The sequence below is a fragment of the Oryctolagus cuniculus genome, chromosome 1 (assembly GCF_964237555.1).
Source record: "Oryctolagus cuniculus chromosome 1, mOryCun1.1, whole genome shotgun sequence".
NCBI lineage: Eukaryota > Metazoa > Chordata > Mammalia > Lagomorpha > Leporidae > Oryctolagus > Oryctolagus cuniculus.
The window spans coordinates 151929053-152050948 of NC_091432.1; the positions used below are offsets into that span (position 1 = coordinate 151929053).

General features: G+C 44.1%; 2 protein-coding genes and 1 long non-coding RNA gene across 8 annotated transcripts; 1 reads left to right on the forward strand and 2 right to left on the reverse strand.

Annotated features, from left to right (window-relative positions):
- Positions 1-9601: 9601 nt before the first annotated feature.
- PSAT1 (phosphoserine aminotransferase 1) lies at positions 9602-39354 on the reverse strand (the record flags this gene model as incomplete). Its single annotated transcript, NM_001082271.1, is given in 9 exon segments — positions 9602-10665; positions 11314-11451; positions 20799-20927; positions 28743-28912; positions 31475-31647; positions 32406-32611; positions 34780-34849; positions 36518-36578; positions 39218-39354. Coding segments are annotated over 9 exon segments (1113 nt in total). The 3' UTR covers positions 9602-10559.
- Positions 39355-48423: 9069 nt separating this feature from the next.
- Positions 48424-114399, reverse strand: CEP78 (centrosomal protein 78). 6 transcript variants are annotated; one of them, XM_070050504.1, is made up of 18 exons: positions 113854-114399; positions 108761-108933; positions 108594-108666; positions 107423-107526; positions 103642-103816; positions 100019-100132; positions 98489-98553; positions 98094-98205; positions 94473-94538; positions 93629-93764; positions 86754-86799; positions 84889-85017; positions 70991-71068; positions 69654-69820; positions 68508-68679; positions 68144-68191; positions 67055-67316; positions 48424-62335 (listed from the first exon to the last, which is right to left on the reverse strand). In XM_070050504.1, the coding sequence occupies exons 1-18, from the start codon at positions 114104-114106 to the stop codon at positions 62325-62327; spliced, it is 2184 nt and encodes a 727-aa protein (XP_069906605.1). In that variant the 5' UTR covers positions 114107-114399; the 3' UTR covers positions 48424-62324. The 6 variants fall into 6 exon arrangements, with proteins under 6 accessions (XP_069906605.1, XP_069906584.1, XP_069906592.1 ...); XM_070050483.1 differs by lacking the exon at positions 48424-62335 and having other exon boundaries at positions 66693-67316; XM_070050491.1 differs by lacking the exons at positions 48424-62335; positions 94473-94538 and adding an exon at positions 95507-95524 and having other exon boundaries at positions 66693-67316.
- An 18-nt stretch (positions 114400-114417) lies between these two features.
- On the forward strand, positions 114418-121690 carry LOC127491293 (uncharacterized). Its single transcript, XR_007919864.2, has 2 exons — positions 114418-114753; positions 117750-121690. It is a non-coding gene; the product is annotated as an uncharacterized lncRNA (long non-coding RNA).
- Positions 121691-121896: the final 206 nt, after the last annotated feature.

A 121896-nucleotide genomic window follows, 5' to 3' on the forward strand; every position in this document is an offset into this window, starting at 1 on the left:
ATTTTGCACACTGCACATCAATTCTCTTAAGAGAAAGTCCCCTAAAAATGCCAAAATTTCCTCTCACCTCTCTCCCTAATCCCTTTTCTTGATTCTGATCTCTGTTCAAACACCTAGCTCTGAACCACATGAGTGCCACAGAAAGCAGAATTTATTTAACAAGCTACCCAGGCTAATACACTTTAGATGGGGTTGGCTCCACACTCAGCTCCAAGGATGGGCCCTGATTTATTCCAGCCACTTAGCCTATCTCTTCCTCACTGGTTCATGAGTGAGAACCCTACCTGAGATGTTCCAGTCTGAGCAGCCCTGGCATGGACATGGGAAGGCAGAGTTTACAGCCCCATTGTTCTCACTTGGGCAGCGTGGTATAAAGAGTCCTGCAGGGGCTGCACTTGCTAGTGAGGTTCAGGAAGCAAGCTGGGAAGAGGCAAAGTCGTGGAGCCCTAGGAAGGTGACCCCTTGGAGCAAACCAGATCTGGGGCTGGCCCTGCCTCTGGACTTCTCAGTTTATCACCCCATAATCCCCTTATTATTGTTGCTTCAGCAAGTCTGGATCAAGTTTTCTAGCTACCGTGACCAACAAAATCCTAATTGATTGTTCTGCTTGTCCCTGATCCACAAGACCCTTGCTTGTGGAAGACACTGAACAACTCTGAATATGTGCTGCGGGAGAACGGCAGGTGGCTCAGTGGAGGAGCAGACTATGGACCAGGTCTCAATTTAAACCAATCTCCTTAGAAAATGCTTGTATTCTGCCCTAGATTTAAACACACCCTCAGGCTGGTGTCGTGACACAGCTGGTTGAACTTCCACACCAGCATCCCCTGTAAGCACTGGTTTCAGTCCTCATTGCTCCACTTCTGATCCAACTCCCTGCTGATGTGCCTGGTAAAGCAGTGGAAGGTGGTTCACGTGCTTGGGCCACTGCACACACATGGGAGACCTGGAAGAAGCTCCTGGCTTCAGCCTGAGCCTGGGCCCTAGCCATTGCAGCCACTGGGGTGTGAACCCGTGGATAAAAGATCTCTGTGTGTGTGTGTGTATGTGTAAGACTCAAATAATAAATAAATAAATCTTGGGACCGGCATTGTGGCATAGCAGGTAAAGCCACAGCCTGCGATGCCAGCATCCCATGTGGGTACCAATTCAAGTCCTGGCTGCTCCACATCTGATCCAGCTCCCTGCTAATGCACCTGGGAAACCAGTGGAGGATGGCCCAAGTGCCTGGGCCCCTGCTATCACATGGTAGAACTGCAAGAAGCTCCTAGCTCCTGGCTTCAGCCTGGTCCAGCCCCAGCCATCGTGGTCATTTGGGGAACGAATCAGTGGATGTCTCTCTCTCTCTCTCTTGCTCTCGCTCTTGCTCTCTCTCTAACTTTGCCTTTCATATAAATAAATAAATCTTTCCCAAAAAAGCATCCTAAATACAAAAGCATTTTCTCCGATGTGTTTTATAACAGAATGTTTGCTACCTGACTTTATGCACCTGCTCACCTGACATTTCCCAAGAACTCAAAGTTCTCTGCTTTAACCCTGGACTTCACACCTGAACAAACTACGAATTTTAAACTGGGGGAAGAGAGCAAAAGGGATGGGTTCAGCCTCTGGCCGCCTTTAACTCTCCTGGATGAGATAATCTATCTCCCCTGGGAACGACCTATAACTTCGTACATTTCTTAGATTTTAACTTCAAGTTTCATTTCTCAGGCATTTAAGATGCCTTTGGCTTTATACCTGACTAGATAGCAGCCAGGGTTTTATTTTTCTCCTGGGGACTATTTTGCTGAGCCAGAGCCATCAGAGGAGACTTTAAGTCTAGGCTGTTACATAACATCTTTCAAAGTATCATCGGACTCTGTGGTTCATGATCTAGTGATTAGATTTAAGGTATGTGTTGCCAGATGTCTATACTTCTAAAAATATTGAGAGAGAAACAAACTTGATTGGACAGGGAAGGAATATTCTACAAACTGAATTTCCCATATCCTGGACAGGAGATTCTTTTTCCTCTTTTCCTCTTTCACCAAAAAGCACACTTGTCCAGACTATGATTCATATTTTCACAATATTTTTGTTACTCCTAGGGTTCCTGGACTATATGAAGGTTCTTCCAAAAGCTTATAGAAATCAGAATTAAAAGATAAATTTATTTTGGTCCCTCTTTCTCTGTCACTCTTTCAAATAAATAACATAAATCTCTTTTTTTAAAAAAAGAATATTTATAGGATCTCAAAGTATCTTTCTATAAAGTACTTACTCATTACAAAGAGAAAATAGCTTAACAGGGACAAACCTTATGAACACCCACTTCACCAAGACAACAGAGGCAATTATTACCAATCAGACAGATGGACACCAGGTGCCTCCTGCTGGGAGGCACTGAGCACACACTCTAACTTGTGCAGGACCCCTGCCAAGAATGCATCACCTGACAAATTAGAACATGCCCACACCACGTCACATTCTGCACATACCTGGCCTACACACTTCACAAACTGCCAATAATGTGAATAAACAGGTTGAAGAACGACCTCATAGTTAGGCAGAGAGACTTAACAGCTCAGGCAATGCCTGACAGTGGATTGGAAACTGGATGTTGGATATTGGATAAGCTGGAAAGAAAACAGCTGGGATGGATGTCACTGGGATAACAGGCAAAACTTGAATATGGGCTCTAGATTAAACAAATTGATTTAAATAATCGTACTGTGGTTATGTAAGAGAATGTCCTTGTTCTTAAGAAACAAATACTATTTAAAGTGGTACAACATCTCTAACTTGAATGATTCACGGTGAGGTCTGGTGGGGGAATGTATACATGGAAAGCTAATGAAGCTGAAAGTTAATGATTGGTGAATCTGGGTGAAGTATAACCAAGAGCAGGGGAGTAAGAGAGAGGGGAATAGAAAATCTCTCGGCCGGCGCCGTGGCTCACTAAGCTAATTCTCCACCTTGCGGCGCCGGCACACCGGGTTCTAGTCCCGGTCGGGGTGCCGGATTCTGTCCCGATTGCCCCTCTTCCAGGCCAGCTCTCTGCTGTGGCCAGGGAGTGCAGTGGAGGATGGCCCAGGTGCTTGGGCCCTGCACCCCATGGGAGACCAGGAGAAGCACCTGGCTCCTGCCATCAGATCAGTGCGGTGCGCTGGCCTCAGCGGCCATTGGAGGGTGAACCAACGGCAAAGGAAGACCTTTCTCTCTGTCTCTCTCTCTCTCTCACTGTCCACTCTGCCTGTCAAAAAAAAAAAAAAAATCTCTCTGTCTGTGTCTCTTTTCTCTCTCTCTCTGCCACTCTGCCTTTCAAATAAACAAATCTTAAAAACAAGCAGCCGAAACAAAACAGGAAGCTGGAATCTACAGCAGACCCAGGACTCAAACTCAAACACTTTAACAGGAGATGCAGGCATCCCAAGCTGATGGCTTAACCACTAAGCCAAACACCCACTTGGCCAAACACCTGCCCCATCTTCATCTTGCAAACTTTCTGATAGTTTGAAATTATACATACACTTGATAATGATAATGATAATGATAATGATAATGATAGATATAAACAAAATAAACACAATTCAAAATAAATTGATAACCCAGCACATGAATCTAAAATCCAGCTTCCTCCATTGCTCTTAGGCAGAATGTATAGAACAGTGTCAGATGGCCAGCACAGCTGGAGTCCATGGACTCGTTAAGCCGGGCTCTGTCTGCATTCCTATTGACTTCAGTTATGGTTCAGCTTGAATGAAATATTGTACACTTTCTTTAACTTAATGCTCAAGGTACAAATCCCATACTTTTCCCCTGGTGAGGCCCAAGGTTGCCCAACAAGTAGGTGAGGCTAATTTCTCTGTAACCGTGCAGGGGCAAGCCTTTGGCCTAGTGGTTGGGATACCTGTATCCCATGTTTCAGTGGCTGGGTTCAACTCCCAGCTCCACTCTCAATTCCAGCTTCCTGCTAATGCACATCCTGAGACAACAGATGATGGCACAAAGAGATCAGGCCCTTGCCACCCTGGCTCCCGGCTCTCGGGCCAGGCATCTGGGCAGTGAACCAGTGTCTCTCTGCCTCACTAGCAAATTAACTGAATGAATTTTTAAATAAATGACTTCTTGCTCCCAAAGTAAAATATATGTATATATAGAATAGAGATATACATAAAATACATATTTTGTATATGTGAACTTTTCCTAATTTGCCCAGTTCCTTGTTTTCATCTCCAGGATTTCAAATACCACAAACCCTTGTCCTGTCACATCAAATGCACTATTTCATTCTTTAGCTTCTTTTTTAAAAAAAATTCCAAGAAACCTTTGTTCATTGCTGGCTTTTCTCTCTGCCAGGATCACTTTGATCAAAATTTCCCATCCACTCTGGAATAATCCAGAGGTAATTAGGACTCCTTACCTCCTTTAGCCCAAAAGGAGCCAATTTATCACAAACTGTCAGGGATTCCAATTTTAAATTACCAAGAGCCCAATTACCGACAGAGGCGAGGAATCGTTTTTCCAATTAAAGTGATTGATTTCTGAGCACATTCGGTTGCATTTCACTTTTTAATTATGCTCATTCCGATCAAATGTGTGAAAATTCATCCTCGTCTTATTTTCCTTCCAACAAACATTAATCACGGGTGAGACAAGGCCAGACCAGGTAATGCTTCTGGCAGAGTGGGGCATCTACTCTGTCTGGGAGTCTTGTCCATGTTTATGGATCTCAGCGGCTCCTTGAGTTCCAAGGGGAAGGCAGGAATCGTTATTTGCTGCTTTGCATGGTTCACCAATGAGCCAAGTTCAGGTGGGTGACACAGCAGCGAGTCCTTGGAGAATCACAACTAGCAGGAGAGCAAGGACTTAGGGACAGAACCCGACTCTGTTTCCTGTTTAAAGGACAGAACCGCACTATTGGAGACAACACGGTGTGTGGAGATAAAAGTAAGGCACATAGAACAAATTTCTTTTCTCTCCTTTGGATGGCATTAGAACAACTATGTGTCGTAAAGAATTGTCAGAGAAAAATAAAACTGTAAATTCAACTTGGGGAAGTACACCCCAGAGGATCTCACGAACCAGAGGCAGCCCCTGGCGTGGCCTCCACAGGGCCTGCAGGACTCCTGCTGTCTACCTTACTCTCAGTCTTCAGCCTGCTCTAGCTCCCGCAGCCCACTGCCCCAGACGCCTGCACCCTTATCTTCCACTCTCCAGATGGCAACAGTCCGTTCCTTTGAGACAAGCAAAGGTCAAGTTCTTCGCTTGGATGGATCCTTCCCAGCTGTCTGTGCCCAGAACCTCCCGCCGTAGCCAGACCACATTGCTTATTCCTTGTCTGTAGGCAGTTGCTGACTGCTTTCCAAAAGCTTTCAGATGCATCTGGGCAACCTCCAAGACTTTCTATTTCCCCATTCAACCAAGGCTTACAGTTGGCCGTGTTAGAAAATTAAATTGTACTGTAGACTAAGCCTTTGGAAATTGAAAAAAATCCATGTATGTGGTTGTATGAGGGTACTTCAAACCCTCTGTAGAAAATGGAATTCCAAGATTTGTTTTAGTATTAAAAAAAAACTTGAAATGCGTAAATCGGTATTCCATTAGATACATTCCTATAAATTTTCTGAACATCCCTCTTGCCTTCTGCCTATGCCAAGCTTACTCTGCTATACTCAGGAAAGCCAGCATGACCTATGACCTATGGAAGACTTTATGCAAGAGTTTGAGATGGATGTTCAGATACCAGTTGGGGTACCTGCATCTCAAATTGGAAGACATGGGACCCGGTCCCAGCTCTGCCCGATTCCAGCTTCCTGCTAATGCGCACCCTGGGAGACAACAGTGGTTGCGTTCCTTCCACCACATGAGAGATGAGGATTGAGCTGCTGGCCTCTGGCTTCAGCCTGGTCTAGCCCTGGCCATCGCGGGCATCTGCAGAATAAATGGGTAGACAGGAGATCTCTGCCTACCTCTGTCTCTTTGCCTTTTAAATGTATTTTTAAAACTTTTTAAAGATTTATTTATTTATTTGAAAGTCAGAGCAACAGAGGGAGAAGAGAGAGAAACATTAACCGGTTCACTCCCAAAATAGCCACAACGGCCTGGTCAGGGCCAGGCTGAAGCCAGGAGTCTGGAGCTCCACCCTGGTCTCCAATGTGAGTGTCAAGAGCCCAAGGACTTGGGCCATCCTCTAGTCCCTTCCCAGGTGCATTAACAGTGAGTGGATCAAAAGTCAAGCTGGGGCTGGTGCTGTAGCCCATGTGGGAACCAGTCCCAGCTGCTCCACTTCCAATCCACCTTCCTGCTAATGCGCCTGGGAAAGCAGTAGAGGATGGCCCAAGTGCTTGGGCCACTGCACCCACATGGGAGATCTGGAAGAAGCTCCTGGCTCCTGGCTTTGGACTGACCCAACCCTGGCCAGTGTGGCCATTTGAGGATAGAATATCTCTGCCTCTCCCTCTCTCTCTATGTAACTCTGACTTTCAAATAAATAAATCTAAAAAAAAAAAAAAAAAAAAAAAAAGAAGAAGTGGAGCAGCCAACACTGGAACCAGCACTCTGAGATGCCAGCAGCACTTGCACCATGCCAGGCCCTAAAATTTTTTTTTAAGTCTTCCTTCAGTAGTCAATTACTCAGGACCCCATAAGGGCGAGGCAAAATGCCAGCTGGATTAAAGAGCCCCGGTTCCCTCCATGCTGCTTTATGGGGAAGGCAGAGAAGCAGTCACCTCTTACCACAGTAAAGAACAGAATGGAGACACTTCGATGGCTCCGAGTTGGTAAGAACACGGAAGACATCACCATTCAAATGGAACAGACACAAACAAGGTGAGGAGGAGGGGCCAGCAGGTGACTTGTAGGAAGGCAGGTCTTACTGAGCGTGGGCAAATGCACATCCCAAGAACCACAAACTCAGGAGAGAAGTTAAAAGACCAGGCCAGATGCTACACGGTGGTGACCGCCAGGGCTTTCTCAGGAATCAACTAGAAGCACTGGGGGAAGGCAGGGCCACTGACTGTGGGAGGGACTGAGCGGGCTGACATAATCTAGGACCTAATCCCACAAGCAGAGATTCAAGACAGGTGGGGCCAGTACAGATGATGGCCAGGCTGGGGCGGGGAGGCTGGCACTGAGCACTGCTGTCATTCCACCCTGACACTGAGTTCAGGGATTGGCTTGTGCCATCATACGGCTTCCTGCGGTCATTATTCACATCCTGATCAAGCTCTTATTCCATTATTTCAACCCCCTCCCCCCTTTTACAGACCAGAGGATGGAGCCTGGCAGCCTCAGACCTGACCAGGGGACCCTATTAATGGACACAGAGCCAGGATGACGAGAAATCGGTGAAGTCCTCATTATGCAATCAAATGAAACAGCTCAAAGCTGTCCTGCTGGCATGTTCCTGGGGGCAGTGGGACAGAGGTCACAGAACTTTACACCGGGAGCTGCAGTGGAAGATGGTTTGCAGATAACATCCATGCCCAAAGCAAAAGTAAAGCCCCCACGCAGCCCTGAACCATTGTTAAAAACTGGATGTGTTAGTGGAAAAGGCTGGAATAGAGCTTCTTATCTTCGCACAAGAAAGGGGAGAGGCAGACTAGGGAGAAGCAAGGTAGCAAGGTTTAATGGGGTAGGGCATCTGTCAGAACGAATGGCACCTCTCCAGATGGAATCTGAGAGTGCCCAGCCATTCAGACTGGGGTAGCAAGGTTAGAGTTTAATGGAAAGAATGCATCTGACAGGCCAGGCATCCCAGCAAAGAACTGAGAGCTGAGCTCAGAGAAATGCACCTGATAAGCCAGGCTGGCTCTCAGGAAGGCGCTGAGAGCGAATGGAGTCCAGTCCTTCCTGCCGTTTCTCCTTCTCTCCACCCTCTTCTCCTGGACAATGGCTTGCTGGGTGTGAAATCCGTAAAATTCTTCCCAAGGTCTCATGACCCAATGTTACCAGACCGGGTAGCCCACTTGGCGCTGGGCAGAGAGAATTCTCCTAAGTGTCTTTCCTGTGGGAGTGGGGGGTGAGACCACCTATAAAGTTACTGGGGTCTGGGGCAGATTGGAAGTGTGCTTCTGACGCTGCTCTTTCCTTTCTGTAGGTCCTTTGTTTTCCTAAAGCCCCTCTCACACACGTGGGCTAATTTCTAATCTCCTCCCTAACAGATGCACAAGACTCAACTCTTACATCCTCGGTTGAAATAAGTTCCTTTTATCAGGACAAGCACCTTATCCAGCATTTAAGATACCACTTAGGATGTCCACATCCCATATTGAGTACCTGGGTTGCTCCCAATTTCATCTTCTTGCTAATGTGCTCCCTGGGAGGCAGCAAGTAACGGCTCCAGTACTTGGGTCCTTGCCACCCATGTGTGGGAGACCTGGGTGGCATTCCTGGCTCCCAGCCTCAGCCTGGCCCCACCCCAGTTGTTGTGGGCATTTGGAGAGAAAATCAGCTGATGGAAGATCTTTCTGTCTCTCCCTCTCTCTCTAGAGTTTTTTATTTTTTCTTTTAAGATTTATTTATTGGCCGGCGCCGCGGCTCACTAGGCTAATCCTCCGCCTTGCGGCGCCGGCACACCAGGTTCTAGTCCCGGTCAGGGGGCCGGATTCTGTCGCAGTTGCCCCTCTTCCAGGCCAGCTCTCTGCTGTGGCCTGGGAGTGCAGTGGAGGATGGCCCAAGTGTTTGGGCCCTGCACCCCATGGGAGACCAGGAGAAGCACCTGGCTCCTGCCATCGGATCAGCGTGGTACGCCAGCAGCAGCGCGCCGGCCGCGGCGGCCATTGGAGAGTGAACCACCGGCAAAGGAAGACCTTTCTCTCTGTCTCTCTCTCTCACTGTCCACTCTGCCTGTAAAAAAAAAAAAAAAAAAAAAAAAAAAAAAAAAAAAAAAAAAAAAGATTTATTTATTTATTTGAGAGGCAGAGTTATAAAGAGGTCTTCCATCTGCTGATTCACTTCCCAGATGGCTGCAATGGCCAGAACTGGGCCAATACAAAGCCAGGGGCCAAGAGCTTCTTCCAGGTCTCCCACATGAGTGCAGGAGCCCAGGCACTTGGGCCAGCTTCCACTGCTTTCCCAGGCCATTAGCAGAGAGCTGGATCAGAAGAGGAGCAGCCAGGACACAAACCAGTGCCCATATGGGATGCCAGCACCACAGGAGGAGGCTTAGCCTATTATGCCATAGCTCCAGCCCCCAGAGACTTTCAAATAAACAAAAATAAACATTTTTCAACAACTACTCTTGGTGCCAGTATTGTGGCAAGCAGGTAAAGCCACCACCTGCAACACCATATCCCATGTGGGCACCAGTTCAAGTCTTGGCTGCTCCACTTCCAATCCAGCTCTCTGCTAATGTGCCTGGGAAAGTGGTAGAAGATGGCCAAGTGCTTGGGCGCATCCCTGGCTGTTGCAGCCATTTAGGGAGTGAACCAGTGAAACAGTGAACCAGTGGATGGAGATATCTCTCTCTTCCTCTCCCTCCTCTTTCAAATAAAAATAAACCTTTTTTAAAAATTACTCTTATCAGAAACTATTTATAGACCCAAGTTTTCCCACCATAAAGTTTAAAAAAAGAACGATTTGTCTCAAACGCAGGTAGAGAAACTCACTGACAAGGGTTCAGAGGTCAAAGGACTTTAATGTTCTTTAAGAAGTCAACATCAAACACCCACAACAGGGAAAAGACATCTGGAACTCAGTGTCCCTCTGCTCAGAAACCACAGGGAAAGCAGCCCAGCGAACAGAGAAGGGAGCTAAACTGACTTTTAGTTGAACAGCATCATTGTCAAACAAAGAACAAACCAATCGACCTTCTCCCCTACCCACTGAAAGCAAACTACAAGCGAATTGCAAAACTTCTAGATCCTTTGCATGGAGCAGCTTGACAGAGAGGAGAGGAAGAACAGAGAGGGGCACAGATATTGCTAACATAGTGCTCTAATGAACAAGACCAAGGATTTAACGAATTCTAAGTCCCTACATGGATTATGGAGAACCGTTATTATTAGAAGTAGAAATGCACAGAGATACAAACTATGTGTATTAGAAAGCAGATATTGTTATACAAACATATATAGTGTGTCATTTTTGTCCCTCTATGAGCATATCAGTATAAAGAAAGAGCTACAGTTTGTTCTTTTGTGTACAACTCCTCACTGCTCACCAGTCAGCGTTGGTCTTGATCAACAGGGCCAGAGTCCAGGGGCCCCCTGCTATCCAGAACTTAGGATCTGGGCTGAGCATCTGGAGGGCCTCACCTGCCATCTAGACACAGTGAATTGCAGCTTGCATAATGAGGTCCACAGGCAAGTACTAAGATCTAGTTAGAAAAAGTAGCAGCAAAGACAAAATGAGCTGGAATTTGTTAGAAAGCAACAGAGAAATTATTTTCAAAAAGCTTCCAGTTTAAGTCAGAATAAAAGTGGCCATTGGCCGGTGGTCCCACCAGTGCTGCTGTCTGAAGCAAAAACAATCTATAATGAGCATAGTCATTGTATGTTAAGTTGGGTGGCCACTCCCCAGTTACTTTCTGTTTTATTCATGGTTCAAGGGCAGGGGATACACTGGTTAGGGTGTATTCATAGCTGATGCATCTCCAAAAAATTTTTCATGAAGGATGCTAGCTTCTGAACGTCTTCGATGGTGACAGCATTATAGAGAGAGACCCGGACGCCTCCCACGGACCTGGAACAACCAAGGACACAAGCATTAAGGGCAAAAGCATCCAAGTTAGCATCAAAACAACCTTCTGCAGTCACTTGCTGAGAGTGCCACCCAAGACTGCGGTGCCCAACCCCCCGTCTGAAGCCTCTGTGTCTCGGTCACTGGGAAAGTATCCTCTCCCCAGTGCAGGCCAATTACAATCCCCTTTAACAAAGGGGACAACAGGCGGGAAGAAAAGCTCAATGGGACCAAGGACCAAGATGGTGATGATGCCCACCAGGCTGTTCACGGGCCTGCACCACAGTGCAAGCTACATGGGCGCAGGGCAGCCAGCTCCAGTGAGACATTTATTAACTGTTCCACATGACGTTCAGCCGAGTGACAGTGGCCAGATCTGGGAGACAGGAGCTGGCCTCAACAGAGACAGGCGGCATGGCAACCTCTGTGCTCAGAGAGAGGTTTAAGATTTTCAAAGGTGGCTCCACTGTCCCTCAGCCAGGGAAGCCGGTTACGGTTCCATAAACAGCCAGAGGAAGGCGGACCCCGCGGTGACAGGTTTCCTCCACCAGTCCCACAGGTGCTGCTCCGAGCTGAGTGAGCCTCCTGGATTCCACACTGGAAAGCCGAAAGCAGCTCCCTGCTGCACTCCGGCGTTGGCCGTGCCCTCACCTGTGTCCTTTCAAGGAGATCATATGGAGCTCCAGGGCTTTATCGAGGAACCGTTTTTCTAAAGCTTCGTCCCCCTTGGCGTTGCCGATGCGGAATGGAATATTCATCATGCTTCTATTTCGGGGCTCCACCGGGCAGCTGAAAAACATGCGTTCTATTCCAGCTTGTGCTTCTCACTAACAAGGCTTCAGTTTTGGTTTTCCTTAAACATTTTTCTACATGCGCAGATGAGATTAATATTAAATACGCAAGGTCTAACGAAGACATAATTTATTTAAAAAGAGACCAGACTTTTCCCTATGCAACAGTGGGTGAGCATTCTGTTGTATGACTTAATTTCCACAAGCCTCAGTTTCCTTATCTGAATACTGGGAATACCAATAATACCTCTGTTTCAGACCAGCTGTGACACACCCATGGTACAACATACATGATGCTTCCAACACACGTCAGTCATGCAGCAAATCTGAAGCACTCTTTCTCTGTGAGGCTACACAGAAATAATAAATTGGTCCTAACAGCAGCTGTAAGACTCAAAAATTAAGGAGCAGCAGCTTTTAAAGGACTGATCATCTTCTGTTGTTCCAAGCTGTGTGGCCTTTGGCAAGTTAATTTTTTTTAAAGATTTATTTATTTATTTGAAAGTCAGTTACACAGAGAGAGGAGAGGCACAGAGAGAGAGAGAGGTCTTCCATACACTGGTTCACTCTCCAATTGGCCACAACTGCTGGAGCTGTGCCAATCCGAAGCCAGGAGCCAGGAGCTTCTTCCTGGTCTCCCATGTGGGTGCAGGGGCCCAAGGACTTGGGCCATCTTCTACTACTTTCCCAGGCCATAGCAGAGAGCTGAATTGAAAGCGGGACAGCCGGGACTAGAACCGGCGCCCATATGGGATGCCTGCACTGCAGGTGGCAGCTTTACCTGCTACACCACAGCGCAGGCCCTGGCAAGCTACTTGATCTTCCTCATCTGAACAGTAAGTCTTATGAAACCCACCTTAGGCTGTTGGGAGGACTCAGTAAGTCAGTACTTACAGAGAATTTCTGTTGATGTAAAGAAACCTAAAAACAGGTGGAATACAGCACTTTGCTTTTTTTTTTTTTTTTTTTAAAGATGTATTTATTTGAAAGGCAGAATGACAGAGGCAGGGCGCAGGAGAGGGTGGAGAGAAAGAGAAAGAGATCTTCCATCTGCTGGTTCACTCCCCAAATGCTCCCAGCAGCCAGGGCTGGGCCAAGCTGAAGTCAGGAGCCAAGAACTCCACCCTGGTTTCCTATGTGGGTGGCAAGAGCCACCTTCTGCTGCTTTCGCAGATGCATCAGCAGGGAGCTGGATCAAAAGTAGAGCAGCCGGGGCTCTAACCGGCACTCTAATATAGGAAGCCGCTTAACTCACTATACGACACCAGCCCTCAAATTCATTACTTTTTGAAGCTGATTGGTCTTGTGACTTGCTTTGGTCAGGAGATTGCAACAGAAGTGACTGTGCAATTTCTAAGCATAGGCCAACAGGCCTTGCAGCTCTTTGAGCAAGAAAAAAAGGTTATTGTTTTAAGCCATTAAGTGCTCCAGCGTTCTGTGATGCACAGAAACAGACTGATACAATTTAGAGGCTGGAGTTGTGGCACAGTGGGTTAAGCTGTAGCCTGCAACGCTGGTATCCCATATAGGTGCCAGTTTGAGTCCCGGATGCTCCACTTCTGAACCAGCTCCCTGCTAAAGCACCTGGGAAAGCAGTGGAAGATGGCCCAAGTACTTGGGCCCCTGCAGCCACCTGGGAGACCTGGATGGAGTTCCAGAGTCCTGGCTTTGGCTTGCCCAGCCCACATCATTGCAGCCAGTTGGGGAGTGAACCTGCAGGTGGAAAATCTCCGTCTCTCCCCACCACCTTTCTGTCTCTCCCCCTCTGTAACTCTGATTTTTCAAATAATAAATAAATCTTTTTTAAAAATAGAGATAGCTGATATAAGTTAAGACTGTCTGGAACATATGAAATGTTATTAAGTATCTGTTGAATACAATAAATTCATCTTTTTATACCCAACCCCTTGCATTAAGACACACACAGAGACTCACAAAAAGGAATGAGTGAATTTTTGTCTATGAAAGCCAATATTATTTTCCGTCGACAACAGAAGGAGATAAACGGAAGAAGAGCCAACAAGTCACTCTAGAATAAAAGAAAAGTACAACACAAAATAACGCTGTCATCTTTTCCCCTTGTCTCAAGTAGATCCTATTTTTATGTTAAACTTCCAAGGGATGGCATTCATTAAAGTTAAAGAGCAAATAAAAGCAGCTGTGAGAAGCCCCCTGAGGGCACAATCACAATTGCTGTTAAAGTTAATAGGAGTCAAGTGCACACCTCCTGGCAGAAGAGAGGCAAGAAGCAGGACGAATACATGCAGCAGACTTTGAACCTGAATTCTGGGGCCCGGCTTTCCATAAGTCGGTTTTGTGGCCGGCATTTAAATTCAACACTCAGTGGCTACCCCGAGATTCTGCCACCTCCGCCTCCCAAGGCAAGGGTCTATTTGGAGAGGCAAAGCAACAAAAAGCGTATTTCATTTAAGAGAGAGAAGTTTAAAGCAGCAGAAATTAAGAATCAGTATTTAGAGTTCATCCCCCTCAAATTTACCAATCCTGTCCTGAAAGTGGAAGATATCACGAAGCAATAATGTCATAAATGCCAGAAATCAAAGAGAAATCACCACACTTTTATGTAGCTGCCTGGCAAGAGGACGCCTGGAAGGCGCCAAGGGTCTGGGGAGAGATCATGAGAAAAGACTGCTCCCAATCCACCCAGAGATGGCCCTGGAGGGGACCACAGTTCCACCCTAGAAGAGCTGAGACAGCACAGCTGAGACAGGGCTGTGGAGGAACAGAGAGCAGAACAAGTAATTTTGTAGGGAGAAGGCTGACGGGTTTCCGAGCAGGGCACGTGGGAGTGAGGACACAAGGAGAAGGGCACTGTGGCAGAAACTTTGCCGAGGCATGGAGGGCCGTGTGCATGCATGCTTGCTGGGGTCTGCACAGGATCCTTGAGCAACGAGAAATAGTCAGACTGGCACTACAATACGAGATCTGTATTTTAGAAAAATAACTACAGAGGCGGGTGAAGCCACTGCTTGTGATGCTGGCATCCCATTCGTGTCCTGGCTGCTCCACTTCCAATCCAGCTCCCTGATTAAGCACCTGGGAAGGCAGCTGAAGACGGCTCAAGTACTTGGTCCCTGCCACCCAAAGGAGAGGCCAGGAAGGAGTTCCTGGCTCTTGGCTTCAGCCAGGCTCAGACCTGGCTATTGCAGCCATTTGAGGAGTGAATCAATGGATGGAAGATTCTCTCTCTCTCTCTCTCTCTCTCTCTCTCTCTCTCTCTCTCTCTCTCATCTATCTATATCTCTGTAACTCTGCCTTTTAAATAAAAATCTACAAAAAAATTCAGCCTGAATTTCATCACATCTAACAGAAATATAGTGCAAGCCACACACATAATTTAAAAAGAATTACAGCACATAGAGGGGATGGCAGGATGAAGAACTTGGAAGGTGGAAGAATGACCTTCTAGAAAGTTCTTATGAAGAACTTTCCAAATCAAAGGAATCAGAGCCTGTGAGCAAGCTGGAGCACTGGGGAGCTTCAAGCACAGGTGGCGCCTCCAAGGCCAGCAGGGCACCTGAGCACGCACGAAATGCGTGGAGCAGGCCAGTGCAACACGCACCACCGCCTCCCTCGGTCAGATACTGAAGGCAGAGAAACAGGAAGGTACTTCAAAGTGTGGGAAAGCAGAATTAAAGAAATCATTTTATTTTTGCACAAGCAATTTTTGAAACCCATGCATTTTTTTCCTAATGTGCATTTACCACAAACCTTTTGAAGACCCTTCACATGCATGGATCTCAACATTTTTTGGCATCAAAGTAAACATCGTTGAGTTCTACATCTCCATGAACTTTGTGAAGTTACTTTGTAAGCTCTCCCTTTTTTCTTGAAACCCTTGGTCACCCTGGTCAAAGCTTCTTACTCTCATGTTCAGAGATATATGCACCGTGGAATGAGAAACCCAGATTTATACATATCTTCCAACATCCCTATACTGGCCCCAACACTGGGTGAGCCACATTGACCACCCTGGTGGGCTGTATTTGGCCTCTACTCCCCAGATTTTAAGCTCTGGATTCCACATGAAATTTCAGAAGAGGCAGGGTCTGTGGCCTGAATGGACTGAGGGCTAAGGTCAACTGAGAGGTTTAGTTTAGGCCCCAGGCATGTGCTTGGTCAAGGACAGAGCTTCCAATGCCTGTGGTGGAGCATGGAGGTGGAGGATGCCAATGGACATCACTGTGAGAGCTGTTCCATGGGTCTCCATAGACATCTAGGAAATGCTGCATTGACAGAGTTAACCAGCGGTCTTGACTCCTGGCTTCCTGCAGCCCACAATGTGCTCATGTGCATGACCCCCAGGAAGGAGTCTTCCAGGAACGCAGCTTTTCCTAAGCATATTTGATTGGAAAACTATTCCCATTGAGAGGGTTAGAGAACCCCCCAGAAAAACACTAGGTCTTCTGAAGGCTTCAAAAGATGGGGTGGGGGTTATGTGGGAAGGCACGCGAGACAGGCCCAACTCATGCAGGTTTAAAGAAGGCCAACAGAAAGCTGCAGGCCTGGTCAAGCAGCTGCAAGCCTAGAAGACCTGAAGGGAGAGAGAAGCCCACAAACACAGACACAGGCCCCTCCTTACTGCCTGGTCTGGTTAATAAAAATACTTTTAATGTGCACGCCACTGTGAAAGTCTATAGTGAAATCAGGAAGCTGTTCATGCCCTTCTCACAGAGGTGGCTATCACTAACAGACTGGCATGTATTCTTCAATGTGTTTTTAGATACATAAACACATGTGCACGCGCATACATGTATACACGGATGATACAGGTGGATATATGGACATGCACATATGAGAAATAAAAGATAAATTTTGGTGTAAAAAATTTGAAATGCATGCATAGTTTTTCATGAACTCTGTGAAGATCCCTTATAGGTATAGATTTTGAAACTTCTGGCTCCCAAATAAATCATTTGAATGCATCTTTCCACAGCCCTCTGAGGTACCCTTATACATAAGCAGTCACATGCCATGTAACAGCATTTGAGTCAAGGACGGACTGCACATCCAGCAGCAGTCCGGTAAAATGACATCATCAGTACCGCCACAGCCATCTCAGCTCAGCTAGAGCCTTGGGCTGCCCCTGGGTTTTCAACCCTCCATCCTCCACTGGACTTGTCGGTACATAAAAGCCTTTAGTCAAGGGGCAAATGAGTTTTGATGAATAGTGCAAACTTAGGTCCAAATTTGAACTCCTACCAAAAGCACATTCCTTTGCACCAGATGTTACAAATCTTTTTAATTCCCATTGATCAAAGGTAAAATCCCTTCAGTTTTAATCTGCATTTCATAAAGAACCAAGGAAACTGAGAATCTTTGATTTTTGTTAGCCAGCTGTATTGCTTCTGAGTTGTTTAATCACACTGTTTAGCAACCAACTCCTGTTCCTGTTTTTATTTGGTTACTCTTTTTCCATTCATTTGCAGGTGCTTGCTTCCAATTCCAGCCTCCCGCAAATGCACTCAAGTGCTTGGGCCCCTGCCATTCATATGGGGGACTCAGACTGAGTTCCTAACTCCTGGCTTTGCCCTGGCCCAGCCCTGGCTGTTGTGGTCACCTGGGGAGTGAATGAAGATCACTCTCTTGTCTGTCTTTCCAACTGTCTCTCTGCTTTTCAAACAAAGTGAAAATAAGTAATAATTTGAAAATATTTTTAAATTTATTTTTGAGTTTCAATTCACATGGTTTCGTAGTATTAGACTGTATGTTAAGTTCATTCCTTAACATTTTTCTATTTTAAAAAATTTCAGCTATCCTTTTGCATGAACCTGAGCAGATGAGAATTTGCACTGATTTCCAGATGCGTCCTAATTCTTGTGGCTATTATGAATGGGCTCCTTCTTCCTCATTGCAGTCTTGTTACTTCTGGAGTGTGGACCCGCAGCCGACCCTTACACCTCATGCTGTCAGGGATCACAATCTGATCAGACAGGTCTTAAGTTTTTCTGTTGATTCTTGAATCTTTCATATAGAAATTCACTTCATCTACAAACCAATTTTTGCCGTTTCCTCAGTGCAGTAATTAAGGAGCAGTGTGGGCCCAGGGAATGAGCGCCTGTGGCCTATCCCCTGTTCATACCCTGGCTGATGGCTCCTCCCAGTGGCAGCCTGGACCTACCTGTCTGTGCCTCTGTGAAACGGCTTCAGGTCTTCTTCACCATTATCCATGCTGCTTTCTCTCTCCCTAAGTTGATGAAGGTGACCTCACAGCAGGATATGGAATCTGTCAGTGTGCTCAATAAAAGGGCTGCCTTACAAGCCAGGGGACGCAGAAGGGGTGCATCTTACAGAAGGAAAAAAGAGCAGGGTCGGGCATCTGGAACACCTGCATCCCATACTGGAGTGCCTGGTTTCAAAGCTCGGGGGGGGGGGGGGGGGAAGGCAGGAGATTCCCAGCGTTCCCTCTATGCCTTCTTATTTTGTTCCTAATTCCCTGGATTCTTTCCCTCTGATTTCATGCTTGTACATCTCCTGAGAAACATATGGAGCCAAAAGCAAACAGAAAAGTACGTGTCTCCTCCCTAATCACTGCCAAGAGCTTCCATTCACATTCAGGTTCTGGGTGCCCTTTGGGAGTCAGAGAAGATGACTCACTCTTCTGGGTACCCCAGGATCCCAGAGTGGGTGCTCAAGAGCCATTGGGGCCAGCGCGCGGCTCAATAGGCTAATCCTCTGCCTGCGGCACTGGTACCCCGGGTTCTAGTCCCAGTCGGGGCGCCAGATTCTGTCCCGGTTGCCCCTCTTCCAGGCCAGCTCTCTGCTGTGGCCAGGGAGGGCAGTGGAGGATGGCCCAAGTGCTTGGGCCCCGCACCCCATGGGAGACCAGGAAAAGCACCTGGCTCCTGCCTGCGGATCAGTGTGGTGTGCCGGCCGCAGCGCACCAGCCGTGGCGGCCATTGGAGGGTGAACCAACGGCAAAAGGAAGACCTTTCTCTCTGTCTCTCTCTCACTGTCCACTCTGCCTGTCAAAAAAAAAAAAAAAAAAAGAGCCATTGGATGGATGGATGGACGGATGGATGGATGGATGAACAGGTAGATGGATGGATGGACAGATGGGCAGATGGGTGGAAAGACGGATGGATGAATGAACAGGTGGACTAAGCAGGTCCGCATGCCTTTCCAGTCTTTCCTTCCAACCCTGCATGAGCCATCCTCACCAAGCAGCCCATCTTCTGCTCCTTAAATACACCATACTTTCTTCCCTCAGAGCCTCTCTGAACGCCATCTCTGCCTTCCTAAAAGTTCCTGAAAGTACTTCTGCCTGCTGCCTATTTTGACTCACATCCAAGGCTCAAGTTCAAACAAGAACCCTCTTTTCCCCTCCTACCAAACAGTAGCTCACTGTTCCAAGCTCACACCACATTCTTTAGCCCTTGGCACCGAGCTCCTTGGACAATCTACTACCGACCATGCATGCTAAAGTGGCTCCAGCGTCCTGGCTCCCCTTCATACGTGAGGGACCAGGATGGAAGCTTCTCTGGGACTGAACCCCACAGGCTGCACTTAACTCTGTTGCACAGAACCACAGAGTGCATCCCTTCACCTAGATGGCACACAGGAGAGAAGTCCAAAGGCCAAGGCATCCAGCCAAGATTTTCCCATCTCTCCCTGCACTTGCAGCTGCAAGGCCACTGCATGCCAAGAGCTCACAGGAACAGGCAACAAGAAAACACTGTAAGGGCAGAGGTAGCAGGAGCACACTGCTTTTTCTAGGCCGTCCAAAAAGTATGCCCCACGAGTGCTTATGGAGCTATGCTAGTAAGTTTTGGTCTAAATATAAAACCTAAATAAGGACTGAGGTGTGGTGTGGTTTTTTTCTATTCCAGTGGCCCATGAAATTCTCAGAGTGCAAATACCCTCATGATTGCCAGGCACATATTTTATTTTTACAATGAACAGAACTCCACAGAACAATGACCATTATGGATGGGGGTCCTGACACGGTAAATAAGTATGAATGTTTATGCATGTGTGTTTATACACACACATATGCACATACACACAGGCACAGACACTGCATCAAGCCTGGTCTCTGTCCATCTGTGCCCACACAGAGGGAGAGTGAAGAGCAAACAAAGGTTTCACTTCCAATGCATGGAATGCATGATGCACACAGGTATTGCTCCAGGTACTTCATCCATGGCATTTTGGCGAGCAGTCTGATGTAGTGGCTAGAGTGGTGGCCATGGACATGGTCCATATCCTAACCCCAGATTCTGCAAATATAACCTCTTTGGAAAAAGGGTTTAGGGGCCGATGTTGTGGCACAGTGGGTTAAGCTGCTACTTGCAGTGCTGCCATCCCATAGCAGAGTGCCAATTTGAGTCCTGGCAACTTCAATTCTGACCCAGCTTCCTGCTAATGCCCAAGTACTCGGGTCTTTGCCACACATATGGGAGACCCGGATGGAATTCTGGGATCCTGGCTTTCGCCTGGACCAGCCCCAGCTATTGCAGCCATTTGGGGAGTGAACAGCAGATGGAAAATCTCTGTCAGTCATTCAACCTTTCAAATAAATAGAGAAGGGAAGGGAATAAAGAGGAAACTAGGGAAGGGGAGGGGAGGGGAGGGGAGGAGAAGAGAGGAGAGGGGAGGGGAGGGGAGGGGAGGAGAGGGGAGGGGAGGGAAAGGGAGGAGAGAAGGGTCTTTGCAGATCTAATTGCATGAAGGAGCTCTAGATGGGATCATCCTGAATTCTCTAGGGGGCCCTAAGTGACCTGTCCTTGCAGAAAGACACATGCAGAAAGGAGGCCATGTGAGGACAGAAGCAGGGATTGGTGATGCAGCCAGGAACCAAGGACTACCTGGAGCCACCAGAAGCTGGGAGGCAAGAAATGGATTCTTTCCTAAAGTCTCTGGAACAGCAGAGTGCTGAGGACACCCTGACCCCCCACTTCTGACCTTTGGAACTGGGAGAGGAAGTTTTATTGTTTGAAACCACCAAGTTTTTCATCCTTTGTCATGGCAGCCCTAGGAAATGAACACAAACCCCCTACATTTCTGCAGTCCTTACAATGCTGGTCCAGTGGTCAAGTCATACCCATTAGCCTCTTGGTCATGACACATTCAAGTTGTGTCATCCCAGGCCGTAACCACTTCCATTCACAGACCACAGTCCTGAGATAGGAGCACCTGTTCTGCACAGGGAGGCTGGGGTGACACACGGAAGCAGAGGCCACCCTCTGCACGGGACACAAGACCACCCGCCCTTACCAGCACTTTCACATCTCAGAGAACAATGAATGTCTGCTTTTCACAGCTATGCAGCATGCACAGTTTTAAATTCACGAGAGACAAAATGTGAGATGAAATTAATCAACTTACACATAGAATCCTTGCGAGTTATCGATAATTTCATAAATCATTTGAGACTTGATGGTGCTGAGTTTCTTCATGGCAGCTGCCCCACCATTGTTCTTAATCCACTCCAGGACCAAGCCCATGACATAGATGCTAAAAGGAAGAGTTAAAAAAAAAATTTTGTGTGTGCAGTCCAGTGTGCAAAAGGGGATAGTCATGCAAGCAAACTGCTACATTGCATTAAAACACACTTAAGGATATATTAGAAACAGACAAGATAAAAGCAGGCCACATGTCAGCAAAAGCACAGGATGAAACAGGCAATGGGGTCAACCCAAGCCAGACCCCTGAAGGCCACTCAGAACAACAGGCTTGGGAGCCAGTGTTGTGGTACAGCAGGTTAAGCTGCCGCCTATGATGCCAGCATCCCATGTGAGTCCCTGTTCAAGTCCCGGTGCTCCACGTCCAATTCAGCTGCCTGCTAATGCACAAGAGAAAGTAGCAGCAGATGGTCCATGTGCTTGGGTCCCTGCACCCACATGTGAGACCCAGACGGAGTTCCAGGTTCCTGGGTTCAACCCAGCCTAGCCTCAGCTAGGTAGCCATGTGGGGAAGTGAACCAGTAGATGGAAAACAGCTCGCTCTCTGTCTTTCCCTTTCTCTAATTCTGTCTTTCAAAGAAATAAACAAACAAAATTGGAAAAACACCTCACTGGACTGATAGCACCTGAGTCCCTCCCTCTGCAGCCCATGCCCCAGTGTACACTCCTCAAGACACTGGCATGCACCTGCCTAGCCCCTCCACAAGGCATCATCAGGCCCCCTCCCAGTGTTTCCTCTTCGATCCCAAGGATCGAAGGATTAAATCCCCAGGATTTAAGGGAGTGTACACACTCCCTTAAATTTTAATCATTTCCTCCTTTACATTTCTGTGTGCCTCTGATAGGGACTCTATACTCTTATTACAAGGCTAGGAGCACAGACTACTCATCTTTTCTGGCCCACAGTCCTAGCTCAGTGCCTTCCCCCTGAAAGAGAAGCAGTGTGGCGCAGTGGTTACAGCCATCAGCTCCCTGCCACAGGTCTGCTTCCAGCCCAAGTGCTGCCTCTCACAGAGTACCCAGAAATCAGAGCCTCAGTTTCCCATCTGGAACAAGAAGACCCACTTACCTAGGGTGGGCACCTGGCATTTTACCTGCCCTGCTCTACTCTGTCACCCAACATGCAGGCCCAAAAAGGGACCCTTGCTCACTGATCTCAGAGCTGTGTATGGGGCCTAAATGGACCAATGAGAAGCTTCCCTGGGATTTTCTGAATTGGGAGTGAGGAAGAAGATGCAACTGTGAGACCCCCAGGGAAGATGTTTCTAGCACACGTGTGAAGAGGGCTGTCTGAAAAACTGAAGGCAACATTCCAGCAGAGAAGCAGGGTCAGACGGGGAAGGCAGATGGCATGGGAGTGGCATCCTGGTACCCAGGGTCCCCGCTGCACCTGGTACTTCCTGCAGCTTTGGGCCATCCCCTTCTGGGCAGGAATTTCAAGTTCCAGCGAGGGTAGCTCATGGACTCTGCCAAGAGTCCTCTTCCCAGCCGGAGGCCTGCCAAGGGAAGACCCTCACAGGGACTGGCTCATTCACAGGTCCAACCAGGCAGGACACGGACCCAGGAGCTTCCACCTCCAGGAGGCAGCAGAAGCCGATGCTGGGCTGCCCAGAGACGCCTGGGCAGAGAGCAGCCAATAGCCTTCCCGGGAGGTGCCCAGCCTGGCTCCCCACACAGGGCTGGGAGGAGAGAGCAAGGGTGTTGGTGGCAGAAAGGGAAGAGAGGGTAGAGTGGTAATTCACAGGCTCAGATGTGGCCCCCTGGACAGACTGACAAGTCAGAGGGACAAAGATGGAAGAAAGCAAGAGAGAGAAACTCACACTTACTGAAGTCCACAGTAATAGCTTTATTGATCACAATAATCCTGAGGTCACAGTCACCATTATCCCATTCTACAGATGAGGAAACCAAGGTCCGGAGAACTTAACTTGCCTGAAGTCACCCAGCAAGTGGCTGATAAAGCCAGGATTCCAATCCCTGTCTGGCTAACTTCACAGCATGAGGTCTTACCACTGGCACCAGAGCCCTCTGGTTTGCCACGAGCTGCAGATCCTCAGCCACGAGCTTACCAGCTTGTGGGGCGAGTGGGCTGTCACCAAGTCCAGCTGCTGCGGGACACACAGCACATAAGCACAGAGAACGCTGTGCACCCCTCACTGACTCAGGATGCTCTAGACCTTCTATGTAACCCCAACCTGTTCCTCTCCCACCTCTGCCACCTGCTCCCCGCTGGGGAACCACAGAAACGCCCTGCCCAGCTACCTGATCCATGCAGAGCCACTGCCAGCACTTGTAAGAGGCCCTGCTTCGTTTTTCCCAGCAGGGGTTCCAAGCTGCTATTTCTCCAGCCAAATCCAAAGCCGCGGCTTTGCCCCAGCCAGACCTCAGTGGCTGCGTCCCTGCTCACTGCCCACGCCCTCTTGTTTTCTTACGGGATGTGAGCAGGCAGGGGCAGCATGAAGCCCAGACACTTGTATAGACTGCCCAGAGCCAGTCCCCAGAGCCCGAGTCTACGAAGCCTCAGCAAGAGGCAGAGGCTCAGTGAGCAGAGGATGTCCTGGAGGCCAGGAGACAGTCGAGTGGCCTCACCCAGCCCTGCGCACACCACGGATGTCTGGCCCCTGTGACTCCTCAACGCAAGGCCCTCATTTAGTACTAACTCATAACCCAAACCTCAAAAACACAGAGGCCCCAAGATGCTAACACAAGTTGGCTACTTGGCCCCACTCCCAGTTCAACACTTTCAATGATTCACACATTCACTTCTAAAATTCCATCACAAACACAACAGGTTTGCCACCTAAGCCTGTCCATTTGTTCAGTGGGATACTATACAGATGTTAAAAGAAAAATAAGAGGCATTTGAGTCCAGCTTCCTGCTAATGCAGGCCTTGGAAGGCAGTAGTGATGACTCAAGTAATTGGGTCCCTGCTACCCACATAAGGGATCCAGATTGGGTTCCTGGGTCCTGGTTTCTACCTTGGCCTTTGTGGGCATTTGAGGAGTGAAAAAACAGAGGGGAACTCTCACTCTGATAATTAGAAGCAAGAATACACACACACACACACACACACACACACATTCACACACACACACACCACACCAGAAAACTCTCCCTGGCTTTTGGGAAAAGTTTGGCTCTGGGATGAGCCTCTGGAGTTGATGCTGTGCCCAAAGTTTCTCCAGAGCCAGGGAAAGCAACCACCAGGTTGGGCACTTTTCCCAAGGACAGCTCCCAAAGATGGGCCCGGAACAGCCCCTGTCTGCAGATTTTAGGGCTCACACTTCTCCCACCCCATGCAAGGGGAAGCAGCCTGAGGCCAGCTGATCCCAGGAGCAGGCCCACAGCTTAATGTGCAACCCCTATTCTGACAGGTGAGGTGGCCTGGTGCATGGATTCTTTTTTTCACATTCTTCTTAATTTCTTCATCTCATCCTATGGCCAAAGCAAGTTTATGCTCGTTAGCCACAAGTTAGCCATAAGTCAAAGCAATGTTATGGTTCAGGAGGGAAGTTTGGGCATCTTTTTCCCTATGTGTTAACTGGGGTCAGGGTGTTCCACTGAGGGGTTAAATAGAGCGATGCTGTGGTTCTTTATTCCGCCCCAGTTCACCGTTTCAGGCTGCAGGCAACTATCTGAAGCCCCGTTTCCCAGCAGGGTCACCCGAAGTTCCTACAGTCTTCTGTACAAAACTAAAATGACATAGGAGAACAGGTTTTCAAGGTCATGTACATCATTCTGGGCATCTCAGGAGCCCCGCAGTGGAAGGCGGGGAGGGGACTGTGTATAGAGCTTTATGTCTCCACGTGGACGCTGTTCTCACCATGTGAGCTCCGGCTATCTCACCCTGAATGCCAACCCTGACACAGGAATGCACACATCTGGGGTTATTCCGCAATCACACAGAACAGAGCTTTTCAACCTTTCTCTTCTGTTGGGGTCAAAGAAAGCAAAGCAACCTCCAGAGGGTATTCTGGGGGGTACCTTGGGATCAGAAAATACTGACTCTCTTGTCTTTCATTTTCTGTATTTACAAGATTTTCATCATATCACAAACACTGCTACCCCAAGCTGACCCCGGTTATCATGGTACCCATCCATCTGGGGAAGAAACTGTTGCCTCATCTGTCCTGATTTCTGGCTCAACCTGTCCTCAGGCAGGAATGCTCTCTGGAGGGGCCACCTGCCTCTCCCTATCCTGGTCCCTACAGCCATGGGGCTCGCTGCCAGGTCAATGCCTGGACACCTTTCTAGGACCTCGTCTCTGGACCTCCAGACATTCACCTCCCACCAGACAGAACGGCGTGCTTCCTCAGTGGTCCCTCAAACCGGCCTTCACCCTGATACAAACAAGCACCTATCACTGTGCTCGTCAGCTTGTAAAAGTGTGTCTGGGACCGGCACTACAGTACAGTGGGTTGAGACGCCTCTTGCAATGCTGGCATCCTATGTCAGAACGCTGGTTTGAGTCCCAGCTGCTTCACTTCAGATAAAATTTCCTGCTAATAACATGCCTGGGAAATCATTGAATGATGACTCAAATATGTGGGGCCCTGCTACCCACATACCCATATATAGGAGACCAGGATGGACAGATTCTGGCTCCTGGCTCCAGTCTGGCCCAGCCCCAGCTATTGCAGCCAGCTGGGGAGTACACCAGCAGATGGAAGATCTCTGTCTGTATGTCTTTCCATCTCTCTGTCACTCTGGCTTTCAAATAAATATATCTGCTTTTTAAAAATGGCTGAGATGATGTACTGGGTATCTAGAGTATGCCTCTCTGGACCCTGATCAGAACTCGCTGGTCTTCAGGCTACACTTCAGGGACAAAACTTCTTTGTGTCCTCTTACCTTCTCACTTCTGAAGCCCCAGGAGCCCTTGGCCTCCCTGTGAAAGATTCATATAACTGAGGCAGACCCTGGCCTCACCTTCTTTTTTTTTTTTTTTTTGACAGGCAGAGTGAGAGAGACAGAGAGAAAGGTCTTCCTTTTTCCATTGGTTCACCCCTCAATGGCCTCTGTGGCCAGTGCACTGCACTGATCCAAAGCCAGGAGCCAGGTGCTTCTCCTGGTCTCCCATGCAGGCACAGGGCCCAAGGATTTGGGCCATCCTCCACTGCACTTTTCCAGTATAGCTCTGTGCTCTCTGCTGGACTGGAAGAGGAGCAACCGGGACAGAATTTGGCACCCCGACCAGGACTAGAGCCCAGGGTGCCGGCGCCACAGGCAGAGGATTAGCTTATTGAGCCGCGGCACTGGCCATGGTCTCACCTTCTAACAGGTGACCATGGCCACCTCCCCGTGCCTGCTACGGCAGAGCCTGCACCTTAGCACCCACTCCGGGAGCCCTGCACTTGAGGCCCCCAACTCTGCCTTTCTCAGTTGGCCAGTGACCACCAGTGTTTTCCCACTGCCCACACTCCAGAGGCAAGACAGGTGAACAGGACACAGGATTCAGCCCTGCCCACCACCCCTGATGTGCACGTTAGCAACGTATTCAACTGGGCTGCCAGAGTGGAGTTTAGAGATGACCTGCAGAGTTAGCCCTCAGAACACCCCAGTCCCTGAACAGAGGTCAGGGGGACAAAATGAGACCCAGCACCTGGTGAAGGCAAGTGTTCAGCCCAGACCCAGATGGAACGAGCGACTCAGGTCCTTGGACCCAGAGACGCCCTCCTTTGGTATCAGAACATCCTCCCCTCCTGGGAAAGCCTTGTTGGGCAGAAGAGCTGGAGTCCAAGAGTGAACAGTTTTCTTAAGACAAAATCTTCCCCACACAACAAAGCCACAGAGCACCAAGGCTACGCCTACCCAGGAAGCAGAGCAGGGTGCCTGGCTTTGAATCCCAGCAAGGCCACTTCCTAAAACATGACCTTGACCTCCTCACTTGCAAAATGGGAAGAAGCATAACCACAGTGCCCGCCTTGTGGGATGGCTAGCAGGACTAAAGTGTCCTACACACAAAGTTTCACAGCTTTCTATCACTGCTGCCCTAGACAAACCCATCCACTGTGGTCCCTCCCTGTGCCCGCCCCTTCTGAGGCTCTGGGAACTAGCAGCAGCCATGAAAAGCAAGCAGCTACCACTGCTGAATCACTCAGTTGCCAGAGCCTTAAAAAGTAGTGCAATATGCACACACACACACACACACTGCTATGATTTGGCTATGGTCTGTCTCTTGCAAAAATTGAAATGTAATCCCAGATTTAAGTATTAAGAGTGTAGAAAGGTGGGGCCGGCGCTGTGGTATAGCGGGAAAAGCTGCCGCCTGCAGTGCCAGCATCCTATATGGGCACCGTTTCTAGTCTTGGCTGTCCCACTTCCAACCCAGCTCTCTGCTATGGCCTGGGAAAGCAGTAGAAGATGGCCCAAGTCCTTGGGCCCCTGGACCCGCATATGAGACCTGGAAGAAGTTCCAGCTCTTGGCTTCAGATTAGATTAGCCCAGCTCTGGCTGTTGCAGCCATTTGGGGAATAAACCAGCGGATGGAGGACCTCTCTCTCTCTCTCTCTCTCTCTCTCTAATTCTCTGTAGCTCTTCCTTTCAAATAAAATAAATAAATCTTTTAAAAAAAAAAAAGAGGCTGGTACCACGGCTTACTAGGCTAATCCTCCGCCTGCAGCGCTGGCACCCCGGGTTCTAGTCCCGGTTGCTCCTCTTCCAGTCCAGCTCTCTGCTGTGGCCCGGGAAGGCAGTGGAGGATGGCCCAGATCCTTGGGCCCTGCACCTGCATGGGAGACCAGGAGGAAGCACCTGGCGCCTGGCTTCGGATCGGCACAGCACGCCGGCCACAGCGGAAGGAAGACCTTTCTCTCTGTCTCTCTCTCTAACTCTGGCTGTCAAAAAAAAAAAAAAAAAAGGAAGAGAGTAGAATGGTAACCTAGCAATGGTGTTTAAAGAAGCCTCTGGGAGGATCTCAGGGTTAGATAAAGTCGCAAGGCTGGTGACGCATGACATCTGGTGGCTCTGTAAGAACAGGCAGAGACCAGGACACAAGTGCACGCTCCTTGTCTCTCGCCTTGCAATGCCCCGCAGCACTTCAGAACTCTCCCACCTCAAGCATCCCCAGACACAGCCCGTTGACCCTGGGCCAGAACCATGACCCAGAATAAACTTGTCTGAGAAAGTAAGCTTTTCTAGGGGACTTCCTTGCAACACAAAACAGATGCATACATACCTACACCCTTATACAACACGTATCTCGTCTCGTAATCCTCACAACAACCCAGTGAGGAGAGCACTTTTCCTTCTCCTAAAGGAACCTACTGCACAGACAGGTGAAGGGATTCTTAGGCAACTGGACAGGTGGAGGAACCTCTTAGGCAACTGTCAAATCCTAGGTACTGTGACAAAATACCTGAATCTGGGAAGTAAGACAACTCCGTACAGAATGAACTCACAAGGCAGCCTCCCCCTCAGCTAACAAAAAACAAGGACATCTGCAGATGGGGTTAAAAAAAAAAAAATAGAAAAGCATTCCAAGCCAGTGTGTTTGCTGTCAGGCAGCCAGCTCCACACAGGCTCAGCAGGCAAAAGAAAGGAAGGCGAGGGAGGCCCAGCCTTTGAAAGTGCTTCCTCCAAAGCGGCCCTGGTTGTTTGTGATGCAGGCCACGGCTCTTCAGCTGCAGACAGCTCTGGGGTTAATGGTGAACCACAGGGCCTGGAATACTAAGATCAAAGAAAAACAACACCCCCCGTGCCCCCAAAAAGTAAAGAGCAAGAAGCAGAGTGATCCATCAGAGGACAGAGGGTCAAGAGGGAGAGGTGGGTCGAGCAGAGGATCCTGACGGGACATGTGGGGTGAAGATACTCGAAAAAGCCACCTCCGCTTTGATGGGGAACCGTGAGACGCCATCCCAGGGTTACCTGAAACACGGGGGCGTGTTGTACAAGGAGCTGCTTGTGGCCTGCACTTTGTACTCCAGGACAGAGGGGCACTCTCGGAGGGCGAACCCCAGCAGGTCATCGCGGACGATCACCACCGTGACTCCTGCAGCGCCCACGTTCTTCTGAGCGCCAGCAAAAATCACACCAAACTGAGAAAGAGAAAGACGTGACATGACAGAGCACCTGGGCAGTTTTCATCAACACACACAAACTTCCCGACCTCTTCTACAAGCACAGTTTTCTCCACTCCCGGGCAGACAGCATGTCCTGTTCTACAGGCATCTCCTGCTGGACGGCAGAACTGGACAGCAGGGCAGGCCTGGGGATGCCACCCGGACGATCCGTGCACCCACTCCCATCCACTTGCATATGTTTCTTAAAGATGTATTGACTTTTTTGAAAAGCAAGATTACAGAGAGAGAAGGAGAAACAGAGAGAGAGACAGAGAGAGAGAGAGAGAGAGAGAGAGGTCCTCCATCTGCTGGTTCACTCCCCAAATGGCCACAATGGCCAGAGCAGGGTCTGTCTGAAGCCAGGAGCCAGGAACTTCTTCCAGGTCTCCCATGTGGGTACAGAGGCCTAAGCACTCAGACCATCTTCCACTGCTTTCCCAGGCCATTAGCAAGGAGCTGGATCAGAGCTGGAGAAACCAGGACTCGAACTGGTGCCCATATGGGATGCAGGTACTGCAGGGGGAAGCTTAACCTACCATGCCACAGGGCAGGCCCCTGTACATCTCCTTTCCACATGCAAACCAGTCCTGGAAATGGGGCCTCTAACCATCCTTGGCAACTAAGAGAAAAGTTTGTTTTATGGTTTTTATAACTGTTGGAAATTACAAAAAATGTAAAATTTATTATTTTAATATTGTTTGAAGTAAAATCAAACTAAATATTTGAAACTACTGAAATTTTAAATTACTTAAATGTTTTATTTTGTGTATAAAGGGATAATCAGAGGCTCTGAGAAAGGGACTGCTATGACAAGAAGTGATGGGACATGCTGCCACAGGGGGAACACCTTTAAAAAATATTTATTTATCTTCATTTTTTATTAGGAAGCCAGAGAGACAGAGACAGAGAATGAGAGAGAAAGAGAGAGAGAGAGAGAGAGAGAGAGAGATCTTCCATATACTGGTTCTCCCCAAACGTCTGCAACAGCTAGAGCTGGGTCAGACCCAACCTGGGTCTCCCACATGGGTAGCTGGGACCCAAGTACTTGAGCGAATACCACTGCCTACCAAGGTCTGCATTAGCAGGCAGATGGAATCAGGATTGGAACCAGCATTTGAACCACGGCCTCTAATACAGGATGCAGTTGTCCCACGTGGCATCTTAACTGCTACACCAAATGCCAGGAAAAGAAATTTTTGAAAAAAAAAAACATTTCAAGATAACTTGGGAAATTTTGTTGTGCAAGATATAGAACACTCTCCCATATCTCTTCCTGAAACCTCTGGGAAAATCCAGTGGTGGGTTGGGGGCAGGATTTATGGTTGACGTTACTTAGAATTGCCAGGGCCTGGAGAGAAAAAAGCAGACTACAAATCAAGCATGGCATATCCACAGAACGAAATGTTATTCCACCTTAAAAGAAAACAGCTTTAACCCACACGTGACAACGGATGAACCCTGGAGATGTTACACTAAGTGAAATGAGCCAGATACAAAAGGCCAAGTATTGCATCACTCCACAGACAGGAGACACCAAGTAGAACAGAGGCTTGGGGGGCTGAGGTCCTGGAGGAATGGGGAGTTAGTGCTCAATGGGCAGAGCTTCAGTTGGGGAAGCTGAGAGTCCTGGAGATGAATGATGGGAGTGTTCCTAATGCCAATGGACTGTACACTTAATGCCGAAACAGCACATTTTGTGTTACATACACCTTACCACACCTTCTATTAAAAAGGCAGATTACCGCTCGGCTCAATTGTTTTTAACTCCTCAACCTCTTTCCCTTTGTTGTATGCACCGACCTCCTACAGCGGTCCTGCTGCCCGGCTTGGTGACCTACTTTTAAAGTCTACGTGCCCTGGCAATGTGTTTAGAGCTGAAGTGGGCCTAAGGCAGCAGAAAATGGGGGTGGGGGTTACTCCTTCACACAGGTCCTGTGAGCTTGGATAATCTGCATCTGCTCTTAAAAAGGACAAGTCACTCACAGTGTGCGGACTATCAAGGCACTTCAGTGCGACCCTTTGAGGTACCACTGTCACTGGGCTGGGACTGTCAGGACTTAAACATTTTGACAGCTGGCAATAAGCAACAGCCAGCCTGCTCACTGACAGCTGCCCTGGCACTAGAGGCCCAAGGACCCTACATTCCTTCCTGTTCCTATACTTATTAAAACATCCAAGCAAGCATTTGGCACAGCAGGTAAAACGCTGGCATCCCACAATGGGGCGCCTGGCTCCAATCCTGGTTCTTGCACTTCCAATGCAGACTCTTGCTAATGTGCACCCTCAGGAGGCAGCAGATGATGGCTCAAGTGCTTGCGTCCCTGCCGCCATGAGGGAGGCCTGGATTGAGTTCCAGGTTCCTGGCCTCAGCCTGGCCCAGACTTTGCTTTTGCAGGCATTCAGGGAGTAAACCAGCAGAAGGAATATCTCTGTCTGTCTTCAAAGTAAAATGAAATTAAATACAAATTGAATAAACAAATGTCCCCAAAGAAACAGAAACACCACATCCTCCTCCCATCTAGTCTCTTCTTACTGTACCTTGGAAACGTCCACTGGCCTGGAGAGGAAGTTTGAGGACATGTCACACACCAGGATGGCCCCCTTGACATCAGGTACGAAGTCAAACTCCACACCGTGCACCGTCTCGTTTGCGCAATAATACACATAGGAGGCATCTGGGTTAAGGTTCCAGGTGCTTGGATCTGGGATTTCTGTCACAGAAGACAAGTCTGAGACTTCCTTATTCTCCCTGTTCCTTGGATAGATGGGGGTCGCCCCAGAGGCTAACACCTCTCCCCCCGCAGTGAGGACTAAATGACCCCAAAGCACATCACAAGCAAAAGCAGCTGACCAGTACTCCACAGCCGTCATCACCACCAGCATCCTACAAGGACGACTGATCCCACCTGTTGACTGCTACTGGGTACAAACATGGCACAGTGGATATCGGGGATATTTTCTTGTCACTTTGCATACAGTAACCCTATGTCCAGTGACGGTCCTGCAGTTCCCTCTGGGGACCTCGGCCCTCACTCTCAGCCCATGTAATCCAAGCTCCCAGAGGGAGAATGTGACTGAGGCACAGCTACTGTGACTGATGCCAAAGGGATCTACGAGTCTTTGCTCCAGCAAAGGCACTGCAACCTGGGATATCTTAAGGTCTGAAGCTGCATCAATCATCTCCCAAGAAAGAGGGGGCATCTTTTCCTGGACTGTGGAGCCCCCAGGGAGGAGACTGGGAAGGACGCCAGGAACTGAGGACATTAGGAGAGCCCTTGATCAAGCCGTACCTAAAGCCAACCCAGCCCCTGGGTTTTTCTGCTAAGTGAGCCTGTGAGTAATCCTTTTGCAGAAGCTAGTTAGTAGTCTTAACCAGTACAGCCACCCATTCTAACTACTGACAAGGTGAGGAAGGAGGGGGGGCTCCCTTGCCAGCATTTTGTTGTCCAGCTGAGCTCCCAGCGCTTACTCGTGTAACTCCCCAGTTTAGGGTGGACAATATTCACGGTCCCAAACTTCTTAGCTTCTTCTGCAGCCTTTGCTGACCAAGCTCCTGTCACCACATAGTCAGCACACCTTCCTGGTTTCAGGCCAATCAGGTTTAACGGGACAGCACTGAACTGGCCACAGCCACCTCCTTGCAGAAAAATCACCTTGTAGTTGTCTGGAACGGCTCTGGGCGGAAGAAAGAGGTACAGTGAATACCCAGACTCGCAAGGTCAAAGATGGGGAATCAGTGCTGCTTCTCCAAGTGCTTCCCCCCTCGCTAGATGTACTGCAACAAACATGGTAATGTCCCACTACTGCTTTGTCTTCACTAATTCAATCCCATATCTATGCACTCCTTGGACAATTAATTCTTGGGAATTATGCTGAAAGCCTACGTTTACTGTTTGGACAGGAACTCTTCCTCCTTTTCTTAGCCCTTTAAAGCACCATCCCTCTGCTACTCCTAGTCCACATGGTTCAACCACAGCCAACCCCAGCTCAAACAGATGACCCAAGCTGGTGAACGGAGTGTAGTTCTAAGCCCTCTGCTCAAACTTCTAAGTAAGAGAAGCTGTTTCTACTGAGGGAAAGAAAAACCTTGTAGCAGCTCATCCTATAAATGGAAATATCTCTGGGGGCCACAAGGTGAAGCTAAGACATGAGAAAGCAGAGCCCAGAAATGGAAAGGCCTTCCTGACATCACCTGAGTTCCTAAATCACTCCTGCACTTTGCTGCTCTACAAGACAGCACATTCCTTGTGTCGCCTGTGCCAGTGACTTGGGCTTCTGACATTTACAACCAAAAGTCCCGCATGTTTAACATCACACCATGAACAAGGTAGATTAGGAGAACCCTTCAGGGAAGGGATCTCTGATAATGTTTCAGGCCTGGTCATGTAATCACATGCCTGGTGAACATCGAGATTCTTGTAAAGTTCTTTGACTCCAGATATGGAGTCAAAATTCAGATGATGATTAGAATGGCTACAGGCAAGAGAAGGGATGCACTCAGGGGAACTCGACACAAGCCTCTGGGTAAGGCCAGAGCTCGGGATTAGGTATAAGAAGGCAGATGGCCAGACAGAGCGCCAGCACAGACACACAAGTGAAATTTATAAAGGGCAGGGCAAAGGGGTAGGGTTTTGGGGAATAGGTGATGTGTAAGGAGACCTAACCAAGCAGTTCTTAGCAGCAGCAGGAGACTATAACAAGGCTATGAAGTGGATGGGAGGGGAAAACCAGAGACACAGACATAGGGGACAAGGTAGGAATTTGGTTAAGAGAAGAAAGGATAAAGGCGGGCCCATCTAAAGAGGCTCAGAGCCATGTGGTCCAATGCCACATCTACAGGATTCTTGCTGTGCCTGTGACATGGGACCTGCAAGGCAGACTTGGGTGTGTGATGTCAAGCAGATAATCACCGCTTCTGCACTCTCGCCTCTCTACAGACACCTATGGATGCCTACTGCTCCTTACAAAAATCTTAAGTCCCTCCATCTGATCATTTTATCAGGGTACTTAAAAAGCTAAGGAAGGAAGTATTCAGTACAATTCCAACCTTGTCAATGAAATAATGCAAGGCTGGACTCTACTAGTAAACATTTAAAACATTAATGATTATCCTTGATGCTGGGGTTATAGTTTATTCTAGTTCATAAGATTATTTTTCCTAAGCATTCTACCATGAATATGCATTACATTTTGGAATAGAGAAACAGTGGTTCTCAGGGTGACCCTATTCATATGTGTGTCTGAATATATAACAACACATAAAAGCTCTCTTCTGAACAGCAAACTTTTAAGAGTAAGGTAGTTCTGGGTAGACAGGCAGGGCAGATAAAGTAGGAGGCTGCATTTCAGCAGCCATCCCTGGAATTCAGAAAGCCTACTCACAGGAACTGCTAACTTAAAATGTCTTCAGTGTCCAATACGGTAGGACTGACTGCAGCCCAGCACTGGATTCAATAATCCACCACCCCAGCCAGAATGCTCCATAGGTGGTTTGAGGCCCATACTTAAGAAACTGAGAGCTCACAGTTAATCCTGCTGACAAAGTATATTTTTTGTCATTTAAATCCCTTTCAAGCCAGTTTAAATACCACAGTACTGAAACAAGATACAGTGATTTCCACTCTTTGGAAAAATCATAACACACACACACACACACACACTCACACATACACACAAATATGCAGGCTAGAGAACAAGTAAAAAAACATGTACTAAGAGTAAAAGATGAGTTTTAATTCTGAAGTATTGCGAACAAACAGCAGAGTGTAGCAGAGAATGTAACAGACGCAAGTTTATGGATTATCAAGCAAAAGTAATGCAATGAGGTCTTTTTTCAAACTTACAACAATTCTCGCACAAGATTCTCTGTGTTGTTAACAATCTTAGCAAAATCTGAGGACCTATGACTCATTTCTGCAGAAGAACAAATAAACAACAACAGTTCAGAACCAAACAATCAGAAATAACTACAAAAATGTGTAAGCAAACAGCAAAGGGAACTTGTAGTTGTTTTGCATTCAAATTACAGGCCACAGTTCACTGGGTTAAGGGGATGAACCAAATGGATTTTCACAATGCAAACATATGAGCCAATGGTTATGGCACAGTGATTTTTCAAGTGGTATATTCATTGAACAAGCCACTTATTAACTCAACTTCAGGTTCACTGTGACTCTCTGTACTACCTCTTTCTGACAAACAGTAATCTAGACACAATGTTACCCTTTGGGACAAGAGCACAAAATCCCAAGCTATGACCTCACTTCACAGAAACCTAAGTGCATGTCCCAAGCCCATAGGACAAGATTTAGCAGTTAACCCTTTATGGGCTCTTAACATCAAATAGCCTGGGGCTGGTCTGTGCAGCAACAGATTAAGCTGCCACCTGCAAAGCTAGCATCCCAAAAAGGCTCTGGTTCGAGTCCCAGCTGCTCCACTTCCAGTACAGCTCCCTGCTAATGCGCCTGGTAAAGCAGCAGAAGATGGCCCAAGCACTTGGGCCCCTGCCACCCACATGGGAGACCTGAATGATGCTCCTGGCTCCTGGCTTTGGCCTGGTCCAGCCCTGGCTGTTGCAGCCATTTTGAGATACAAGATCTCGCTCTCTATCTTCTTCTCTCTTCCTGTAACTCTGCCTTTCAAATAAATAAATCTTTAAAAAAAAAAATACAGATTTTGAAACTTGAAAAAAAAATGCCAAAGAAAGTAAATTTTAAAACTCAAAAGGCCCTCTAAGGTCCTCTTCTCCAACCATGTAAGGGAAAGAAACTTAGCAATAAAATCATTAATATGTAAGCTCTTCATAGAAAGCCTGTGTGCTTTTTAAGAAGCCTGTGAGGCGGGCATTTGGCACAATGCTTGGAACACCTGCAGCCCATGTCAGAGTGCATAGGTTCAAGTCCCAGCTTGGCTTCCAATTTCAGCTTCCCTCCAGCTTGTTCCTGGAGGACAGCAAGTAATGGCCAGATACTTGGATCCCTGCCACCCACACAGGAGATTCGGATTCAGTTCTGGGCTCCTGGCTTCAGCCTGGGCCAGCTGTGGTTGTTGTGGATTCAGTCACAACTCTACATCCAATTCCAGTTCTCTCATCATTTCATATCCTGGAAGGCAGCAGGTATGTCCCAAATACTTGGGTCCCTACCATCCCCTGGCTATTGTGGACATTTTGAGAATGAACCAGCATATGGACGATTTCTCTGTCTCTGTCCCTCTGCCTTTCCAATAAATAAAAAAATTTTTAAAGAAACTTATATTTAAGTATAATAAAAACTGCAAATTGAATGTTGGGGGCCACCGTTAGGCAATGTACGGTATCTCCTGATCCCAGATGCTGTGCTTAGCAGAAAGTAGAAACTAACTATGAAACAGCAAGCTGAGATATCTAAACCGCTCACCAGCATTGGTGCTGTTTTCAAACCGTTTCTATCTACCATGCAACCACAAAGTTATTAAAGTTTAAAAACACACTCGTATCTACAAAGGCCTACCGGAAGAGCCTGCAGAAATCCTAGGCTTGATGCATTTAAATCAGTTCCCTTTGAAACTCAAACACTCACAGAATCCAAAAGTAAATCTTACCAAGGACACTAATGCCAAGTCCTTTGTAGTCTAGTAATTCTTTCTGTATTTCTAACAATACCTAGGAAAGAAGGAAAGATGATTTCAGTATGTCATGCACAGCTTCCCTCTGGACCTACAAACCAGGGATGGAGAAGGGGAAGTCCACCCCGGAGCCCATTAAGTTCCAGGTTCTGTCCCCCCGCATTCCAGTCCCCTCCTCCCCCTTCCCACAGAGCCTCACTGATGCAACTTACACACAAGTTGAGCAAGAACTTAGACAACCAGACTGGTGCCAAGAAACACGGTTTCCAAAGACATAAATTCACTGATTCCCTAGAAAATATCCCCTCTACAAACCCCACCTGTCAGTAGAGAAAGCATAACGTTCTGGGCTGAAGAAACAATAAAATAATCAGGCACCAGAGAAAGCCGACAAATGGGAGATCTTTTTCCTTAAAAACACAGTAGCTAAGGAGGACGACCCTGAAACACAACCTCAGCGTGCCTGCCACTTGTTTGAAAGCACAGGATTTCAGGAGCGGGCACTGTGGGGCTGCAGGTTAAGCGAAGCTCGGGATACCTGCATCCCATATCCAAGTTCCTGCCCCTCTGCCTCTGACCCAGCTCCCTCCTGATGTCCCTGGGAAAGCAGCAGAAGGTAGCCCAAGTGCTTAGGTCCCTGGATGGAGCTCCCAGCTCCTGGCTTTGGTCTGGCCCAGCCCTAGCAGTAGCCACCATTTGGGGATTGAAATGGCAAATGGAAGATCTCTCTCTCTGTGTCTGTGTCTCTGCCTTTCAAACAAATAAATCTTTATTTTGAAAAGTATTTTATTAATAAATTAGACAAAATATGGCCTTGACAAGATGGTTCAAGAATGTGGTTTTTCTTTACCTGCTGAATGCTATGAACCCTGGCTGATCAAATAAATGAGAGAATTCTTTCACCTGTGACTGAATCCTCTGGGAGCTCATTTTAAGACTCTGTCTTATAGACAGAAATCCATCTGTGAAAGTTCATAACCAAAACCAGTGCAGAGATGTAAGGACATCTACCAAAAAACACACCTCCCCACCATATAGTGGGTCTTTTTTTTTTTCAAACTGCACAAGGCAACCGCTTTGGTTCCTCCCTATAAATTTTTTTCATAACATAAACATACCAGAGAGAGATAGAAAAAAAGAGTATGTTACAGGTAATTAGACCAAACATTACTTCATAAGGCTACTATTATAATTATACACCTGTAATTTGTCATTTTTAAAGATACATTTTTCACTATAGGTTGCATCCCTCCCCCCAGAAAAATAAAGTTTGAAAGCTGCTCTCAAAATTACAATTCAAGTACATCAAAAAGACACGCACAAAGCAACATCTGCACCTTCCCTCCCTGGGGTTACACTCAATCTGAGGGGAAAAATTCTCCCCAGGAAAATAAATAATAAGTAAATGACTATATCATCCACCTCAACCTCTATTCTAATAAATTCGTAACAAAATGCACAGGTGCCAAATACTTGGAAGATTCCAAAACACGGCAGCGGGGAGGGACAGTCCACAGTTCTGTCAGGGAGTGTCCCCTAAAATGAACTGTAATAACGGAGAGAAAAGTAGGCCCTGCTCTCCCAGTTCCAGGCGCAGCACCCCGGAAAGCGCGCGTCTTCTCCCCTCTGCTGTTCTAACATTCTCTGCTCTGCAACACAGGGAAGGCTCTGTCTGGCGAGATTTCTCCTCCGTCCAACAATAGACAATTGTGAAGTCCTTGGCTGTGACCCACACTGCTACAACATACTATCGGCTTTATCCCGGTTAGAAAAACACAAACAGGACAGCAAGGGCGGCCGCCAGTATGGCAAAGGGTTCAAGGCCGACCCGGAATTCGCCTTTCACAAAGCTGGGGGGGGGGGGGGGAGGAGCTGGAACCTGGCCGGGGTCTGGAAGGCGGGGATTGAGTTCCTCCTGCACTTGCGTGTGCATTCTCTGGTCACGCTCACTCACTCCATCCGCTCCAGAATAAAGTGAACATAACTGGCCTAAGCAGCCCGCTATCTACCAATTTGAATACTCTGATGACTGCAAGGGACGGGCAGGTTCAAAACGCAGACAAAACAGAGGAGACCAAAGCTTTAGGGAAGCGTAGGTTCTGGAGGGCAAAGCATAACTGCAGACTTTCGAAGCTACATTTCTAAACACCACGTTCCCAACCACACGCGCGGCCCCTCCGTTTGCAATCCCCTTCTGTTAACGTGCTCCACGGCGGTACACAAATCCATCATCCACTCAGTCCCAAGTATCACCCCTCGCTGCTACGAGTCCATTCATACATCCACTCACTCCACACTGTCCCGGCTCGCAGCACTGCTGCGCGAGGCACTTCCTTCTCGCCCGCCGTGCCCGGGGCCCCGCCGTGGCCCCGGAGAAGACACAGCCCGGGAGTCCGCAGGTGCGAGACACTGGCAGCACAGCAAGCCCCGGAGGCCCGAACGGTGCACGTCCCGCACAGGCAGCAGGTTCCAGGGGCAGAAGCACCGGCACGCGTCGCCGAGCTTCCCTCGCCCGCTGCAAACTTTCAGGAGCTCCGGTGCCAGAGCTCCTGGAGCGGGCGTACACGTCGGGGACAAGCGCGCGGGGCCACTCGCGGCGCCCAGAGCAGGAGCGCAAGCCCGCGCGCGCGCTTTTCCTCAGCCCACACCCCCGGCACGCGCTCGTGGGGGTCTCACCGAGTGCGGAAGCTTGGCGGGCCCGGGCCCGAAGTTGACAATCTGCCTCGGAGAGTCCATGGCGTGGCGTTGCGGTGCGGGCGGCGAGTCAGCTACTGAGGAGCCACGGCGTGTCCAGTGGGTGCCCCTGGGCCGCGCCGCGCCAAGTGTGCGGCCGGCGCTGGCAGCCTTCCTTCTCCCCTGGCCGAGTCGGCTTCCATTGGCCCACTGTAGCTGGCCTCCCGCGCTGATTGGTTCGCAGCAGGGAGCTCGCGTCCCCGTTGGCCACGCCCACGAGCCGAGTCCGGGAGCAGTCACTCCTCGCGTTTTGTATTCCAACCCCTTTTCAATCAATGCAAGGCGCGGAGGAGATTGCACCAGCTTCCTTGCTCGGTGGAACGCCCACCCAGAGATCATGAGTGGGGGGGAAGAGGCTGCCCCTGCCGGCCCGCGATCCTCCCTCGGGCGGCCTCGCTTCCTCCCCTCCAGCCCCCTGCCCCAATGGACGGGACCCGGAGCTGCCCAGCAACGTGAGCTCCCTCGGCCCCATCCACCCACCTCTCCTCCATCAGTCCCGAGACTGGCATCTGATACTTTTGTTCCAGACCCATTAGTAATTAATGCACGAAACGTTTCTAAGCACGCGAGCCAGCTATCCCAGTGGAGAGGTGGGGCCCCTAGGGTGGAATTGCAGCTACTGAAGATGGGGCCAGAGGGTGGCGGGTGGAGACGGCCCTTTGTGCTTGCACAGGGACCCCGAGTTTCTGCAAGTCAAGAAAACGGGGGAGGGGCACTGTGGACGCCCCCACCCCACCCCCCACCCCGGCGGGTGCTGCAAAGTCGCTCTTTATTTCCTTCTTGGTGAACCGAGGGAGCCGGAACCTGGCGACGGCTCTCGGGTTCGCCCACGCTGATAAGCTGTGAGTTTTAGAGACGCGAGGAGACGCTCGCGGCAACGCGACACCCGCTGGGGGCAGGGCCAGAGCTGCTCCAGCTTTCCCACCCCAGCTCCCTTCGCGGAGCCTCACGTGAGCTCCTGAGCACAGGGAACCCCTTTCCCTGCAGGAGGGAAGTCGCTTTGAAGTCTGGAGCCTCCTCAGTTCTTGCAGAACGCCTTGCGTTCTGCTCCGCAAGTGAACGCAGTTCGTTTCGACATAAAAAAATATTATTTCTCCAGGTCTCTGAGTAAAATTGTTACACCGGGAGTAGGTCCAGTGCCCGTGGTGCCCGTTCCGGGACTTTCACCAGCCACAGCGTCAGCTACCCCAGTCAGAGAAAGTTTAATGTGCCTTTGGGGGTTCTGGCATTGTGTCCTTGCTGGGGCTTGGTGAGCTGGGATGAGGCCCGGAGCAGAGACGCTGCTCTGGGCTAGGGGACTGGAGGGCGAAGTTTCTAGAAAAAGATGAAATGTACAAGCACCTTGCAAAATTGAATGAGGAGAGCCTGGCCTTGTTATAGCAGGTAAGGCCTCCACCTGTAGCCCTGACATCCCATATGGGCACAAGTTCCAGCGCCCCACTGCTGCTCCACTTCCAATCCAGCTCCCTGTAATGTGACTGGGAAAGCAGCAGAAAATGGTCCAGGTCCTTGGGCCCCTGGACCCACGCGAGAGACTGGAGAAAGCTCCTGGCTCTTGGCTGCCGCCTGGCCCAGCTCTGGCCATTGTGCCCATTTTGAGAAGTGAACCAGCAGATGGAGGCACTCTCTCGCTCACTCTTCCGTCTCTGTCTCTGTAATTCTGCCTTTCAAACAAATTTTTAAAAAATCTTAGTTTTAGACCCATAGCATCCAACCCCCCAGGGGAGTAAAGGAGTTGCCTTCACAACTGCTGGAATCACTAACCCCAGGTACTCCCACAGTCCCAGAGGGTAGGCTGGGAGAAGGTGCCACTAGTCCTCTATCTGCTGAAAACATGACTGAGTTGTCACCATTCTCTAGGTTTTCATGGCTTCGCTCAATTAGCTCTGTACTACTTCTAGGTCCCAGAAGGTTGGCTGAGGTGGGGTGGCTCTATTTATTTACTTGAAAGAGTTACAAAGAGGCAGAGAGAGAGAGAGGTCTTCCATCCACTGGTTCACTCCCCAAATGGCCGCAATAGCTGGAGCTGGGCCAATCCAAACCCAGGAGCCAGAAGCCAGGAACCTCCTCTGAGTCTCCCATGCAGGTGCAGGGGCCCAGGGGTCTGGGCTATCTTCCACTGCCTTCACAGGCCATAACAGAGAGCTGGACTGAAGTGGAGCAGCTGGGACTTGAACCGGTGCCCATATGGGATGCTGGTGCTGCAGGCGGCAGCTTCACCTGCTATGCCACAGTGCTGGCCCCACGCATCAACATTTTGAAACACCCTTGTATGCTCTGTGTGAAATAACAGATGAAAATAAAAGCCACTTCCCATCACCTCAGGAACTAATCATCTCTATTTGCATATCACCACAAATAACAAAGATAACCCCAGTAGCAAAATTAATAATTTTTAAATAGCCCATTTCCTTGGAGTCAGCATTCCTGCTCCAACTTAGACAACAATATATAGTCCCAAACCAGACCACTAACAGATGCCCTCAGATTCATTCATCAACATTCAGTCATTCAACCAATATTGCATTCTTGCCACATAGGAGGGGGTTTGGTGTGTTTGTGCAGAATCATTTTCTTACAAACATCTTTTCAATGAGGCCTGCCCCATCTCCCATCTAGTACTGCGACTTCCCCCTCCGTACATGTGCCTCCGATTCCTCTTACCCTGAAAAACATTTCTCTTTTCGGCAAAGCATGAGTCACCTTCGAACAGGCTATACCCGTATATTTACTTCATCCATTACATCTGTTGCCTGTCGGGTAGCATACGAATTCTGTGACAGCCAAACTTTTTTCTTCCTGGGTTTGTTGATTTGCAAAACATAGTGCCTAGCCAGAGTAAGCGCACAGTGCAGGTTTGTTTAAAAAAAAGAATGAACTTACAAATACTGGACTATTGTGATTTTCTTACAGTTGAGAGGTTTGTTTCAAAGTTGAAGCTTTCAGCTTGTGAGACAGAAAACTGCTTGCCATTATTTAAAATTATCTCCCAGCCCATTCAGCAATTTCAAGGGAGGTTTTATCTTGTCTCCTTCTTCATTCCAATCTATTCTACCTCCATTCTGCATCCATCCACTTTTGTCTCCATACTGTTTGCCCAGTCCCTGCTCCCATGATTTCCAGACTTTGGGGCTAGTCTACTGGTACTGACCTTGCCCCACCAAGAAGCCATTCCTCAAACAGCAACCACAGTCGACTTTGTTTTTTAAAAACAAGTCTGTGCATGTTCAGTACAGATGCATTCTTTTTTTTAAAAAATTATTTATTTTTTTGAGAGGCAGAGTTACAAACAGAGAAAAGGAAAGATAGAGAGAGGTCTTCCATTCGCTGGTTCACTCCCCAAATGGCTGCAACAGCCAGAGTTGGGCCAATCTGAAGCCAGGAGCCAGGAACGTCTTCTGGGTCTCCCATGCGGGTGCAGGGGCCCAAGGCTTTGGGCCATCTTCCATTGCTTTCCCAGGCCACAGCAGAGAGCTGGTTCAGAAGAGGAGCCGCCCGCGACCGGCGTCCATATGGGATGCCAGTACTGCAGGCGGAGGCTTAGCCCAGTATGCCATAGCGCTGGCCCCCACAGTCAACTTTTTAAAACGTAAAGCAGAACTTGTAACTCTCCTGATTCAAGCCATCTGTCAGCTTCTCTCTACATCCAGAACAACCCCCAAACTCATAACAGCACCACAAGACCACACCTGACCAGGTTCTCCATCCTATTGATTCAACCATTACCTCTTTCTCTCGTGACTGACCAGTCTCTGCAGTACTACTTCGTAATTGCCCACCCCCCCCATTAGAAGGTAAGTTGTTGGAGGAGCTGAGACCACATCTGCCTTGCTCATTGCTGTAGCCCCAGCACCACACAAGTGTGGGACAAACAGTCTCATGAACAGACAAGGCAGAGAGAAGAAAATAAATGAAAATGCAACAGTCTTTGTTGCTTGGGGAGAATGTATTGATTATTTCTTCAGCTTTTCCAATAATGAGCACTTAAAACTTGCTAATCATCTTTTGAAAAGTTGGTAATGTCAGTAACAGAATGGGAGTGGGATGGGGTCAGATGATCCTGAAGCCCAGGGAAGACGCTAGGAAGCCACTTTGCAAACTTGGAGAGCCTGTGGCTGCCACAGCCTGTCAACCTACAAGCTCCTTCTGCTGAGGCTGAACGCCTTGTCGGGTACTAACATGTCACTATGTGATTACAATTCTAGGCCAAGGTTTTCAGTGATGAGTGACACTGCACATGGAAGATTGCTACATCATTCACTTCTATTCAATCTGCATTGGATCCACTTCCCTATATTTGCAAAACCACCCAAAAGTCCACCACAGACTTTGGCAAGGTGCATGTTGCTAAAGGGATATATTCTGCATTGGTAAGAAGAAATAGTTGGAGGGCAGGCCCAGGCATAGGGTATGTTTGTGTCCCAAACTCACAGAGCTGGAAGGAATCATGGAATGTCACCTAGAATCAGCTGCCCACACATCCTGAGAGCCAATCTCTCCCAACATTGTCCTGGGGCAGTGGGGAGGAAATATGAGGCTCCACTGTAAATCAACATAAAGCCATTCCCAGAGCACTGTCAGAGGATTGGGTGGAGGACAGCAGACACGAGGGACTGCATGGAAAATTTTCAACAATAACACTTTGTACTGATCTTGCATAGCCCAGCACACATAACTCACGTTGCCTAAGTAGAACTCTGAGGTTATAGAACGACTCGGTGTCTCCAGGATGGCCTCACTTGTCTCATGTGAATAAACTTCCTCAGACAGCTAACGCTGACTAACGAATTTTAACCAGATTCACTGACCATGTGGAATTCAGGAGCCAAAAGAAATTCTGCATGCATTCTAAATTCAAGGTTACAGACCCAAGTACTTGGGCCCTGCACCCACATGGGAGACCTGGATGAAGCTCCTGGCTCCTGGCTTTGGCCTGACTCAACCTTGACCACTGTGGCCCTCTGACCAACAGATGGAAAATCTCTCTCTCTGCAACTCTTTCAAATAAATCAATCTTTAAAATGATGTCAAAGTGTCAGTGTAGTCATGTACATCCTCCTGAAAGGGAGCCTGATCAGAAAAACACAGGCTGAACCTGATCGATCAGAGCCCTGGGGAGTGAAGGGTGTGAGCAGTGGAGGCTGTTGCACAAGCCTGTGGCGTGCACTGCCTCGCCCTGCTGCCTGGAGACGAGGCCACTCCCTCAAAGTAGATGCATCCTCTCCAGAGCAGACACGGACCTCAAAGATCGTTCGTTCCTTGGACTTTTTACTGGTGAGGTCCTCCTAGCCTGCCAGCCCCAGATTTGATGCATGGTGTCTTTGGCAACGGTGGTTGCCAGTGTCCTCTGTAGACCCACGGTCTCTTTCCACCCCAAGCTAATTCTCTCCTTTTATTTATTTATTTATTTTTGACAGGCAGAGTGGACAGTGAGAGAGAGAGAGATAGACAGAGAGAAAGGTCTTCCTTTTCCATTGGTTAACCCCCTAATGGCCGCTGTGGCCAGTGCACTGTGGCCGGCGCACTGCGCCCATCCGAAGCCAGGAGCCAGGTGCTTCCTCCTGGCCTCCCATGCGGGTGCAGGGCCCAAGCACTTGGGCCATCCTCTATTGCACTCCCGGGCCACAGCAGAGAGCTGGCCTAGAAGAGGAGCAACTGGGACTAGAACCCGGGGTACCAGTGCTGCAGGCGAAGGATTAGCCTATGGAGCTGCGGCGCCGGCCAATTCTCTCCTTTTGAAAGATCTGTTAATCACTAAGTTAGCGGTTGCCACTGTCCTGATCTTCAGTCTTCCCGTGATTGCTGAATGCCATGGGGAAATGTTTAACCATTTTAGGAGTGTGGCTTGCAGAAGCTGTCTGATCGCAGTAAACATCTGGAGACGTGTTTATGTAGGAGACCCAGGGGGTGCATGATTCTTCTTCCTGGCTTTTTGAACTTGACACATTTGCACACAGTTTGGGTCCCTACAGAAATATCTCATACTTTGTCTTTGTTCTCCAAGATCACCTTAGGGAGCAACACTGTTTTTCTTTTGTTTGCTTGTTTGTTTTTGTTTTTGTTTTGACAGGCAGAGTTAGACAGTGAGAGAGAGACAGAGAGAAAGGTCTTCCTTTTCCATTGGTTCATCCTCCAAATGGCTGCTACAGCCGGTGCACTGCACCGATCTGAAGCCAGGAGCCAGGTGCTTCCTTCAGGTCTCCCTTGCGGGTGCAGGGCCCAAGCACTTGGGCCATCCTCCACGGTTTGTTGTCCCATAATTGTTTTCTCTTTGCTAAGTTTTTCTGACATAAATATAAAATATGATCACTTTTAAACAAATATTACAGAAATTCACTTCTTAGCAGAGAATATCCTACCCCTCAAGGATTATTTTAGTTCAGGTACTGAGTATGCAAATTTACAACAGCTAAGATACAAATCAACCCAGATGTCCATCAGCTGTTGACTGGATAAAGAAATTATGGTATGTATACACTATGGAGTACTACTCAGCTGTATATAAAAAACAAAACACCATGAAATCCTGTCTTTTGCAACAAGATGGACACAACAGGGAACCATTATAGTTAGTGAAATAAACCAGTCCTTCGCTGTGGTGTAGCAGGTAAAGCCACCGCCTGCAGTGCCAGCATCCCATATGGGTACTCATTCCACTTGAGTCCTGGCTGCTCCACTTCCAACTCAGCTCTCTGCTATGGCCTGGGAAAGCAGTAGAACATGGCCCAAGTCCTTGGACCCTGCACTAGTGTGGGAGACCTGGAAGAAACTTCTGGCTTCTCCCCTCAGATTGGCGCAACTCTGGCCATTGTGGCCAACTGGGGAGTAAACCAGCAGATGGAAGACACCTCTCTCTCACTCTCTCGCTCTCTCTCTCTCTCCTCTCTCTGTGTAACCCTGATTTTCAAATAAACAAATAAATCTTAAAAAAAAAAAAGCCAGTCCCAAAAAGACAGATATTATATGTTTTCCATGACCTGAGGCAACTAATAGAGTACCTAAAATATAATGTATTGGAGTGAAATTAACATATTGAGATTCGATGATTGTTTACAGCCCTTGTCTCTACTGTTAAGGAACACTATATTTTTCTTTACACTATTTGTTGAACTCTTTTACTTAGTGTAGTGTTACCTTTATGATCATTAAGTAAACTGAAAGTAGATCTTTATAAAAATTAAGAGTGGGAATGGGAAAGGGAGGAAGAAGGGTTGAAGCATGGGCAGGAGAGAGTCAGGTGAGAAGTATCACTATGTTCCTAAATCTGTATATATGAAATACATGAGATTTGTATAACTTAATTTAAAAAAAATCAGGCATAGAAAAGATGCACAGTGAAAAGATGTCCTTGGACCACCACCATCTGGGTCCCACCCATCCCCACTAATATCCACTTTCTTCATTTCCTTCCATATCTTTCCACTGCTTCTTTAGCACATATGAGCAAACACAAATCTATACTTATTCCCATCATTCTTTTTATATGCAGAGAAGCATATCCTATGCATTTTGTCTTGCATTTTTATATAACAAATATTAAGCATGTTTTTATTTAAAATGTAAAGAAACCAGAAATAATTGGCCATAAGCACGTATGCGCGCGCCCACCACACCCACCCACCCACCCACACACACGTGCACATTTTTGTTTGGTTTTCCAAACAGGGTAAAGTATGTGGACTAATGCTTGTTCAGCCCACTCCTCTGTATTGGCCTTAGGAAGAGGTAAACCAGTTGAGAAGATGTCCTGTTTCTGACATAATGGTACTAGATAGAAAGATTCTGGTTGATGGAAAAGGTGGTAGCAGCAGATGAGCACACCAAGAGCCAGAGAAGCTCAGACATGTGCCGCCTTGTCCGCAAGACTCTAGGCAACCAGCTTCTCTCAGAGCCAACCATAGTTAGATGCTTCTCCTCTTCAGGCAGTTCTACACTTTGATTTTTTTTTTTCCTCACAAGGAAACAGAAATCACAGCTTCCCAAGACACAGAAACTGGAGAATGGGCTTCCTTATTCACTGTTCAATACCTGGCCAATACACTTAAAAACTCAGTGTCTGCCTGGGTTTATACTGGCTCTTGTCAACAGTCCAAAGAGTCCCAAGCTCCAGAGCTGATGGCATTCATGTCCTTGCAAGTGGCCAGTCCTGAGTTTTCTGAAAATTTAGCCAAACCTCTGAAAGCACAACTTTTTTTTCTGAGAAAGCCTCTGACCCATTTTGTTATTTCTCCCAACACAAAAATCAAAAGTTCATGATGTTAACCAGTCACAATCCTCCTTAACTTATTTTGGATACACACACATGTTTCAAAGGAACATGGAAGCACATATGTCACAGACCTTCAAAACATACCACCTTATTCTCGTTCCTCACAACATGGACAAGCCACACGTTTCCCATAAGATCACAGAAACCCTGGTGTGCTTTTGCTTATGAACCACAGCCAACTAAAAAGATCTGACATGGTTATGCTGGGGGAACTCAGGGCTTTCCAAGGATCTTCCGTAAGAGTGGCTCAAACCACTCTTGGAGAGCAGAACTCGACTACTGGACACATTTCCCTGCTCTCTCAGGCCTCTTCTGTCTTGCAGTAAAGCATCAGCCACTGGCAGCCTCCAACCATGGGACAGAATATTTCAAAAACCATTTGACAGTTTCTATTTCTTTTGCCATTGTTATGCCCTATTCTGCCAATAAACAGATAACCTTTTCTCTATTAAACATCTGCAAGCTTAATTCAACTGGTAAGATAAAGGGTACAGTCTCTTTTCCTTCTTTGGTTCCTCTCGCTAACTTAGGAAGGACAAAAAGTTAAATCCTGTTAAGGAAGTGAGCAAGAACTGGAGGCAGAATTGGAGCAAAAAAAACAAGAGAATCCTTAGTAGCACAAATCAACTGACATGTAGGTATTTGAAAGAATGTAAAGGCAGCAAGTGCCCTTTGGATGCTGTTGTCTAAAGCACTAAAAAGTAACTCACCCAACATCAAGAGCACATTAATGGCAGAAGTAGAAACCAATCTCTCTCCTTTGCTCTTGGTTAAGTGACTGATTCCTGCTATGCCTTGTCCCCTTAAATAAGGAAGGTGGCAGCCGAATCCCATCACCAGTCCATCTTCACAGGGACCTTTTCTTTTCTTAAAGATCTTATTTACTTAGTTGAAAGGCAAAGGGGGAGAGCCGCAGAGAAAGATCTTCCATCTGCTGGTTCATTCCACAAATGGCAACAACATCCAGGGCTCAGTCAGGCCAAAGCCAGGAGCTAGGAGCTCTGTACTCGTCTCCCACATGGGTGACAGGGACTCAAGCACCTCGGTCATCTGCTGCTTTCCCAGGTGCAGCAGCAGAATCAGCAGGGAGCAGGACTGGAAGCAGAGGAGCCAGGACTAGAACCTGCACTGCAACATGGGATACCAGCAGCACAAGCAGTAATCCAACCCACTGTGTCACACAGCCACGGGATCTCTTCTTGACCCTAGAGAGATGTGCAGTGACCCGCACTCACTGCCCTGAAATGCACCCCTGAGGTCTTCTAACAGAAAGTGTCAGAAAGCCAACTCCAGCTAGCTCAAGCAGTCAAGAAACGAACCCATTTGTGGAACCTGGAGCCAAGTCCCAGGGTGAGTGCAGGAAGTTAAGTGCACTTCAGGAATAACCCAAACAAAAAACCCCAAACGCTGTAAGACATGCCTTAGCCTCTCTCTTCAAGCCCTTTTATTTGCTCAAACTGGTGAACTCTATGGGCTTAAAGCCATGGCCAGTGATCACACCCTTTGCCATCAAGGAGGAAGGTGTTGTCTTCCCTTGGTTCTGGCTCTTGGAAGGATGCCAGTGCCTTTGGGCATACACCCACTCCTGCACCCAAGGGTGCAGAGCCGTAGAACTGGCAGCACCCACTGAACCTCAATACTGAAGAAATGTGGCCGCTGGGAAGGCAAACATTATATCCACCTCTCCCTTCCCTCTTCCTCTCCATAGCTCTGCCCAGCAACCTCCTCTCCATCCTTGATCAGATTCCTGAGGTGTTTTAATGACATGCACAGCCTCTCAGACTTTCCAGCTCATCATCTGTGCAGGTGCATGGCTTGAAAACGTAGAATCAGTTACTAACCTGCAGAAACCCAAGTTTCATTGGAAAATCAATGATTAACATTTTATCCTGAACCAAGAAGCTATGTGATATTACAAAAGCAAGTTTTACTTTAAAACCAAGAAACCCTTGTACTTTGGATTGCACAAGACCTTAAATGGCTGAATCCAGAAGATCAGACACCACTGAGTCACACTTACTATGCAAGAACATTTTATCTTTCCCAGAGCTTCAGCAAACAGTCCAGCCTTTTTGCATTCCCTGTGCTTTTGACTTGGTTAGAACTTTTGTTGTCTTTTTTAAAGTTTATTTTTATTGACTTGAAAGGCATACCATGCAAGAGAGAGAGAGAGCTCATTCATCTGCTGGTTCACTCCTCAAACTCCCACAACAGATAGGGCTGGACCTAGCCAAAGCCACAGGCCCAGAATTTAATTGAAGTCTCTCATGTAGGTAGCAGGGACCCAAGTACTTGAGTCATCATCTGCTGCTTCCCAGGGTGTGCATTAGCAGGAAGCTGGATCAGAAGCAGAGGTGGGACTCAATCTCAGGCATTCGGATATGGGCTGTAAAAATCTAATTCCACCACAACACCTGCCCCCAGACTGAACTTCTGAGATTTATTAGTTTTTTTTTGTTTTTCTGATTTGGACAATTCAAAAAGAATTTTTTCACTCCTTCCTTTCACACAAAAACTACAGACCGTTTCTTCTGCAAGGATTTCAATGACGCTTATGTTCCATTTATGAATTTCTTTGTCACAGGTATTTTCAACCATAGGATTCCAGAACTTCCCAGCACCCCTCCAGTTTCAGACTATATGAACACGCAGTAGTGGACATTCAGTGCTTTTCCCTCCATAAGAATGGAGGCTCTTGAGTTTTGAGCTGATTGCTCAGTGGCCACAATTAATGGTTTCAGATCAATCTAGAACTGATCCCCTGACTCAAGTTCATCATAAAATCTCTCCCAGAAGTTTTAAAAATTGTGGTAATAAACACTTACCATAACCTTATCATCTTAACCATGCAGAAGTATACAGTTCAGTAGCATTACATGTTTTCACTCTACAACAAATCTCTACTTCTCCTTCCCTAGTCCCTAGCAATGATCATTTTACTTTTTTTTTTAAAGGATTTATTTATTTACTTGAAAGTCACAGTTACAGATTGGGAGGGTGGTAGGCAGAGATAGAGAATTTTCCATTTTCTGGTTCACTCCCCAAATGGCCACAATGGTCAGGACTGGGCCAGGCGAAAACCAGGAGCCAGGGGCTACATCTGGGTCTCCCATGTAAGTGCAGTAGCCATCTTCTGCTACTTTCCTAGAAGCACTATCAGGGAGCTGATAGGAAGTGGAGCAGCCAGGACTCTTGCCCCACATGGGATGCTGGCACTGCAGGAGGCAGCTTAACCTGTTGTTACAGTGCCAGCTCCAGTATTTTATTTTATTGAGATTTATTTGAAAGAGTTACAGAGAGAGATGGAGAGACAGAAAGGTTTTACATCCACTGGTTCACTTGCTAGGTGGCCTCAATGGCCAGGACTGAGTCAAGCCCAAGCCAGGAGCTTCATCCTAGTCTCCCAGTCTTTTTCTGACTGGTTGAAGGTCCTCAAGATTCATTCATTGTGAAGCAGTTGTCAGAATTACTTTCCTTCTTGGCTGAATACTATTCCACTATATATGTAGACCACATTTTCCTAATCAATTCTTCTATCAGCGGAAGCTTAAATTGTTCCACCTTTTGGCTATTGTGGATAATGCTGCTATGAACGTAAATGTACAATAAATCTTCAAGATCTTGTTTTCAATTCCTTGGGATATTTACCCAGAGTGGGGCAGCTGGCTCATATGGCAATCTTATTTTTATTAAACTTTTGAGAAATTTCCATATTATGTTCCACAGCAGCTGCACCATTTGGGTCCCAGTTGGTGTCCCAGCTGCTCCACTTGCAATCCAGCTCCCTGCTAATGGCCTGGGAAAGCGACAGAAGATGGCCCGAGTGGTTGCGCCCCTGCTACCCACATGGAGACCTAGAAGCAGCTCCTGGCTCTTGGCTTTGGCCTGGCCCAGCCCCAGTGGTTGCAGCCATCTGGGGAGTGAACCAGCAGACGGAAGATAGATCTCTCTCTCTCTCTCTCTCTCTCTCTTTGTAACTCTTTCAAATAAGTAATTTTTCAAAACTTCTAAAAAGAATACTGGTTGAATTTACTCAAGGCTATACCTGCTGTACTTGGAAACCTCCCATGCAGTTTGCATTCCATCTGACATTTTCCCAGGTAGGACATTCTGTAGCACTAACCAGGGATAATGCACTGAACTCTAATGAAGGCATAAAACCACTCCAAATAATAAATGCCAGTTATATTAAAATGCCCTGATTTGAACTATGTGAAGTATTTCACATTATTAAATTCTCAGGGAGTTATTAAAGTCTATAAAAAAAAAGAAGAGGTCCTTTCTTGAAGGTTAAGGTCTACATTGAAGGATTGAAGGTTCAGATGACTTCCTCTTTGCTTTGATTTGGTTCCGGCTCGGTCAGAAGGGTCTCATTTAGCAAGTGGGTCGAGTCCACCTCCAGAACAATCTTGGCTTCGTGCTCTCCGGGCTGTCAGTCTCTTAGTCTATGACTTCTGAACTTCACTGGGAGAAACCCATTCTTGTGAGGACAAGCCTGCTGCTGTCGGGCCCTCCCCAAAGTTGGCAGCAGTCCAAGGCTAGCTGAGGCGTGGGACGCTGCCTGGGCAGTTCTCCCCAGAAGCTGCCGCTTCCCAAAGCAGTAAATGCAAGCCCACCTCTGCGAGCTGAACCTGCCTGTTCTGAGATAAGGCTTCCTCTGCTCGAGGGAGCACCTTCCTTCTTGCCCTGGAGCTCTATGGCTGTTTCCCCCTGCAGTCTCTCCCAGACAAGAGGCTTCTGCTGCAAGCCTGGGGCCCCTGCTGACACAGAAGGCTAAGGGACCACAAGAGGGGTGCTTTCCAACCAGAGGCTACCAGGGAGGAGACTCTCATGAGTCTAAATGTCCATAAAAAACAGAATCAAGAAAGAAAACATGTTTCATAGCATCACGCTGGCTGTGCTAACCACTCTTCACAAAAGCCATCAGCTCGGACCAGGAGGGTGAGATACTGCTGCAGCTGCTCTGACATGTAGCTCCACTCTCGTTAACAAAGTGATAATAAATATTTGTACAGGAGAGACACAAAAGCCCACACAGCGCATGGGGGACAAAACGGGTTTGGAAGTTAACAGGCCCTGTTCCAACATAGCTACCTGCAGCCCCTAACCAAGCTCATCAGTGTCTCTTGGGCCTCACTGCTTCTTTAAAAAGCAGACTCTTACCCTTCTAGGTTTGCAAGGCTAGGACTTATGTATACAAGCATCTCCTCTTGTATACAAGGTACTCGACTGTTGGCAAAGATTTAGGTAAAGTCTGACTTTGGTATAAAGAAATTAAGCTGTTTAGCAAACTGATTTTAGTGTTTTCAAACCCTACTTATTTTTACCATTTAAGATACTGAAGTAAGATTATCTAGCTTTAAGATTTTGTGGTCTTTTAAAAAAGAGAGAGAGAAAATCCTCAGCTACGTTTCAAGGATTCTGAGTATCGTCTTTTGAAGACATTAAATAAACCAACGATTCTTCACTGGTCTCTCAGGAACAAAGTTAATGATTATTTAGTCTATAGGAGGTGTCCTCTATTATTAGAGTAGCTAGGTTTTTTTCATTGGCACTCATTTAAAATTCACAAACTCTGACAGGAGAGCATGGGCCTCAGGCTGAGCCCTCTCAATCCCTGTGGTACATTCTGTGCCTTGGTGAGCAGCCAGGCATACCCTGAGTGCCTTAAGTCACAAGCAGTCTTCTCGTTCCTTTTTGCCTTTTCGAGGAAATGACTTTTAATAATTCTGAGGCAGAAGCGTCTGTGACAACTCAGGTTTTCAGTATCACAAACCGAAGTTCAAAAGGAAAATCTAAAGAACATCACCATACGTGTAACTGAGAACCGAAGAGCTCAAGAAAGCTAGGCAGTGTGTGACGGTAAAAATGACCTGTGGCCATAAAATAAAGCAGATGGGCGAAGATTTGCACTGTCCACAGCGGGCAGCCAGAGCAGACGTTTGAAACTGACCAGTGTTTGCAAGCAGCAGCACATGACCCACATGTCCACTGTGAAACACACTTAGTGGGCTGCAAACAGAATTTTCTTTAATGGAATGAAATAGAACAGCGAATCAGACTGAGTCACTAGAAGTACAGCAGGAGCTGCTGATGAAATTTTCCACTCACTGTATGTGCCAAGAGGCAGGTGGGGCCAGGACAATTACCTCGTACTTTTGCTTTGCAGAAAATATAATTTTTGCTGTGGGTTTCAATTTTTTTAAACAGTTGGAATATACTATGTAGGCTACACCAACATATCAGGGTGCAAAATTCTGAGAGGAGGCTGTGTTATGAAACCCATTTTTCACATAGATTAAAAAAAGGGAGACGTTTTTGAATAAAAAATGGACACAGAGCATTAAGGAATATATTATGCTTTTCATTTTCCAAGTTTCCTATAAAGAGGAATTTAGAAAATTACTTGTCATACATAAAAAAAAAAACTTGTTTAAAATCAAATAACCTAGAAATAAATCGAGTGAAATGTGAAACATCCCCTTTCACTCTTCCTTTTCCAATACAACTGCTTTGGACAGACACAATCACTGTCAAGAGTTCGCTATCCATGAGTCGGTTTTCTAGGCATGCCAGATGCACACATATGCACTATACCTATGTAAACAGTTGTAAGTATATTAAACAGTGGTACATGCTTATTGTATAACCAGTTTTTCTTATCATTACATCATACAAATACGTTCATGTCCACACCGTAGAGCCATAATTTTCATCTGCTGCAGAGTACTTCATGGTAGGAATTCATAAGTACTAATTCAACCATTTGTGTACAACCACATTGCTTCTAATTAGTATTTATTTCAAAAATGCTTCAATACACATTCTTGTATGTCGCTCTTTGGACACTTAAATAAATACAGCTTCAGGTTGCATGCCTGCAATCAGAGTTCTGAGATCAAAGGTTAAACACATTTAAAATATTGATTTACACAGAAAATGGCCAACCAAAAAGCTGTGTCAACTTATACTTTTTTTTATGATATTTATTGATTTATTTGAAAGGCACAGTTACAGAGAGAGAGAGAGAATCCTCCACCCACTGGCTCACTTTGCAAATGGCCCAAAGGCCGGGGCTGGGCCATGCAGAAGCTAAGAGCATGGAACTCCATCCTGGTTTCCCACGTGGGTGGCAGGGGCCCAAGGACTTGGGCCATATTCAGCTGCCTTCTTAGGTGCATTAGCAGGAAGGTGGATTGGAAGTGGAGGAGCTGGAAATTGACTTGGTACTCCAATATAGGATACTGACAATGTGGGCAACAGCTTAGCTTGCTGTGCCACAATGCTGGCCTCAACTTAAACTGCTTTCAACAATGGCTCAAAGTAAGCATTACCAATCTTTCAATATCCATCATTTCAATTGAAAAATATCACTTTAATTTTCCTGAATGCTTAGAAAGTTTTTATGCATTTGCTATCCATATTTCTTCCTTAAAAATCTTTTTTTTTTTTTTTTGACAGGCAGAGTGGACAGTGAGAGAGAGAGAGAGAGAGAAAGGTCTTCCTTTTTCCGTCGGTTCACCCCGCAATGGCAGCTGCGGCTGGCGCACTGTGGCCGGCACACCGCGCTGATCCGAAGCCAGGAGCCAGGTGCTTCTCCTGGTCTTATTCGGGTGCAGGGCCCAAGGACTTGGGCCATTTTCCACTGCCCTCCTGGGCCATAGCAGAGAGCTGGACCGGAAAAGGAGCAACTGGGACAGAATCTGGAGCCCCCACCAGAACTAGAACCCGGGCTGCCGGCACCACAGGCGGAGGATTAGCCTAGTGAGCCACGGCGCCGGTCCCTTAAAAATCTGTAGGTTCTCTGTCCAGTTTTTCTTTGTAACTGCTCTTTATATTAAAACTTTTGTTGTGATACAGTGGGTTAAGCCACACTTGGGATGCCTGTACCCCATGTCAAGAGTGCCTCATTCAAATCCTGGCTACTCCACTTTGGATCCCGCTTTCTGCTAATGCACACTGTGGGAGGCAGCAGACAATGAGGCCCTGCCACCCACATGGGAGACCCAGATGGGAGGTCCTGGCACCTGACTTTGGCCTGGCCCAACCCTGGCTGCTGTGGGCCTTTGGGTACCGAATCAGCAAACAGAAACTCTGTCATTATGCTTTTCAAATAAATGATAAATACTTTTTAAAAAACCCTTCTTATATTGCGCATTTCTCCAATCTTTGGTTTAATCTGACATCCAATTTTGCATAGATACCAGCGTGCTGGCTTTTGCATGGCCTCCTTACTAAGCTTTCTCATTAGTAGCAACGGCAGCCCAGCAGATCATTATAGGTTTCTTTGTCCAAAACTAAGAAATCCTTTAGTCACAAACTGTGAAGTCTTGCCTCACTTTCATCAAGTACTATATTTTTGTCTACTGGGTAATAAGAATTTTTCACTGTTTTTTTATCTCATTTGCTCGCTGTAGATTATAAATGTAGACAGCTAAGGGAGCTATCTTCTATTTCTTGATTGTCACAAGTACCTGGGGATGTGGAATTTACGAGTGCTTTTCCAGCATGTGAAGATGGCTATGTAATTCTTTAATCTTTTAATTTAGTTACAGTGAATTAGTTGACTCACTCTTGCATGTTATTGTATAAATTCTAATTTAAAAGTTATATACAAGGAGCCTTCAAGCAGCTCATAGAAAATAATATTATGAAAAAACTATGCAGGGATTTCCAAAGTTTTTTTGCAGCAAAATAAATTGTACTAAATTGTTATGTCATATGTCTGGACAAGATCTCATCTGAGGAATTCAGAAGGATAAGACATCAGTGTGAAAAGAGACCCTAACAGAGCAACAAGAGTTCTCCTAAAATTCAAGCAAGAACCAGTAACAATTTCATGGTGATGTTGCGGTGGAAGAGTGGTGACATCACTCATGCCGCACATAAAGTTTACAGCGACAATGTCCCAAAGAACTCAGTAGTTGACAATTTGATGATTCATTATGAGAAGAAATGAGACAATACTGAAGAAGCTGGTAGCAGCAGAACACCCGCATCAATCTGTGGGGGGAAATTAAGCTTGCTGATGCCCTAATTAAGAGGACCAATGATAAACAGCAAAAATGATAGCCACAGCAAATACATCTCAACTAGGTGAGCTGACACAATGATGACTGAAATAGTGGGGCAGACTTGCTGTCCAGCGGGCTGCAGACAAGAGCACAGCTCCAGTGGAAATTTCCCACAAATGGGATCAAGATCCTGAGGACTTTCTTCAAAGAACTCTAACAGGAGGTGAAACCGGTATTACCAATATGATCCTGAAGACAAACAACCAATATGCAGCTTCCAAGGGGTGGAACTGGTGCAGCTGAAGCGAAAGTGAGTCAGGAGCAAAGATCATTCAAGTTTTGAGGGATGCTCAGGCATTTTGTTTGTTGACTTTCTCAAGGGCCGAAGAACAGTAACACCTGCTCATGAGTGTTTTGAGAAAATTAGTCAAAACTTTCACAAAAAAATAATGCCCCAGAAATCTTGACTACAGCCTTTCTGCACAACGCTCCTGCTCATTGCTCCTCCTGATTTGACTCCTTTTGACTTCCACTGTTTCCTAATTAAAACAGCAATCTTTAAAAAGCACCCACTTTCCTTGTTACTAATGTATTAAAGACTGCACTGACATGGCTAAAAGGCCAGCACCTCAGTTCTCTATGGATGGACTAAATGTCTCAGATGATCACTTAACCTTGATGGAGCTCATGTTGCAAAATAACATTTACATTTTTTATCTTTTAATTCAATTTTCTATTAACATACTGAAGTCCCCTTGTGTATTTTACTATAGTGCTGAATTCAAATTGGGAGTTTTATTTTGGATTTTTGCATCTACTTTTAGTTTTCCTTGTGCTGCATTTGTGCAGTTTTGGTGTCAGGATTATGCTAGCCATATGGAACAAATTAAGAAACTTTACATCTTTTTCCCATCTTCCGAAATAGTTCACAAATGTCGTGATTATTAGCAGGAAGCTGCAATCAGGAATGGAGCTGGGATTCGAACTCAGGGATTCTGATATTATATGGGTGTCCCAAGCAGCGTATTAGTTACTGAAACAGAAGCCCATTCCAGTATTTTTTTTAAATAGTTCTTACACTATTTTTTCAATTTCTGTCAAATGTCTGGTTTATTTGCATTTTATATATATATATATATTTTTTTTTTTTACTTGACAGGTAGAGTTAGATAGTGAGACAGAGAGACAGAGGGAAAGGTCTTCCGTTGGTTCACCCCCAAATGTCTGCTACGGCCGGCACACTGTGCAGATCCGAAGCCAGGAGCCAGGTGCTTCCTCCTGGTCTCCCACACGGGTGCAGGCAGCCAAGCACTTGGGCCATCCTCCACTGCCCTTCCGGGCCACAGCAGAGAGCTGGACTGGAAGAGGAGCAGCCAGGACTAGAACCTGGTGCCCATATGGGATGCTGGCGCCGCAGGCAGAGGATTAGCCAAGTGAGCCACGGTGCCAGCCCACCTCATTAATTTTTACAATCTATATTTCTTAAAAGGTCACACTTCAATTAGCTTTCAAATTTATTGATATAAATTACAAGAAATCATTTTCAAAAAGTGGAATTAATAGCTTGCAAGAGGGACCTTTGGCCTAGCAGTTAAGGTGCTGGCTAGGATGCCTGCATCTCACACCAAAGTACTGGGTTTGATTCTCAGTTCTGGCTCATGACTTTAGCTACCTGCTAATATGTATGCTGGGAGGCAGATGTGATGTTGGACTCCTAACACCTGCACGGAAGACTTGGATTGAGTTCCTTATTTCAGTTCCCTGGCCACTGCAAGCATTTGGAGAGCAAACCAGTGGATGGGAAATTCTAACCAAAAAATGTTGACAGGGTCAGTTTATAGTGGTGCAAGGAATGTTTAAAATGCTGCAGTTTTCCATACTATTCATTTCTCATGAACTTTTGAAAACCCCTTGAACAATCATATTTGGAGTCAGCTGCAAACAGTACTCATTATAATTTCCGTCCCAATTTTAGAGTGAACCTGCAATAGCCAGGGTTGGGCCCAGGTAAAGCTAGGAGTCCAGACTCAGTTTGGATCTCCCATGTGGGCAGCAAGGACTCAAGCACTTGAGCTACCATCTACTGCCTCCCAGAAAGTGCATTAGCAGGAGGCTGGATCAGAAGCAGAGTTGCCAGGACTCAAACCATGTACCAGACTGAAATAGGATGTGGGCATGGTTATTATTATTATTTTTTAAATATTTTATTTATTTGAGAGGTAAAGTTACAGACAGTGAGAGGATGAAACAGAGAGAGAGAGATTTTCCATCCACTGATTCACTCCCCAAATGGCCACAATGGCTAGAGCTGTGCTGATCCGAAGCCAGGAGCCAAGTGCTTTTTCCCGATCTCCCATGCAGGTGCAGGGGCCCAAAGACTTGGGCCATCTTCTATTGCTGTCCCAGGCCATAGCAGAGAGCTGGATTGGAAGAGGAGCAGCCAGGACTAGAACCGGCGGCCACATGGGATGCTGATACCACAGGCAGAGGATTAACCTATTGCGCCCCGGTCATGGTTATTATTTTAAAAAACCCTTTATCAAAATTTGCTTCTTTACTTGATTAAATTTTATTAATATCTTACTTGTACTTTTGGTCTACCTTATCTTTTAGCTTCTGAATTTTTTATTTCATCAGCTTCTAGTTTTTCTACTTTCAGAAGTCAAAGTCTATAAACTCTCCATGAACCACAGATTTAGCAGAATCTCATAAAGGAGTTTTTTTTTTTTTCATTTCACACAGTTTGCAATTTGTTTTGATGTTTCCTTTAAATGTTATTTAGATTTAAAAAATTCGAAGTTGACATGCTTTTTCCACTTATACAAAGAGAATATCATCCATATGATCTTCATATTTTTCAAGTATTTTCCCTCCCAAGAATCACTTTTATAAATAGTCTACAGGTTTTTCAGAGACTACACTTTGTACTCCTGGTGTATACAAAGTATTTGATTGATAGATGATGCCTTCTGTATCTTGAACTACTGAAGGATGAGGGGGATATGATTTTTTAAAAAAAGATTTATTTATTTATTTATTTGAAAGGCAGAGTTACAGAGGGTGGGAGTAGGGACAGAAAGTTTTTCTATCTGCTGGTTCACTCCCCAAATGGCGGTAGAGGTTGGAGCTGGGCCAGTCTTAATCCAGGAGCCAAGAGCTTCTGCCAGGTCTCCAATGTAGATGCAAGGGTCCAAGTACCTGGGCCATCTTTCACTGCTTTCCGAGGTGCATCAGTAGTGAGCTGGATCAGAAGAGGAGCAGCCAGTACCCAAACCAGCGCACATATGGGATGGGATTCCAGCACCACAGAAGATGGCTTTACCTACTATACCACAGCACTGGCCCCAGAGATCTGAGTTTATAAATTACTATACAGCTCTATCAATTCTTTTTCTTTAAAGACTATTTAAATGGCATCAAGGGAGGGAAGAATTTTCTCTTTAAGATTTATTTGAAAGGAAGAATGACAGACACCTTCCATCTACTGGTTAACTCCCTAGATGGCTTCAACAGCCACAGCTGTGCCAGGCTGAAGTTGGGAGGCAGGAACTCCATCTGAGTTCCCCACACAGGTGACAGGAATTTGAACTGTCATCTGTAGCTTCTTAGGTACATTAGCAAGCCCCTGGATCAGAAGTGAAGTAGCCAAGACTTGCATCAGCACTCTCACTTGGGATGCAGGTATACCAAGTGGTGGCACAATCTACTATGCCACACCAATCCCCCACTCTGTGAATTCTAACATTATGTACAGATTCATGCTGCCATCAGCACTGGGATCAGAACATTCATCATCAAATCTTTCTCCACCTGTTACTAATCAACCCCTTCCCCCCGACATCTGGCAATCGTTGACACATTCCATCACTACAGATTTGTCTTTTTGAGAATGTCATAAAAAGAGCATCACAGTTTTTAACCTACTGAGACTGGCTTCTGTCACTCAGCCTATGGCTTAGAGATCCATGCAAGCTGCTACATGTATTAACAATTTATTCCTTCTTATTGCTGAGTAGCATCTACACATAGAAGCACACTATTCATTCCACAAAATGTCAGAAGATAATTTGGTGATTACAAATACAGCTGCCATAAACATCCACATACAGGTTTTGTGTGAACTGAAACTTTCACAGCTTTAAATATCCAAAGGAGGAGATTCTGGATCACATGGCATGCCTTTGTATATAGCATTTTAAAAAAGTACCAAAGTCTTTTGAGTGACCAAGTCATTTAGCATTCTCATCAGCGGTAAGAATTCCATTTTCTCTGCATACTCACCAACACTTGTTATTATATTTTCTAAAGCCAATCTAGTAAGTACATAGTAATAGAGCTACTGATTTTGAAGAAATGTATCTCTCATTGTAACTTTTCTGTCCATTTCTCCTTCAATTTCTAAATTTTCAATCTGTAATTTTGAAATGAAGCTTTAAAAACACAGATACTCTTGTAAAAATCTGTGACAACATATTTATCAGCCAAAAAGAAATTTTTCTTTGTCACATTTAGTAGTTTGCATCTTTGGTTCTATTTAGTCTTAAGTTAACAGAGTCATTCCTGCTTTAGTTAGCATCTGCCTATTATCTTCTTGTCTGTGTCTTTTGCAATAGTACAGAGTGGATTTTGTGTTTTCACTCAAGCTTAAGGAGTGCAGAATTTAATTCATTCATGCTGATTCTGAGAAAGCTTGATCTTGTCACCTTGTGGGTTTTTCTATTTATCCTGTTTATTTGCTATATTTCAGTGGATTTTGAAGATTTATTTATTTATTTGTAAGGCAGAATGACAAGGAAGAGAGGCAGAGACAGAGAGACTTCCATCCTGGTTCATTCCCCAAATGGCCCAAACAGCCAGGTGGGGGCCAGGTCAAAGCTAGGAGCTAGGAACTTCAGCCCAGTCTCCCACATGGGTGGCAGGGGCCCAATCCCTGAGTAACCTTCTGTCTTCCTAGGTGCATTAGCAGGAAGCTGGATCAGAAGTTGAGTAGTTGTGACTCAAACCAGCTCTCCGATAAGGGATGCAGGCATAACAAGTGGTGACTTAACCCACTGTGCCACAATGCCTGCCTTCATACTTCATATTTTGTCCTTCTGCAGTACAGGTTAGGTGATCTTCAATCAAACCTTAATTTCATAATTTTAATCTTCAACTGAATCCATTCTGCTTTTTAGCCCATCTTCTGATTTATTTTCTCAAAATGTTAATTTCCAGAAACTAAATCTGTTTTCGTCATATCCTATTCTTTACAGACATAATATCCTTATGAAAATCTTGTACTAATTTTAAGATTTCCTCTAGTAACTACTTCTTAAGCAGGTTGTTTCTTTAAACTTCATGCCTCCTTTTATGTTCATGGCTGTCTTCGTGTCTGATGATTTTGGGTGGACCACATTTATAGATGACGGCCCAAGATTAAAGCTTGAAATGCTTTTCCTCAACCAAATGAGAATCCCGGTTCACTTTTAAGAAACTCAAATCTTGGTGACAGGCCCTGGGGTGACGATCCAGGGGAGACGCAGGGCCCCACAGCCAGCTCCTCCCTGCAGCTGCCATGGAGCTCGCCCTCCTCCCAGCGCTTCCTGCGTTACAACAGCCGCTTTCAGGAGGAGACGCTCCCGAGCTGAGCGGGACAGCTGAGCTGCTCCACTCTTCAGTTAACTGGCCCTTCATTAATCTGCTTTTTATCTTCTAGAAACTCCACACTGTTCACTTTCTGGTTTTCCAAGTTTGCTACTAATGTATTTTTAATATTTCTCCAGTCATTTCAATGAGATTCTGGAAGAGTAAAAGAATGTGTTCAGTCATCCATGTTAAATCGTAAGCTCCAGCATGTAGTTTATAATCAGAATTTTTTAAGGCAATCATTCATCTCCTATCTTGCTGATCCTCTGAAAATCAAGTGTCACTCTCTTGATATTAGGGAGTATTCTGTAAATACTCATTTAAAATTGTACTTATTCTTGGATGCAGTACTGGATAGGCAAGTGAGAGTAACTCTTAAGCACCAGTCATTATGGGGGATGGGAGGCAGGATGACAAGTCTTTCCAACAGTATCAAATCTGAAACTTTTTTTTTTAAAGTCCCGACTGCATACAGACTATAAATATTTTGGTAAAGGAACACACTCATAACCTTCTCTAAGGGACAAAAATGCTGTATTCTAATTAGGTGGTGTTGCTTCAAATACAGTACTGAAAGTTCAGCAATCAGTAGAACTAAAAGTGTACACAGTAAGCAACAAAATATCCATATTTGTAATTCCTACTGGAGTGGTTTGAAGTGATTCATGAAACATGTAAAATATGGAAGATTTTAAAACTATACTTCCATGAGTGTATCTTACAAACCTGTGGTCAGGCAAACTAAGCACATCAGGTTTAAACTCACTTAACTCCCAACTCCTCCCACACGCAATCCCTCCATACTTAGCAGAATCCTCTAATCTTTACCAGTTCAGTATCATTTTCATACCTTTGGCAATGTGACCTCACCCATCTTTGATTTTCATTCTTATCCATATTTCTGTTCTCTAGATTCTCCAAGTTACTTAACTAAGCATTTGTCACTGGAAAATAAAACAATCTAAATATCCACCTGCTTAGATCTTTTTTTTCAGTTTTAAGAGCACTGAAGTAGCTCATGCTCCTACCTTATCTGAGATCCTGCAACATAAATGCACCTCTTACTCTTCCACTGGCCCCTGCCTTTTGCCCCATAAACATTTAAATCCTATAATCTTAAAAAAAAAAATCCTCTAGTTAACTCCATTTCCTCTTCTCACCCAAATTTCTTTGAATATCCAAATTCACTATCCCCTCATCTTACTGCACTCTTGTTTGCTTATCAATCAATTTATGGAACTGCTTTCACCAAGGTCATGCAGGACCTCATTGCCAAAGTCCACAGGATACTTCCATTCTCTGTAACATGACACTGTATTCTATCTTCTCCTGGAAACTCTATTGCTTGTCTCTTTCTGAAAATCCTTTGCTTATCACTTAAATCTCTTATCATTTAATCTTTTTATTTAAACAGTCTGCATAATTCTCTGTCTTATCCACTTCTACTTCTAACTACTGCTCATATGTAATGACTTTTTTTTCTTAAAGATTTATTTATTTATTTGAAAGTCAGAGTTACACAGAGAGAAGAGAGGTAGAGAGGTCTTCCATCCGATGGTTCACTCCCCAGAAGCTGCCGGAGAGCAGCCGGAGCTGCGTCGATCCGAAGCCAGGAGCCAGGAGCTTCCTCTGGGTCTCCAACGCGGGTGCAGGGGCCCAAGGACTTGGGCCATCTTTCACTGCTTTCCCAGGCCATAGCAGAGAGCTGGATCAAAAGTAGAGCAGCCAGGTCTCAAACTGACGCCCATATGGGATGCCGGCACTTCAGGCCAGGGCGTTAACCTGCTGTGCCACAGTGCTGGCCCCTGTAATGACTTTCAAACTTTTCTGTCTTCCTGTCTTTGCATGCATATCCAATCACCTACCAGTCATCTGCTCCAGAATTCACAGGTGCTTTAAAAATCAACATGTCCATAACTAAGCTCTCCTCCGCAAGGCAGTTCTTCACCCCATTTCTAGCCTCCCTGACACCACCACCCAACTTTAGCCATCCACTGCCTCCGCCTTCTCGACTTCGCACAACCAATTACGAACTCTTGCTTATTTCCTAAGATTGAAACCTATTTCCCCTGCATCTTCACCTTATTTCAGACCACTTTCTCTTCTTGTTATTGTATAATTCAGAAGTTACAAATTGCTCTTCAGTGGAAGCAACGTTCGGTGCTCGGACTAAAAATCAAAGGCTGTATGCCAGCCACGTGCTTGTCTTAGAGATTCAGAATGAACATTTGCCTAAAGCAGCCCTGACAAGTCCTACAGAAAAGAGACTTGCTGAATCTTCTTTCAGCTACTGTCCATAAAATCCTCCCAGTAGGGACAGGAGAGGAAGTGGGAGTTAAAAAAAAAAAAAAAAAAAAAGTGTGGAGAACTGGTTTACTGGTTTCCCAGGCTTTCTTAATCTGTCCTCCATACTGAAGCTAATGCTCTAAAATGCACGTCATTTCTGGTCTTCACCAGTTCACTATTTCCTAAGGAAAAAGAACTAGCTCCTTACAACATGGACTATAAGATGTGCTGTGGAGGCCAGCACTGTGGCATAGTGGCTAAAGCCACCACCTGCAGCATTGGCATCCCATATGGGCGTCAGTTCAAGCCCCAGCTGCTACACTTCCAACCCAGCTCTCTGCTATGGCCTGGGAAAGCAGTAGAAGATGGCCCAAGTCCTTGGCCACTGCACCCGCGTGGGAGACCTGGAGGAAGCTACTGGCTCCTGGCTTCGGATCGGCAAAGCTCCGGTCATTGCGGCCAATTGGGGAGTGAACCAGCGAATGGAAGACCTCCCTCTCTCCCTCTTCCTCTCTCCCTCACTCTCTCTCTCTCTCTCTCTCCCTCTACTTATGTGTGTAACACTGACTTTCAAATAAATAAATCTTTAAAAAAAAAAAAAGATGTGCTGTGGTGCCAACCATGTGATGTAGTAGGTTAAGTCAGTATATGCAACACAGGCAGCCCATATGAGCACTGCTTTGAGTTCCAGCTGCTATACACCTCCAATTCAGCACCCTGCTAACATGCTGGGAAAGCAGCAGCAGTTGGCCCAAGTACTTGAGACCCTGCCATCCACATGGGAGACCTGGATGGAGTTCCATGCTCCCGGTTTTGGCTTGGATCAGCCCTAGCTGTTGCAGCTATTTAGGGAATGAATCAGCAAATGGAAGGTCTCTCTCTTTCTCTCTCTCTGGAACTCTGCCTGTCAAACAAATAAACAAATCTTTAAAAAAAAAAAAAAAAAAGGTCCATTGTAATTCTTTCTCCTGGCTGCCTACTTGAGCCTCACCTGCCATCGTTAATGTTATTCCTGTTTTTGGTTCCCCAGACACAACAGACTCACACTCATGGTCCTGCACTTCCCTTCAGCTGTTCCCACTGCCTTGAGTATTTTTTTCCTTCATGGCTTTCTTCAGCAGCTTCTGCCTCCTCCTTGAAGATTTAGCTTGGGTATTCAGATAACCACTCCTAGATGACCTTCATGAGCCCCACGGCTCTCATTCTTCTTCCCCAAACACTGACTGAACTTCCTAAATATTCCCATCATAGATGTAGCATACGGCAAGGAGGCCTCTGCTTGTCTGTCTTCCCCTCTCACTCTACTGTAGGCAAAGAGCCAGGATTACATTTGGCTCATTATTTTATTCCCATAATGCTCTCTGAGATTAATGAGCTGACAAGTCTTGCAGCAGCCCTTCTGATAACAATCAAGCAGAAGCGTCTAGAAGGTATTTGATACTCCAGCTTTTCTCTGATCTCACTTCTAAGACATGCTCCAGTTGGACCTGAGAACTTACTATGCATGTTTTTCCAAGGCAAGATAACTGGGTTCAGAGAAGCAGGCTCACACTCATATGGTCTGCCTTCTTACAAATTCTACTCAGATGGGGTAGGAGACAAGTGTCCCCTCTGACAGCACCTCCCCTTTTGGACTTCTAGTGTCCACTGGCTTTTCTCTCAACATCTTCCTTAAGCCATTCCTCTCTTAACAGAGAAAAGGAATAACTAAACAATTAAGAACATCAGTTCTGTTTCAAAGCCCAGCTGTCCCACCTAGTTATGCTGCACAACCTCGAGCACTTCACATAACTGGTTCCCTCAAACTCCACATCTGTAGAATGTGCGTAAGAGATACCTACCTTATAGTGTCGCTGCAATCCACAAACATGGTTAAGCACCTAGGGACACACATGGTTGCTGCTCTGGTTGTGAATTAGGATATGCCAACGGCTTCTGCTCATGTGACTTCTACTTTCACATTTAACAAAGGGCAAAATTATTCCACTGATTCACTCCCATTCCTTCCTGGCCCCCCTCCCTCCACAGAGTATTAGGTCCATGAAGGCAAAGGTTTTCCTTTCTTTACTGAAAAAAGACACAACACCCAGAAAGCACTGTACATATCAGGCCTTCTGCAAATATCTTCTGAATGAATGGTACCAAGTGCCAAAAGGAAATAAAAAGTAGAGATAAATATCCCTTTAATGGCTTCTAATCCTATAGTTTAAGACATATGCCACAATGAAAACATGAAAATTTATTAAAATTTGAAGACAAAAACATAATTTCAAAAGATTTAGACCTATGTCAGGCGTGATAGAGAATGGATGCTTTCTGGAAATTCAAAATCAGACCCAAGAGTATCACTTTCAGAATGTTCTACTGGATTGGGCTGACTTTTACTTGTCTTGGATGAAAGAGTCACTATTCTACTTTCCTTCTTGACAGAAATGTATTTTTTCAAAGACTCACTTTTAACTGGGTCATTAACCAAAGAACCATTTCCCCCGATTCCTTTGCTTTTCCGGTTTATAGAAGAGTCAGAGTAGGAATGCTGGTCCTTTCCAAGGTGTTTCTTAGCAGAGTGTTTTGTGGTATATTCACCTGTTTTGGCCATTTTCTCTGAAGACGATCTGCTATTCCTGTGCAGCTCTTCCTCTTCTCTGTGACTTCTGGTCCCGGAAATCACATCTGCTAGAGGAGAACATGTTCTAGCAAGGAATCCTTCGAAAGACTCCTGGTGCTGCTCAGTCCCTGGGACTCCCACGCTGTCTCTGGAAGTCACTGGGGCCTCCTGAGTAGAACTTGGGACATGGAAGGAGTCGAGAGGCAAAGGAATTCTGGCATCACTTGTAATTTTCTGAAACTGAAGGGAAAAAGAAAAAAGAACAAAATTTCAGTGATGAATAAAGCCAACTACTAAAAAGTAGAGTTCAAAATTTCAATGTTACTATGTGATTTTAATATTCAAACAGTCAGTTAATTACTCATAAGATTTTAGGGTCATTTTTCCTCTAATTATATCTTGCCAAGTAATTCCCAACTTAACTAAGCTATATTCAAGACTAAGTATACCACCTTTTCAGACTTGTGTGCTTTCTGTAATTTTTACCCATATCCTTTGACCTCATAAAAAATAAAACACTATTCCCTAAGAAAATTAACCTCTTTTCTAACTTCATACGCATGTAAGGAATATCCAGTTTTTAACTGGGCTGAGTTCTCAAGCAGTTAGTTCCCAAGCCCAGCCTGAGACTGACTGATGGGAGATGGAGGTTCTGCACTAGGCTGGAGGAAAGCAGTGGGTGCTGGGGGAGTGTGTGGGCGTTTAGTCTAGCAGTAAGTCAATGGTTAAGATGCCTGCCAGCATCCCATAGTACACTACCTGGGTCTGATACCTGGCTCCTGACTCCAGGTTCCTGCCTCCTACATGGGAGACCTGCTGTACACTTTGGTCTGAACCACTCCTGGCTATTGCAGGCATTTGGGGAGTGAACCAGTGAAGAGAAGCTCTCCCTTAAATAATTTAATTAAAAAAAAAAAAGGAAGAAGAAAGGAAGAAAACCAGCAAGGGATGCCTGTGACAGACAAGCTTTCCCCTCCTGCTCCCATAATCAACTGAATGCCTAATACTACCTAATGGTTAGGTCTGGATGACTTGTTTTTAAAAGTTATCTCTAATAGTACTTGTACCTTCATTAGTGTTCCTTCATTGTAAGCTGACTGCATACAAATAGAAACCTAGATGAAATATGAATAGAATAGACATTTATAAAACTTAAAATAGGATTATTTTCTCTAATAGTTATTTATTTCTGCATTGAGAATAATCTGCTTGAAGTCATAAATGTGCAAAAGAACTTCAAGTTTACTTACAACAATGCAGTATCATGAAATGAGCACAAATTTACTGATTTCAGTCTTGAAAGGATCCCAAAGAGGCTTCTGGCCCCAAGCGTAGGAACTATTTACTAGGGATGAATTATTATTTTCTCTCTGACTCGGTAAATGCCTTTTGCTAATCACAGAATCATTAAATTCTATTCTACCCACTTACTTGGATATTTTGCATTTGTCCTACAGCACTCTGCTTTTGTTCTGGCTTTTCTTCTTCAAGTGCCTTCTGCTCCTCCTTGGGTGGACTACTAATAGTAGAATTCATCTGGGGACGACCTAGTAAATTAAAATCTGACTGATCTATACCAGCCATTGTGGCAAGCTGCCCAAGCCTGGTCAAGAGGAGGAAAGGAGAAAAAGGCAATGGTTATTATGACCACGTAAGAACAGCTGAGTTTTCCTATAAATATAACTATGGTATCCTTTTAAAATCTTAAACCAATATCCCATTCCAGACCACAAACCTCCTCTCTCCCAGATGTTCAGACCTTCCCATATTCATGCTCTGGGACCACGTCAGGTCATCTATTTATTTAAACATTCCTTCACTCCAACAATATAGTAAGTACCACTGGACTTTTATTTCCTTAAGCATTACTCCTTTCCATTTTAAACATATTCTCCCTCTAGCACCTTCAGCTTCTACAATGCACCTGATGGTTCCTCTATTAATGGCCTCTCACCTCCATGCCCACACAACTCATCTTTACTAAACTTTTCTTCCAGTTTCCAAGAACGTGTTTGTTCCTTCCTTCCAGTGCCAACCTGTTCACTTACGAAACAGGATCCCATTAACCATCTACTGCTCGCTCTCTCTCTGTTGCTCACTCTCTCTCTTTCTCACTCTCTCTCTTAGCATCTTTTTGAAAAAATCTTCTTCTGCTGAAAATTACTGATCTATTATATCTTTATCTACCTGCAGCTTAATAACACTTTGAATGTCTAGGACAAAAATAACTTGTATTCAAACTTACTTAACAAGCAAAATGAGTAAAAGGTAGGAAAATGCCTATACATTCCTGAATATTTTCAAGTAAAACTACTTTTAAATGGTCTTAACCAAGAATTATACCTAATAAGTATTTCATCTACAGGTTACTGTTTTATAGCGGGCTCTCTACCAAAGCAGATTTGCTATTTTGCCTTTATTTTAAAATCAATTTCCCACTGGAAAAAAAATCTAGGGTATTACTTATACTTTCATACTCAATATGGTTTACAAAAGTTATGGAAATTGCTCAAGCTCCTCAGCAAACTACCCCTAAAGCCACAGAGGGAAGAGTGCCACAGGGAGCCATGAACTAACCCAGCATCTTTAAGCAGATCTAAGAAAGCATGGAACTTCTGGAAAGAATTCTCAATGCTGCCCAAAACGCCTTCATCATCCAGGATCATGTTTGTCAGTGACTGTGCATGAAGGGCTTCAGACAGAGAGAAATTTATATTTCTTAGTTGGGCATTTTCATGTTCCAACTGTAAAAGGAGATTGAACATATGTGACATGATTTTTTTTCACATTGTTACCAAAAGAAAACAGCACTTAAGTGACAAAACTAAAAACATTTAAGTATGCAATTAATTTGTAATTAATCTTACTCTCCGCTAGTAAAATCACCACATAACAAAACCCAAAGACACTTGACAGTATTTCTTAACGAACACTTAGGTAGTATATGAGTAAAATCTAGTTATTTTATTTCATTAATGATTTATCAAAACATTATATTTCTAACTAATTAAATTCATACTGGATCATTCTGCATTACAACATTAGCTACTTAAAGTTTCCCTTAAACCAGAGGATGAAATACTGAGTCTAATTTGAGCAAAGCAACTTATATTTCTGCCGAATGTTAAGGATTAATTTTAGCCATCATAATATTTAATGTTAAATTCAAAGTCCTAAATCATACCCTAATTATTAGCTGTACAATTACCAACACTCTTTCCCTTGGCTTCTTGAAAATATTTACTCCCCTGAGTCCTCCTTTCACTCATCAAGGATTTATGTAGAATCACATAAGCCAATTCTAGTTTCTCAGAAAGGACATTTTGTTCACAATGTTACCTTTTGCCTTATACAATCAGGTGCTAATACTTATTGAATAAATGCCTTCCAATCCAATCCAATGTGCAAACACTTTCGAAAATTCTTTCCTAAGCTCACCTTGTAATAATAAATTACATGCATACAGAACTTTTGGTTTATGCCCTGCTTTCATGCACATTAGCCTAATTTAATCCCCATGGAATAGTTTTTTAACTTTCATCACAAACTCTCCACAATTTTCCATTACCTTACATTTATTTATTCATTTTCCTAATTCACTATCAGTCACACCAGCCTCTTTTATGTTACTGTTAATGCAATATAAGGCTAATAAGTATATTCTTAAATTGAAGCATCATAAAGAAAATAAACCACAACCATGAAAGCGCAAGAAAGAAAACTCCATAACATTTACATTATCGGAGCTTTTTTTGGAACATGGAGCACATGACCATTAAATGTAAATAAACACAAGGTTAACATGCTGCAACAAATTTGAAAAGTACTTTTCTTTTAAAGTGCATAAAGTGTTTACGTATATGGCCTAACAAAACAAGGCGTAAAATCTCTCATAAGAGAAAACTTTTCTTTACCTCACTGACTCGTTTGTCAGCCTTAAGCCTGATGACTCTTTCCTCCTTTAACTGCTTTAAGCATTCCTCCAGTTTTTCCTGGTGTGAAGAAACAGAGAAAATACTGTAATTGACATGACCCCTGAAAGTTTTTCTAGCTTACAGATCTCACCAAGTAATTAAACTTGTAAACGGGATTATAGTCAACTGTTTATTACTATGTTAGTGAAATTAATTACCAAAAATATCAAATTATCATATCACAAATTTATTTAAATCTCACTCTTTCTGAGATGGATATGTAGCAACTTACTATAAAAATAAATACATATAAATATACATAGTTGGTCAGAAATAAAAAAAACTGAAGCTATGAAAATAAAATTATATTCTCATTTGTGGATACCTTATAATAGAAAGTCTTGCTAATATGCTTAACAGATCTAAATTTTGTAGCTACACATGAAAATGCATTAAGAAGTAAACACTTTTCAAACACTTTACAATATGCTAAGTACTGTTTTAAGAGTTTTCTAGGTTTTAAGTAGTTTAGCCATTAAAATCCTGCAAAGTAAATATGATTATAAATTTTACAGATGAAATACCTATGACAGAGAGCAGTAGAGTATCACAACATTAGTTATGTAGTAGAGTGACGCTTTGGATTCAAGAAGCTGGATGCCATTCATGATCAGAGAGGCAGCTGTCTCACCTTTCACCAAGGTCAGTGAAATAAAATAGACAACGGTAAAACTTGTTCTTACTGTAAAGAACTTAAAAGACTCTTACCTAAGGTTCTTGAAAACAGAGAACACTACTTGTGATAAGAAGAATTCTAAAATGACCATAAAACTCCCTCCTCATTCAAACACTAATCAAGGTGCTGTCACAAAGGAGTTTTATAGAAGTAATTAAGGCCCCCATACCAACTGATCTTAAGATAGAGAGATTACTGTAGTTGACATACCTAATCACACAACACTTTAAAAGGAACTGGGTTTTTCCTGAAAGGTCTGGACTGTGAATGGAATTAGTCATGAAGGTGGCAAAAAGGAGGGTGAAGAGGGGGGCCTCAAGGAACTGAGAGAACCCCTTGACAGGATACAAGAAAAGGAGAGCTCAGTTATAACTGCAGGAACAGAATCATACCAACAACCTAGGAGGGGCAGTCTTGCCTGAAGAAGCCTGTCAGACACACTGCTTTCATTTTTACAAGACTGAGCAGAGATCCATCATATCCTGGCCAGAAGTTTGGCCTACAGAACTAGTAGCTAAAAACAGCTGTTCTTAAGCCACCAAGTTTGTATTAAAAGAAAATTAGTGGAGATCCAATATGGCAGAATAAGGAAGGAGCTTACTGTTCTAGTCTTAGGACAGAGTTTAAAAAAAAAAAAAAAAAAAAGATTAGGGGCTGACACTGTAGCGCAGTGAGTAAAGCTGCCTCCTGCATTGCTGGCATCCCATATGGGCCCCAGTTCAAGTCTTGGTGCTCCACTTTTTTTTTTTTTTTTTTTGACAAGCAGAGTTAGATAGTGAGAGAGAGACAGAGAGAAAGGTCTTCCTTTTTCCATTGGTTCACCCCCAAAATGGCCGCTACAACCGGCGTGCTGCACCAATCTGAAGCCAGGAGCCAGGTGCTTCCTCCTGGTCGCCCATGCGGGTGCAGGGCCCAAGGAATTGGGCCATCCTCCACTGCCTTCCTGGGCCACAGCAGAGAGCTGGACTGGAAGAGGAGCAACTGGGACAGAACTGGCGCCCGGTTGCTCCACTTCTGATCCAGCTCACGGCTATAGCCTGGGAAGGCAGTAGAAGATGGCCCAAGTCCTTGGGTCCCTGCACCCGTGTGCAAGAACGAGAAGGAGCTCCTGGCTCCTCGCTTCGGATCAGCACAGCTCCTGCCATTGTGGCCTACTAGGGAGTAAATGAGCAGATGGAAAAACTCTCTCTCTGCCTCTGCTTCTCTGTAACTCTGCCTTTCAAATAAATTAAAAAAAAAAAAAAAGTGGAGAGCGCTCAGTCTAAGGGAAGAGATAGGAAGAAAATGGCAGAGGAAACTTCAGGCAAATTAGAGGGACACTGTGGACCTATATGGAGGGTATGGACATGCACAACCCAGGACTCCAGCAGCCCAGAGCCTCAGCACCAGTGTAGGAGAGTGAGGTGAGACCAGACTACAGCAGCCCAAGCTACTGTGATAAAGCTGCCCAGCTTGGAGCCCTGTGGGGAACACTGTACCTGCCAACCTAGAGGCAAAAAAGGGGTCACATTTCTCTCTCCCTGACCACGCTGCACTAACATCCTGTAACAAGCCGGGGGGGGGGGGCATTTTGGACATATGTAACAGCTGCACCAGCTTGTGTCTGCATGCCCAGCAACCAGCAGAGCAGAGATGCCCGAGTCTGGCCGGGAGAACTGACAGGGTGCTGGGTGCTCATAACTGTGGGAGGCTTGTGTGCCGGGTCTGTGAAAACACTAAGGCTGCCTAGGAGAGTACAGGGTGTAGTTGGGACTTTGGGCAGCTCCACATGCTCCAGGCTTCCTGATTCCCTGGTGAGGGTCATCATTGTGGGATCTGTGCTCACACCATGGACTGCACAGATCCTTTGTGTGGTTCTTAGGGTACCATGGACAAAACTGTACCCACTGGGGCTAGTGCTCAGGCACTAAACTCCATTGAGGAGGGGAGGTGAGCAGGAGACTATGCCAAAAGAGCAGAAAAAAATCGCTTCTGATTAAAAAGAGAGAGAGATTTACCAAACCCAACCTAGGTGTCACCTTGGACACTCCCTTAACCCTGGAGCACTGAACAGAACTCCCTGGCCACACCCTCCACTCATCTCTGGGTATTCACTGAAAAAACAGACCCTCCACTAAGCCACAGAGGAGTAGTCCAAAGATAAAAGCCATCACAGCAAAACAAAACAAAATAGAAACCAAAAAGAATCCCTACAAATGCCAAATAATACACGGACCAATTCAAGAAACAAGAATAAGAAAGATAACATGACATCCCAAAAGAACATAACACCTTAATACTAGAATGTGAAGAGGAAGAGAAAAGAAATGCCAGAAATGGAATTCGAAAAAGTGATTGCAGGATTACTAAGAAGTAGTCAGAAACAAATCCACAAACAAATGAAACTGGAACTCTTCTATAGAAGAGTTTGGTAAAGTGGCAAGATATAAACTCTACACACAAAAATCAACAGCCTTTGAATTCACAGACAATGCCAAGGCTGGGAAAGAACTTCTAAGATCAATCCCACTCACAACAGCTACCAAAAAAACATCAAAGACCTTGGAATAAATTTAACCAAGGATGTCGAAGATCTCTATGATGATAATTACAGAACATTAAAGAAAAAAAAAGAAGTACAAAAAATGGAAAAATCTTCGATGTTCATGGATTCCAAGAATCAGTATCATCAAAATGTCCATATTATCAAAAGTAATTTACAAATTCAATGCAATACCAATCAAAATATCAACGATATTCTTCTCAGATACAGAAAAAATGATGCTGAAATTAAAATGGAAATACAGGAAACCCCAAGTAGCTAAATCAATCTTATACAACAAAAACAAAAGCTGGAGGCATCACAATACCAGATTTCAAGACATACTACAGGGCAGTTATGATCAAAACAGCCTGGTCCTGGTATAAAAACAGATGGATAGACTAACACAACAAAATAAAAACACTAGGAAGCACCTATAACCAACTTATCTTTGACACAGGAGTGAAAATCAATCCCTAGAGCAAGGACAGTCTATTCAACAAATGGTGCTAGGAAAACTGGATCGTCACATGCAGAAGCATAAAGCAAGACCCCTACCTTACAATTTTCACTAAAATCCACTCAAAGTGGACTAAAGACCTAAATCTACAATGCAATGCCATCAAATTATTAGAGAGCATTGTGGAAACTCTGCAAGACATCGGAATAGGCAAAGAGTTCTTGGAAAAGACCCCAGAGGCACAAGTAATCAAAGCCAAAATTGACAAATGGGATTACATCAAATTTAGAAGCCTCTGTACTGCATAAGAAACACTCATCAGGCCCAGTGCTGTGGCACAGCAGGTAAAGCCTCTGCCTGCAATGCCAGCATCCCATTATGGGGGTGCTGGTTCGAGTCTCAGCTGCTCCACTTCCAATCCAGCTTTCTACTATGGTCTAGGAAAGCAGCCAAAGATGGCCCAAGTTCTTGGGCCCCTGCACCTGCGTGGGAGACCTGGAAGAAGCTTCTGGCTCTTGGCTTCAGATCAGTGCAGCTCAAGCTTTTGTGGCCATTTGAGGAGTGAACCAGCAAATGGAAGACCTCCATCTCTCTGTCTCTCTCTCTGCCTCTTGGTAACTGTCTTTCAAATATATAAATAAATCTTTAAAAAAAAAAAAAGGAAACAAACATTGAGCAAAGTGAAGAGGCAACTCTGTAAGACACGTTGGCATAGGCAAAGAGTTCTTGGAAAAGACTCCAGAAGCACAGACAATCAAAGCCAAAATTCACAAATGGAACTACATCAAATTGAGAAGCTTTTGTACTGCAAAACAAATGCTCAGGAAAGCAAAAAGGCAACCGACAGAATGGGAGAAATTATTTGCAAACTATGCAACTGATAAAGGATTAATAATCAGAATATATAAAGAGATCAAGAAACTCCACTGCAACAAAACAAAACACCCAGTGAAGAAATGGACAAAGGACTTAAACAGACATTTTACAAAAAAGCAAATCCAAATGGCCAACAGACACATTAAAAAAATGTTCAGGACCACCAGCCAACAGGGAAATGCAAATCAAAACCACAATGAGGTATTACGTCATCCCAGTCAGAAGGGCTTTCATACAGAAATCAACAAATGCTGGTGAGGGTGTTGGGGGAAAGGTACCCTAATCCACTGTTGGTGAGAATGTAAACTGGTAAAGTCACTATGAAAGACAGTTTGGAGATACCTCAGAAATCTGAATATAGACCTGCCATGACCCAGCCATCCCACCCCTGGGAATTTACCCATGGGAAATGAAATCAGCAAATAAAAGTTATCTGTACCACCATATTTACTGCAGCTCAATTCACAATAGCTACTATACAGAATCAACCCAAGTGCCCATCAACTGAAGATTGGATAAAGAAATTATGGGATATGTACACCACAGAATTCTACAGAGCAGTGTAAAAAAAAAATGAAATCCCATCATTTTCAACAAAATAGATGAATCTGGAAAAGATCATACTTAATGAAATAAGCCAGTCTTAAATGGAAAAATACCGTATGTTCTCTCTGACCTGTGATAACTGATAGAACATCTAAAATGTAATTTATAGAAGTGAAATTGACATTTTGAAAAGCAATGACTTTGAATAACTCTTGTCTCGACTATTGAGGAACAGGTTTTTTTTTTTTCTATATTATTTGTTGAATTCTTTACTTAACATAGAGTTAATCATATGTGTATAAAGTGAACTGAAAATAGATCTTAGTAAAAAAAATAAGAATGGGAATAGGAAAGGGAGAAGGAAGAGGAGTGGGAGAGTGGGCAGGTATGGTGGGAAGAATCACCATGCTTCTAAAGTTATAATTATGAAATGTATGAAGTTTGTATTCCCTAAATAAAAGGTTTCTGGGGAAAAAAATTAATGCACTACTCAACCTCCAGGTTCATAACAAAACAAAAATGTTATTTTAAGCAACTATTTTGGAATGGCTGATTGCACAACAGGAATTAAACACACCACCTATATTTATTAAAAAAAATAAAATACAGTTATATACTCTAAAGGCTTCTGAACACTCCTTTAAAGGTCTCAGTTAATGGTTCAGTATAATCCTGGTTATATGTATTGAGGGGAAGAACTCCCAGAAGAGGAAGCTGGTACCACTTTATAGAGCAATCTCTATATTACATCAACAATTCTGTCTCGGAATTTATACTACAGAAATCATCAGAGATGTAGACAAAAATATCATAGGACTGTTTATATGTAAAAGTGAAAGCCACTCAGTTGTGATCAGCTTAAATAAAAACTTCACATCCATATGAGAGAATGTTCTATGAAGCCACTGAAAAACAGTGATGGGGCTGGCGCCGTGGCTCACTTGGTTAATCTTCCGCCTGCGGCGCCAGCATCCCATATGGGCGCCGGTTCTAGTCCCGGTTGATCCTCTTTCAGTCCAGCTCTCTACTGTGGCCCGGGAGGGCAGTGGAGGATGGCCCAAGTGCTTGGGCCCCTGCACCCACGTGGGAGACCAGGAGGAGGCACCTGACTCCTTCCTGGCTTCGGATGGGTGCAATGCCGGCCATAGTGGCCATTTGGGGAGTGGACCAGCAGAAGGAAGGCCTTTCTCTCTCTCTCTGTCTATAACTCTGTCAAAAAAAAAAAAAAAAAAAAAAAAAAAACAGGGGTAAGAAAGGTCTTAACCAGAGTTAGAAAGGGTTCAAGAATTGTCTCCTCATAACCGTTTTGGGAACTTTTTTGGGAGGATATAGTCCATAACCCTGGTCAGGTTCTCTGATGTATAAGAGTTCTCAATGACAGGGCAGTTTACAAAATATTCACAAGTGTGCACATGTGAACATAGTTTTTATTTCCTTCAATAAGTTTTTCATTGTTTTCAAAAATTTCCCCAGTGAACATTTATTTTGATAATCAGAATTTATGTCTGAAAATTAGGAAATGCTGTAAAAGCATCAAATTCTTGAGTACTTCACTACCAGTCAACCAAATTTTTATGGGAAAAGAGAAAATTATAAAATTATTCTAATTCGTATTATGGTTTCAATACCTAAAACTGACAGCACAGAAATTCTACACAAAAATGCATTTAAACAATTCATGACTGGAAAAAGACTGGTTCTCAGCAGCACATCAAAGCACAATTACATGACACAGCTTCTCCCTCTAGTGGAGGAAGCAGAACATAATTTGTGCTCTTTAAAAGAAATCAGGAAATATGGAACTAAACAAATATAAATTAATCAATATTTCACTACTGAAATACAACTATGATGAACTTTTGAAGTCATTTTCCTTCCTGTCTTTTGTTCCTCCTCTACTCTTCTAGACATTGGCAAATTGGTTTTCTTTTGGCATATATCTCCCATTATTCTGTGTATCAAATTTTGTGCTGAAACTTTACCCGTTCAACATTGAATCATTCATGTCTCACATGATCGGAGGATTCATAACCTTGACTTCTGAGCCGCCTACACACTATTCCACTGAGCAGGTGTAATGGTTCATTTAATGATTCTTTTTTTTTTTTTAAATATATTTTCATTTTATTGCCAAGGCAGAGAGAGACTGGATGGGCAGCAGAGAAGCTGGGACTCAAACCAAGCCCTCTGATAGGAAACGCGGTGTCCCAGGCGGCAACCTCACTGCAATGCCAAGTACCCGCCCTAATGATTCTTTTAAGGCAAAACATTTAGATTACTTCCAACTTATCAGAATTGTAGGATAGGGGTCAGCACTATGGCATAGTAAGTTAAGCCTCGCCCTGCAGTACTGGTATCCCAAACGGGCTCCGATTCAAGACCCAGCTGCTTCACTTGTAATGACACTCCCTTGTAATCGCCTGGGAAAGCAGTGGAAGATTGCCTTCAAAACTTGGGAGGTATCTCTCCAATGCCTTCCTGAATGTGCAGTGGTTGATAAAAAGTATGATAAAGTCTGACTGATAGTCTTGATAGTCTTTTTTTTTTTTTTTTTTTTTTTTTGCCTCTGGAATTTTTTCTTTTCTCACCCTCTTGAAATTTCACAGAGAATATCTGTTTATCTGGGTTTTCATTGATCTTGCCCAACACGTGGGTAACCCTTTTCAATTTGAGGTCCAATATTTATTTCCCACTAAGGGAAATTTTCTCACTTGTTTTTTCATTTCCTTCCACACATTTTTTTTCCCTGTTTTGAGATTTCTTACAGTAACATGTTGGACCTCCTACATGTAACCTACCATACCATGTCTGTCATGTTTTCCATTTGGTCTTTGTTAAATGAGAAGTTTTTTCTTGATTTCTACTGAATATTTTTCTTTTTTTTTTTTTTTTTTTTTTTTGGACAGGCAGAGTTAGACAGTGAGAGAGAGAGAGACAGAAAGGTTTTCCTTCTGTTGGTTCATCCCCCAAATGGCTGCTGCAGCCAGCGCGCTGCACCGATCTGAAGCCAGGAGCCAGGTGCTTCCTCCTGGTCTCCCATGCCGGTGGCAGGGCCCAAGCACTTTGACCATCCTCCACTGTACTCCCGGGCCACAGCAGAGAGCTGGACTGGAAGAGGAACAACCAGGACAGAACCAGCGCCCCAACTGGGACTAGAACCCAGGGTGCCGGCGCCGCAGGCAGATTAGCCTAGTGAGCTGTGGCACCAGCCCGAATACTTTTCAATAATCATATTTCATAGTCCCTAAGAGACCTCTTTCTTGTTTACTGATAATTCCTTTACAGACAATACCCTATTCTTATTTTATACACGCTGTGTCTTTTTAAGCCTCTCTAAGAATATTAAGTAGGTTTTTTCCTAACATATTTCTGTTCCTTCAATTATCTCTGGTCCTACCAGGACATATTTTTTATCTTTTTTCTTTCCTTGTCAAGCTGTAAATTTTGCTAAACTATCAGGTGAACCATGCTACTTTCTATTTAAGAATAAAACAGTAGAAGCCCACTGGAAAGTCAATGTCTCACTTCTATACTTCTATGCATTAAGAAGTAGGTAGCCAGTTTTGAGAGGACATCTTCAACTATCTTTTTTTTTTTCCAAAGTAAAAGTGTCACATTTCATGAGTGAAGATGGGGCTGGGAGTCAACTCTTTCACAGACAAACCATCAAGGAAATCTATTTAAGTGACATTTCTAAGTCTCACCCTCTCTCATCTGCGTATGCAGCTCTTCTGCAGAAAGGACTGGATTCCATCTGAGCTGAAGGCTCAGGCTGAAGGCTGCTCTGGTGCATTCTCTAGGTGCTACTGGTTTAGCTTCAGACTTTTCCCCCACTCTCTTTCAAAAACATTTTATAATATTTCCCACTCTCATGAATGCTGTGGGTTAACATACTTTAAAACTTTAGATACCAGAGCTGTGGCTGTGGTGTAGTGGGCTAAGCCTGCAGTATGGCATCCCATATGGGCACCAGTTCGAGTCTCAGTTGCTCCTCTTCTGATTAAGCTCTCTGCTATGGCTTGAGAAAACAGAAGATAGCCCAAGTACTTGGGCCTCTGCACCTGTATAGGAGACCCAGAAGAGGCTTCTGGCTCTTGATCAGCTCAGCTCTGGCTCTTATAGCCATCTGGGGCCTTTCTCTCTGTCTCTCCCTCTCTCTCTCTCTGTAATTTTTTTTTTTTTTTTTTTTTGACAGGCAAAGTGGACAGTGAGAGAGAGAGACAGAGAGAAAGGTCTTCCTTTGCCGTTGGTTCTCCCTCCAATGGCTGCCGCGGCCGGCGCGCTGCGGCCGGCGCACTGCGCTGATCCGATGGCAGGAGCCAGGAGCCAGGTGCTTTTCCTGGTCTCCCATGGGGTGCAGGGCCCAAGCACCTGGGCCATCCTCCACTGCACTCCCTGGCCACAGCAGAGAGCTGGCCTGGAAGAGGGGCAACTGGGACAGAATCCGGCGCCCCGACCGGGACTAGAACCCGGTGTGCCAGCGCCGCTAGGCGGAGGATTAGCCTAGTGAGCCGCGGCGCCGGCCTCTCTCTCTGTAATTCTACCTCTCCTAGTACTTAGTGAAAAAGCCAGTCCCAAAGGGATAAATACCATATGTTTTCCCTGACCTGTGATAACTAATAGAGCACCTAACAGGCAATGTGTAGAAGTAAAACTGACACTTTGAGAAGCAATGACTTCAACAAAGCCCTTGTCTTGACTGTTGAGAAACAGTTTTTTCTTTTCCATACTATTTGTTGATTCTTAACACAGTTAAACATATGTGCATAAAGTCAACTGAAAATAGATCTCAATAAAAAATGAGAGAGGGAATAAGAGAGGGAAGAGAAAGAGAAGTGGTAGTATAGGTGGGAGGGCAAGCAAGATGATAAGAATCACCATGTTGGGAGTCAAAGGGAGCACATAGACAAGTCTAGTACCTGCTAACGCTAACCGATGGAGTAAATAAAGGGGAGAGTGATCCAACATGGGAAGTGAGATACTCAGCAGACTCATAGAATGGCAGATGTCCTAAATAGCACTCTGGCCTCAGAATCAGCCCTAAAGGCATTCGGAGCTGGCTGAAAAGCCCATGAGAGTATTTCAGGCATGGAAAGCCAAGACACTCTGGCAAAAGATCTCTGTGAGTGAGATCCCAGTGGAAAGAACAGGTCATCAAAGAAGGAGGTACCTTTCTCTGAAGGGAGGAGAGAACCTCCACTTTGACTATGACCTTGTCTAAACAAGATAAGAGTCGGAGAACTCAGAGGGCTTTCATAGCCTTGGAAACTCATGACTCGAGCATGGGGAGATTACTGATGCCATAGACAGGAGTGTCAATTGGTAAAGTCAACAACAGGAGTCATTGTGCACTTACTCCTCATGTAGGATCTCTGTCCTTAATGTGCTGTGCATTGAGATTTAATGCTATAACGAGTACTCAAACAATATATTTCACTTTGTGTTTCTATGGGGGTGCAAACTGTTGAAATCTTTACTTAATGCATACTAAACTGATCCTCTGTAAAAAAAAAAAAAAAAAAAAAAAAAAAAGAAATTATCAATTCCCAACTTGACTCTCACTGGGATTAAACATGACAATAGGTCTGCTCTGATTTCATCATCATTTAAAAAAAAATCATCTATTATTTTTCACTTTATGTTTCTGTGTGGGAGCAAACTGTTGAAATCCATACTTAATGTATACTAAGCTGATCTTCTGTATATTAAGATAATCGAAAATGAATCTTGATGTGAATGGAAGGGGAGAGGGAGTGGAAAGGGGGAGGGTTGTGGGTGGGAGGGACGGTATGGGGGGGAAGCCATTGTAATCCATAAGTCGTACTTTGGAAATTTATATTCATTAAATAAAAGTTTAAAAAAAAAAAAAAAAAGAATCACCATGTTCCTAAAGTTGAAATTATGAGGTATATTAAGTTTGTAACTGTAAAGTTGTACAGTTCTGCATACATTCCTATGGATTTACTTCTAAGGGTACAGTTCAAGAACTTGCCATGGGACCCCAAGTCCCCTTAAGCTAGGTGGTAAAAATACCATCTTAAATGTTAAAGTGATCATATGGATAGGATTTAGTGTCTGAAAAGGAGGGAATGCTCCAACATGGGAAGCAGTCCATACAGCACTCAGAAAATAACAATAGCTTTAAGTAGCACTTTGACTTCAGAATCAGCCCTTAAGGCATTCTGTTCTGGCTGAAAAGCATTTTAGGCATTAAAAGCCAAGACACTGTGGCAAAAAATGTCCTACATGAAGGACCTTGGTGGGTGAGACCCAAGTGGAAAGAAGTGGTCATCAAAGAAGGAGGTACTTTTCTCTGGAGGGAGGAGAGAACTTCCACTTTGCTTATGGCCTTGTCTAAATACTGATGGAGTTTGTGGATTCTAAAGGCTTCCATATCCTAGGTAGCTCATGTCAAGAGCCTCAGGTGATCACTGATGTCATACGTAAAAGTGTTAATTGTTAAATTTACAACAGGAGTCACTGTGCACTAACTTCCCATGCAGGACCTCTATCCTGAAGGAGTTGTATTATAATTATATCTAAGTGCTCACAAAAAATGTATAATTCCTGGGTACTTCTTTAAAGTTAATTTTCACAAAAAAAGTGAAATTAATGTCAAAATACAATGACATTGAACAGCCCCTTTTCTCAACTGTTGAGGAACAGTTTTTCTGTGTGTGCAAATTATTCAACTCTTTACTTAGTATAGAGTTGTCTTCTGTTTATAAAGTTAATTGAAAATGAATCTTAGTGGAGAATGGGACTGGAAATGGAGAGGGAAGAGGTGGAGGGACGGGAGTATGGGTGGGAGGGTGGGTATGATGAGAAGAATTACTATTTTCCAAAGTTGTATTTATGAAATGCATGAAGTCTGTATTCCTTAAATAAAAGTTTTCTTTGGGGAAAAAATTGATACCATATTTTAGTGAGTTCACAAACAAAGAAGAGCTGAGAGAGTCCTCTGAACATCTTCAATCAGAAATTCCCTCCTTTCAAGTCCAACTCTGGTCCTCCCAAAGGCTACAACCACTTGTATTTATTCATTTATTTTTGTTTGAAAGGCAGAGAGACAGAGACAGAGTACTTCTATGCACAGGTTTACCCCGAAATGCCTGTAACAGCTGGGGTCAGGTCAGGCCAAAACCAGGAGCCAGGAAATCAATTTGAGTCTCCCATGTGGCTGGCAGGGATATCACCCCTAAAAAAGGGACAACCATCCTTATATCATGGGAGGACAGGGCAAGAAGGTAGCATCTGTGAGCCAAAAGCAGGCCCTCCAAAACACTAAACTTGAGACTTCCCACATTCTAGAACTCTGAGAAATAAATTCCAAAGGGGGAGGAGGAGAGACGAGATAACTATTGCTATATTTGTAAGTTTCACATTAAAAGAAAACTATAATAAAAAACTACATGTGGACATTGTAGCACATAAAAAAAAATGACTCCCAAAATGGTATTTCCTTTAATATAAATTATCAGCTCTGCATTAAGGCTGAAATAAAATGAATACAAGGATACTTCAAAAAGTTACTAGAAAATGGAATTAAAATAAATTTATTTTGGAACAAAAAGTTTGAAATCTGGTTTTTTTTTTCATAATATACATTTTCTATGGATGTTTCCAAGACTCCGATACACTATTTTTAAATATTTATTTATTTACTTAATTTATTTCAAAGGTAGACAGCAATCTTCCCTCTACTTCTGTACTCTCCAAATGCCTGCAATAGCCAGGACTGAGTCAGGTAGAAACCAAGAACCCTGAACTCAATCCAAGTCTCCTACATGTATAGTAAGGACCCAACTACTTGAGGCCTCATCTGTTCCTTCCCAGGGTAAGCATTAGAAGAAGGTGGAATCAGGAGCAGACTCAAGACCAGAACTCACGCATTCCAATGGGCCAAACACCTGCCCCACATACAGTATTCTTGTGGGTGCAAAAGTTTGTTATAAAAACCAATTTTTATTTTCTAATATTTATAGAAGTATAGACTGACATTAGATGGCATGTTTATAAAGTAATATACTGATGCTTCTTAAAATTTGAAATGTTTTAACAATGGAGAAAATCAATTATCCAAATTTTTTTCCATTTTTACTTTTATTAAAAATAGTTAAATATTCCTCTTATAACAAGAGAGTTCAGCTAGAAAAATCAATTTGCTGGTATATAAAATAAGGGTGCTGAATCAGTTAAACATACTTTTTTTATTCAATTTTTCTAAGTTTATCATGAAGGTTCTCCTTAAAACAAATATTTTATGATTCTAAATAAAGAAAAATATATTGCTGATGGCATGATTTAGATTTTCTTTTTTTTTTTTTTTTTTCAAAATTTATTTATTTAATTGAAAGAGAGAGAGGAGAGACAGAGAGAGATCTTCCATCCACTGGTTCACTCCCCAAAAGGCCACAAAAGCCAGGACTGGGCCAGGAGCCAGGAGCTTCTTTCAGGTCTCCTACATGGGTACAGGGGCCCAAGGACCTGCTTTCCCAGGGCATTGGCAGAGAGCTGGGTCAGAAGTGGAACGGCCAGGTCTAGAACCAGCACCCATATGGGATGCTGGATGCTTCACACGTCCTTCTTTCACTTTGTTCTAAGCTAAGGGACCATTTCGGGAGACTGGAGTTAGAAGGGAGGGGAGAACTGACTCCTCAGGCCAGTTGTTGAGAACCATTTCATAAGTTTCTGCCAAACACCAACTACAGTTTGAAATACAACAGTATGAAGTATCTGTAAAATGTACAGCTCTGTACCTGCAATGCTTCTTGTTTTAAACTGATGTTCTCAGGCACCTCATGAACACTTTCTGAAGAATCGTCAACCTCTTCAATTTCTGAAGACGAAGGACTCTCTACTGTCACAGTCACAGGAAACTTTGATTGCTTAAAGAAAGAGGACAGGATTCCATAAGTAATAATATGAAGCAAATATTGAAGGACATCTAATCAAAGTGATCTTGTGAAGTATCAAGCCATTATCTATAAATGTCTTCCCTTATTGATAACAAAGTAAACGCTAATTTGTTATTACTTTAAAGAACTCTGTCACATATGGTATCCTTAGTATTTGGAATAGCCTACTTTATTAGATTTCCGTCACATAAACCAAGTGAGGAGCCAGGTTAAGCATTTTCTCTCAGATAAATTTTATACTGTAGATGAGAAATTTATTCTCCATCACAAACACAAAAAAATCCAGAATAAAATGTAACTTTCAGGAGGGAAATCCATCAGTAGGGAACTTAACAATTAGAAAGTCAATATAGCTTAACTCTGAACAAATACTAGAATAGATTTTTTAATAAACTATGGACACATACACAACTAAAACTGACCAATCAGACACCTCATTTCCTCTTTCTTAAACCAAAATGTGGGCATTAACTACACAATTCTGTCAAGTTTCACTACCACTGGAATGTTGCTTAATATATTTTGCCAACATTTAAAAGAAAACTAGGGGCGCGCACTGTGGCACACAGTATGTCAAGCCACCGCTTGGGTGTTCATATCCTGTATCTGAGCACTTGTTCAAGTCCCCCCTTTTCTGTGCTTCCAAGCTAGCTTCCTGCTAATGCACTTGGAAGTTAGATGATTGTTCAAGTGCTTGGGCCCTTGCCACCCACATCAGAGACCCAGCTGGAGTTCCTGGCTCCTGGTTTCAGCCTGGCCCAGTCCCAGCTGTTGCAAACATTTGGGAGAGTTGATCAGCGGATGGAAGATCTTTCTATCCCTCTGTCACTGTTTTTCAAACAAAATAAATAAATCTTAAAGAAAAAAACAAAACCTGACTTGGTCTAGGATTAAAAAGCCGAGTGCTGGGCTGACATAACTGTAGGAGTCACTAGGACAGAATTTCTACTGCGAGCGGCAATCCCTGCAGTCTACAAAACAATCTAAATGGAAGGATGAGATGTGCACTGCAACTCTTGAGCACACAGAGGGCAGTACTAACACCCAGCATGCTCAGCACTCACTCTCAGCAGAACGATCTTCTATGGAGAATTCAGTTCCCAGGACACCTGACAAGGAGAATGGTACTCTGACAGAATTAGCTTGTTCCGCGGCCTTGCAGAGGGAGGAAGAAATGCTCTCAGAAAGCAGGGGCTCTGCAATTTGCCACTTTGTTTTGACTTTAGGACCCAGAACCTATATGTCCATAGGTACTTCAAAAGTTAATAAAAAATGGAATTAAGTTGATTTTGATACAAAGCTTTTTTTTTAATTCTTGCATAGCTTTTTATAACATGCATTTAAATATTATATTTCCATTTTTTGAAGACCTTGTATATAGTCATCTCCAAAACATTTCTAGAAGCCTTTTTTTTAAATATGAAATCTCCATGCTAAGAAGTGGAGGTCAAATTTGTTTCACTGGGCAAGAGCTGATCTGTGGACTGGAGAAGGGACTTTTCTTGTCTACAAATGAATCCACAAGGCCCCTAATGTATGCCAAATCCACTCAACTATCCCATAGCATTGGGAGAGCAACCTGGAAAGTTTTCAATGAATTTATTTCAGGCAGAAAGGCATGTTTAATTTAAAAAGCACAGAAAATGATTCTCCTCCACCTTTCCCATTCCAACCCCCTACATATAATAAACATAGTAACTACATACCTGCAACTGATTAGATACATCCCGAGTTTTGATTAATGGAAACCCCCTGAAGAAATAGCAGTAAATTAGGTTATATTTTGATGAGAATATACTACCAGTTAACAAAAGGCAACAAACATTACTAGTAATATGGACACTATCCATATGGAACTGTGTATAAAAATAACCTAAAAAATAAGGAGCCTGAACACTCTGCTAATGGAGAAATTTTAGAATTTGGCAGGATGGCATGGTGACAACTCTAAACTGCTGAGAGACACACTCAGTTCCTATCTTCAAGATAGCTGCTGGCTGAGATTTTCAGTCTTTATAAAAATATTTATAAACTAATATAAAGAACAGATTGCATAGACACAATTCTAAGAATATAATGATACTTCCCTCTCTCACCCCCTCCTTCCTTTCTTATTTTTTTAAAGTTTTTGCAAAAACAATTTTTAATTTACTTTGTAATCACAGGTTAATGCTAAACAAGTAATATATAACAAATGATAAATAAACAGAGTTCAATAAGACAAAAGTAAAAAAAAAACAGTGTTCAGGGGCCAGTGCTATGGCGTGGCAGGTAAAGCTGCAGCCTTCAGTGCCAGCATCTCATAGGGACACCAAGTCCAACCTGCTCCCTTTCCAATCCAGCTCTCTGCTATAGCCTGGGAAAGCAGTAGAAGATGGTCCAAGTCCTTGGGCCCCTGCACCCATGTGAGAGACCCAGAAGAAGCTACATACTCCTGGATTTGGGTTGCCCCAGCTCCAGGTATTCGCTGAGGCCATTTGGGGAGTGAACCAGCAGATGGAAGAGCGCTCTCTCTCTAACTCTGCCTTTCAAATAAATAAATCTTAAAAAAAAAAGACAAGTGTTCAGCAGGAATACAGATAAAGGCTAAAAACAATAATAAAATCTCAAGGTATCAATTCTAAAGGGTATTTATACTCATATTTAGCTACCACAAATCAGAGAAAATGTGATATTAGTCTTTCTGGGTCTACCTTATTTCACCAAGCATAAAGGTCTCTAGACGCACCCATTTCATTGCAAAAGACAGGACTTTATTCTTTTTTTAATAATTGAATGGAAAACTCATTCTTTTGTTTTTCTAAGATTTATTTATTTATTTGAAAGGCAGAGTTACAGAGAAGCAGAGGAAGAGAGAGAGCGGTCTTCCATCAGCTAGTTCACTCCACAGATGGTTGCAATGGCTGGAGGTGTGCCGATCTGAAGCCAGGAGCCAGGAACCTCCTCCAGGTCTCCTGCGTGGGTGCAGGGGCCTAAGGACTTGGCCATCCTCCACTGCTTTCCCAGGCCACAGCAGAGAACAGATCAAAGTGGAGCAGCTGGTACTTGAACCAGTGCCCACATGGGTTGCTGGCACCTCAGGTGGCGGCCTCACCCATTAAGCCACAGTACCAGGCCTACGATTTCATTTTTCATTACTAAGTAGTAGTCCATAATGTATGTAAACCACATTTCCTGTATCCAATCAATTTGATGGACATCTTGGTAGACTCTGTATCTTAACTATTGTGAACTCAGTTGCTGTAAACATGGGGGTACAGGTAACTCACTCACATGTAGATTTCATTTCATTTGAGTATATTCCCAGGAAGGGGAAGGCTGGATCATATGGTAGATCTACTTTAAGGTTTCTGAGGAGTCTCAATACTGTTTTTCATAATGGTTGTAAAAGTTTTTATTCTTACCAACAGTGTATTAGGGTACCTTTTTCTCTACACCCTCATCAGCATTTTTTTTTAGATTTTTGGATGATATCCATTCTAACTGGAGTGAGGTAAAACCTCATTGTGATTTTTATTTGCATTTTCCACATGGCTAGTGGGCCTGATTGTTTGTTGTTGCTAAGTTTCTTGACTTCCTTAAATATTACAGATAGTAAGCTTTTACCACATGCACAGTTTGTAGACATTTTATCCCATTCTGTTGGATACCTCTTCACTTAGTTGAGTGTTTTCTTTGCTGTGCAAAAGCTTCCTAGCATGATATAATCTCATTTGCCTATTTTTGCTTTTGTTGCTTGTGTTTCTAGGGTCTTTTCCAAGAAGTCTTTGCCTAGACCAATGTCTTCAATGTTTCCCCTATGTCTTCCTGTAGTAACTTTTTAAAAAAAGCCTTTTATTTAATAAATACAAATTTTAAAAGTACAACTTTAGGAATATAGTGGCTCTTCCCCACATGACTATCCTCCCAACTCTCATCCTATCTCCTCTTACTTCTCCCATCCCAATCTTCATTAAGATTCATTTTCAACTAACTTTATATACAGAAGACCAACTCTATACTAAATAAAGTTTTCAACAATTTGCACCCCCCACACACATATAATAACTGGTTGAGAACAAGTTTTACAGTTAATTCCCTTAGTACAACTCATTAAGGACAGAGGTCCTGCATCGAGAGTCAGTGTACAGTGACTCACATATGATGTCAGTGATCACCCGAGGCTCTTGACATGAACTAACAAGGCTATGAAGGACTCTTGAGCCCATGATCTACATCAGTGTTTAGACAAGACCATAAGCAAACTGCAAGTTCTCTCCACCCTTCAGAGAAAACTAGATCCTACACTGACAGCCCCTTCTTTCTCCTGGGGTCTCACTCACAGAGATCTTTCATGTAGGTTTGTTTTTTTTTTTTTTTTTTTTTTTTTTTTTTGCCACAGTGTCTTCTCTTTCCATTCCTGAAATACTTTCATGGTTTTTTAAGCAAGACGCAATGTCTTAAGGGCTGATTCTGAGGTCAAAGTGCTGTTTAGGGTGTCTGCCATTCTATGAGTCTGCTGCGTGGACTGCTTCCCATGTTGGAACATTCTCTCCTTAATTCTACCTATTGTAGATCTTATTTATAAGATCTTATTTGATCTTATTTATATGACTCATATGACACTTACTCCTATCTATATGATCAATTAAACACTGACTATGATTACTTTAACATGTAAGATAGCATTCTTACCACCCAACTTAATGGGATTTGGGAGTCCCATGGCAAATTTTTAGCTTTACTCTTAGAAGTAAGTCCATGGGGAAATATGCAGAACTATACAGGTACTCCCTCTCTTATTCCCACTCTTATTTTTTACTGGGATCTATTTTCAACTGACTTTAGACACATATGATTAATTCTATGTGAAGAGTTCAACCAACCACATTAAAGGAAAAAAATAAAAATAATAAAACTTTCAACATGCAAGACAAGAGCTATTCAAGTCATTGCTTCTCACAATGTCAGTTTTACTTCTACAAGTCTCCTTTTCGGTGCTCTGTTAGTTACCACAGATCAGGGAGCACATATGGCATTTTTCCTTTTGGGACTGGCTTATTTCAATAGTATGATGTTTTCCAGATTCATCCATTTTGTTGCAAATGACCAAATTTCATTTCTTTTTAACACTGTGTAGTATTCCATAGAGCACACACCCAATAATTTATCAAGTCTTCAGTTGATGGACATATAGGTTGATTCCATGGCTTAGCGATTGTGAATTGAGATGAAATTAGCATGAGGGTGCAGATAACTCTTTTATTTGCTTATTTCATTTCCCATTGATAAATTCCCAGGAGTGGGATGGCTGGGTCGTATGGCAGGTCTATATTCAGATTTCTGAGGTATCTCCAAACTGTCTTCCTTAGTGGTTTTATATTCCCACCAACAGTGGATTAGGGTTTCTTTTTCATACATCCTCAGCAGCATTTGTTGTTTGTTGATTTCTATATGAAAGCCATTCTAACTGGGGTGAAGTGATACCTCACTGTGGTTTTGATTTGCATTTCCCTGATGGCTAGTGGTCCTGAACATTTTTTCATGTCCTGTTAACATTTGGATTTGTTTTGTAAAATGTCTGTTTAAGTTCGTTGTCCATTTCTTCACTGGGTGGTTTGTTTTGTTGCAGTGGAGTTTCTTGATCTCTATATATTCTAATTATTGATCCTTTTTCAGTTGCATGGTTTGCAAATAATTTCTCCCAATCTGTCACTTACCTTTTTGCTTTCCTGCATGTTTCTTTTATAATACAGAACCTTCTCAATTTGATGTAGCCCCATTTGTTGGGAAGGTTGGTATGCAGGCTTTTATTGCCTGTGATTCTGGGGTCTTTTCCAGGAACTCTTTGCCTGTGCCAATGTTTTGCAGAGTTTCCCCAATGTTCTAATAATTTCAGGGTATCAGGTCATAGGTTTAGGTCTTTAATCCATTTTGAATGGATTTTTATGTAAGGTGTAATGTGTAAGGTATGGGGTCCTGCTTCATACTTCTGCATGTGGAAATCTGGTTTTCCCAGCACCATTTGTTAAAGACACTATCTTTGCTCCAGTGATTGGTTTTAGCTCCTTGGTCAAATATTAGTTGGTTGCACATACTTGGATTGATTTCTGGCGTTTCTATTCTGTTCCATTGGTCTGTCCATCTGTGTTTGTACCATTAACAGGCTGTTTTGATTATAACTGCCCTATAGTATGTTTTCAAATCTGGTATTGTGATGCCTCCGGCTTTGTTTTTTTTGTATAAGATTGCTTTAGCAATTCGGGGTCTTCTATGTTTCCAAATGAATTTCAGTATAATTTTCTCTAGATCTGAGGAGAATGTCTTTGGTATTTTGATTGGTATTGCATTGAATCTGTAAATTCCTTTCAGCAATATGTACATTTTGATGATACTGATTCTTCCAATTCATGAACATGCAAGTTTTTTCTATTTTTTTCTATCTTATTTTAAAATTTATTCCAAGGTATTTGATTGTTTTTTGTGGCTATTGTGAATGGGATTGTCTTAGCAGTTCTTTTTCAGCTGTGGCATTGTCTGTGTATAAAAAGGTTGTTTTTTGTGTGTTAATATTATATCCTGTTATTTTACCAAACTCTTCTGAGTTCCAATAGTCTCTTGGTGAAGTCTTTTGGATACCCTATATATGGAATCATGTCATCTGCAAATAGGGATAGTTTGACTTCCTCCTTCTCCATCTGTATCCCTTTCTTTTTCTTGCCTGATGGTTCTGACTAAAATTTCCAGTACTATATTGATTAGCAATGGTGACCAGCCTTGTCTGAGCATCCTTGGGCATCCTTGTTTGGTTCTGGATCTCAGTGGGAATGCTTCAAACTTTTCCCCATTCAATAGGACACTGGCTGTGGGTTCGTCATAAGTTGCCTTGGGTGTATTCAAGAATGTTCCTTCTACACCCAATTACTGAGATGTTGTGGTCCTCATTCCTGGGTCGGGTGTGGTAAGGTGGCCCCTGCAGTTGATGGCTGTATGCCCATGAGGCTAACGTGGTAGCCCTCTGCTTATATTTGAAAATGTAAACAATCAATATGGCTTCTCCCAGCCTGCTGCAGGTCCAGTTTGCCGGAGGGGGAAGATGTAGATGGACAGGGGCATACCAACCTGTTTCTTCCCTTAAACCTTCTCTTTCTTCCCACGTGGGACTTCAAATGCTGTTCGCCAAGCTCCCCATCCCGCTGCTATCTGCAGCTCTGTGGACTCACAATTTCCTCTGTAACCTGGTCTGTTGAGTGGGCGGCACCAGCCTCCCTGTTCTGCGTCTCTGCCACTTCCCTTTCTTATTTGTTCCTTCACTGTGGACTCTGCTGGACTCCTGGCTTCCCTGCGTGAATTTCCCCTAGCTCTACTGCCAGCTTGTATCCTCTTTCATTTTTAACTATCTATTTTGCCTCGTGTGACTCAGATCATCCTGTTGTTATATGGCCATCTTCCTATTCCACTAGTAATTTGATGGTCTCCAGTCTTAGGTTTAGATCTGTGATTCATTGTGAGTTGATTTTTGTAAAGGGTGTAATAGGACTCATCTTTCATACTTCTGCATGTGGAGATCCAATTTTCCCAGCACCATTTGTTGAAGTGACTTTCTGATCTGCAGGGAGTGATTTTAGCTCCTTTGCCAAAGATTAGTTAGCAGTATGGTCTAATTTCTTTAGTGATATTAATCATTTTCTAATTTACAACTCTTTGTGACCAGAACAGATTTAAGATTAATAAGTATCCAAAGAGATATGAAACTGCAAATTTATAAAACTAAAGACTGGGGTCTCAGCACTACAGTTTATATAATAAGAACTCACATTACCATTTCTGAAAAATTATAATTGCCTAATGAAGATTATACACATTGGTTTAGTGTAAGCAAATGAACAGACATGTTACAAAGTGCTTAATTCCAGGTCTGTTTAAAATTTTTGTTTTTCTTAAGCAACTTTTGGGCCCCAATATCTTGAACATCACCAAACCAAACATCTGAAAATCATCTATACGAATTTCATTCATTTAACATGGCCAAAATTATAGTACAATAATTTAAAAAGATTTTGGCATATATTACTCTGAATAGTTATCTGCTAGGTAAGTAATTGGTTAAAATTAGCTAAATCTACTGTGATTCACTAAATGATGCACTAAAATGAGAGTTGGGCCAGCTGACTGAGCTAGATCCAGAGCAATCCATCTGTTTCATTCATTTTGCCCTAAACTACTATGCTATCGTTTTCCCCATTCCTGCATACCCAAATCCCTACTTCTGTCCTGCACAGCCTATTTCAACTACACATGCTTGTACTGAAGCCTTTTCTCACCAGCAGTGGAGACCACTTTGGTCTCTTCTTTCCTCTCACAGGGTTACAACTTATAACACTTAGAAAGTAAGTTGAAACTCCAAATTAAGCAGTTATTTTTCATTCTTCCTCCTTAATGGACTCTAGGCAAAAGCCAACATCTTTTTACTCTATAGAAACAATGAGAACCTCTACATAACAGAAGTTCCAAAGTAAAGAAATGTGAATGACTAAAAGAGAATACAAATAAAGTTCTAAAGTAAAGAAATGTGAATGACTAAGACAGAGGATACAAATACCTGGTCCTGTTTGCACGTTCTGCAGTACGCCATGGCAGGAAACCACACACACCAGGTGGCAGAGGTTCCGGAGCATAGTATTCTTTACCAGCGCAGTGCTTTTTCCCAGTACTTACAGGTTTCTTTGTAGCCAATCCTATGTTTGAGAAAGTATTAAAGAATCAAGATGTACTATAAAGGCCTACAGATTACTTATCACATGTGCATACTCCAAAAAGAACTTGACAATGAGACTAAGGCCTTAAAAACAGGGTCAATTTTTAAAATATTTTAAAATCAGCCAGCAAAGTTTTAAAGTAAGTTCTCAATAGTGGTAAGTTTTAACAAAGTATGAGTATATGAAATGTGAACATATGAAAGTACATAAAATATATTCCAAATAATTAAAGATTGTACATGATACACTTCATTTTATATCATGCAGAAATGCTCAGTTTACTGAGTCTCAGAACATCTTAGGCATTTGTAAATTTCAAGGACATATACACAGACACACATATGACTGCCAAACCAAGCCTCCTGAATTAGACCAAGAGTTCAAGTTAAGATTAATTTTACTATGTGACGACTACCAAAGTCACATGATTGAAGGTTGCTCAGTGGTAGGTGAGCGGTAGGTGATCTTGAGTGCTCATTTGCTTTCACAGAAAACACTGAAGTGTTCAGTGCAATGGTTAAGACACTATTTGAAATGCATACATCCCATATGGGAGTGCCTGGGTTCAAGTTCTGCCTCTTCTTCCAATTTCCATTTCTGACTAATGCACATCCTGGGAGGTAGGCTCAAGTAGTTGAGTCCCTGCCACCCATGTGGGAGACCCAGATTGAGGTACTGGCTCCTTACTTTGGCTTGGCCCAGTTCTGGCTGTTGGACATTTAGGTCTGTCTTTCCGTCTCTCTCTATCTCTCTCTTTCAAGAAATAATTTTTTAAAAAAGAAAACATAAAACAAGTTAAAACTTACTGGATGAAAGAAGGAAATGTAGAAATTTAGCCTTTATTACAATACTAAAGAGTCAAGTATCTTTATATATTAAGTATTTGGTAACAAAAGCTAGATTTAAGCATTAATATTTTACTTAAAACAAACCACATATTAAGATATAAGGCCTACTGTTTGCAGCACCAGCATCCCACATCATAGTGTTGGTTCAAGTCCTGGCTACTCTGCTTCCAGTCCAGCTTCCTGCTAATGTGCCTGGGAAGGCAGCAGAAGATGGTACAAGTATTCAGGTCCCTGGCACCTATGTATAGCAGGATGGAAATCCTTGCTCCTGGCTGTGGCCTAGACCAGAAATAGCTTTTGTGGCCATTTGAGGAGTGAACCAGAACAGAAAGTAGATTTCTCTCTTGTGCTGTTTTGCCTTTTAAATAAATAAGTCCATAAATCTTAAGAAAAATCCACAGGTAAATATCTGTATCTAATATTTCTGAGAACAAATTATTTCACTATATAACACCTAGATCCATTTTTGCAGCCTTAGGATGGTATCTAAATAAAGTGAAAGTGGCAATACAGAACAAATACAGTATAACTCATTGGTAATCAGCATGCCTTTGGATAAATTCACATGCCTCTTACAATGCATAGGAGCTTTGTTCACTTTGTGCTATTCTGTTTCTTTTAACCTAATTACTTTCAAACAAAGACTGTTCCTATGCATTGTTTGTGTACCCATTCCTTCACTTTCAGATATGGAAATATATTTTTGATTAAAACCAACAGAATTTGAGATTAGAAGAAAAAATTTCTAATAAAAATTCCTATCTTCTTTCTGTATACTTCATTACAACGTGGATGTGATACAATTCACATATATGATTTAATCCCTATATTCACCACAATTTAAGTATACAACCAGACATTCAATTGGCTTACCTCTATGTCTCCAAATAACTGAGGCAAATACAAAAAGAACAAACAAAAAAGCCCAAAAACAAAATTACTGTTAAGATAGCTCAGTGAGCTTGTCAACTTCAGTCACATTTCCTTTTCTTCATTGTGTTAAGAAACTAGTTTTTGCTTTTATTCTTGTCTAACACCCTATTACATACCATTAGCTACTAATATTACAGACTTCTGTTTAACATTATATCAAAACACCAACCTGGATCGCTTTATATGATATGAACTTTTAAAATAATATATATAACTAGTGTGATGTCACAAAGCTCAACTTGTTCTTTATATATACTATTTGACTGACTACTAACATATCACTGTTCTAAAATAAAAATAGGTGGACAATCCTATGCCATTTAAAACAGTCATAAAAATTACTATTTACTACAAACATGTTGGTTAATAGTGAATCAAAAACATTTCTCTTGGGGCCAACACTGGGTTACAGGTGGTTAAGCTGCCACCTGCAACACTGCCATCCCACATGGGCATTGGTTCAAGTCACTGTGACGGCATCTCGGAAGGCAGTAGAAGATGGCCCAAGTGCTTGGGCCCCTGCCACCCACATGGGAGACCTGAATGGAGTTCCTGGCTCCTGACTTTGGCTTCGTTCAAACCCAGCCACTGCATTCATTTGGGGAATGAACCAGTGATGTAAGATCTCTTTCTCCCTCTCTCTCTCTCTCTCTAACTGTGACTTTCAAATAAATAAATAAATCTTTTAAAAAATTTATCTTTTAGTAGTAAAACAAGAAATTGTATTTCTGAAGATGGCAATGGTACCATTTAAAAATTATTTAATATTGATTTTTTTTTTTGACAGAGTGGACAGTGAGACAGAGGGAAAGCTCTTCCTTTTCCATTGGTTCACCCTCCAATGGCCGCCATGGCTGGCACGCTGTGCTGATCCAAAACCAGGAGCCAGGTGCTTATCTTGGTCTCCCATGGGGTGCAGGGCCCAAGCACTTGGGCCATCCTCCACTGCACTCCCGGGCCACAGCAGACAGCTGGCCTGGAAGAGGGGCAACCAGGACAGAATCTAGCACCCCGACCGGGACTAAAACCTGGTGTGCCTACGCCGCATGCAGAGGATTAGCCTATTGAGCCGCAGCACCGGCCAATATTGATGTTATTTCCAAGTTTTTACCAGTCTAAAATATTAACCCAAAAATTCAATAAAATCTTGTAAAGGTATTACATGAATCATGTAAAATTTTAATTTAATATAAAGTAAAAAATGAATGCCAAATTATATTTAAGCTACATGAAATTATATTTATAGATAATAGGAAGAAAGGAAAATGTAAAGATTGTTTGATAGAATGGAATTGGAGATGGTTTCCATTTTTATATCCCCTGACAGTCTATATACAATATTTTTATAAAATTTAATCAATACTCTTCACTCAACTATTTCTTTTAATTGTGCTAAAAATAATCTTAAATATTCAGTCTCAATCATTTTTAAGTGTAAAATAACATTTTAAAATTTTGGGTAGCATTCAAACATGAGGCTGTTTACTGTTAATTGTTTGGTGTTTTTAATGTATCTTGTATATAACTAATGTCACAAATTTTTTTCTAAGAAATTGCCAGATTATAAACATAAAAGATTTATTTTGTTTCTTCTATATTAGTCCCTATGATTTTACCATTTTTAAATGGTCAGTTTCATATCAGATTTGGCTTAATTTATTCTACTATTCATTTCATTAATTCTTATGAAAACAAGGTTATGTGTGACTAAAGGTGTTCTAGAAAATAAAAGTGAAAAAAAATCAGTAGAAGTAGATAACACCAAATTTATATATACAGAAGAATGTGAAATTCATGTTACCAGTTGCTAAAGAGATTTATAAAGAGTTTTTTCATTACAATTGATTGTAAAATTAAAAACTTATTTTTTTACATGCAGATTAACCACTATTTGGAAGATTAAACATACTTTATACCAAACATTTAGAAAATGTCTTTCTAAAATGTTCCATTCTAGGGCCAATAAACTTGTCTGTAGCACTGCTTTATAATAATTTTATGTTTTAGGGGTTTTTTCCACCACTGAAGAAAGCAAGATGTTATCTGATTTAATAATTGTGGGTAAGAATTTGCAAAGATGGAGGGAGGAACATGAGTTAAAAATAAAGCTTGGAAAATATTTTGTTCCCTATTCCTATAGCAAAAAAAAAGTAGTTCTTTGTTAAAAAAACAAAAAATTATGCAAAAGTATGGCTAAAGTTGCCATCAAAGTACACCCCAAATTTTAACTGCAAGAAGTAATCATCAAGCAGGAAACATTCAAAATGATGACTCTTTTATGAAAAATAAACTACAGAAGTAGTTAACTTATGAAATATTAGCACCTCTTTCCTACTGATTCATTGGTCATTTCTACATTCCATAAAGTCCCATAATCTGTGTCAGAACAATTCTAGTTCTCGTAATATGCATGTAGTCAATACTGTTGCTACCGTCAATACCCCAATGAGATGAGATTTTAGCACATTGGAAAACAACAGGGGAGTAAGTTCTAGCAGCACTAAAAAGCCAAGACAGAAAGGGTTACCAATCCTAATAGTAGCTTTTCCTTTTCGGCCACTTCCTAGGATTATAGTTCTCTTTTTCTGTCTTGTAGTTTTGGATGGTTCTTTTACTGACGGAGAAGTTATCCACTGGTACTGAAAGAGATAAATATTGCATTTCAGTTAAAAGTAATTTATGAGGTCTGATCTTAACTGAAAATTATAGACAATATAAACAAATAAAAGGTTTCCAATCTGCAGTTTTGGGACCCCAAATTAAAGAATTAAATAATATTTTCAAAGCAGTAAAGCCACTTGCTTTGATTGAAAATTTAATTTTAAATGGCAGAACAATGCCTTGGCAATTTTTTTATAAGCAAATAGAAGAAAAACAAGAATTAAAGAAAAATTCTTTCTACAGGACTAAAACATGTTATACCTCTGACTTAGCACTCCTTCCATTCTGGAGAACTTTTTTGATAACTGCTTTCATCATAGAATGATCTAAAGTAAAATGAAAATTGAAATTATAATATTTGTTTCTCAATAAGTGGCTGCTGCTATTTAAAACCAAGTCAACTGATTATGACTTTTCCCATAAAATTAAATATGAAATCTGTTATGTAACAATATATGTATTTTCCCCTTTGAACATCCAAACATCTTCCTCAAAAACAAGACCAAAGTATGCCCCAAATGGTTACTACTCTGGCAATAGCATAGATCAAATCTAAACGCTGCATCTCAAGTGGCTTTGAATACTTCTGCAAAAGAAAACCAAGAGCCTGGGCACTATCCAGACATCCAGATACCTACAAGGCACTTCATATGAGTATAGACAAAGTTGTGATACACCTTGAAGCTGCTTCTCTACTCAGCCTCCTCCTCTCAGTACACAGTACCACCTAGTTGTACACAAAATCATCCATGACTCCTTATTTCTATTTCCTTCACACCCGAACCCTAATCTCTCTACAAGTCTCATTAGCTACCCCTTGCTTCAAACACTTTTTACTGCATCCCGTATTCTACGGTAAATAAGCCACAAGCTTTTCTTGCCTGGACTGCTGTGACAGTCTCCTAACTGGTCTCCCTGTTTCTCCCCTTATCCCTCCTCAGGAAGTCACCAGAGTCTATCCCGCTCAAGCCCTCCCATGGCTTTTGACTCTTAGAATAGTCCAAGTCCTTACTCTGGCCTTCAAAACCTCACGAGATCAGATCCCTGGCCAGCTGTCTGATGTCACAGCACACCAGTCTCTCCCTCACTCAGTGCTCTATGATGGCCTCCTTGCTTTTCCCTAAATACTCCATCTCCCCTGCCACCTACATGCCTGGGCATTCATTGCTTCTACATCCTAGAACGTACTTTCCTCAGCAATCCCATGGCTTGTTCCTCTCTCCACTGAGATCACTGCTCAAAAGTCACTTCTGCAGTGAAGAGGTCCCTAAAACTCTATCCAATATAGCCCCACCTGGTCCTGTGTATCTTCTTACCTTAAAGCATTTTTGTACTTTTTGTATCTGAACTCCCCCACCAGAACAAAAGCTCCATGAGGGCAAGAATTTGTCCAGCTGGTTCATTACATACTTAGTGCTCAACCCAGTGTCTAGCACACAGAAGTGCTCACAGATTGTCAAATTATCACATGAATTAAATATTCTTTACAATAATTCAGAGGTTCCACAAAAAGGAAATAATGTTCTCGGTAGCAACAGGCTTATTACCAAGGTTCACCTCTATTTAGATGAACAACCAAGAGTAATTTCACCTCTATTTAGATGAACAACCAAGAGTAATTTACAAATAAAATTTATTTTAATGTGTATCTGCTAGGAACACAAAGTTATACAAGATTAGAAAAGTATAAATTTAGGAGAGCAAGCATACTAAATTATAAAATATGTCAATATAAAAATAAACTCTGCTTTGCTATTCATTAATCAATAAGAAAAAAGTGTCATGACATACCAATGAGTGGATTTTTTCTTATATCCAGAACAACGAGAGTTCTGTTAGTTTCAACGGCCTCAAGTAAAGCTTTTGCTCCTTCATTGGTGAGGCCACACTGTTGCAGGTCAAGCGCTTTCGAGGAAAGACAAAAGATCATTTGCTAACTCTGTACAGATTTAACATACCAATGGCTCTCATTTGTGCCTGGAAGATTCCTGTACAAAGACTATTCATGTAAGGTGTTCAATCTCAGGCATGGAAAAATAAAACCAGTAAAGTGTATGCATAACATAACTCCAAATCCAAAAAGCAAAAACGACTTTTTGGATGTGCCACAATTATCCTCCCATTAGTACAAATAAACCAACCAATAGCAGTTTCCAATTACACCACTGAAAAGTAACTCTACATAAGGTACGGAAGAGAAACATCACAGAATGAGTATTAAACGACCAAGATGCCAATGGCAGTGTAAGTATAATAGGCAAAAGATGAGCAGAACTCAGAATCTGCACTGTTCTCTTCTGATAATGAGCTAGAGTTTGAAGTGGCTCTAAAAAAAAACTCATTTTGGGGCCCGCATTGCGGCACAGTGGGTTATGCTGCCAATTGCAAAACTGGCATCTCAAATCAAACTGCCGTTTCAAGTCCCGGCTGCTCTGCTTCTGATTCAGCTCCCTGCTAATGTGCCTAAGAAAGCAGCAGAAAATGGCCCAAGTGCTTGGGCCCTGCTACCCAAGATGGAGTTCTTGGCTCCTGGCTTCAGCCTGGCCTAGTCACAGCCATTGCAGACTTTTGGGAAGTGAACCAGTAGATCTCTTTCAGTCTCTCCCTCTTTCTCCATTACTCTGTCTTTCAAAATAAATGTTTTTAAAAAAAAAAAAGGGGGGGGGGGAATAGAGTAAATTTAAGATTTGCTAGTTTCCAAACAGAAGTAACAAAGAAATCTAAGGCAATATAAATATTATATGAAAAGAATGTGTGCATATAGGCCGGCGCCGTGGCTCACTTGGTTAATCCTCTGCCTGCGGAGCCGGCATCCCATATGGGCGCCAGGTTCTAGTCCCAGCTGCTCCTCTTCCAGTCCAGCTCTCTGCTGTGGCCCAGGAAGGCAGTGGAGGATGGCCCAAGTTCTTGGGCGCCTGCACTCGCATGGGAGACCAGGGAGAGGCACCTGGCTCCTGGCTTGGGATCGGTGCAGCACCGGCTGTAGCGGCCATTTGGGGAGTGAACAAACGGAAGGAAGACCTTTCTCTCTGTCTCTCTCTCTCTCTCTCTCTCACTGTCTATGACTCTACCTGTCAAAAAAAAAAAAAAAAAAAAAAAAGAATGTGTGAATATAGATTATATACTAAAAACCTATCAGGAAAGAATGATGGTTAAGGACTCTCTCAAAAAAAGGTCAATGGCCAGCATTGTGGCATAGTGGGTAAAGCTGCTGCTTACAGTGCCAGCACCCCATATAAGTACTGGTTCTAGTCCGAGCTGCTCCACTTCCCATACAGCTAATGCACCTGGGAAAACAGCGGAAAACAGCCCAAGTCCTTGGGGCCCTGTACCCACATGGGAGACCTGGAATAAGCTCCTGGTTCCTGGTTTCATATCAGCCCAGCTCCAGCCATTTGGGGAGTGAACCTGCACATGGAAAACCTCTGTCTCTGTCTGTTAACTCTGCCTTTCAAATAAAATAAAATAAAGTTCAAAGAAGAGAACAAATGTTCATGAAAACTAATAATTCTCAGGGTAAATAACCTACTCATGGGGCCAGTGCTGTAGTTTAGCAGATAAAGCTGCCACCTGCAGCACCAACATCCCATAAGGGTTCGAGTCCCAGTTCGAGTCCCAGCTGCTCCACTTTCGATCCAGCTCTCTGCTATGGCCAAGAAAGCAGCAGGAGACGGCGCAAGTCCTTGGGCCCCTGCACCCGTGCAGGAGACCCAGAAGAAGCTCCTGGATTGGAGCAGCTCCTGCCACTGCAGCCAACTGGGGAGTGAACCAGCAGATGGAGGACCTATCTCTCTCTCTGCCTCTGCTTCTCTCTGTGTGTAACTCTTTCAAATAAATAAATAAATACATCTTTAAACAAACAAACAAAAAAAAGAAATAAAAAAAAGAAATAACTTACTCACATAGGGGCAGGCATTTGGCTTAACATGTTAAGTTGTCACTTGGGACACTTACATCCCATATCAGAGTGCGCAATTCAAGTTCCAGCTATTCCACTTTCGGATAGAGTTCTGAGCTATTGGGTTGGCCTGTCTGTGGGCATTTGAGGAGTGAACCAGGGCATGGAAGATCTCTGTCTCTCTCTTTCAATTAAAATTATTTTAATCTACTTGTTTAATCCCAAAGGGATCAAAACAAAAATACCAGTATAATAAAGATTACATCAGAGGAAAAATGTAAGTCACATCTTGAAGCACCATTACATTGCAATAACTGAACTCTTTCAAAACCCCATGTTATGAACTACACATCTGTGTGTTCTCCCAAAATTCCTGTGTTGAAACTCCAACCCTCAATGGGGTACTTGTAGGAGGTGGGGCCTCTGCAAGGTGATTAGGTTGAGAAGAGGTCTTAAGAGTCCCTACGATGGCCTGGCTCAGCCCCAGCCGTTGCAGTCAACTGGGGAGTGAACCCGTGGATCCAAGACCTCTCTCTCTCTTTGTCCCTCTCTAACTCTGCCTTTCAAATAAATAAATCTTAGAGAAAAAAAAAGGAATTTACCTGAACAAAATAACCAGAGATGTGAACAACAGTGTGTATCCAAGTATTGTTTGTAACAGTTGAAAAGCTGCAAATAACTTAGATATCTAACAGGAATAAAGAAGCTAAGGGTATTATAGTAATGTAGTGGAACTTCTATCAATGAAAATGATGTAATAGATATAAATCTACTGATTTCTAAAAATCTTTGCACTATATTAGCAATCCTACTTGTATATAAAAGAAAAAAAAAGGCGTTTCTCATTTACATGAAGTTTGAAGTTTTAAAACAGACTTTACCCAAAGATTATGAGTGCAGGGCTCACATATGCAGCTAGTGTGGACTACAAAATGGCAAAACACTTCTGGAAAGCAATTTGGCAGCATGTATCATCAAGTCTATAAAAATATATTGTACTAAATTATTCCACTTTTAATAATTTAATCTTATGGAAGTAATTCCAACATACACACAAGTGTAAACATGAGATATTTATCCCAAAGCTATTTAAAAGAGTAAAAGATAAACTGTCTAAATATTGAATAGCTTGGAATTAAACTATCGTGCTTCAATGTAATAGAGTACTATATGATAGATCATTACGCAAAAAAAGCAGGGTAGCAAAATACATTAGATTACATTATTGTAATCTCTAAGTATACAAATGCAGTGTTCACTTTGGTAATATATACAAATATTCTATAAAGAAAAAAGACAAAATACATGCACACACACCAAAAAGAACAGTGGTTTTCTCGTTACTCTACATTTTCTATAAAGAATACATGTAACATTGATAAAAGTTTAAAATCACAATAAAAGCTAATAGAAGAAAGGATTTTAGAAAAACCTTATGACATTATTGAGCCAAGAGCTAAGCATACTTAACATTAAAAATGCACTATTTTCAACTTTAGAAGTTCATTAAACTTACCCCTAAGCCATAAATCCTCACTAAGGGAGTCCGCAAAGGCACGTGCGCCCAGGTCCCCAATGAGTGTGTTGCAATTCAGTGTGATGCGCCGCAAGCCAGCCATGCAGTCGAGATCGGGTCTCCTGTAGCGAAGGCTCTCAGCCCAGGTTTCTTCATGCCGTCGCATTGACTGATACTTCAAAAATTTAATAGGATGAAGTTAGCACACTGGAATAAGAGGGAAACTAATTATGGCTGATTACATCAGAGCTTTACATCTACACACACACAGCCAACCATACATGCCAAGAGTCAACCTAGGGGATTAAATATTAGATTTTGCTTAAGTGGTCCAGTGACCCAGATCCTAGTCTGCCACTGACTAGTTATGTGACTGACTAGCTGCTGAGTGACTTACTGCTCATTACTTACATAAACTGACAACTTATTAATTTAGAAGAATTTTATTTTTCATATCAGCCAAGTCAAATAATTGGTTTTAAATTCTATCATTATCAAGCTTCTGAATTCTGTAATTCTATCCTCCAGTGGTTATCCAAACACTTGACCGGACATCCCACAAGTAAACATGCTTTAGCATGTATCTTACTTATGAATAAATTATATACAAGAAGTTCTGCACATATATTTTGTGCACATTATAAACTATATAGAAACAACAGATATTTTTCAAATGATACAAAAATCAATATAGCATTCTAATATTTTTCTTTTCCTAATTCAATTATCTTTCATACTTCTTAGGATATGCATCCCAACTTTAGAGACCTGAAATCCCAAAGTCAGTTTGATATGCCTTAGGAAGTTGATGGTTTGATTTTTAATTACAGGTACTGTCTTAAAAACATTTTATAATCGGGTCTCTATATTCGAAAAGTAAAAAAAAAAAAAAAAAGTTCAAAAAAAAGTTCAAAACAGGAATTAGACTTCAAAAGAAAAATATTTTGTTGTCCCTCTACATCTGCAAGTTCTGTATCTATGGATTCAACCAACCAAGAATCAAAAATATTCAGGAAAAAAGCTGCAACTGTACTGACCTGTAGACTTTTTTCTCATCATCATTCCCTGAGCAGCTGTAACAGTATAACAACTATTTACACAGCATTTACACAGTATCACGTATTGTAAGTAATCCAGAAATAATTTAAAATATATGGGAGATGTGCACAGGCTATTTACAAATCCTAGGCCATTTTATTCACATAAAGGACTTGAACATTCACGGGATCCATGGAGGGTCCTGGAACCAAGCCACTGAGGATATCAAGAGATGACTGTATATTCTTGAACAACAAAAGACTCAAAGTTCCAATGCAATGACACTTTTAAAGGAAAACTGTTAGTGTTATTTTTCTATCAAGAATGAACGTAGGGGCAGGCATTTGATGCAAGTTAAGTTGCTTGAAGATGCCCACACCCCATGTCGGAGTGCCTGGTTCTGGTCCTGGGTCCTCTGCTTCTGATCCAGCTTCCCACTAATGTGCAACCTGGAGGCAGCAGATGATGGCTCAAGTACCTGGGCCCCTACCACCCACATGGGAGACCCAGATGGAGATCTAGGCTCCTGGCTTCAGCCTGGACCAGCCCTGGCCATTGCAAACATTTGGGGACTAAACCAACAGATGAACATCTCTCTCTCTCTCTCTCTCTCTCTCTCTCTCTCTCTCTCAGCCCTGGCCATTGCAAACATTTGGGGACTAAACCAACAGATGAACATCTCTCTCTCTCTCTCTCTCTCTCTCTCTCTGTCTCTTCCAAATAGATTTTAAAAATTTTAAATTTAACAAGAAGAATAATTGTATAAAAACCATTAATAAAATAACAAGCATGAGTAACAGCACTTATTAGCACTATTTAATACAAATCAGTTCGCTTAATCCACAGAATGGTAGATGAAATAGGTTTTCCTCCTTTTTTTTTTAAAGATAACTAATCTGATCTTATATTTTTATTTATTTATTTAATTTGAGAAGCAAAGAGAGACAACAGATGACAGAGACAGAGAACTTCCATCTCTGGTTCACTCCCCAAATGCCGGTATTGACCTGGGCCAGGCCAGGCAGAAGCTGGTTGCTAGGACCTCAACTGAGGTCTCCCATGTGGGTGGTAGAGGCTATCACCTACTATATCCCAGGAAGCACATTAATAGGAAGCTGGAATTACGAACTGACCTGGGATTCCAACCCAGGTACTCTGACAGGGGATGGGGCTTCCCAAGCAGCAATTTAGATTTACAAAATGTTAAGGGAATGATTTTTATTAGTTTATTAACTATAGCAGTTAATGATAAATATTTGAGTCATTAAGGTCATTTAAGGTCATAATAGTCTACTTTCTTCCAATGCCACAACAAATATTTTTCAACAATTAAAAATCCACAAATATAATATGGTATAACTAGGCAGTTAGTTAAAGTTTGGGCAAGCTGGAATTCTTACTACTCTGCAAAGTAGTGTTTATCCCTTTAACTGCTAGTTTGATATGCCTTCATCCCAGGATGCACTTGTCTCATACTGGGACCAGCATGCATGCTAAGACCTTATTCCATTTGTATATCCGATTAAGGTACCATGCCTTGCCTCACAAAAGAGGTTGAGAACAGGACAGAGCTCTCTCTTTTCATCACTTAGGGGTACTGCTGAGAAGTACTGATCTCGTACCTCTTTCACAGGCAATCCTCTGGCCAACTCACGATGGTTATTTTTCTGTGTGGGGCAGCCCTCATTCACACATAAATGTATGTTTATTCCCTCGTGTCGAATAAATCCTTTTCCTTTCTGTGCATGTCACTGTTACTAGTATACACTTAAAATTCTTATCTCTGTATGCAGCAAGGATCTAGAGTAAAAACTGAGATGCTTGTGCCCACCTCAAAAACATTGTTCACAGGGCCGGCGCTGTGGCACAGCGGGTTAAAGCCCTGGCCTGAAGCGCCGGCATCCCATATAGGCACTGGTTCTAGTCCCGCATGCTCCAATTCCAATCCAGCTCTCTGCTGTGGCCTGGGAAAGCAGTAGAAGATGGCCCAAGTCCTTGGGCCCCTGCACCCGCATGGAAGACCCAAAAGAAGCTCCTGGCTCCTGGCTTCGGATGGGCGCAGCTCCAGCCGTTGCAGCCAACTGGGGAGTGAACCAGCAGATGGAAGACCTCTCTCTCTGTCTCTACCTCTCTCTGTAACTCTTTCAAATAAATAAAATCTTTAAAAAGAAAAAAAAAATAAAATAAAAAACCTTGTTCAGGGGCCAGCGCTGTGACACAGTGGGTTAATACTCTGCCTGCAGTGCCGATATCCCATATGGGCACAGGTTCTAGTCCCAGCTGCTCCTCTTCCGATCCAGCTCTCTGCTATGGCCTGGGAACGCAAAGGAAGATGGACCAAGTGCCTGGGCCTCTGCACCTGCGTGGGGGACCCAGAAGAAGCTCCTGGCTTCCGGCTTCGGATCAGCTCAGCTCCAGCCATTGCAGTCATTTGGGGAGTGAATCAGCACATGGAAGACCTTTCTCTCTGTCTCTCTCTCTCACTGACTATAACTCTACCTCCCAAATAAATAAATAAAATCTTTTAAAAAAATTGTTCATAATGTATTTTAAATCTAAGAAAAACATACTACCTTTATTAAGCAGCAGAACCCCAAGCTGAAAACTGGTCATTTTTTCTTTCAATAAACTGAAACTGCAGTCACCAAATACATCAAAAGATAAAAATAACTGTCTACTTATATCACATTAACGTGCTCTAAGCACACAGTATATTTTCACAAAAGTCTGAATATAAAGTCACCTTTAAGATCTTGGCCAGGTGATCTGCTCCCTGCCATGTCAGGTTACAGCCCGTGAAGTTGACTGTCTTAAGAGTGACAGAGTTCTTTATACCTTGGCAAATTACTGAAAGGAGAAAAATCCACAGACACAGTAAAACAAAGAGTCTGCACAATCTAGTCTATCTTGATTTATTCACTTTTCTTACATCTATCCTAGTAGTAATTCTTAATATCACTATCTACAATCTTCTCAAGCAATGGATGGATTGGTACTTTCTAAAATGTTAGTAACACTTAACAATAACAAAGTGTTACTCCAGTTTACTACAATAGTTTAATTCTTTTTAGATGCTAAAATTGAAAACTATGAAGGTTAACAAAACTCATTACCAATCACACAGTAAAATACTATAAACTTCTTGAGACATTTGAAAGCATAGAAAAATCTAAAAAACATAATATTCTTCCTATTTTCATTTCCAAAGACATACCCCGATCTCGATTATCAATCAATAATTTAAGTGTCAACTATAATCCCAGAATTTGGTTGGGTGCTATTCTATACTATGGCACCTGATACTATATACCAAAGCAACAGAAAATAGAGGGCCCCAAACTCAGTCTCCTCAAATTGAAATGCAGGCTCTCTTACCCCTCTAGACCACTATTGCATACAATGAACCCTAATTCTTTGAGAGCCCAACCAACAGTCACCTTCTGTGATTACTTCTGTGACCCTCCACTGCATTTGCTTGCCTTTAATGGAAAATACCCCATCGCACTTTGCATATATTTTCTATTTTATCATATCCCACAGTATAATAAAGCTGACTGCACACAAATGCTGTAACTATTTAAAGATAATGATTATTTTCTCTATACATCAACTATTGCTCTTCCCCTAAATATTTCTTGACGAAAAACCTTAAAAGATGAACAAACATTAAAACAAAAAAACAGAGGACCAAACAGCATATATTTGTGTGGTTTGTGGCTTAACCCAACCTTAAGATAAATGAGCTCACAGAGTACTCGGGATGATGAGCTTTATCAGACCATGGTCTGAACAGGCATGAGGAGAGTCTGGACAGGGGCAGCATCAGGCAGAGAGACAGATAGGAATTAATGTGGCATTTAAGGAAACATGAGACCAGTCTGGTGGGATGAGAATTAAACAAGATTTTAACTCACTTTCTAAACCTCCATCTCCAATTGGGCAATTTGCAAGAGACAGGTGTACCAACGTGGTCGATTTATTCAATCCCTTTAATGGGGAGGAAAAAGTAAAAAAATGTGATGAGTTTTTTTCCCCTAAAAGCAACCACCAAATGTTTGCAGGCCACACTCAGACAGCTTACCTTTGTTAAGATAGTTAAATCTCTCTCTCTCAGGACTAGTCCATTTAGCTCCAGGTTCCTTAGCACACTTGATGCACATATGCAGCCTTTAAGAGCTTTACATAACTGGAAGGTCACATCTTTGGATCTTATCGCAGGAACCCGACTTCTGCAAGCCTTGTTTATATCAGAACCTAAAGCAAAGTTATTCTAAAATAAGTGATTTCATTATAAAGTTTATCACTAAAAAGCATCCATCCTGTACTATGGCACAGAAATGACCCATGTCTGTAAAGAGACACATATAAACTCAAAAGAACCCAAGCATGAAAACACAAACTATGTACATAGAGTCTTCAGGAAGCAAGCAAGTTGCACCCAAAGGAGAGCTTCAAGATAACCCTACAGTTGAATCTAAAAAGATGGGGCTGCATGGAGTCAGAGTGGGCGATGCATTCACCAGAGAGAGCAGCCTGTGCAGAGGCAACTAAGCTTGACACCTGCCGGGCACTGGAAACAGTGCAGGTGGGGACGACCAAAGCCGAGCCAGGCAGTGGGAGAAGACTGGGAAATTAAGTGCCCCTTGGAGAGAGCTGTTTATCTCACAGGTAATGAGGACCAGACAACCACTGGGAATCCCTGGTAGGTGAAACAAGGGTATTTCTGGCAGGGTTAAAAAAAAAAAAAAAAAAAAGGTGGGGGGAGGATATGCCTGCCAGATAAAGGAATAAACACAGAATGGCACCTGCCTCACACAGATTAGGACTAAAAATCACTCTCAGAGCTAACTGGCCCCATGAGCCTTAGCAGAACACAGCTCAAATTTCAGTGCCTCTGTATGTATGGAACACAAGGTGGGCAACCAACACGCACTTGTCCTCTGCAGCCAAAGCACTTGAAGTATTATCTTAAACATATCTTTTTGTTTTAAAAACAATCACTCAAAAGGAAGTAGGCAGATGAACTGAGAGACATTGAGTTCAAGGCCAGCAAAAACAACTAGGTGCTTCTGTATTAGTCCAGGCAAAACCTACCAAGAATGAGCCAGCAATATCTAGGAGGTTCAAATCCATACCCTAGATCCACTGGATGCAAACGATAAAGGCTGAGCAAAGTGTATCTGAAGAGAAATGGTGTGTAATACATTTTTTGAAGAGAAATGGTGTGTAATACATTTTTCTTATATTCAGCATAAAATGTTAAGCCAGATTAAAGAAGCTAACATTCAGTCTAAGGTCTGTTCATCTTTAACTTCTGTAATTAAATCAAGTTCATTGGGAAGTATAAAAGTATAGGACCTTTCCCACCCCTCAAGGAGTTACAGAAAGTAATGATCTATCTTCAGCAACAGGAGGGCAAGCTGTCTTTGCAGAAGTGGTAACAGATGATGCTCACTCCATAATAGCCAGGGCTAGAAAAGGGCCAGGCCCACGACAAACGGTCAGGTATTTTAATAAATCAACAATCATTTCTGGGGCCAGTGCCGTGGCTCACTTGGTTAATCCTCTGCCTGAGGAGCCAGCATTCCATAGGGGCCCCAGGTTCTAGTCCCGGCTGCTGCTCTTCCAGTCCAGCTCTCTGTTGTGGCCCAGGAGGGCAGTAGAGGATGGCCCAAGTGCTTGGGTCCCTGCACCCGCATGGGAGACCAGGAGGAAGCACCTGGCTCCTGGCTTGGGATCAGTGCAGCACCGGCCATAGCGGCCATTTGGGGACTGAACCAACAGAAGGAAGTCCTTTCTCTCTCTCTCTCTCTCTCTCTCTCAGTCTATAACTCCACCTGTCAAAAAAAAAAAAAAATCATTTCCTCTCTTGGATCTTCATGTCCTTTCCGTTGGCTGGTTATTTTCTCTCCAGTTATAAACACAACGCCATCTATTTAACAAACATTTGTCAGAGGTGAGTGAAATAGTAAAGAGGTTGAGACCCCTAAATCTTACACTGGGGTGCCTGTGTTTGAATCCTGACTCTGCTCCTCATTCCAATTTCCTGTTAATGCACACCCTTGGCAGCAGCAAGTGATGGCTCAAATAGCTGGGCCCCTATCACCCACGTGGAAGACTCTGATTGAGTTACTGGCTCCTGGCCTCAGCCTGGCCCAGAGCTGGCCATCACATGTGTTTGGGGAGAGGGCAAGGTTGAGAAGAAATCAGCAGATTGGAGATCTCTCTCCCTCTCTCTCAATGCATTTCTTCCTCAAATACAAGTGAATTTTTAAAAATGTTAAAGATCGGGACCAGCGCTGTGACGTAACAGGTAAAGCCACCCCTGTGGTGCCAGCATCCCATATGGGTGCTGGTTCCAGTCCCAGCTGCTCCACTTCTGATCCAACTCTCTGCTATGGCCTGGGAAAGCAGTGGAAGATGACCCAAGCACTTGGGCCCCTGCACTCATGTGGAAGACCCAGAGGAAGCTCCTGGCTCCTGACTTCAGATTGGTTCAGCTCCAGCTGTTACAGCCATTTGGGGAGTGAACCAGAGGATGTAAGATTTCTGTCTCTGCTTCTCTCTAACTCTGCCTTTCAAATAAATTAATTAATCAAAAAAATGTTAAAGAACACAGAAAATCAAATTAAGTTTATTTAAAAAAAGTTTAAAATATCTTTCAGGCCACATCTTCTGAATCCTCCTTTTGGGTAACCTATATTCTCCCATGCCTTCACACACCTGTCCCCCACAAAGCCCAAATCCATGTTGGGCCCAGCCTGCCTGGTAGACACATTTAGATGTCCTACAGGCCCTTCTTAAAACATTAAAGATAACCAAGATCCTCTCCCTACCCCTTATCCCCTCCTGCCATGCAGGGTCCAGTGGAAGGAAGTTGCGTACACTGTCACCCAAGCCTGCTGCCCTCCCTCTTCTCACTGCTTGCCGGGCCCCACTCATTCTCCAGCAGGTGAAATCCAGCCCTTCTGCCCTGTGCCTTCCTTTGGGCCACTAGCTTACCCTCTTTGCAACTTTAACCTGCCTTCTCTACGGAGGCCAGAGTGAGCTCCTAAGTCACAAGTCCACCTTGTCCTTCTGTGCTTCCCCACCATCGTCAGGATCAACTGAACTCCTTGATTGATGGGACAAGCAAGACTCACACGTTGCCAGTCTCGGCTCTTCCCCAAACCCTAAATTCCAATCTTGTACCCCAGCCTGCGTATTCTCCGCTATTTTTGAGAGGTCTGCCCAGACTACTCCTTCCTGTCCACCTGGCTACCTTCTACACAGTCTTCCAAAGGACAGCACCTCCTCTGGGAGGCCTTCCCTGAACCTCCCTCTCAGTTCTGTGTTCTAAGCCACAGACTCCCTTTTCTCCCACAGCACTGATGCACAATGCTAGGGGTAGGGAACTTTTTTCTGCCAAGAGCCAGTGGATATTTATTCACGGTCTTACAAAATTATCACCTTAAAATTAGCCTGCTATAGATTTACAGGATTTTAAGGCCCTCCCAGGAGGACCAGACCAAATGACCTTGTAGGCCTTATGCAAACGGGACATTCCCCACCCCTGTTCTACCTGCTTCCAGCCCTGGTAGAAGGGACGATGCTTTAGGACAGGGTACTCCAGCAGTACTCGGTGCAGACTGAGCTCATTCTACTGCCAGGACACTTTACACACATGATCTGCTTTAACCCTAAGAACTCACTCAGAAGGTTGTCTTAATGCCATTTTACAAGTGTGGGAACCACAGTTTACAAAATAACTTGCCTTGGGGCACGTAGAAGGGTTTGCCTTTAGAATTCAAACTCTAGGCTGCTTCTAACCCTCATATGGTTTCCACTATAGGATGCTATTCCTTAAAAATCTTTAACAAAAATCTGTCATTATTAAAAAGAGATGAAGAATCAGGTGGGAACACACAAGGGAACTTGAAAAGCTGGTGGAAAATTCAGAGTACCTTTTCATTCCATTTTCCCACAGACTTGGCAAAGCCCCCTTGCACATGTCAGGTGAGTCAGATTTCGTCCCACTCTATATTGTTCCTGAATGACCATGAAAGTTCCAAACATTGATTATGCAGTTACAGATCAATTTAACCATGGTGAAGTTGCAAATACAGAATCTGCAAATAATGAAGATGTTCAAAAAAATCCCTGGTTGGCAGGAGATAGAATGTTTTTTTGTTTCACTGTATATTTTTTCTTTTTTTTTTTTTCATTTTCAACTTGTCTGCTTTTCTGCATTAAGCCTGTTATTAAAGGAGGAGAGACAATTCTACACTTTCCTTGTCGAAAAGGGAAGAGGAACAGCCTAGCCAGAGATGAGGACTGCAGGGAGCAGAGCCAGTAGTCCTCACTGGTTGATAACAAAGGCAGCCACAAAGAGTCTACACACTCCAAAATTCCACAATTCTCCCAGCCAACTGCCTGCAGGGTGCATCGGAGCTAACGTCTCAAGTCCACACCAAACATCCCCTCCCGATAGCTTAGGCTGGATTCACACGCTTTCACCCTCCCCAGATATCTCCAACAACATCTCAACGTATGCTTAGACGCTGACTAATGAGAAGTTGTGATCCTCTTCCAGTTCAATGCAGCAAATATGACTTGAGCTCTATCAGGTACAAAATGCCATCCTAAGTGCTAGAATGAGTAACATTTTGTCACATGTCATGATTTATTTCATATGTTTTGCTAATAACCAAAGGGTCTGGATGCCTAATTATATAGTCTTACATTCGTAAATGCTTTGCATGTGTACAGCACTTTACAAAATGCTTATATAAACGTTTTAAACATGAAGAAAAAGGCTGGGATGTATTGACACCCTAATCGCTTAATTCTACATCAAGCCAATAAAAGCCATTCAATAAAATAGGCAACGTCAGTCGGACATTCAATGCCATCCCAAACTCAGCTAAGCGCTTCACACCCATTAACACGGGGAATCCTTGCAATCACCATGTAACACGGGTTCTGTGATTAAGGCCATGCCACGGATGAGAACGCCGAGAGCGAGAGACCTAAAATGAATCGCCGAGTCACCCGGGCGCACACCCAGTCTGCTGCACACCTTACCCGGGCAATGGGCACCTGCACTAGGGCCCAGGCTCCACCGTGTATCCAAAAAAAAAAAAAAAAAAAAAAAGGAAACCCGACGTCGCAGCACTGGAAGCGGGAATTACAAACCTGTTTCCCCAAGCCACGGCTGGAAGAAGCTCTTGATGGAAATCAAGGGCAAATCTTTATTGATCTTGAGGGTGCTCAGGAGCGGCGCCCAGTCCACCATGCGGAGGCGGTCAGCGTTGAAGTCCAGCACGCCCTCCCGGAGGCAGGAGCGCACGGCGGGCAGCGGCACCGAGTCCTGCAGCGCGCACAGGTACTCGTAGTGCGAGAAGAAATCCGCCGCGCTGTCGCGCCGCAGCTTCACCGAGTCAATCATGGCCAGACCGCGGCCACCGGGGACGCCAGCCGAGCACGCTACACCCACACCCACCGAGAAGCCTCGCTCGCCGCCCGGCTCCCCGGCTCCCCACGGCCCCGAGGCTCTGCAACAAGACACAGGCTCAGCGCCCCAGGCTAGGGCAACCCCTCGACGCCGTACTCCCGCGTCGCCTCCCGCCCCGCGGCCCCGGCCGTTGGCTCCCTCCTCATCCCTCGGTTACGCGGGGCTTCGGTTCAAGCCCTCTGGCGGGCACCAGAGAGGGCGGTGCGCGCAGACGTCAGCACGCTCGCTGTGCGTCGGCACGCAGACCACGCCTTTCGGAGGGCGGAGCCTTGGGCAGGGAGGCTGGCGGAGCCCCCGGGGTGGTGGCTCTTGGGATATGGGGTTTGCTTAACAAAGGGTTGCCTAATGGATTGATTTCTGGGCGGGCGTTTGGCCCAACGGTTCAGCCACTCGTTAAGATGCCCGCATCCGATATTGTAGTGCGAGATTCTGCTCCTGGTTTAGCTGCCGATTCCAGCGTCCTGCAGATGCACAGCCTCCGAGTTCTTGGCTCCCTGACGCACTCGTGGGGGACCCGGATGGAGCTCCCCGCTCTTGGCCCAGCCCCGACTGCTGCGGGCATCTGGGTAGTGAGCCAGCAGGTGGGCGCTCAACTCTTTCTCTCTGCCTCTCAAATAAAATTTTTAAAGTGAACTGTGTATGTGGCAACGCCATTTTAAGGACTCCGTCTAAACTTGTGACGAATGTGCGCGGTGCCCAGGACCGAGATGACACTCCATAAGGGATGGCTGAAGGACTGATGGGACCTCTGAGTGTTTCCTAGCTATTACTGTCTACGAATAATTCCTAATCTCTATAGTTCCTACTTACACGGTTGTTGGCAAATTATTTCATGAATCAGGGATTATATTGGGTTTCTATGAATCTGTTTTGTCTTGATGATGATAATGATGGCTAATTCCCTGAGGACTTGCACTCTCTATGTCTTAGACGTTATTTAAGCACGGTGTAAGTATGTTTAAGAAGTCATTTTCCTGACATGTTCACAAGAGATACACTATTTTATGTCTGCTCTACAAAACAGGAAACAGGCACAGAGCAGTGATGTTAATACAGCTCAGTTAGTGAAGAACCTGATAATTGACCTCAGAGCTTGTATTTGGATCCAGTCTCTAAAACAATGATAGCCCTCTGCTCTGTGGTTCTGTGTATAGCTTTCTGTCCCACCACTGCATTCAGGATACCCAACTTACTGCCAAGTCTCTCCCCCCCATCTCCCTCTCTCTCCCTCTCTCCCTCTCCCCTCTCTCCCTCTCTCCTCTCCCCCCCCCCCCTCTCTCTCCCTCCTGAAATTCTCTAGGTGTGGTCAGCAATGACTTTCCATGCAGCAGTCTGGAATAATAATGTAGTGGTACTGGAATACCCACGAATCAGCTATGTCACCTTATCATTCCTGTTGAAGATCTCAGACCAGTGTAACCATCATACCACTCACAACTACATCCTAACTGACACTGAGGAAACCATTTTTTTGAATTTGTAGTCATCATTGCAATATCTCAGTTGCATATGTAAATAAACAGCATAGGACACTGTACTAGGTTTTCTGATACTTAATTTACTGTTGCTTTTGCTAGGTTCATCCATGTTGACATATAAAGCTATAGTTCATTTCTTTTCCCTGTTGTATAGGATTCCCTTCTAGGAACTTACAATTTATCTATTTTTTCCAATTTTCAGTATGATCTCTTTGTTGTACATCCAGCATCACTTAATGTGATTGTCCTTTACTCTTGGGCTTCTCTTGCTCACCCATTTCTAAATACTGTGGCAACTGACAAGTGCAGCTGCTCAGGGAAGCCTTTATCATACCAATTAATCTTTTAACATGTTCATTTAAAATTGACTTTTCTTAAGCTTACTTATTGTCAGTGTGGCAAGATTCCTTTCAAGGCTTGTCTAATAATTTCTTCTCTACTTCAATGTAATTATGACTTCTTAGTAGCATCAGTTCCCCTTTCAGCATCTAGGGGGTTCACCCACGTGCTTCCATGAACACTGGCAGTGAGAGTGGACCCTGCACAGGATCTCTGGGATCCTGACAATGTAGGCTCACATGTGGCCCAACACGAAATGCTGGGGAGTAACATGCTACTGGGGAGTAACATGCTACTGGGAAGTACAAGGGATGGGCTCTTCACCTTCAGGGAGTCTAATGAGGGCATATTGGACAAGAATACAGTTAAATGATACCATTTTACCTCTTACTCTCAGTACTCTACTCCTGGTCCTTCCTAATAACGTGATATCCAGACTTCCCAGCCAACTCACTTTTCCATTGAACCACAGTGGTAATGCTCTCTTCTCAATTCTAACATTGATCCTCTCTGCCTGTTTCCAGAGCAGGTGGATCCAATTACAGAGAATGTCAACTGGACTAGCAACAACTAGTTGTAACTGACATCTGCTGTAACTGACAGGCGGTTTCCATTTCTTTTATACACTCCCTTCCTTAGGGCTAGTTACAGTGGTTATTCCAGAAGTCCTCCACTCTTCTCCTGTCACTTTAGACTCCATTCTATGTCCCTAGTTTCCTACCCAAAGAGATCGTCTTTTATTGCAACAGGGAAGTAAGCTTTTGGACACAACCTTCCTTGTCCTTTTTCCTGTAACTCAAGTAGCCTTCTGGTCCATGCTCTGTAATTCAGCCACCACTTTCAAACCCTTTGTGACTTCCTGTTGCTCTTAAAATAAAGATATAACTGACAATGATGTAAAATGTAAAACGTATTAAACATACTGTTTGATCAGCAGGCATTCTTTTCAGAACAAGACTTTTGATGACTTATATTCTGGAACGTGCTCCTTGTCTCACTTGCACTGGCACTTCTAGTAGCACTAATCTAAAGGGCACTATCTCTGCAGTCTCATCTTGTACCCCTGTCTGTTCTGTTCTCAGGGATCCAGGCCACACTGGCGTCCTCTCAGTCCTGCCTACTTACAATGTGGCTTTGTCGTGTGGTCCTTTCTGCATGAAATGTCCTTCCCTTCTGTCTGCACCTGATGAACACTCTCATCTCAGCTCCCATTTCACTCATTAAGGAAGCATTCCGCTCTCCCTGGCTCAACAAATCCCCCATCACGAGCTCTTCTGACTCCCTGTAACTCTCATTCGTAACTTATCATATTTCACTTCCATTGGAAAATAAATATGCACCACATGGTCCATGAGGAAGGAATCTGCCTTGCTCACTCTTGCAGCTGCAGCCCACTAGCCCTGTTACTATTTGATTCAATGAATAAAAAAAAGTATCCAATCGATGACCATGACCTGGAAGTCTGTCCTTTATAGTTTATCCTTTGCAGCACTCCTTTACTTCTGTTTGCATTACCATTATTTCCATTTCCACCATTTATTATTTTACTCCTGGATTACAATGTCTGCCTTAGAGAATAACATATCTTCCTACTTTCAGACTCTCCCTACAGCCTTGATTATAATTCTCAAGGTTTTTAATTTTTTTTACAACTGCTTCATTCCAAAACCTTCCATGACATCCATTGCCAATAGAACACAGCCCAAAAATTAAGGCTGTATCTAATTCCCTCAGTAATATTACTTTAATCTGCTTTCCAGCCCTGTTTATGTCATGGATTGAACTGTCTCAACATCTTTGTTCCCTTCAAGCTCTACTGTGGGGAGCAACTGGGAGCAACTCGGACTAGACTAAGTTACTGGAATTAAGACTTATTCTATGCATCTGCTTTCCCACAATATGGCGCTGAGAAGGGAAACAGCTTCTACACAGCTGCCTCCAGTTCAACCAATAAACTGTGGGACCTGCTCCTGATTGGAGGAGAGCAGCGTACTCGGTGTGTGGGCAGCCGAGTTGGGGTTGGCGGAGGAGGACTATAAAGGAGAGAGACAGCATGCACCAGGAACATCTAAGGGGAACATCTGAAGGAACACCTGTGCAGCCCCCAAGAGAGCCGGCCGGCGGTCCCCCGCGGAAGTGGGGAATGTGGCAGGGGGAACCGCCCTTCCATGGAGGTGGAAGGGTCGGTAGCCAACCCGGGAAGAACCAGCAGCAAACCCGGGGAGGGCCGAGCAGACAAAAGAACAGCACAGGGTCCTGTGTCGTTCCTCCACGAAGACAGGGAGCGACATAATGGTGCCGTGACTCGGATATGAAGCCTAGGCAGGGTTTAGTGTCATTCCTCCACGAAGAGGGGGAGCGACATAATGGTGCCGTGACTCGGATATGAAGCCTAGGCTGGGCTTAGTGTCGTTCCTCCACGAAGACGGGGAGCGACATAATGGTGCCGTGACTCGGATAGGAAACCTAGGAGGGAAGAAACGGGAAGAAGTGGAAAATACCGGAGAGAGAGACTAGCAAAGAGCCTAGGGAAAAGCCGGACAGAAAAGGTGCCGGAAGAAGCTATCGAAAGCCTAGGCTTAGACTCGGATATGGACTGTGGGAAAGAAGTTAGGATTTAAAGTGAAAGCAAAGCCGGCGCCGTGGCTCAATAGGCTAATCCTCCACCTTGCGGCGCCGGCACACCGGGTTCTAGTCCCGGTCTGGGCGCCGGATTCTGTCCCGGTTGCCCCTCTTCCAGGCCAGCTCTCTGCTATGGCCAGGGAGTGCAGTGGAGGATGGCCCAGGTGCTTGGGCCCTGCACCCCATGGGAGACCAGGAAAAGCACCTGGATCCTGGCTCCTGCCATCAGATCAGCGCGGTGCGCCAGCTGCAGCGGCGGCCATTGGAGGGTGAACCAACGGCAAAGGAAGACCTTTCTCTCTCTGTCTCTCTCTCTCACTGTCCACTCTGCCTGTCAAAAAAAAAAAAAATAAATAAAGTGAAAGCAAGAAGAAACTTAGACTCAGATACAGACTGCAGGTTGAAAGTGAAAGTGAAACCTATAAGAAACTTAGACTTGGATACAGACTGTGGGGAGAGGCCAGGAGAAATGAGGGAGGAATATTGTTGGAAGAAAACTTAGGGAAACATACCGGGTAGAGAAAAATGTTAGGGAGGATGAAGCCGCGAGTGCAGGCCGAGGCGGAGACGGAAGCCATCTTGGAATTCTTCAAGTCAGCCCGGGGAGCAAAAGGCGAAAATCTGGAACCAGAGGCAGAGACGTGGGCCGCCAGGTTGGAATTCGCCAGGTTAGTCCGGGGAACTTGGACTGAATACCGGTGGTGGCGGAAACGTGAGCTGGGGCTGTGTGATTCGCGGAAGCCACCGCGTGCAGAGAGAGCACGGGGCGTGAATAGATAGGGAACGCGGGGCTGGTGCGAGGCCGTGGTGCGGACGCGAAGGGCGTGGAGACCGCGGAGTGTGCACGCGAAGCCGAGCCGCGCAGAGCCGGGAGCCCGCCGGCGGGGCGAGGCGCCGGGAAGCCGCGCAGAGCCGTGAAGCTGCCGCGGGGCGAGGTGCCGAGAAGCAGCCTTGGGGCGGGCGCTGGGAAGCCGCAGGGATAAGAGAAACAGAAGTTTAGAAGTAAAATGAGAGAAATAGGAATGCTGGAAGATAGAAGTAAAATGGGAGAAATAGGAATGCCCGGAGATAGAGAAATAGAGAAATAGAAAGGCCTCCCCACAACATGGCAATGAGAGAGCTTGGATTCGGTCTGCCTGATTAGTGAGGCGATGAGCACCTGCGGGTGGCTAGCAGCTTATGCGCCGCAGGTCACCGAAGACAGGCACGTTATCAACACCAATAAGTCTCCCCACAATACGGCAATGAGAAGGCTTGGATTCGGTTTGCCTGATTGCTAGGTCTTGTAAGCACCTGCAGGCAGAGCAGAGCCTGCGCTACAGGGCACCGAACACAGGCACGCATCAGCGCCTAAAAACCTCCTCACAACATGGTGAAGAGAGGACCCGGATTCGGTTTGCCTGATTGATAGGACTTGTAAGAACCTGTGGGCAACTCTAGCAAGCAGAGCAGAGTGTGTGCCGCGGGGCACCGAAGACAGGCGCGTATCAACGCCAAAAATAAAAAGAAAGGGGGATCTGTGGGGAGCAACTGGGAGCAACTCGGACTAGACTAAGTTACTGGAATTAAGACTTATTCTATGCATCTGCTTTCCCACAATATGGCGCTGAGAAGGGAAACAGCTTCTACACAGCTGCCTCCAGTTCAACCAATAAACTGTGGGACCTGCTCCTGATTGGAGGAGAGCAGCGTACTCAGTGTATGGGCAGCCGAGTTGGGGTTGGCGGAGGAGGACTATAAAGGAGAGAGACAGCATGCACCAGGAACATCTAAGGGGAACATCTGAAGGAACACCTGTGCAGCCCCCGAGAGAGCCGGCCGGCGGTCCCCCGCGGAAGTGGGGAATGTGGCAGGGGGAACCGCCCTTCCATGGAGGTGGAAGGGTCGGTAGCCAACCCGGGAAGAACCAGCAGCAAACCCGGGGAGGGCCGAGCAGACAAAAGAACAGCGCAGGGTCCTGTGTCGTTCCTCCACGAAGACGGGGAGCGACATAATGGTGCCGTGACTCGGATATGAAGCCTAGGCAGGGTTTAGTGTCATTCCTCCACGAAGAGGGGGAGCGACATAATGGTGCCGTGACTCGGATATGAAGCCTAGGCTGGGCTTAGTGTCGTTCCTCCACGAAGACGGGGAGCGACATAATGGTGCCGTGACTCGGATATGAAGCCTAGGCTGGGCTTAGTGTCGTTCCTCCACGAAGACGGGGAGCGACATAATGGTGCCGTGACTCGGATATGAAGCCTAGGCTGGGCTTAGTGTCGTTCCTCCACGAAGACGGGGAGCGACATAATGGTGCCGTGACTCGGATATGAAGCCTAGGCTGGGCTTAGTGTCGTTCCTCCACGAAGACGGGGAGCGACACTCTACCTATTATAATATTAGACATTCTTCTAGTCACCCCCCTTACGTCTCCTTCTCTGGGAAAACTTCACTGAGAATCCAGCAAAATAGTTCCCTTCTCTTCTTTGGACTTATGAGCAGTTTAATAGGACACATCTGCAAATTCCATGAGACATCTATGTCTTATCTTCCACTCTGGAATCTAAACTCTCCAAGAGCCAGGCCCTCTGTGCTCTGTGCAGCTCTCAGCATGGTATGATTATACACACAGTCAACCTGATCAGTAAATATTTGGTGAATGAATAAGTAAATGAATGGGAACGTGTTCTCTGGCTCTTTCGCTCTTTTTCCACTTTTAAGGTTCTGTAGTTAGGGGCTATGTTTAGACAATGTGCTGCTTCATAGCAACACAATACCCAAGCTCACAGAGTTGCTAATAGCTGCTAAGAGCATCCCTCCACCTTAGAACAGCCTGTTCTCTCTCAAGTGGAGAGAGGAGGATCTAATGTTTATGAAATATCTTTGTTCATTGGGCAGTGAAAGTACCAGGGCTGTATACTCAGTGAAATGCCTATACTGATTGTCATTTTCTCCTGTGAATAATTGCTGTCCACAAAGATGTTCCTTTATAATTTTTCATCCCTTTTTTAGATTTGTTAAAAGCAGTTTACATGCAAGGAGAAATCACATTGAAATAACTTTGCATTATATTTAATAAAAGTTTGGGGAGATGTCTTTATGTTACATTACCAAATTTACTTGGGGAAACTAACCCTGTGAAATGTGTTGGGCAGATAAGAAGACTTTAAGAATTCTCAAAATTTCTGAGCACCCAGTTGTTAAGGCCTGCTGGTAGCCAACTGTATAACAATGATCTGGACCATGTTCTTGGTCAGCTTTTGTGGCAACAATGTTAGGAGACAAACTACTCCAGTACTCAGTGAC

Bases quoted from the DNA above. Each gene is read 5' to 3' on its own strand.
- CEP78 (XM_070050483.1), bottom strand. From the start codon at position 114,106: ATGATTGACTCGGTGAAGCTGCGGCGCGACAGCGCGGCGGATTTCTTC. The intron at 100,133-103,641 runs GTAAGTTTAATG...TTTCCTCGAAAG, and splicing joins TGAGGATTTATGGCTTAGGG to CGCTTGACCTGCAACAGTGT. The intron at 98,554-100,018 runs GTATGTCATGAC...ATTTTACTTTAG, and splicing joins AAGAAAAAATCCACTCATTG to ATCATTCTATGATGAAAGCA.